This window comes from Arachis hypogaea, chromosome 17 (genome assembly GCF_003086295.3).
Source record: "Arachis hypogaea cultivar Tifrunner chromosome 17, arahy.Tifrunner.gnm2.J5K5, whole genome shotgun sequence".
NCBI lineage: Eukaryota > Viridiplantae > Streptophyta > Magnoliopsida > Fabales > Fabaceae > Arachis > Arachis hypogaea.
Genome location: NC_092052.1, coordinates 122,279,581 through 122,423,759, shown reverse-complemented (window position 1 = coordinate 122,423,759; position 144,179 = coordinate 122,279,581). Strand labels below are relative to the sequence as shown.

The window sequence follows — 144,179 nt, the reverse complement described above, 5'->3', positions numbered from 1 at the left end:
TGATTTTGAACAACTAATTTTTATTTTATGTTATTATTTAATTTATTCTTTTCTTTTTAACTATATTTTGGGTGGTGAGAAACGTTGAGTTATGATTTTTCATGTTTGGTACAAGTGGGTCATTTTTTAAGATTTATTCCGCTTCATATCATCATCAATATTAATGATAGTGATGACTGATGATCAAATTTCAGTTTAATTTACTTTGTCAAAATTTGAACGCTATCTATTTTATTTTAATCATTACTTGGGGGTGGATTGGAATAACTAGTTTGATTATCTTATTTTAAATGTGCTTAAATAATTGATGCTTTTATTTATTTTTATGTTAAATTTTTATTGATGTGGTTAATCCCTCCTATCTTTATTTAAATTTTAACGGATTAATTCAGTAACTATATATATAGCTAAACAATTAAAACAGTTTAATAGCATATCCCACTTCAACTAAAATGATTCTATAATTATTGTTTTCTTATTATTTTTTTTAAAGGACGAAGTTTAACTCAATTTGATTCGTTATGGTCCGGTGTGACTATGACAGTGTAAATTACTAAGATTTGCATCCCAAAAGGAATGTGTTGGAGTGGGTACATACCCTTACAAATCCAAATTTTTTTAGTTGCTTCAACCACTTTCAACGAATCAAACATCTGACAACAAAAAATCAAACAAAATGCAATTATTTTTAGTTCGAGCGGGAGATCTCGACATTTTTGGTAAAGGTTTCGACTTCTTTGTGGGGATGGAGATTTTTTCAAGGTCCTTATCTAAATGATGATTGGAGATACTTATAAAATATTTCGATACTTAAATTAACAAAAATTTTAATAAATTTAGAATATAATTTAGATTTAAAAAATACTTAAATATTATGGTATTTATAGAGTTATAAATAAAATTTGATCATCTTGAGAATAATAATTAAATAAAAAATTACTTTTATATTTAAGGTAATTATCACCTTAGTAGGAGGAGTATTTAGCTTGTTCCATAAGTCAAGTTGAATATAAATTGCAGAAATTTGTATTTTAGTCGGTCTAACCTGTATGAATGTTACATGACTTAACACTTCTACTAGTTAGTTAGGGTAGTGGGCTTATGTGTATAGTGTAGGTTACAAAACTCTAGTGACTTAGTTACTTAGTATAAGAGAGAAAAATCAGTTAGCAGTAGAGTAGTTAGTGACTATATATATCAACAGTACTCTTTTGTATAGTCAGTTTTTGCATTCCCATTTTCAAGTAGAATGGTGATTGAGATGTGAATAAGAAACACACCCTCCCTTCTCTGAGTTTCGTGAAGTTGCTCTTTCACCTTCCAGAACTTACCATTTTAATATGGTGCGGTGAGCGTGGATGAAGGGTTGAGAAACTTCGAAAGAAACTTGAATGCAACTTCGATTTCGTCTCCCTTCAATTAACCTACACGCAGTTTCGATTCCTTCTTCTTGCAACTTCAATTTCATTTTCTTCTCCTTTTTTCTTTCCTATTCGGTTTCATCTTCTTCTCTGTTTCTTCTTCTTCTTCCTTCTCCCTTGAACTCACACAATAGAGACTGATGAGAGCTACTTTGTTCTGCACAAAACTAGTCCAGACAAATAGTGATCTGATCAGCGAGTTCTAGGGCGAAATTTCTACAAATCTATCAGTTCTTGAAATTTTCTTTAAAAATTGAATCCAGAGCAAGAAGTTGAAGAAATGGCGTCAGATAACAATCCACCGTTCTCTTCTATAGACATCCAGACTCTTGCAAGTTTGGTTAACTATATCAATCTTATGCAATCGAATGCAACAAGAACGCAATCAAATCCTGCATTGGATCCAGTGAGCCCCTATTTTCTGCATCTCAGAGAAAATTCAGGTTCTTCTTTACTTTCGACTCCATTAGTAGGAAACAATTACCAAATTTGGGAGAAAGCTATGTGGAGGGCACTTACATCAAAGAATAAACTAGGATTTGTAGATGGATCAATTAAAAAACCTGAAAGAGGAACTGCATTGTTTGAAGCATGGGAACGATCTAACACATATGTGGTTTCTTTGATTAATCAATCTTTAAGTCCTGAGATAGCTAAGAGTGTAGTGTGGATAAATTCTGCTGATGAATTGTGGAAAGAATTAAAGCATAGGTACTGTCACGGAGACATATATAGAATTGCAGAACTAGAGGAAGATCTATTTGCTACAAGACAAGGAGAGTTAACAATTACTGCTTACTATACAAAATTGAAAGAGATTTGGGAAGAATTAGATAATTTGCGCCCGATTCCGATCTATTCAAGATGTTCTGAAAACTGCACCTGTGAATTGAATATATTGAGAGGTTATAAGGAAGATGCAAGTGTTGTAAGACTCTTGCATGGATTGAATGATCAATATTCTACTATACGATCTCAAATCATGCTGATGAAACCATTGTCCAAGGTAGACGCAGTTTTTTCTGATCTGCTTCAGCAAGAAAGGCAGTTTAACATGAATGAAATGGTTGAATGGAAGGCATTGATAATCAATGCAAGAACTGATGGTGGAATTGTTAGAGGAAGGGGTAGAGGCAAAGGAGGTAGGGGAGGCCATGGCAATTATCACAAGACTGGAAGAGATTCAAAACAGTGCAGTTATTGTGGCAAAAATGGCCATCTAGTAGACACATGCTATAAAAAGCATGGATTCCCTCCTCATTTCAAGAATGGTAGTGCCTCTATCAACAATTTGGTTGCTGAAGAAAGTGATGACAACAGCAATCAATCTCAAGAAGCATTTGCCAATTCTGAGCTTGGCTTTACTTTAGAGCAAAAGGAAGCATTATTAACTCTCTTGAGCCAGCAAGATGCACAATCGAAGCATAGCATAAATCAAATTGTTGCCACCACACTTCCGTCAAACCAATGTATTTTTTACATAATGTCAATGTCCATTTTCAGTCCAAAATCCTGTGTTATTGACTCAGGTGCTACAAATCATGTTGCTTATTCAAAGTCATTTTTTCAGTGTCTATATCAAATAAAACATGTTCTTATTAATATGCCTGATGGTACCAGTACAATAACCCAATATGCAGGAACCATAGTATTCTCATACCAGTTTAAATTGTTTCATGTGTTTTTCATTCCAACATTCAAATTTAATCTAATATCTGTGTCTAAATTGACTGTCGATTTAAAATTAAAACTTACATTTGATGAATTTGGTTGTGAAATTCAGGAAAAAATTACCATGAAGACAATTGGTGTAGCTGAACAGAGAAGAGGCTTGTATGCTTTTGAAAACCTCACACATGTTCAAGCTGCATCTTCATCTATTCTTCCATCTACATCTGCACTGGCTATTCAGCCTGCACAATCTGCATCTTCATCTGTCTTTTCATCTGCATCTGCACTGCCTGTTCAGCCTGCACAATTAGACAACTCTGAGCTCTGGCACCTCAGATTAGGACACATACCTCATGATAGGATTGTTGTAATGAAAAAAGAATACAATAACTTGAATTTTTCTACTTGTAATAATCCTTGTGACTCATGTTACTATGCAAAACAAAAAAGATTACCATATGTAACCAAAGTTTCAAAGAGTGAAAATAAATTTGACATTGTCCATATGGACATTTGGGGACCTATAAGTACAATTTTAATTTTTGATTTCAAGTATTTTTTAACTGTGGTTGATGACAAAAGTAGATTTACATGGCTATATTTTATGAAATCAAAAGGAGAACCCGCTGATTTGGTCAAAAATTATGTTAAAATGGTTGAAACTCAGATTGGCATGGTAATTAAAAAGGTTAGAACAGATAATGGAAATGAAATTAAGCTACCAAATTTCTATGCATCTAAGGATATAATACATCAAACTACCTGTGTTGAGACTCCTCAACAAAATGGCATAGTAGAGAGGAAACGTCAACACATTTTAGAAATTACCAGAGCATTGATGTTTCACTCAAACATGCCTAAAAGGTTCTGGAACTTTGCAGTAAGACATTCAGTGCACCTAATAAATAGAATTTCTAGTACTCTACTGCAAAACCAGTCACCTTACTACATTTTGAAACAAAAATTACCTGATATATCATATCTCAAGGTGTTTGAATGTCTCGGATATGTATCAACATTAACATCACATAGAACAAAACTAGATCAAAGAGCTCTCAAGTGTGTATACTTGGGGGTCAAAGATGGAGTTAAAGGGCACATTCTTTACAACGTTAAGAGTAGAAACATTTTCATTTCTAGAAATGTTCAATTCTATAAAAAAAAATTTCCATTTGCATTACAGGAATTTTCAAGCAATGATGAAAATAATAGACAAATACAAACTGTCCCAAAATTGTATCATGCATCTTTATTTGAGGATCCATTTCTAGATCTGGATGAACCTTCTTTTTTCCAAGGTTGGTTAGATACCATGCATCTATCATCTTATTTAGATTCTACCTCACATACTCAAACCAATCCCAATAACAATCTACATGCATCACCACATCATCACACTAACTCAAACATGCATCCATATCCTGACATAGCATCACAACCTAGAAGACTTTTAAGAGAAAGAAGACGTCCCACATACCTCAATGATTATCACTGCAATACCATGAATACATCAGCAAATGATTTTTCTAACATTTCACACAATTTATCGTGTTCTTCTCAAGAATTTTTTGAAAATTATACAAATATGTTACTAAACCAGGCAGATCAATTTTTTGACAAGTCTTCCATTCTTTTCTTTGAGTCTGAGTCCTCACTTCCTCTCCTTCCTTTATCACCTGAGTCAATCACACAAAAATTCAACCAGGCTAAATACAAAGAACCAAAAACCTATGTTGAGGCAGTTTGTGATCCGAACTGGCAAGAAGCTATCAATGCAGAATTAATTGCTCTAAAAGAAAATCAGACTTGGACTCTTACCAAACTTCCTCATGCTAAAAAGGTGGTAGGATGCAAATGGGTGTTCAAGTTGAAATTGAATCCTGATGGATCTGTGGAGAGATACAAGACAAGACTTGTAGCTCAAGGCTTCACCCAAATAGCAGGGGTAGATTACTTTGAAATCTACAGTCCCATGGTAAAAATGAGCACACTGAGGATAATTTTGTCAATAGCAGCTGTAAAGAATTGGTTTGTACACCAATTAGATATCAACACTGCTTTTCTACATAGAGATTTAGCTGAAGAAGTATACATGCGACCCCCTCCAGGTTTAACATTGCCTTTACCAGACTTGGTTTGTAGATTAGACAGATCCTTGTATGGTTTGAAGCAGGCCAGTAGACAATAGAATACCAAATTATCAACCACTTTGATCGATTTTGGCTACACTCAATCTCGAAATGATTATAGTCTCTTCACAAAATGTCATGGTTCACAATTCACAGCCATTTTGGTATATGTAGATGACTTAATCGTTGTTGAAAATAACATGGATGAAATTGGGTCCATCAAGAAGCACTTGCATGATTTGTTTAAGATCAAAGATTTGGTGACTTAAACTTTTTTCTAGGCCTTGAAATTGCTCGAAGCAAGAGGGGCATTGCAGTATGTCAACGAAAATATTGCATCGGCCTATTGAAGGAGTATGGATTAATGGATGCAAAGGCAGCAACTACACCAATGGATTACACAATAAAATTGACAAAAGATTCATGGAGTTTACTCAATTCAGCATCTGAATACAAAGATTAGTAGGAAGATTACTCTATTTGACCAATACTCGACCTGATATCGGATATGCAGTAGAAAAATTAAGCCAATTCTTGGACTGTGCTACTGACAAATACTTTAAAGCAGCCATCAGAGTATTAAGATACCTCAAGGCCAAACCTGCCCTGGGTCTAATGTTCTCATCCCAAACTGACTTGGAACCAACTAATTTTTCAGACAGTGATTGGGAAGCCTACTCAGACATAAGGAGATCAATTTCAGGGTATTGCTTCTTCATAGGAACATCTATTATATCCTGAAAAAGCAAGAAACAAAACACAGTGGCTAGTTCTTCATGTGAGGCATAATATAGGGCCCTTGCAATGGCCACCAGAGAAGCGCAGTGGATCACCAATATACTTGGAGACTTGAAGATTGAATTGAGTAAGCAAATTGTAATATATTGTGATAGTCAATCAGCCTTGCATGTTGCGGCCAATCCAGTTTTTCATGAGAGAACTAAGCATATAGAGATGGATTGTAACGTTGTTCGAGACAAATGGCAGGAACAAGTGACAAAATTACTTCCTGTTTCAACTGTTAATCAAACTGCAGATATATTGACTAAAGCCTTAACTCCAAAGATATTTCAAGACTGTCATGACAAGCTCAGAATGATGGATATAACTGATTCTGGCTTGAGAGGGGGTGTTACATGACTTAACACTTCTACTAGTTAGTTAGGGTAGTGGGCTTATGTGTATAGTGTAGGTTACAAAACTCTAGTGACTTAGTTACCTGGTACAAGAGAGAAAAATCAGTAGCAGTAGAGTAGTTAGTGACTATATATATTAACAGTACTCTTTTGTATAGTCAGTTTTTGCATTCCCATTTTCAAGTAGAATGGTGATTGAGATGTGAATAAGAAACACACTCTCCCTTCTCTGAGTTTCGTGAAGTTGCTCTTTCACCTTCCAAAACTTACCACTTTAACAATGAACGAAGCCAAATAAACTGAATTTGCATTTGTTGAGTCAAGTTGCTAAGATGTAATGTAAAGACTATTTACTATTCTGTGGACTTGGATTAGACTATTATCGACCCAGATATAAACATATATTATAACCAATGTTAAACCCCTACAATGTATAAATTCTATATTATAATTTCAAATTACTAACTTAGACAACGATTTTTATATTCATATTATTTATCAAATATAAAAAATAAGACATAATGCTCTGTGATTTTTTAAATTGAGCATAAAATTGTTGTTACTGTTTCACTTGATTTTTTGTAACTTTGACAAGTGTTGAATCAAATTTATATCAAGATCTCAGTTCAGAGAATAAATATGACTCTTACAAAAAAAGAATAAGCTCAACTCGAGAATTACTTAGCATAGATTTTGAAACTATATATGTCAAAATATTTGTGATAAATTACAAAACAAGAAAATAGATAAAGCGAAGTAAAAACTTAAAAATAAAATGCTTGAAAGAAAAGAACTAAAATAAACAACGTGAAGATAAAAATAATAAGAAGAAAACGAAATAAAATAAATAAGAATTGTAACTAAAATAACAAATAAATTGAATTTTAAAATAAATAAACAAAAAAAATTAAAATATATACAAAAAAGAAATGAAATGAAAAGCAATAAAACGCAATAAACTGAAAATAAAAGAAAAAAATCAAGAATAAAAGAAAATTGACATCAAACACTCACATGCACTTACACTCTATGAATCCTCTTGTCGTTAGTATGACTTTGGATTTTGTAGAGTTTTGTATGATGATGTAATGTTCAGATTGAAGTCTTCTTTTTTACTTCTACATTTCTTCTATTTATAGACCACAAGGATATATTTAAGAGTGTTCTTCTCTTCACACGATCTAGTTTCCTCCTATTTCTCAGGTCACGATACTGCCTTGACCATGAAAAATCTTGACTCCCAAATTTGACGTCCCACGTCTTCTCTTACCTTAGTCTTCAAGCCCCACGTTCCGTACAGTACTTCTGGATAAAGCCTTCGTATGATTATTTCATTTCGATTTTTAGAAGTCACCAACTCGACTCCTTCTTTTAATTATTTTATTTTCACTTTCTATGATAAATCAAATCCTTGTGCTAACACTCATATGAAACAACTCATGTGTTATGGCACTTCGACATACATTCTTAGGGAACAACCCACGTGCTATGATCTTCGACTTACATATTACTGACTTACCTTTAGGTCAAACGATTATGGCCGAGTTATCTGTAATGTCGAATTTTTGTGTTAACATATTACCCCTTGAAATTTGTCTTTTCAGAAAATGAAATGATAAGTTTCACTTGATCACATGCCTTTAATTGCCATTTTTTCAAATTTCAAAATTTTGAAAAGACAGTTATGGAGAAATGAAACGGTTTGTGCATTCCTCTAGGAATACATAACGTTCCCAATGGGTTTTAATGGGCCTCCTCTTTTTAAACCTTTTCATATTCTTAGGGTTTACTTCTTCGTTCATTCCACCATCCTCATCATTCTTCATTTTTGCCAAAATATTTTTTTTTCTTTGAAACCCCTCTTTATCTTTTTCATGGGTTCTCAATTTAATATTTATTCTAGCAGTACTTTCGCTGTTACCATCGCTTCTTCTTCTACTACCATTGCCGCCACAACCTCTACTACTGTTCCTATCACTACCTCCATCATCAGAGCTACCACATCATCTTCTCTTTCTACTTCCACTACCGCCGCTGCAGTTGTCGCTTCTACTCCTAGCGGAGATTTTGCTGCTTAGGTCCCTCCTTTGCAAGAAGAGGATGATGATGATGTTCACGTCGTAGACCCTCCTCTTCTAGTGGCCAATGTGTCATAGTTTTATAACGACGATGGTACTCTGCAAGCTCTCAATCTTAAAGTTGATACTACCGAACTCTAGAGGAGCCATATATTGCTTCCATTTCAGGTCACAAATGTCTTCTATTCATATTTGGGGCCACTTTTGACTCAAGAATAAGTCGAGTCTATCTCTTCTTTCTTTCCATCTTTTTCTAAAAATCTTCCTTTAATTTTTTACAAAAATGTTAAGGCTACCTATTTCGCTAGTCGAGTTTTTAGAATAGCACCTTTTAAGGAGTCTAGCTCTTTATTCTCAACTTGGATGTCGAGGTTATTTTCGACTTACAGGTCTGTATAGAAGTCTTTAGGAATTATTTCTACTCTTAAATTAGTCACTTTTGACTTGTTTTATACTGCACCTCTCTTAGGGGCTAATTTGTACTTTTGGTTTCTAACTACTAATAACTTTCATTTTTCTTATGGAATGATGGGTCCAACCTTGATAAAAATTCTTGCTTTGACTAGCATTGCTTTGATTGGCATTGCATACCCTGATGATGTCTTTAACATCAATTTCAACTCGAGTTCAAGTTTCATTTAAAACAACATGGGTTCCAAGGATGACCTGTAACTTATAGTGAGTACGTAGCTTTCTTACTCTTGTGGATAAATGTTTTTATTTTTTGTCCAAAATCGATTCAGATTCAAGGAAGCAATTATTTGCCGCTAACTATCATGCTTCATTGTAAAAAATATGTCAACCTCCATTCTCTAATTCTGAGTCAATTGTATAAAACACTTTCTTTAGTAGTTAGTGAGATTCGACAAGGTGAGTCTTCGATCAATTCTTTTGGTCCTCTCTGAGTATGCTCGAACCTCGATTCACTGCTTCCTCTTCCAAAGTTCCAAAAGTCCAACTTGACAGTATTCGACTTCCTTTCCTTTCTTGGTTGAAACCAAAAAGCATGGTTCAACTCATTTATTAATAATTGAGTCTAATTATAAAACTTAAATTCCACTCACAAAAAATTTATGAACTAACTCAAATAATATAAATATAATCTATAATTTTATATAAATAAATTATAACATATATAAAAAATATCATAAAATATATATATTACTTATCTATCAATTATTGTTTATATCCTCTTTTAAAATTATATATAAAAAATGACTATAAAATTTTATACCAAAAACAATAATGCACCCATATATATTTTAACAAACATGAACATTATAGTTATTATGCATGTTAGTGTAAGATTATATTGTATTATTGTTATTATGATTACTATTATTATAAATCTATTCTATCTATTCTATTATATAAAAATCGGATTTCTGCCACTTAATGATGGAGCTGACGTGGCATGCTTTGAGAGTGTTTCCTAATTTATTTCTTTTAACTCATTAAATACAAGTTATTACGATAAACTAACTATATCAACTAATTAATTTGATTAGATATTTAAATATCATATAATTTATTACAATTTATATCAATTTGATCTGATAATGTTTCCTAATTTATTTATTTTAATATTCTGTTAGTATTTTTTAATTTATTAAACTAAATTTATTGTGTTTACTAATTAATTAATTTGATTAATTTGTTAGTCATTAAAATAAAAAATCTATGAATAAAATAGACAGCTGAGATATTTTTAACTAATAATCAAATCAAATCATATATATTGAGCTAAATTCAAATAATGTGAATTAAGGACTAAATTAAAATAAGATAATTTCTTACTTATTGAAGTTGAGTGCAATAAATACAAATTAATTTTATTAGATAATTATAGTTGTGTGGTCTACTATATATAGATGGTCACACAAAATTATAAGAATCGTGATTTTTATCGCTCTTGCTGTTTCAACTCTTCTTTTCTTTTTTTTTTTTTCTTTATGTATGTATAATTCAAAGTGGCCAATGTATTTTTTTATGGTATTAGATAGAAGAATATTTGTTAAAATAAATATACTCATTGTAATAATTTTTTTTTCAATTGTTATATTTTTATGTCAGTCATGTAAATTCTTTGAAGGTACAAGATAATAAAATAGGTTGAATTTAATATCATTAGAAGCTAAATTTAATGGTTCAAATAAGTACCACTAATTATATTATAAAATAATTTTGTAATAATAATGTGATTTATATATTAATTTTTTTGAATAAATTTATTTTAAAATATAGAAATTAGACTCAATTACGCTAAAATTTTAAAGGTAATATAGAATTCGACAACAAAATTAACATTCATTAAGAAAATAAATTTATTTATGACTATTTCCTAATTATAAATAATAACAAGACTTATGAAAAAATATTAATGTCATCATTCTTATTAATTAAATCATAATATTAGGTAGTTAAAAATTTCATAGGCAGAAATTATTAAATAATTATGTAAAAATTAGCAACGAACAAGCAATAAAGATTCAGAAAAAATCTATTATATAATACCAATTTCATAATTAAAATATGTCACATATCATATTCTCATATATTCTATTTATTATCTATTCTATTATATAAAAATAAGGTTTTTGCACTTAATAATGGAGTTGATGTGACATGCTTATGAGAGTGTTTAGCGATTTGTCTCTTTTAACTCATTAAATATAATTTATTATGATAAATTAACTATATTAACTAATTGATTTTATTAAATATTTAAATATTACATAATTTATATCAATTTGATTTGGTAGTATTTTTTAATTTATTTCTTTTAATGTTCTATTAGTATTTTTTAATTTATTTTTTTAATTTATTAAACCAAATTAATTATACTAAGTATCTGTATTAATTAATTAATTAGATAATTAAATTAATAAATCTATGAATAAAATAGATTCTCGAGATATTTTTCACTAATAATTAAATCAAATCAAATCATATATATTGAGCTAAATTTAAATCATCTGAATTAAGGACTAAACTAAAATAAGATTATTTTTTATTCAAATTGAATGCAATAAATAAAATTAATTTTGTTAGATAATCATGGTCTTCTGGTCTTCTATATATAAATAGCCACACAAAATTATAAAAATAATCTTTTTTATTGCTTTTACTTTTTCAACTCTTTTTTATGTATAAATATACTCAAAATGAAAAGGTATGGACGAGTGTTTCATTAATTATTTGTTTGACAAATGTTATAGTCTGAAAATGTCTCAATTTAGGCATTCTGCCGTTGTCGATAGAAGTTGAACCTGTAGTAATTCAGAATGACCATGATATTTTTTATAGTATTACGTAAAAAAATATTTTTTTAAAATGAATATACCCATTGTAATTAATTTTCTTTGTCATTTTGTTATCTTTTACCTAACAAATAATATCCATATTGAATAGATTATTTTCATCAGAAGCCATACATAATTGATTGATAATTCTATATATACAAATACTCATGTGGTAACTAAATACCATATTGTTATCTCGCTAAAGTTAATTCTCCTATGATTATGCTAATGTATAGTACTATCAGATGAAAATTGATTGGATTACATTATTTCCAACAAGGTAGGTGATCTTTTAAGTCTAATCACGGTCAGAGTTGAGAAAAGTTTGAAAAATGCTAACAATATAAATAATTTTTATTTTTAATACTCAATAATAAATATATAAATTAAAACTAATATTGTTTCGTATAAAGTCATAAAATGTATAGCATACTCAAAACATATCCAATCCGTATTAACTGTCATTATTTATCAGTTACGTTGTGACAAATTTGGTTATTAAAAAAAATCAAAATTAACTTAAATATACACATTATTTCATACTTTTCATTTTTATTTTATTATCATAAAAAGCCATATATATTATAAGAGAACCTCATCTTTTTACCAGCGGTTCTTTCATTTAATGGTTTCTATAAAGAAAAAAGGCATAATAATATTATGTTTGGCAAGAATATATAGAATTTTGAAAGGTTGAAGCATAGGTTTAGTTTTTAATATATTTGTAGATGAAATGCAAAGTAGATAAAAGAATAGCTAATAAAAGAATAAATGGTTAAAACTTCTTCAATACTAACAGTCATAGTGTATGATAGGTATTCTGTAATTTTTTTTGGATTTGATTATTTCTTTATTATTATATGGTGTTTTGTTTAATTTATGCTGAAAAGACTTATAATAATCATCTTATCGTGGTAGTGTAAAAGTTGTAAGTATTATATTTACTTTGTATGCTCTTAAATCACATGTTCTTAATGGATATTTGTGACTGAGTAATTATTAAAAGAAATTAGTTTAATATATAATTTATATTCTATTTAAATTATAATAGTGAATAAATATTTTTTTAAATAAATAATGTGATTTTTTCATAAAAATAACATTTAAATAATTGTGAAATTAAATTATACCACAGATGATAATAAATATCTTAGCATTAGATCTGTTATAAAACAAATTTTTGGATATATTATGTGGTATTATATAATTTAGTTATATTTTTCTTATCTTCAATCTATATTATTTAGATTAGAATATTTTTAAAAAGGGTTATTCAAGATTTTTTTTAAATAATTAAATTAAATCAGTTACAAACTAATTAATTAGGTTGATTAAATATCTAGATATCTTATAATTTAATATGATTTAATTTATATAGATACATGACTTTTACAATTTTATTATTTATTATAATAAATTTTAGAGATAATTTTTATAAGTTATAATTTATTTTTTTATCTGTATATTCAACTTTTAAGAATAATTTTTTTAATTTTGTATTTATAATTAAATTATTTTCTACTTTAATATATGAATTTTTTTTATGAATTTTTTTATTGCGCAATTCACTTTAACAAAAATAAATTAATTTATGAAAATTTAAACTTGAGCATTTACTATGGTTAAACTCAAACTTTAATTTATTTTGCCATATTATTATATAAATATTAAATTCTTTGATTAAACACTTATTTCATTACGAAATAATATTATATGTTACTTTCATATTGGCAATTAAATTTCAGTTACTACACAAATGTTATATTTTAGATAATTATATATTTTTTTGTTATTTTAAAAATTATTATATAATTTTAAGATCATTTAATTATGTTTATTTTTTTAAAAGCATTATCATTATTGGAGAGTAACTAATGTTTGTGATAATGTAAAATTGAGAAATAAAAATACAAATATTAATATAATGAATTTTTAAAGTATAAATCTTGAAGTAAATATATGTAATTATAACTAATGATTATAATTAAAAGTCTTTATTTTATTTCAATTTATTCAGGACATGTTTATCTTAAATTTTATTTCTTTATTAATTAGTATTTTTTTGTATATTTGATTGTCATTAATTTATATAAATTAAAATGTATAACTTAAAAAAATAGATACGTGTCTAAAAAATGAAATAAAAATTATTTTTTATTAGTAAAAAATTTATGTTACTTTTTTTGGCATCATATCTTACATTTTTACTATAATTAAAAGTTAGAGATAAATTATTTAATATAAATTAGTAAAAAAATAAAATACTTAATAAATTATCATAATTATATTTAAAAGTATTTAAGTTATTTTCATATAATAAAAGTGATATGCTTCAAAAAATATTTGTATATAATTTACTAACGAATATATGAGATATTTATCATAATTTTTATTTTTAATAAAAATATCATTGTACTAAAGTGATGCATTTTAAAGATGTATAAATAAGATTTTTATTAAAAAAAATTACAAGATAGTAAAAACAATTTTATTTTAATTTTATCTTTATCATTTAGTTTTAATTTTACCTCTAGAGTTTCAACATGTTTCAATTATATTATCTGATTTGACCAAAATATTAAATTATTTAATAAATAATAAAATAAATAAATTTAATTTGAATTATTCTCTTATTATTTTCTATATCTAGGAATTAGAATGTGCTTATTTTGATTAATAGTTCTTAAAGGAGTTATTATTTTATTTATTAATATTTTAAATTTTTTATAATATTTTTATAAAATTTGATTAATAGGTTCTTTTTCACAATATTTTTTTTTATTTTTTAACAAAAATATATCTTAATTTTTGTCTTTCATCTTTTATATTCATGAATTATACTAATTTTTTTACCGTGTATTTTATCAACTAAATGAATTGTCAGAAAAATAGCAACTAATTTTATTTTTAATTTTTATATAATTTATTTAAAGATAAAAATTTCTCTATAACCACTAACATCGCCGATAATAAATTATAAGTCTCTATAAAATAAAAAAATATATATAAAATAAATAATATATATATATATATATATAATTTTAAAATTATTAATCATAGATTATAGACAAATTTAAAAAAAATCCTTATGGATCAAAATGTAATTTTTTGATATTTTTATTTTTTTTTATTTTTCAGACTTATCAACATTTAAGTTGTCTATACATCACTTCTCAAAATATATGATTTCACAAGTTATAAATATGGGGTAAATCACCTTTATAAATCATTTGCAAACTAACTTTACTAATATTCCCCAAAGTAAAAAAGGCTACATACATGTCTCAATTTATATATCTATGTAAATCAAATTTATGGAGTTCGAATTATGTGTTTTTGTAGTAAATTGAATTTATAAGATTCGAATTACTTGGATGCTATCTATGCTACTAAATCGAATGAAGGAGATTCGATTTACAATGAGTTGGATTGCTACTAAATGAGTATAGATTGAACCTTATTATTTCAATTTAGCATGGACCATATAAATAGAAATTTATAGATTCGATTTAGTAGGGGATGACATAATTCGAATTCTTTAAATTCAATTTACTTTCAAATCACAATGTCAAGTAATTCGAATCCTATAGATTCGATTTACTACTTATTACCCTCATTCGAATTCATTAAATTTGATTTATATAGAAATGTAAATGGAGACAACTAGGAAATATTTTTGGGTTTGGGAGATTCAGGTAATTTTGGGGTGGCTTTGGTTTATCAATGTAAATTAACCTAATATGTGATATTAGTTATTGTTATATATATGAAAAATGTGACTTATTTATGCATTGTCTAAATTAGAAGAATTTGTAGGAAAATAAAATGCTGAAAAAGAAAATAGATGAAAAAATTAATTTTTCATTATTTGGATCAACAAAGAAATTGAATAAAAAATATAAAAGTGTATGTGGAGCTCATGTAAATTTTTTCTTTTCAAAGTTGCAAAGAAAACTGATGCAGAAATATAAACATGGGTAAAAATACAGAATTAGCATTTGAATTATAATTTATATATAATATATAAAACATTAATATAACTTTATTCTATTATAATTTTTTTCTTTTTACTTTTCTTTCCATCCAAGCAAAAAAAAAATTTCTTCTATTTTTTTTTCATTCATTTTTTCTTCATCTAAACAACACACAAAAAATATACTTTTTTTCATTTTTTTCTCTCATTTTCTTTCCTCTTATTTTCCATCTTATATCCAAACAATAGCTTATTGTTTATCCGTTTATCTTCTATTAATATTGTTATAACAAGGATACATGTGATTTTATAAAAATGATATAACCTAAACTTTGATTATCTGAGAATTTATTGAGCGGTTAGAATAGTTTCACGTCACGAACCAATGAATGTTAGCAATAGGGATGATCACAAAAACAGTCAAAACGGATATTTACAGAGATTACTCGCATTTTGGGATGGATGGAAACTCGTGAAATCCTCATGACCTGCCACGCGAAAATGGATGGGGACTAAGGGTAGCAAATAGGTCGAAACTCGTCGGGTTGGCCCGCATAACCCGCCAAAAAAGATGGGTTGGGCTGGAAATTTGAGACCGCCAAACTTAAAAAGCATGTCTACTCCGCACCGCCTAATCCATGGGATTTGGCGGGCTTCAGTGGGACGGGGGCGGGGCGGGGCAGGCTTTCCTACTGGGCCAAGCTTTTATTTTGTCAGGGCCATTTTTTTACAAATTTCTATGATATTATTGATCTATAAGAGGATGAAGATGATAATTGAAGATGTTCTAAGTTATATTTTGGATTATGTTTTATGTTTGATTGACTATAAACTTGAAGATGTTTAATTATATATTTTGGATAACATTTGTTTTACTTTGGGTAATGTTGGTTTTATTATTTTGTTTCAAAATATTTGGTTTATAATTATGTTTATTACATATTTATAGTTATAAAGACTTAATGTGTATGAATTTAAAAATTATAATTTTTTTTATGTTTTTAGAAATTATAAATTTATTGAAATTTTTGTGAAATTATATATTATTTAATATTTAATAGTTTATTAAAAAAAAGAGAGTCCGCCAATCCGCCAGCCTACTATTAGGCGGGGCGGGGAGAAATTCAGGATCGCCTTAATAGACGGAGCGGGGCAGGTCAGCCCACCAGATGGCGGGCTTTTGGCGAGACAGGGCGAGCTTTCCCGTTTGCCACCCCTAATGGGACACGGACATAAGTACCGTCCAATGAAACCTATTAAATATACGTAAATATAAAATTATTAATTTATTCTAATTTATATATACATAAATCCATTTCTTGAATTTAGTAACCCTAATTTCTGCATCCAATTCGAATTCTTCCTTTTTCTTCCAGACTCATTCTCAGCCTCAATCCTCTCTCTCTAACTCACTTTCTCTGCCTCTCAAGTCCGTCACTACGTCGCTTAGTATCATCCAACAAATATTATGTTATGTTATTATGTTGGAATATATTTTTATGTTTTTTCCTTTTGAAATGTTATTTTTCATAACGAATATGTTATAAATTGTGTTGAATTATATTGAATTGATTATTTTATGATTATTATATTATGTCTTTTTGTGTTATTTTTTTAAAAAGTTTTAAAAAATATTCGTAGATATCCAAGGAGATCTGCGTTCCTAAGGGATAATTAAATAGGAACTTGCAATGACAGAGACGGAATTGGAGCATTTCTTTTTAAATAGGAGCGAGGGATGGGAAGGGGATTTCTCACGCTTTCCTGAGTACTCATTACCATATCTAACTAGCAATGGAGATCCAATCTGATCCGATTTAAGAGAGGACGTGTGGACTTCATCTGCATTGGGCCTTTAAAGTAATGAACCTAAATCAAATTTGGGACCCTAACAATGAATTTTAGTTGATCTTGCTTGCGTTAAGGTTTTACTAGGTCCAAATATATCTTGGATTAATATTTTGAATCATTGTTATAATAAATATTATACTATTTAATATTATAACACTTAGTATATGTAAAAAATAGATGTATTTACAAGACATTTTTTTAATTCAAATTAAAAAAATTAATTATCTCTTTTTTAGTTTTAAATATTATTATTTAATATAACAAAAAAGTAAAAATAATAATAATCACTCATATAATTAAAAAAAATAATCTTAATATATACATCACACTATATATATAAAGAATTATTTATTATATATGATATATAATTTTTTTCTTTTCTGTAATGACTATCTATATAATTTATTGAACAATTTTTTTATCTTAATATTTAATAAATTTAACATATAAAATATTATTTAACATACAAAATAAGTAACTTAAGTCATCTTCTAGGACAATAAATATAATAGTACAAATACTTATTTATTTATTAGTAGTGAAAAATACATAAATAGTATAAATTGATATTTTTTTTGTATAAAAATAATAATCAAGGTTATTAATTAAGTTAATTACATAATTAAAAAATTATGAAGAATTTCTTAAATAATAATAAAAAATAAGATCATTATTTTTACATATTACAAAGTTTATGAAAAAATTTTGGATAATAAATCAATTATCAATAGATTATACATTAATTCTATCAAAAAAAATAATCAATACATTGGATATTATTATATTTTATATATATTATCGATTATTAAGTTTATAATTAATTTTTAACCCAATTTTTGGTAATTAAAATTTAAATGATTAAAATTATTAAATGCTGAATATTTTATATTTAATCAATTTATTTTTTTATTAAAATTAAAAAAGGATGAGTTGTTAATCAAATTTAAATTTAAATTTAAATTTGAGTAAGAAAAAAAATTAAATTTTATCTCACTAACTAGAATTAATATCAAGATAAGAAATTATTTTGTACATTATATATATTGTAGAAAAATATGGTCATTTACTATTTTTTAATGATAAATATTGTCAAATAAAATGGTGTAAAAAATTATAAGAATGAATGATAAAAGTTATTATTGGTTTATCTTCACACTAACTAATACTCAATGATGGTGTTTTGGTACACCATGTTACCAAGAAATATTAATCGATCTAATAACTTTTATAATGACATAAGTTTATAATTTTGAAAATTTAAAAATTATTTCATAAAATGTGAAGTTTTAACAAGTAACAATGTTGATCATATTGTTTTGACTTCAATAATGAATACGATACCAATAAATAAAATTGTCCCAAGTAAATTTCAACAAAGATAAAAGTCCATATTAAGTATTGTTATTAATGAAAAATTAATCTATTTTAAAGACAAATATAATCTTTTTCTACGGATTTCTTAACTTGGCAAGTCGATGACTAATTCACCACATATTGATGTTCTATTTATTAAGGGTCTGTCGTTAACTAATGGATTGTTATACACATAAGATGAGATTTGAACTCCAAATATTTACTTAAGCAGACAAATGAAATGACCATTCAACTAATTCAAATCGATTAAAACAAATATTAATTATTTTTAATATTTTTAAGTTGTAAAGTATTTATAATAATAATTACTATACATATTTTTTATTTAAATTTTAATAAAAAATTTTTATATAATTTTATGTATTACCCCGTACAAGACACGAAAACATACACTAATTTATAATATAAAATACATCATTTATGTGTTAATATAAATAATTATAATAAATAATATACGATCAAACCAATTTACAAACTAATTAATTAAACTTATCTAAATTTAAATTTGACTCATTTAATATACGAATTTAAATTTACACTCATCAATAATTTTAACTCACAAAATTATAAGCTTGACCTATCAAACGGTTAATAAATCAAATTTGAATTAACTCATAAATTGACTTATTTACTTTTAATATCCTAATGGAGAGTAGTAGTATTTAGTCTATACATAATTAAATTTATTTCTTCTCTCTCTTTATTAAAAACTAAATCTGTATTTTCTCTCTATTCATTAACTGTGTTTATCATTTTAAATTAAATAATATTTAATATTTAGAAAATAATTTATCTCACTACCATCTCTTCATTATTCATAACTTATTATTAAGAATGGGACACTTGTTAAAAAATATTTCATAAATTAAATCACTAAATTAATAATAAATGAAAACTTAAAATAGATATATGTTCAATTTTTATTGATAAAATTAATATGAATGAGAATATGAGAGTGCTGTTTGGACACGTCTCTAGTTCGTGTAATTAACAACAGCTCCCCTTACTCATCGTATAATACATACATACATTAATATATATAATTTTCATTGAAAAGATAGATCAAAAGTCAAAACGAAATTAAGGCTAGCTAAAATGAAAAAGCCTTTGACAATGAAATAATGTTAATCTTTCAATTTGAATCCTCTAAATTTTAAATTTTATTTTAAAAAATAAAATATAATTTTTTATTATTTATTTTATAGGCGAAATTAAGAGAAAATATAAAAAAAAACTATTCAAAAATAAGATATCACACTTTATCCTTTAAAATAAAATTCAAAATTTAAAAAATCCAAATCTTTAATCTTTATCTAGATTAATTGTAATATATTTATGCTAAATTTGATTAAAATTCAACTAAAGATTAACATGATTTTTGTGCATCATATATACACTTAGGTATTAATATTTGAAAAACAGACACATTGTTTATGTTTCGGATATTTAGACTTTTTTTTTCGGAGAGTATTAGGCGTCAGCAAATTTTATAGTTTGTAGTTATTAATTAGCTATTATTAATATTTTTAATGATGTGAGATTACATCTAATGATATAAAATTATTTACTTTTTTTTATTGGTTAAGTATTGACTAAATTTTAATAAAACTACTGATCCCATAGACTTTTTCTTCTCAAAATTATATATTGGCAGATTATTTTTAATAAAAAAACTAATTTAATTAGACGCTATTTTTTTCACTTAAATAAATAATTTTTTCAAATAATCATATTATGTCATATAAAAAAATAGTTATTAATAAATCGGTTATTCATATAAAATACATGTTAAAATAAAAAATATATATTAAAATTAGTTAAACAATACATCTATTTTTATCTTAATTATATAGTGTCTAATTTTTTATGTGTAGATAGCCTTTTTTTAAATTATATTTTTTTATAATAAATTTAAATTTAGATTTTAAATTTTAAATCATAAATTCTAATTCTAAAGTAAATCTTAAACTCTCCAAAAAGTAAAAATTAAACAAATAACTTTAAAATAAAAATTAACTAATGTTGACTAGTTAAAAATTAATTTTTGATACTTATTGATTGTAATAAGCATTATAAAACTCAATAAATAAAGGAGAATTTTCACATTTGCTTCATATGGTACTAAAATGCTTCAAGTGAATAACAAAAAAGTTAAATAAAAGAATAAAAAAAGTGTTTTTTTTTTTGTATGGCAATTTTATTAGAGAATCCAAAATGGAAGCCTGCAAAGATATGTTTGGGGACTATATATACAAGGAAGTATTATTTGGTTCATAAATAGAGGCAAGAAATGTTCGCATTGGTTTATCCAATTAATTAAGAAAAATGCTAAGTATTAAAATTTATTATTTTTAATTATTATTTAGTTATTAAAAAAAATTTTAACTTTTTTAATTTAATTATTTTAATTTAATAATTTAATAAAATATTTTATTTTATATTTTTAAATATTAATGACTAACTAATAACAAAAAATAATAAATTCTGAATGAAAATATTTAGTAACAAAAAAATTAACCCAAAATAGTTAAAATTTATTTTATTTAATATTTATTAAATAATTAATAAATGTTAAATAAATTAAGTTCTGAATTTTTTGTCTTCTTAACTGAATTTTAACGACCTTCTAACATTCTTCATTAATTAATTCGAGAATATTTAATAACGAAAAATATTATTGATAAAAATTTATTGCAATTTTATTTATTACTTATGATACACGGACACGGGACACGATAACGGGACATGCAGACACGCAAATTTAAAATCTTATAAGATACGGAAACACGCATACATATAAAATATAAAGTATTTTTTAAATAAATCGTAATGATATTTTGATATTTTATTGATATTAAAATATAAGCTAATTTTTTAATTATTTTTAATATCTTATTTTAATTATATCAAGTATTTAAAATATTTTTTATTTTAATAAATAATAATATATATTATATCTAAATTTATTTCAAGAATATATATTATTTAAGTGTGTCCAAACGTGTCCAAAAATATCCGTACTTCATAATTTATTACACTCTACTAAACAAGGTAAGTTAGATATTTTTATCTTCCTAACATTATTGTAATTAATTATTATTGACGCCAAAATGGCCTAAATATGAATAAACAATAAATGAAAGAAAAAGAAAATATACACATCTCTTTTTCTCTCTCTGCATTATATATTTTTTCCTAGATTTCTCCCTAATCAATATAGTGTAGCATCTAGCATGCATGTTTGGTTAGCTTCATTCACAATAACCCAAATTCTTCTGTAACATTTCAGGTTCTAATTCTCTTCTTTCTCTACTCTTGTTTTCTATATAGTTGAAAGAGGTTGACAATGAAAAGGAATGCGGGGTATTTTAGTCCAAATGGTGTGAGGGTAGGGTTCACCCCGAAGTTGTTTGAGTACCAGAGATGGTTACTCGTTGAACGCAGAGCTGCTGAATTGCTTCTATATCTTCGACCAAACTTAGATACACAACAACGTCGATACGACATCATTTCTTACTTGCAACGCCTCATCACCACTCACTGCTCTACCTGTTGTCAGGTTTACTACTATAAAAATTTAAGTGACACCAAAAATCAGCTATAATTGATTCCATAATTGATTTTTGACTAAATTTTGAAAGTGATTTTTGAGATTCTAATTATACTATTATCACCTGAAAATTAATTTCTGTATATCTTAATTCTTTCTTGATAGTGATTCGATTAACAGAATGATAAACTGATGTTTTAATACCACATTAAAAAAATTGGTGAAATGACATCATTAGTTTTTGGCACCTAATAAAAATAAATACGAAATTATTTCGATATATATTGATAACTAAAACGGCTTTTGCATATATCAAATTTGTTTTTACTGGGCTTCAAAAGCAAATTACACAATTTTATCAATGTCCAGTGTAACATCAAAATGATAATAAAATCAGTACATGACGTAAATTTTAATTATACTTCGTCTGAGACTATTTTAGAATTTTATTTTTTTTTACACAAATAATGGAATTGTTAATTAAATGTGATATATGACTTTTGTTAGGGTTTGTTATTATAAACGACGGATTTGTGTTTTGTGTTGGGATATAGGTATTCCAAGTAGGGTCTGTACCATTGAAGACTTATCTACCTGATGGAGATATTGACCTAGCAGCATTCACTAATAACAATTGCGAAACTTTGATAAATGAGGTTCGTGATCTTTTACATGCTCAGGAGAAGATACTCGATGCTCAATTTCGTGTCCAACATGTTCAGTATATACAGGCTGAGGTATTCATATATATATATATATATATATATAATATAATGGTATAAATGTAATGCGTCAACTTTTTTTTGGTATTGTGCTACTTAGATTATTTTTTATTAGTTTAATACTAATGATAATTAATTATAATAAAAGTATATAAGGAGTACATAAGGTTTTTCAGTTTTTTGTTTTTTCATTCATTTTAAAAAAATTTAAAATTAATAAAAAAACAAAAAAACAGAAAAATTTTATATATTCTTTATGTACTCCTATTATAATTAATTACCATCAATATTAAATAAATAAAAAAATAATTTAGATAACAATTTCATTTTAAAAATTTTTAAAATTAATGAAAAAAATAAAAAAATAAAAAATTTTATATATTCTTTATGTACTTTTATTATAATTAATTATTATCCACATTAAACTAATAAACAAATAATTTAGATAACACCCTCCTATAAATTAAAATGCATAAATCTAACCATCCTAACTTAAAAATATTAGTTATAGGTCAAATGGCATAGTCTCCACATACTCAATTAATAAGTTGCGGGTTCGAGTCTCCTATCTTTGGTAAAAAAAAAAACTTAAAAATATTAGTAAAAAAAAAACTGATGGCACCGCTTTCCCACCTTCCAACATTAACTTCACCTTACCTTCATCATTATCAAATATTACTATCAACTTCATTCTTTTTCTCACAAACTAAATACCAACACCATCATGGTTATCATGAACATAATTAATATGAACCTTTCACTAATGATACTACTACTATTCTTCTTCCCGATCCTTTCTAATGGCGCCAACAATGTAATTGAAACTACTCTCAAGATTCTTTTGGACGTGAAGTCATTGTTTCTTCAATACTTGTCAACAAACAATCTCACTGGAGAGGTTCCAGGTGAGTTTGGAAACTTGAGAGCGTTACAGAACTTGAGTCTCTCTTGGAACCAATTTCATGGTAGTACTATTCCTAGTACTATGTGTTCCAATAATGCATCAAAGTTGGTGCCTTCGAGTATTTCAGACTGTGGGCTTCATGGTGTGATTCCAATTGAGTTAGCTCAGTGTGTATCATTGAAGGTTCTTGATTTAGCTAATAAATCTCTCACTGGTTCAATCTCTCCCTTCATTAGTGGGAACCTTACAAATTTGGAAGAAATTTATTTGTACAGAAACAAGTTGAATGGTTCTTTCCCTAGAAAGATCGGGAGGCTTGGCAAGTTGCAAAGTTTGTCCCTTTTTGAGAATCAATTATCTGGACAGATACCTTTGGAGATTGGTAACTGTTTAGGGTTGCAATTGATTGATTTTTTTGGAAACCAACTCAGTGGTGGGATTCCAATCACTATTGGAAGGCTTAGAGAGTTGAATTGGTTTAACTTAGGAATAATAACCTTGAGGGGAAAATTCCTTCCACACTTGGTAACTGTCAAAAGATGATGACTGATCTGGCAAATAATCAGCTATCAGGTTCAATTCCCGCAACATTAGGGTTCCTGAGAGGATTGGATCAGCTCATGCTTATAAATGTAGCAAACTTGACAAGAGTGAACCTTTCAAGGAACAAGTTTAATGGTAGTTTGGCTCGATTGTGTAGCTCAAGTTCATTTCTTTCCTTTGATGTAACTCATAATGAATTTGATGGTGTGATTCCGTTTCAATTGGGAAATTCCCCTTCTCTTGATAGGCTCAGATTAAGTATAACAATAGATTTCCTGTTGAAATTCCAAGGACATTGATGTGGAAAATGATTGAAATGACATTGTTAGACTTATCAAGAAATTCACTCTGGACCAATACCAGATGAGCTTTCCTTGTGTCACAATCTTTTCCACATTGATCTGAACAACAATTTCCTAATGGGACTGATACAGTCGCTCGGAACCTTTTGGGAGCTGGAAAAGCTTAAAATTTGAATACACACAAACCTTTTCTCCACTACTTGCTCTCTTTTACCCATTCTAATAGCTAGAATGTCAGTCCTACTTATTTTCCATCCTTTATTGACAATACTGCACTTTTCCACATAACACAGACCATACTTCCTATAGTATATGTAGTATGTAGCAACCTTTTTCAATGTTCATTCATTTCTTTGTCAATTCCCACACAATCCAAAAAAACTAAAAAATCTTATGTTATTCTTACTATAATAAATTATCATTAATATTAAATTAATAAAAAAAATTTAAATAATATATTAAATTATTAAATATAAAACATCAATGATATTTTATTTTTTTATAATTAAAATAATATTTTTTTACAACCTGTTAAATGTTTTGTTTTATAATAAAAAAAATTATTACAAAACGTGAATAATGTTTTATCTTTTTATAATTAAATTTTTTTATTACAAACTATAACAATATAAACTATTAAAATGATAAAATATTTTCGTATTTTATACTAAAATTATCCGTATACACAAAATTTAACCGTAATGTGTTACGTTTCTATCTATTATTCAATATTATGTTTATTTGCATTAATACATGCATGAATTATTGTTATTATTGCAGGTCAAGATAGTAAAGTTCATAGTAGAAAATTTTGTAGTGGACATATCTTTTAATCAGCTTAGTGGCTTATGTACACTTTGTTTTCTTGACGAGGTGAATATTCATTTTTCACCAACCTTTAATTCTCAATTTCATATTTTTTCTTTATTTATTATACATGTACTCCTCAAGATGCTATAGTAATTAGTACTATAGTTTAGTCCATGAAATATTTGTAATATCAATTCAATTAGATTTTACAAAAATGCATATGACATATATCATAATTTTAAAAAGAATAAGTACAGAAAACTACTTTTTAACTAGCTAGTCAATTTTACTCTATTTTTTATTATAAAATTATTTTCTTAACTCTAATCTTTTTTTATATATAAGATTTAGAATTTAAAATTTAAAATTTAAAAAAATTGACTAAAATTGGTTGCAAAAATTAACTCTCTGATTGTAAATTTTCTAAAAGGTTATATGTTTGGCAAAATATAATAAAATACTACAGGACATAAATTTGTTTGAAAATTAAAATATGCACCCAAAAGCAGTAATTAAAATGCAAATAAAATTTGTCTATCTAATAATAGTTATATAAAAAAAAAAGAGAGACAAAATACAAAAGTTTAACTAATCGTGTATTGTTCTAACTATACTATTACTTGTTTATTCTATGATGTTCCAGGTTGACAACGTGATTGGACATAATCACTTGTTCAAAAGGAGTGTGATATTGATAAAAGCTTGGTGTTACTATGAGAGCCAAATCTTGGGAGCATATTATAGATTAATGTCAACCTATGCACTCGAAACTTTAGTCATATACATATTTCATGTTTACAATAAGCCATTTTCTGGTCCAGTAGAGGTTACAACTTTACAACAACAAATTAAACAAAATTTTTGTTTAAGTACAAACTCGCACGCCGAAATTGATAGTTAAAGAACAGTTAGATGACCATTTAATCAAATATCTAAAATTATCTAACTATTTTTAACTATCAATTTAACATAATAGAAAAAATTTTGATATTATTTTTCCAATTGGTGCAATAATTATGTCAGGTACTTTTCCGATTTCTGGAGTTCTTTAACAAATTTGATTGGGATAACTATTGCATTAGCTTGTGGGGACCAGTGCATAAAGAGTGTGTTCCGAAGATGATGAGAGGTACATTTTAATTTAATTAATTTCTTGTGTTAAGATGGTATATATAATTTGACTAATAAGTTGGTTGTTTGAAATGAGATAGCGGAAGCTCCAAGAGGGGATAGGGAAGTGTTGCTGCTGAGTGAAACGTTTCTGAGAAGTTCTATAAGCTGTTACAGTGTGCCAAGAATCAATGAAAACAATAATAACGTTGAAGAGCGACCTTTTGTTTTCAAATGCATCAATATTGTTGATCCCTTGCGTCCCAACAACAACTTGGGCCGAAGCATTAGCAGGGGTATTTTTATTTTACATGCATTATGCATCCTTTCTTTGCGTGAAAACTCACATGCAGTTGTCTGTTTTTATGTGAAGTTGATATTTAAGAATCGTTAGATGATTTGATAAGTTTGATTAAATCATCATCTAATAATTTTCAATTATCAACTTCACATGAAAATAACTGTATGCGAATTTTTATTGATTAAATAGTAGCTTAATTAATTGCAGTGATTGTGGTTTTTTTTTTTTTTGTCTTATCAGGTAGCGGTGTTAGGATAAAGAGTGCAATTGCAAATGGAGAAGAGAGGATAATTAGATTGTTGGAATCTGCAGAAGAGAATGTGATAGCAGAATTTGATTCCTTCTTCAAGAACACATGGAACAGAAGTGGCAAAGGTTACTGGATACCATCATTTCATGAGAATAATAATTCTTCATCAAAACATGTCAATGAAATTGGAACCTCTTTTGATGCTGCACCATCATCATGGAGCTCAAAGGATCACACAAATAATAATAATAATAATAATGCAGCCATGGTTACTGATCAAGGTTCTCATCATCATCATTCTTCTTCAATGAATGAATCAGGAGATAGTGCTTCAAATGTTATCATCAACAATGAACTTTCCGGTGTTAACATGCCTTGCTCTAACCCTGATGCACTACCTCTGTATCTTCTTGAGCAACAAATCAATAATTTGAAGCTAGGTAACAACAATAATGATGATAATAATAATAATAATCTCCAAGCTCAACAAGAAAAGAGTGATAACCAAGGCTTATTACCTGGTCCAATTAATAGTAATAATAATAATGTGACACCATTTTCATTCCCTATGGCTATGAACATGGAAAGTACATTATTAGTTGATGTTTTGGAGGGTGATTTTGCAAGCCATTGGAAGAACATGCAGAATGCAAGACTAAGTTTAGATGGAAACTTGCAGGGTCCATTTTGTAGTTCTAGTTCACCTGTAATACCACCACTTCAGTCACAATTATTGTTGGGAAATTTTCCTCTTCTTACTTGTGCTGGTATTGTGCCAAATATGATGCTACCTGCTTCTGGTAACATGAGTCAGAGTCATCCTTTGCTTCCTATGATGCAAAATTCTGGACCCAATTGTGATAGTGTTCCATTTGGTTTTGGTGAGCATCCAAGACATCAGGTTGGAACTGGGACATTTATTCCAGATCCAGAGAGTTACAAGGTTAGTTATTAATAATATGATCCACAATAATATTGCTCTTTTTGTTCTTAGCTACCTTAATAATGTGCTACTATCTATTTTGTGATCTTTTGATTTGGCTTCATGAATTTAATTCTATATATTGTTTCTACATTTGATTTGAGGAGAAAATGTAGGTGGTAAGATTTTGTTGCTCATACAAGTAAAGCGATCTATTCTTTGATAAAGAAAAAAAAAGTCATAAATGGTGATTGAATTGACGATAAAATAGAATTCTGATTCTCGAATATCAACGATAAAGAAGGAGAAATTTTAGTTCAGTTCTCTTCTTTATCAAAGACTAATTCTGATTATGATGTTAATGATTGCATTAAAATTTGCATGCAGCTAAGGGTTAAATTTCAAGCAAGAAGGCGTAATTATGACCGTCCTAGGGAAGGTAGGTTCAATTACGAATATGAAAGAACAAATAGTGGTGGCGCTGATTATAATTATGGGAACCTTGTATGGAAGCCAGTGGAGACTAAGCGTTACATGAATATTGGAAACCATAAAGAAGCATCTAGTTCTTCAACTGCTGGTGAGTCTCTTAATTAATTAATAAAAATGTTATTTGTACATCAAAATCAACTACTAAAATCAGTCAAAATACATGTATAGTTTAATTTATTTTCAATGTGTATTTGTATTTTAATATATATTTTATATTGATGGCTGATTTTGGTGGTTGATTTTAGTATACAGTTAGCATGGTTGATTAATTAGTACTTTTATTTATCACATTTACATCACATAATAACTTTTATGTGATTTTAGAGTAAATTGAAAATTTGGTTTTGTTGGACAATTCTCAGGTACAAATTCTGAAGAGGATTTTGCACATTCTTCTTCTAATCAGCCCTTATCCCCCAATATTAGCGGGTAATGTTCAATTAATCTGGAATCTTTTCATTGATAATCAGCTGCTATTTGACGTGGTAATTGACTATGTTGACAATGATTGTGAACTCAAATTAAGCTAGCTAACTAAATTAATCTTAAGTTGCTTGGTTATTTTCTTTGATTTTGATTGATGAGTTTAGTTTGGTAAACTTTGTCATTGATTCTCTGCCTAATTTGTGTGCATTATATTCTTTTGAATATTTCTTACTTAACTACTATTGCTCGAGACATAGATGAATATGTTTCATAAGATAGTAAAGTGTGGAATCGATTTTAAAATAAAAAATAAAAACTAATTTAACTTTAGGAACTTCAATGCTTATTGTTATTTGTAGGTTTATGATATTTTTCATGCCACCTTGTCAAAATTATTTTATGTGATCCTAATATGACTATTTATTGCATTCAACAGGGTTAATATGAAAGACTCTACCTCTCAATGAAGATGATGCTGATTTCCTCTCCCTGTTCAGAGCCAGAGTGTTTTTTTTATTATTATTATTTTGATAAAAAAATGCTATATACAATTTATCTTTTTTTTTGGGAGGATATTATAATAATTTTATATACAACATTTATAAAATTGTTATTTTCAGACTATATATAATTTAGATGAGCAAGTTGATCTTTCATGAAACCTATTTACAACATGGGAAATATACAAGGCTTATATTGTACAAACCCAAGTACTATACTGAAAAGGGAATTAAATAATTATGATAGTTATATCCCACATTCACCAAAATCCATTTTGGGAAATAACTATATGTGGAGTGCCAAAAATCTTCTTCACTTTGTGATGATGATGATGAACCTATTTTAATTTGTGCCCTTTAATGAAAACTTAAGGGCATGGTTTTGGGATAGAAGAGCTTTTCATCCATTTTGCAAGCTTTGTCAAGAAGATTAGTACTTCTGATGGGTCACGCAAAGAGTAGAAAGCATTTGTTTCTCTTGGAATTGAAGACACTAGAATTGGATACCCTTGCCCTCTTCTCTTTATTACCTACATAACAAGCCTCTTGTTACTATATATCTTACTATAAGAAAATTGATCAGTAATTAACTAGCAAAAATACTAAATTGTCGTCAACAAATAAATTTTACGATTTATGTGTGCAAACTCTAGTAAATATGAATACAAATTGTGTTGACTCATGTACGTAAATTCTAGTAAATATAACTGTAAATTATGTGTTTTATACATACAAATCTCTGTAAATGCATAAATTATTATTGATCAGACGCTAATTTAAAATAATATTTGTTGGCCATGTTGTCATACTATTTCACTATACTAAACTACGGAAAATTCTTCGATATTCTAAAAGTAAATAGGGCTTTTAATTTAGCGAATTAATTGTTTTTCACATGAATGACACAGAGTAAAACCATTTATTTGCTCTAAGAAAACAAAAAAATTTCACAAATTATTACTTACTCATAGAGTATTTAACCGACTTGTGCTGTATTTATTATTCATTAATAAGTGTTTTGCAAACATGCAAAACAAGTATGTATAGTTTGATTTATGTCACTATTATATGTTAGTATATTTTTTAATCAATATATTTAGATCTTGTATTGAGATAAAAATATACTAGAAATTAAAGTAATAAAATGTGAGATTGATAAGTTGGTTATTACCTTAAAAGCATCTTCATCAGTTCGATCATCTCCAATATAGAGAGGAAGGATATTGGTAGAAGAATTTAAGCCTAAAGTGTCAAGAAAATACTCAACAGCATTGCCTTTGTTCCATTCTATGGATGGTCTTATTTCCAAGACCTTTTTACCCTCAGTTAACCGAAATTGTGGATTCTCTTCAAGCACACATTTCACTTTCTTCTCCAAAACACCATAATCCTGAATTATTAAACATAGCTTAATTAGTTGCTTGTTATTGTTAACCAATAATTAGGAAAAAATAATTATAGTAATTAATTAATGGTTACCTGTTCTTGAACTTGTCGAAAATGTACAGAGAGGCAGAATCCATTGTCCTCTACCCTTGCACCTTTTATATCCTTTACTTCGTTCTCTAATCTTCTAACAATCTGTTTCAATAATAACAATCATACACTACTTAATTAAGTGTTAAAAATGTTTGATTTTGACCAATACTATATATGATTTAATTATAATATTAGGAATTTTTTATTACAATAAACTATTTTATTTTAGAGGAATGCTAAAGAGACAAAAAAAACAGGCAGAATTTATCTTATTTATTATTTATTAATTATCACGACAATTAATAAATATTAAATAAGACAAGTTATAACTAATTTTAGTTGATTTTCTTTAGTTACCAAACATGTCGGTTTATTTTATTTGCTGACCTGTTGAATTGCCGGCAAAAACTTCTTGGCGGGTTGAAAGGGAACTCCATTGCCCTAAAATTAAAATAATATACATTAATATTAATATTATTATTGGTATCTTTAAAAAGCTAAATTCCAAAAAGGGCTCAAGAATCTAAAAGTGTTACTCACTTTTGTGTTAAGGTTCATGTCAGAATGTCTAGCATTAGAAGATCCAATTGCCATTAATGGTGCCATTATGTCCATTCCATGGCTCCCAGCATAATATAAATTATTTAACTTCACAAAATCTTTTACCTAAATAAAATATAATAATTATTTAACTAAATAGTAAAAAAAAGAAAAGAAATTAAAAAATGATATATACTAAAATTAAAGTTTTATTTATAACCTTTTCTCTGCTTCTTCCACTAATTATTGCTGTTGGAAAATAAGTAGCAACTTCACGAACTGCAGCACGCATCTGTCATACACAATTAATATTATAAGGTCTTTGTAATTAATTAATAAGTTAATTTTGATGTAGGGATAGTGTAAAATGTTTTATATAATCGTATAATTACATTTTGATGTATCGTTACATAATTGAATGCACGTAAAACCATTGACATTGCATTAAAATTAAATTCTTGATTAATTAGTTAAGTAATTAAGTAATTAATTACCTCATCAGACATGAAAGCTCGATCAGGATCATTGACAATTGGTGATAAGGTGCCATCATAGTCTAAGAAAACAATGATCCTCTTCCCCATTGCTGATTTCATCAATCTATCAAATGAGTGCAATGCTGAAGGGTGCTTTACCTAATCATTAATCATGCAAACTTCTATTAATGAATTTGATTCATTATATATTTGTTAATAAATATAGTTTGTTTAAAAAGTCGGCACTTACCATCCATGAATCATAGGGTAAGGAGAAGGAACAAGTGTCATTATTATTGGAATCCATGAGAATCCTTCGACGAATTAGAGTGCGTTCGTTAGAATCTGTTAATGATGCGTCTTCTTTTACTTTGAAAATAGGTTGTGTTATCCTTTTAGTGCTGTGTGATGTTGGAACTCCCATTGCCTCTTGTAACTTCGTTATCTTCGTCTTTATAATCTGTTAAATCAAAATTAATATAATTAATATTTTTTAACAAGAATGAAAAAATTAATTACAATTGAAGGATTGAAAAGAAAACTTGATATTGAGAATTTAATGTGTGACACATTTTGGTGCAAATTTTAGAATGAATTTTTTCTATAGATCTATTTCAAAAATGCTATTTGTATACTAAAATCAGCCACCAATATATTTATGTATTTATATTTCAATATGTATCTAATGACTGATTTTGATGACTAATTTTAGTGTACACGTAGCATTACTCGATCTATTTAATGGAAGAACTAATCACAATATATAATTGGATTAGAGATATAGTTAATATACAATTATTATCATTATATTATTTTACAATAAATTTATTTTACCTCCAAACATTGTGGCATCGGTATACTTGCATGTATTTTGTATTAATGATTAGATTTATTAATTTTTAATAATTAATTATATATAATGAGATATGTCAATAATTATAATATTTATGTCATATCTTTTTAATAATTATAAAATTTATTAGCAATTACTGATTAACTAACGAGAATTGTCAATAATTCAACGTTCTATATCATAACATTAAATAATTAAGTTGATTTTTTCTACTACTTAAATTAATATTTATTATTATTATTATTATTATTATTATTATTATTATTATTAATTTGACAATATTTAGTAAATATATATAAAATTCACTTTAATATTTGTTTATTGCGTGCTACACATTTTTTCTTAAATCTAAGTACTTTATAATTTTTTATTTTATAAATTGTTTGGAATCAATATAAATAACAAAAAAATATACGAGGTTGTTTTATATAAGTTAAATACATTTATGAATAATTTATTTTAAAAATATATTTTAGACATAAATATAAATAAATAAATATTTTTTGTGCCATATTTACATACAATTATTTTTATGTAAAGTAAGTAGTTAAAAATTATTAAATAATAATTTAATTAAAAATATCAAATTATTTAACAGTTATTCACTAATAATTTGAAGACAACTACAGATAAATTTTTCACTTTTATTTTATTGTATTTTTGTGTGGAATTATACAAACAATAGAAACTAGAAAATAAATTTATTACCTTGAAAGTGGCAATAAGAATAAACATATAGTTCATGTTCAATTGGAATTGAGAAGTACAATTCCTTTCCACTCCTTTAGATACTACTAATTTCCTGAATAAAATAAACAAATAGTAAATGATTTAATTCCACGATATTAACAGAAATTTTACCAATTGTTTAATCAACTGGAAGAAATAATAATAATAATAATAATAATAATAATAATAATAAGTACTCTATGTACTCTCCTTGTTTTATTAATTATATTTATTTGACTAATGACTCCATGTACTCTTATTACTCAGTTTTTTGGTTCAAATAATAATAATAATAATATGGAGGAAGTCAATTTTTGGGCCTGTAATTGATCATGGGCTTTAAATCCGATTGCAATTTGGTAAGCACAAACCCATAGACATATTAATCAAAACATTGCATGTGGGTAGAGTGAAATAAGGTAGATAAGATGTAAAAGAATTTTTAAACAAAAATGAGAAGAAAGAAAAAAAAAAATGTAAAAGACTCTTTCAAGTGAATAGGAATAAAAAGTTGACCAAAGAATTTCTCTCTTTTGCACTTATTCCCACCTGTTCTAACTTTGTAAATTTTTTCCTTTTTTCCGATGAAATATGTAAATAGGTAGTAAAATAATAAAGGAAACGAATGCCATTTTTTTTTAATTATTATTATTATTATTATTTGCATCACTAGGCGTAATCTTAATTGTACTTAATAAACCTTGTTTTTAAGGATTGAATTTAAAATATGATGTTTAAGCTACCCAAGTAACTAGTATTTGTGATATAATATAAATCTCATGATTGTTATTTATTTGTTTTATTTCTTGTCACCTCAATTAAAAAGTTTAGTGTTGACGGTTTCAAATGTAACCTTATGGATGAGGGATATTTTCATAAGCGACGTTTACACTAAAATTAACCACCAAAATCAGTCACTAATATATTTTGGAATACAAAATTTATATTAAAAATAAATTAAATGACACATGTATTTATACAATACATAAATATATCATGACCGATTTTAATAGTTAATTTTAATGTATAAATAACATTTTTGTTTACGAGACATGATTAACCACCAAGGTAAATTAAGGTTTCATAATATTGTTTACCGGGGAATAAAATAAAAATTTTAGTCAAATATTACGAATTCTTTACGTACTAAAGTAGTAGTCCACCAAGAATCCATTTAGCATAATCTTAAAAATTACCTTGAAAAGAAAGAGGACTTATATTTTGTTGGCACTGTATCCATAAAAAAATAGTTAAAATGTTTGATATAAAAATAATTTTCATTAACATCAACTCATTTATCTACTCAATTAAGTGTCAAAAATTCAAATCCTTTCCTGCTAAACTAAGAAATAACGTGAATAACAAAAATAAAAAGTTTTCACTATTTTAGAATAAAAGACTTAATATGATAATACATAATAGTATACTTATAAAGAAATAATTATCAATCAAAATCATATAGTTAATATGAAAATAAGTTGCACCCATCAATTTCGAACAACAATTATAATATAGAAAAATGCTGTGTTTTCGCTTTCAAAACCATAACCTAACAAATAATGTTATTTTCCAGTGGGCCAAGCAATTAAGGAATAAAGTATGCAAATCCAAATGAAGGTCATTTTCCACATGAAGATTTTTGCCGGTTTAAAAAGAAAAACAAGAAGAAACAAGAACAAAAACAAAAGGTAATAGTAATAAGTACATTATTGAAACATCTTAGATTTTGACAACTTTGTCTGAACACAATGGCAAAGTTTGTAAGACCACTGTCGCAAAAGAATGGAAATTAGTCGATTCTGACTCAGATGAGAGTGACACAAGCTTAAAAAACATCATTAAAGTTCTTCAACCAAAGCCTATATCTAAGGCTTACTAACCTATATGTTGGTTAGGCTTTTTTTTTTTTTTACTTTGTTTTTCTTTTTTTTTTTTTTTTTTTTGGCTCCACTTAACTACCTCTTTAATCCCAACGACTACCTTCCAACTGAATCCATTTTATTTTTTTCCTCCAACTAATTTCTAAAATATCCTTTTTTTTTGTAAACACATCAAGCTCAACACATTTAACTGGAGCAAACATACAAATATAAAAACATAAAAAAACAATAAAAACAGATAAACTAAAATATCCTTTTTATTGAAGATAAATCTCTAATCACTAATCACAATATTCTCTCTATATAATTAAATAATCTAACTAACTACCAACTATATCAAATCTTTGGATATGGCCAACCTATAATGAATTATATATAACATGACATAACACTATGAGTTGGATATGCTATATCTATTGCTAGTGGATTTCATTATGAGATCAATAGTTTCAACAATAATTATACCTTTTTTGTTTTTCTATTCAATTATTTTTCTTAACATAAGTATACTACTTCTACTACTTGTACTGAATTACTATTACTCTTACTATACAAGTACAAACTACTAAATTCTATGTATGGTAATTGAAATGGTTAATTAACATCATGATGTAACTTGATAATAATTAATACAGAGCCATAAACTGGTCATGGCTAGAAAGATGCATATACTAGTAGCTAGCTAAATAGCTTTCACTAAAATTGTGTTAAATAAATAAATAAAGAGCATTATTATGATTTATGAGGAATAATGCTAGCTGTGCCATGTGAAACTACAGCAAATATGTGCTGACCTACTTATTGGAGTGCACATACTGACATACATACATACATAATAATAGTGATATTAAAGCCACAAAAAATTGTATGTTCCTTATAGATCAACCCAGATCAAACGAGTGTAAAAGGATTTCCACTGAAAATAATATATATGTTCTACCTGCCATTCAATAAACAAATATTTAGCCTTACTCATAACTGAGACAAAAGGGTCACTACTCACTAGACATACAAAACTAATAGTAATAATACTAATAATTAAATAAAGTTTATATAGCTAGGCTATATCTAAAGTGTGTGTACTCGCTACATATTTTCATTGATATGTCGTTAGTAGAAGACATTTAATTTTTTATGTACAATAATTACTATATAAAAAAAAATGTTAGGGGACAATGACTTTGTTGAACAATATAAACAACCACTAATCAGATAAAAATATACTACACTTCTAATTTAACCTTCTATATTTTAATATTAAAATAACCATCCGTACACTAGTAAAATGAACATTTGATATATTTATTGTTTACATTGTTTAATATTTTTATTGTTTACCTATACTTTTTCATAAAAAAATATATATTATTGTGTCTAGAAAAATATTTGACTTTTTATAGTATATAATGCACAAAAGGATAAAACATTTTTTTATTACTTTTTATCATACGAAGCATGACTTGTACCCATAGATACAAGAAGAAACAAAACATGCTGGTTGACAATTGACAAAAACAGGACAAACTATGTTGAGCAAGGTAGGTGAACTCAAGTTCCTGAATAACCTTTATATAAAGAGGAAAATGAATAAATAAAAAAATAATAAAAAGAAGAGAATATCATTACAAGAGTAAAAAAAGACTAAAAATTAAAGTAAAAGAATGAAGAATAAGACAAATGCCACGCAACAAGAGTACACGTGTATCCTATGTAACGAAAAACTCACTTATACTTTTTATCACTTAAAAAGAAAAAAAAAAGAAAAAAATGAAAAAAAGAAAAAGGCGGTTGAAGTTACGCCAAGTGAAATAGGCCTTTTGACTTTTTATTCATGAAGCCGAAAGTTTTATAAACGAAAAATAGGACTAACATGTAAAGTAATGTAATGGATGCTAGTTAATTTAATTTAATCTTAGAAAGACAAAAGAGATTCTTCACGTGTCGGTTGATGCATGATAAGGTAAAAAGTTGAGAGTTGTAAGGTTCACACGTATATACGTGAATGTTGTATCAAGAAATCAAGACATACTAGTAACGACAAATTGGTCAAATCCAATGAAAACTACTTATGAGAGATTTGTTAAAGTTGAAGTTTATGTACTTCTCCTCTAATAAATTTGCTTCATAATAAGGCTTCTAGCACAGAATTAATTAGTATGACAAATATTAAGTATTATTACTTTTAGTAGAAAAAAATAAAAAATAAAACAAAAAACATTGATCGTCTAATATTTATCTTTTAATACATTGCATGAATAAATACACATGCTTTGAATAATTATTTATCTTTATGTGAATTTTAAATATTATAAATATTTTTAAACTACATGTCAAATGTATGCTAATTTTTAACAAAATATGACAAACTTTGATTGCCTAGAAATTGGAAGTCAATTAATTAGTTTAAAAAATGGACTAACGGAAAGAAAAGAGTATGGGCTTAAAATACTAGAGAAGAGATTTAATTTGATTATAATGGAAGAAAAAAATTGCAGCAGAGATTCCCTAATGGCGTGAAACAAAAGTAAAATAGGGACAGGTGAATAAACAATTGATTGGAACTTGAGAGGGCCAATGCATGTCTTTGGTCAGAGACACACTTTAGATATATACGTGAGATCTTGTCATGGAGGGTCTACACCTATATGTATATTTCTTCATAATTAAAAAAATAAATAACTATATTATATATTTTTACTATAAACTTGGGGTGAGTGAGTAGGTATAGAATAAAAGTTGCATGCATGCAGCATATAAATACATGCTAACAAGTAATCATATATTAATTTCTACGGTCAATGACTTGTCCCAGTTGCAATAAGAGATTGGCATAAAAACTTTTGCCGTTGATTCAGGTGCTTTCTAAAATATAATTTTAAGAAAACATAGATAGATATATAAATAGAGTTCTCGCACTCTGCCCTATTGGCTATTAAACAAAAGCAACAAAATCCAGCCCTCGGTTTTTATAGGGCATGAACTCATATAAAACATATTAAATTTTTTAATATATAGCATTAATATTTAATTTAACACTCTTGAAACCGACAGCAGCTAGCACATAGAGAGACAGACGCATCTATAAACAGAAAAAAAATTTGATATTATAATTTATTAAAAAAAATAGAAAAGGCTTAAAAAGAAGCAAAAGGATATTTGAGTATGTGAAGAATAGAGGAGACTATGAGAAAGAGACACGAAAGAGAAAGGTGCATGTAAAAGAGGGTATGTGTCAGCATAGAACTGGTGGCGATCCACTTAAAAGAGAAACAGAAACAGAACATGTCCTATTCATTTTGCAATCTATCTAACTATGACTTAACTTTAACCGTTATGTAGGTACATGTCCTTTCACCTAATCTCTTTGCCCCTTCCTACTTCATCCTCCTAACCTCTAACATACAACTCATATATAATTCTTTTCCAGATGGATAAAAACTCAGCTACATGCAAGTTTTCATCAAATATTTTGTTTAGTGCTTTTAATTATTGATATTAATTCATAGTATATTTTTAAAATATTTTCAATCATTTATATTTTTATATTATAATTAATGAATGAATAAATTTTATAGCATTTTTTTTACCAAAAATAGAACCAACAACTTCTTAGATAACTACAAAGAAACTATGTAATTTGAACTATAATTCAAGTATCTATTTTGTAAGTTTTGAGAATTTTTATAATGATATAAAATATTTTAAATTAAATTTTTGTCATTTTATTTTTGAAATAAAAATACACCTCAGTTCTATTATTAGATGGAAGAATTTTTTTTTGTTTGCTTCAGGGTATTTATCAGGCTAGAAATCCAATGACTAACCCCTTAAATACTACAAAAACATATAAAATGGACGACCTTCCCAAACAAGTTCTATTTCCATCCTCTAGATTAAGAATTTGTTAAATATAGATGGAATAATTTGTTAAATATATAGTTTAAGAAGCATTTTAAGTATAATAGAGCCAACCATTATCTTGTGATGTGTTAGATATATAATTCAGAAGAGCCCACCAACCTAATAAAAGCCCAAGGAGAAGCCCGCGGTGGCGTGGTCAAAATCAAAGTGAAACACGCGCTGACCACCGAGAAGCTAGCGCGTGGGGTAAAAGGTCAGAGTGGTTAGTTGTTTCGGTAAATAGGGAAAAGAAAAAAAACTAATTCCAACTGCTTTTCTCGTTTCTCGCAACTACCTTTTATATTTTTTTTTTCTTTTTTTTGTGTTTCTTTTTCCCATAAACCCAAAAAACCATGATTATTATTAATGGAATTAAAAAATAAAATAAAATGAAAACAATAATAGAGAAAGCATGTGAAGGAGTAGAATGAAATCAATAATAACAATGAGAGACGTGACTGAGAGGGAATCAAAACCAACAACAACAAATAAATAAATAAATAAATAAACACCGATGAAGAGGAAGAAACCAGATTCGAGATATGAATATGATCCCACCGACAAATTATTGGAAAAATAAAATAAAATAGAATGGAATCTTAGCTAATGACACGCAATGAAGTGAAAACAAATAGTAATTTAGCTAGAATTAGAACAATTAATGGCATTGCAAAATTCATTGATTAACATAATAATGAGAAAACAAAAGAGAAGAATAACGTGACTTACCGAGATAAATTGTGATGAAATGAAAATTAATCAGGTGTTGGAGAAAACCCTGGCTTTTGCGGTTGAAGGCAGAAAAGGAGAAAACGTTGATATAACGAAAGAGACAAGGAGAATTGAAGAGGAGAAAGGGGAGGGAATAGAGAAGAAGAAGGGGTTTATTTATAGAAGTTGAAGAAGAAAGAGGAGAAGAGGGTTTAGAAGATTTTGGGGTTTGGGTGAATGCCAAGTGCCATTGGTGGGCCCACCCACTTTTCATTTTTGCATGCTATTATTTATTTTTCTTTTTTTGGGGATATTCTACTATATTCCGTGACTATCAAAGAAAATATAATATTTGTTACTCTTAATTGATTTTTCTATGTTGCTGGCTTTTACTTTTTTTAGTCTATGCATTTCATATCTGTTATTGTTTTAGTCAAACTCCAAAAATTATATTTCATTAAAATAAGGAAAATAGAATTTTAATAAGGGTAATTATGAAATTATGTTACAATGTATTAGTGATCTAGTTTTTTAATAATGTTCCTGTTAAATATAAATATTATGGAACACAAAGAAGTAACTTTTTTAGTTAGTATTTATTTCTTTTTCAAAAGTAAATATACTGATTTTTTTTTTCTAAACATTTATTTCAGTACAGGTAGATTTTCATTTTCTCGAAGAGAGAAATTATAACATGTAGTATAAAAAGTCATTAGTATAAAGAAAGAAATGGATTCTCCAACAAAACGCGAAAAAATACATCAAATCAATTTGGAAAAAATAGAAAAGAACATAACAGAAAAATGTATTCTTGGAGGAAAATGTAACAATAAACAAAGGATTTTTTTTAAATAAAATAAAAAAAAATTAATTTTCCAAACAAGATTTGTTAACTTTAATTTCCAGGAGTACACAAGAGTACAAAAATACATAGAAATAAGTCATAATTTTTTTAAAAAAATAGTTATTTTTTTAATTTATAATTAATTTTTTTTTGTTAAATATGACATATTCATATGTATTTATATATTTCTGGAGACGATTTGAAATACAATTATAAAAATTCACCGGAGTTGGACGAACTCACTTTAATAAAAAAAAATCACATTTCTAAAATTAAAATTGAAATATTATGTTTGGAAAAATAATAATTTTTTTAATTTTATTTCAGAAAAAATTCTAATCAATAAAATAATTTCAATAAAAAATTGTTATTGTTTCAAAGATTCAATGTAAAAGCTAAATTCACGAAAGAATAAGCGTGGTAAATATAATTGCCAGAATCAAATCGGACTTGTAGATTTAATTCCAAAATATAAGCCACTAAGCAAAGTAGAAATTGTGTATATAAGCCTTAATAATTATATATATTAGATAAATCTTCAACTGAATTATCATAATATATGTTTATATAATTAAATTTAAAAAAATATTAGTTGACTACTATTGACAACTCGATGATTTTACAAAATTATTTACTGATTAAATTTTGATAATTACAATTGTAAATGTGGACATTATTCTCTTCCACCGCTAATAAGAGGACGTTATGAGACAAGTACTGAACTAATAATACCAAGAGATTTAAAATTTCAATCTCTAATAAAAAAAGAACACACTATAACTAACCTATTAAGATATGAAAGATAGAGATAATGATTGAGACGAAAATGGTTAAAATACTTTTGTATAAGGTGATAGTTAATTAAAAATTATTAAATAATTTAACATATATTGACTAAATAATTTAATATAATACATGTTCAAATTTTAATTATTATCTTCATATAATGATTATTCTAATAAATTTTATAGTAAGTAGCCACATTTTATTTTTTCTTCCAATAGAATAAAGAATTGTCAGCATATTTTTTTTGAAAAGTCTAAAACATCAATTATAATATATTATAAACTAATTAAGTTAATTTTCTTTTATTTTTGATCTAGAAATACGAAAAATTAGGATAATAGAGAATTTTTTTTAATTGGACTTATTTTTTAACTAGTTAGTTAGACTAGAGTTGGTTTGGCTTCTAATTAGTTTTCTAAGGCTACATTTTTGTGTTGAGAAGAAGATAAGACAAGATATTGAGAACAAGATATAAAAGATAAAGATACAAAAATTAGTGTTCTTATATTTTATTTAATGATAAACTATAATAAATTATAAAAACCTAATTTATTCTCTTTTTTTTTCATTCAAAAAATTTAAGGAAAAAAATATAATAATAATAAAAATATAATTATAACAAATTAATAAGAATAATAAAAAAATAAAAAATAAATTATATCTCACATTAATATCTTAGTGTTCTTTCAGTTAGGATGAATACAAAATACACTAATTTAATGTCTTTGAATACAATATCTCTATTTATATCTCATTTATCAAATATAATTTTATGTTTCTGTGTATTTTATATTTCTGTGTCCGTGTTGTAAATAAACGCAGCTTAAGAGACTTTTTTTTTTCTTTTAAATTACATGTAAGTTATTAGTTAATAAGTAGCCAAAACATATCATAAGGCTTCTTTATATATGGGTTATGCTAAGTGTGCACCAAAATTAGCCACTAAAGTCAGCCACCAGTATAAAATACATGTTAAAATATAAATACACATAAAAAATAACTTAAACCACACATATTTATACATAAATACATTATTAGCTGATTTTAGTGTACAAATAGTATTTTTCTTTATATATACATATATGATAGATTTACATTACGAGCCTGCCTTCTCTGTTTGTTTTTTTTCTTTTCTTTTTTTTTTTTTTTTTTATCTTTTCCAAAATCAACTCCCAAATAACCCCATAGAAAAACAGGTTATTTTGCTTTGGAGATGAATAGATGGTAATTTAGTATCACAATAAAATAAAATATATCTACACTATCATTCAAATGCAAACTAACAACGACTTAGAAAGGGGAAAAAAACATCCAAGCTAAGACAATCTTGAATCCACAGGGTAACCAAAGAAAATTAGAAAAGATGGTGAAATATCATTCATATCCCCAAACTCCAATCAAGTTAATTTCAGAAAAAGAAAAAAAATCAGAAAGAATCATAAAGAAATAGGGAAAGAAAAATAAAACCCCATGTGATATATATATCTCAAAGTTTCAATTAAGCACTAATGCAACATATATTAGAAGAACCACATGGTTTAACTAACCATATGAAGGACATAATGGAGTCAACAGTTTCATTAAACAGTTTACATTATTTACCCAAACACCCCTATCCCTAGATAGGTCTCTTGTTATGGAAACACAAAATTGGTTTAAAATAAGGTCATAATTAATTAGACGTTTGTTAGTGATGGGAAAACAGTGAACAACGTAGTAAACAAGAAGCATCATTAAGATTTTTGTCGTGCATTGAGATTTTATTTGGGAGCAACATAATTATTGTTAGATTTTCCCTTCCAAATTCCTTGAATATGACCCATTCTTATTATTATTGAGAAAGTTCAATGAACCTTCCCCTAACATTAATATTACGTGCATGGTCAATGTGTTCATATGATTTTTCCACATAATAAATTCTGGCATTGGACCTGCCCGTGGGATTCTGTGTCTCATGCGAATGACTTTAGCAGGATTGTGTATGGAGAAGAGACACCATCTATACAATTTCTAGGTTAATAGTCACACTATTTCAGTCTTCACAAAATACCAAGCTAGTTCATTTTCTATTTCATTTGTATATTATATTTTAAATTAAGATATTTAAAGGACGGTTGCCTCAAATATTATACAACAGAAATTCAGGACTACCAAAGTATTTTTTGTATTCAGATAGATTAGACAACTCTCAATTTTAGATATCACAAATTCACATACACATTTAAGAATTCTATTTATAACTTGGCCATTGAAGGTGCAGAATATTAAAAGGCATATATTGACACTCAACCAAAGTCCGAGATGTGGACGACCAACGGACCAAGGTTATAACTAAAACGAGAAACCTTTTTTTTGGTCGGTAGAGGAGATTGATAACTAATGGGCTTTATCCGGCCCAATATTAATGAAATATGTGAGTTTTGAACCCTTTCATTAGTAAGCATAAAAGCCCGTATCATCCAAGAGTGACAATAAACCAGAAAAAAAGGGTCATGACAAAAACAGAACAGAAAAACGGGTTCACTTTTGCGGTGAACACTCCAAACTGGGAAAGGAAATTTATCTCCTCCAACCCAAGCTAACCTCTGAACAATAAAAAAAAAAAAAAAAAACCAAGCTAACTGATTTGGGTTAGTCAAATGTTAGCTCATTTATCTGATTAAACAAATGTCTAGAGTTTAAGCAAGTGTCGAGGGTTCGAATTCCGCCTTGTCCATGCAGCAACTCATTGGCTAGCGATAAACCCTTAAATAGAGTTCAACACTGACCTTCCGGGTTAGAGGATACTGTAGGAAACCAAAAAAAAAAATGTCTAGAGTTTAAATTCCGCCTTATGCATACAACGAGCCAGCAATTTATTGATCAACGACAAATCCTTAAATAGAAATTCTATCGGTGATAGATTAATCGTTGACCTTTCATGCTTGGAAATTCGGGGAGAAAAGAGGTTAATAAAATTTACTCTTCATGAATTTGGATCCTCATTAAGATTTTGGTATCCTCTACCACACCGACATTCAAATTATCTTTGAAGTTAAAGGATATAGTTTGCAAATAATGGAATATGTTTCCTTATTTTGAGGTGCTGAATAGTGAATACTAACCTGTAAGCTTTCCTTTTTTAAGAGATTGAATTCTCCAACCAAAAGTCTTTACTACTTCAATGGATAAGTAACAACTTTTCATATCAATTGGACGTTCATATTAACTCTTAAACACACATCTTCAACCATATAAGAATAAGTGAATTTTCACAGAGAATATGTAAGTAGAACTGATAAAATGATATGAACTAAGTCTAAATCATTTTGCTTACAGAATGAGGAACTGTTGACAACTGCGTTCACCATTTGAGTATGAACATATTCACCAGTCTACCAATAACAAAGGGTCTTATAATAAAAAGAAAAATTATACAACAAAAAACCGAATACCTGAGGATCACTTTGATCCACAATTATAACACGAAAAAGCATCACTATAAAAATTATCCTGGGTCAGGCTTTCCAAAATTAACAAGAGTCGCATAAGAAAGTGTAGTATTTTCTTTTTTCATGAATCATCAATTTTAATAAAAGCCTATATTGCAGCATCAGTCACACCCACTTCCCTATTCTGTGTCATCCTTCCTCGTTTAACATTTCTGCTATACAAGGTTTTGAATTCTCCCCAAACAATGAAACGCAGTATTTCTCTTTTTCATTGAACTATGGTGTGCATCTTGCTTAGGTTCTCTAAGCATTGTTATCTAGTGATGCTCTGTTGGCATCACCAGATACTATCTGAAGGAGGTCTAATGGAGTGGCAGCTGGATCCAACTCTCGACAATCCTTTGGGGCGTTCTCAGCTTCTTGGCCGGTGAGCAAGTAGTTAGGAACCTGATGTGAAAATCGAAACAACTCCTCTTTGGGAATCCTCTTTTGCTGATCGGCGTCCGGGTGCCTCTTAAACACGGTCCTGAAACCGGAAACCTTGACAAGGGGGGTAACTATGACGCCTTGCTCCTCGGTGAAATCGTCGAGCACCTCCACCATATCATACTTGTGTATCACATCATCCGGGGTGTGTTCATTCCAATCATGAGACCAGTTTCTATAAAGAGCCCAGACTTCGCCTTTTCCAGGAAAGATTCGGACAACTCCTCTGTTCCCTTTGCTCCACTTAACCTGGTGTGAGAATGAGTTCAGTGATTCAGTTATTTCATGCTTGCCGGTTCTGAAATCCCCAAGAGTTTTGTAGAAACCAGACCCTATCCAGTCCATGGGGCCCAATTCACTGTTGCTACGAGAGTTAAGCCAACTGATCCGCATTCTGAATGGCTTTGTAGAGATCACCTTGTGAATCTTGGCATAATATCGAGGCATTCCATCATCATCGTCATACGCAGCCCAAACCTGGTCCTCGTCAAAAGAATTTTCAGCTCTATCCAAGTCAAAGTTGTGAAAATCAGGGTCCGGAACATTGATTGTAACATAGACTGCGTTCTTAATTGTATCATCAGATGGGTCTTTGAAAGAACCAACTTCAACATGCCTATTACCATTACCATTGGTTTTGCCAGTAACTGGGCTTTTCTGTCTCTTATTGGCAATCTTAGCTTCGGCTATTGATTTCCATTCTTGTAGTTTCTTACGGATTTCAGTCCGTGACTTATCCATCAACATGTTTCTTAATTCATACATCGACAATTCTCTTGTGCTGTAAGGCTTGCCGCCAGTCATACCTGAAAAACCATAATGCCTTTCGGATTCCAAGTTTACCTGACCTTGATTTGCCGTGTATCCTTGATAACCATTAACATGAAAATCATCAGTCTTCCTCTTCTTTGAATTATAATAAGAACCATCATTCCTTTTAGACTGTTGACTCCTCTCCCATTCAGCAATTGATGGTGCTCCGTCTCTTCTCACCTTCTCACTTGCCTGTTGCACAACACTAGCAGCTTGTGCAGCAACGGAAGATGATCCATCTGTGCTACCAAAACCAGCCATTCTCGATTGAGAACTCCACTGATAGTTCGAGTTATTACTTCCAGATTGATGTCGAGAACCCTGATGCTGTTGTCGAGAAGACCAATTTGGTGACTTAAAGACATTGGGAGGTGGACCCCTCTCCACAGCTACAAAAGCTTCATTGCAATTGGGACACAAAAGGGTATGATTCAAATAAATCCTCAGATATTCATAATGTGTCCTGCATCGATTGCAGATAGTCCAAAAGGTTTCAGCTCTTCTGTGTGTAGGTGGAACTGAAGATGAAGATCTCCGAGAGTTACTATTTCCAGCTTTCGTGTTATCCTTCTTGAAATTATAATAACCATTTGAACTAGGTGTATCTGATTGAGATGCAACATGGTTTGAAGTGTTATGTTGAAAACCTTTTGAACTCCTCTTTTGATTATATTCTAGTCTCTTGGTCTTGTCTGATAGCAAACTCCATGCCTCGGAAACCAGCTTGAATGCACCCTCTGCACCTAAACACTTGTTTTTGTCGGGGTGGAGAGAGAGAGCCAGCTTCCTGTATTGCTTTCTAACAGTCTCTTCGTCGGCAAAAGGGCTCACACCAAGTATACCATACCAATCCATTTCTCCACTAATTTTATTCTCAGCAGAGATAAAAATTTCAATTGTTTGCAAAAACTGGGGAAGATCCTCCAATGCCGGATACAGATTTAGAGCCTTGAGAGCCAACTTCTTTGCACCAACATATTCCCTTTCAGAAAATTTCCTCTCTGCTATTTCTTTGGCCCTAATTGCCTCATCCCTGTTGCACTCCATCATTACTTTTTGATATGTTGTTTCCTCACAAGCTAAAAGACAGAATTTAACCAGAAACACCAGATACTAAAACAAGCCCCCTTTGCTCGACAAAACCCGTCAATTTTGCACCTGATCCTAAAGAGAAAAGAAACTGAGATATGTTACTGAAGTTCCTAAAATTTTGGTGCTTGAGTGACATTTATAAGTAAAACACTATTTCAAAGGATGCATCATATAAAGATGTAAAAGTTAGCTATGAAAAAAGTTGTGGCTTATGACATTATGCAAGAACTTCAAATAAGAACTTTCATTTTGTTTGACAAATTTTTTAGGTCACTAGCATTGCAAAATATAGTAAACCCATACAGTCAGTAGCATGAAATGAAAATTAGATGCACCAAAGAGAGAGAATACACAAATTTAATGACATAATCATCTACTGAAAAAAGGTGGAAAAGTACATAGCAAGTAATGACATATTCACAAGGAGAAAAGGAGAAAAGTTGGGGAGAAATGATAAGAACACACATAGCGTCATATCATACTGTTTGCAGATATAGCCATGATATCTTATCAACCCCCGTGATCATAACAAACCAGATGTGCAGGAACAATGTTGATATATTAGAACTTGTTTTATAACAGGGAGTTCAGATCCTTAATTTGGTAGAAAACCCATAGGCAATATTAAGCCAGCATATCAATATCTGAAACGTATTCAGCGTTGACTCATAAAGTTTAAAAGGTCTAATCAAACAATCAAGTACCTTGTTTAAACAGCAGAAACTGTAATATTTCAACATGAATGAATTATGACATATTGCATTCAACTAACATATCCCAAAGTATGTCTTACTATAAAAATTGGGAGCGGGAAAAAACAGATCTACACTGAAATGAACTGCAAACTGCCAATCATCATACAAACTATAATAGCAGCACGTTCTCTTATTCTGATCACTATGATCAGTAAAATGCTTTTCAAGAATCAATTATGCAATTGTAAACTTAAGCTCAACGCAATGATCCTAAGAAGGGCACATTAGTAAATACCGTATTTCATGCCTTCTGCAACTAGCACCAAGCGATCACAAATAGAAAGACACCGACTTTGAATCATTAAACAAAATATAACAGTAAAAATAACCCAGGAAAAAAAAAACCTTTAGAATTTGAACCATATATTCCAAAAATAAAATAAAAAACACAAATACTCCAACTAACGTGCGAAATTCAGAATACCCAAAATGTCCTAACAATACTACTTCAAGCCCGAAAAAAAAGGTTCAAACTTCAAACAACGAAACTAGAATTGTTTGGAAATCAACCTCGTTCAGACAGTGAATTGAATTCAAGGAAGAAATGAATCCCGCCACGGATCTACAGGGGCGCGCATTTCAAAATCAGTAGCAGCAACGGTCGAAACCCCAGTTTTCGAATTCAGCAAATCTGAGCTAGCTACCTTGTTGAGCTGGAAACCCTAGAGGAACCCCCGAATCTGGCGAACAAGCTCAAAACACAGTAAAGTCGTGAGCTTTTCGGTGCAGTGAAGATGATAAAGTGAAACGGGAAGAGTAAAATTACCTAATTGGAGAAAAGAGGGTTTGAGTGACGTTTCAAGAATTTTGAATCTGAGAAGACGGTCACCATGTACAATGACCCATCTGTCAAAAGCCCTCAGAAAACTGTGGAGAATCTAATTTTGCCCCAAATTACTACTCAAATTGGGAGAACTAAATGTTGTGCTGGTAATAGGTTTTTCTATTTTTCCTTTCTTTTTCTTTTTTCTCTCAATTTATATATACATATATATTTTTTAATATTCTCACTTTAGTTCTTAACTCAAATACACCTTTTTATAATGATTGGGACCCATAAAAACCTTAACTAGGGTTAGTTTTTAACCATGGTCTTTAGGGATGGTTTTCCAAACATATGCTAAAGGAATTTTAATTTCAATTTTTTTTTTCTCCCTAAAATTTTTGTCCATCTACCACTTTTTTAAATTATCTTCTCTTAAACAAAATGTTGTCAAGTAAGGAAATTGTATTTTTTTTTTAAGGCAATGCAATAAACTTTATTCTTGTAAGATCAAAACCAAGCCATTACACTTATAATTTGACCTTTTAGAAGAGTATGGGACTACACCATTTTTAGGCTCCCACAATTCTTAAATAAGTACAGAGTAGTCAACCATGAAAAATGTTAGATATCTCTGAGCATATTTTAGTTCCTGAAGAATTGAATGTGAATCCAAAGTAAAGATAATTATTTGAGCAAAGAGCAATGTGACTTGAAAAATGAGTAGATTGTAGATCCAATATTTTTCCATCAATCATTGTATAAAATGAGTATTCTTTAAAAATTGCTGTAAGTAAAAAGCATCTTCCATTCAATGACAGTTGATCATAAACATTGAATATGTGTAACAGACATTCCACATTAAATACTAAAGCCTAAAGGGTTCACCCAAGGAGGTTGAGGTCCTCCGTTTTCACAGAGGTTTTCTGTGGTCCTTGTTACTATATGATACATGCAACGACAGAGGTTTTAGAAAATCCTAACTCTTTTGGTGGTGCCTTTTCTTTTGTTGCAAATTTGATATATCATCAATATGTGAACTAACTTATTAAATGATGTGTCACAAGCAAAATGGTATAAATAAAAGATCTAATTGCATTATTAGTTGTTCCTTTAAGTTTCTTTGCTGGCATAGTCCTCAAATAATTACATTACATGTGATAGTGCGACAAGTATGCTATATTGTTGTAGCAGACCTATGAGATGCCATGCAAAATACAAAGTCACATTGAAAATGAACTATAAATATAGGGTGCAAGACTGTCAAAAAAAAAGTGTCTCACATTCAATCTGATAAATTAAAAACTGAATACTAACATTGTGTTAGTGGCTAGACACATTTAAAGGACTATACTACCACATCAGGAATAATGGTGGTAGCTTCCAAGAGCCAAAAACCACAGAACTTCATTCGAAGAACGGGTTATCAATCTACATCAGGCAAGTGCCACATCTGCACTTTGTTATACGTCTTAACACATGATCCAATGCTAACATCTGGTTAATCGTCTTCAGCGCCAAAAGGGGTCGTCGATAGCAGATTACTTGTAGTTTCCCAGAGCTTAAGTGCTAAACCAGCATCTCTTGAAAGTATTGAAGGTTCAATAGTCCTACCTATTCCCCCAAAGAAGTAAGCTCCAGAAGTTCCCTGAAATCAATATTAAGCTAACTATATTCCGTAATTTATACATGATTATAATAAATGATCACATGCAATACAAGAAAAGTGTCACATGTATGCAGGTATGCATACAAGTGCAAACTGCAGTATAAATTAACACAACAAAAAGAACAAAATCTTTCAATTCTTTGTCATGAACCTTCGTATTAGTTTCCTACTTTATGAGAAAATTTCTGCTTATTTTCAGAGTTGATGTGGAACGGAAAAAGTTGAGGAAAAGACATCATACAAAGAACTCAAGGACGAGGTGGTGGCGGATGAAAGGTGAGGAACAAAGAAGCTTTCTAAGACGGGTAGGAGAAGAGGCAAAGTGGGATGAAGATGGAACCGCGGAGGAGATGTGGAAGGAGATGGCAGAAATTATTAGAAAAACAGCAAAAAAAAATTTTGGTGAATCTAGAGGGACAAGACCAAGAGACAAGGAATCCTAGTGGTGGAATGCGAGTGTACAAGAAAAGATAAAGACAAAAAGGAAGTGCTTTAAGGAGCGGTCTTTGTGCCGCAATGCAGATAATGAAGAAAAATATAAGACGGCTAAGAAAAAGACAAAAGTGGCTGTAAGTGAAGCAAGAACAAGAACATATGAGGGTCTCTACCAGTCTTTAGGTACGAAGAAAGGAGAAAAAGGTATATACAGAATCACAAAGAGTCATGAAAGAAGAACGAGAAACTTGGATAAGATTAAGTATATAAAGGACAAAAATAGAGAGGTGTTGGCTCAACAGGAAAAGATCAATAAAAGGTGGAAGAGCTACTTCTACGAGTTATTTAATGAAGGACAGAAGACTCTTCCGAGCCTTGGTCGGTTATGCACGAGGGAAAAAGATCAAAACTTCGACTACTATCGAAGAATTAGAGACTTCGAGATAAAAGAGGCTCTAAAGCGGATGAAAAATGACAGGGCAGTAGGACTCGATAATATCCCGATTAAAACTTGGAAGGGCCTTGGAGAGAAAAGCATCAGTTGGTTAACCAAGTTTTTTAATGAAATTTTAAGGTCAAAGAAAATGTCAGATGAGTGGAGAAAGAACACCTTAGTACCTATATACAAGAATAAAGGATATATACAAAGTTGCGAAAACTATAGAGAGATCAAACTCATGAGGCATACCATGAAGTTATGAAAAAGTGTGATAGAACAGAGGCCGAGACAAGAGACACAAATAACAGAGAACCAATTTTATTTTATGCCAGACAGATCCACCATTGAAACAATATACTTGTTAAGAAGGATGATGAAGATGTATCGTAGTAATAAAAATGGATCTACATATGGTGTTTATTGATTTGGAAAAAGCGTAGGATAGGGTGCCAAGGGAGGTCCTATGGAAGGTTTTGGAAAAGAAGAGAGTAAGGATCGCATATATTCGTGCAATTAAAGACATGTATGATGAGACTACAATTAGTGTAAAGACTCAATGTGGTATGACAGAGGAATTTCCTATTTGTATAAGATTACATCAGAGATTATCCTTAAATCCATACCTTTTCACATTAATCTTGGAAGTACTCACAGAGCATATTCAAGAGCCTGTGTCATGGTGCATGCTTTTTGCCGAGGATATCGTTCTTGTGGAAAAGTCAAGGAAAGACCTAAATAAGAAGTTGGATTTATGGAGAGAAGCTCTAGAAGTGTATAGTTTGCGCATAAACCGTAGTAAAACGGAATATATGGAATGTAAGCTTGGCCGTCAAAGGGAAAACCCTAATACGAGGTGAAGATTAGAGAAAACATCCTACGAAAAGTTAAAAGTTTTAAATATCTTGGGTGCATTATACAGGATAATGGAGAGATTGAACAGGATGTAAATCATAGAATCCTAGCAGATTGGTCAAAATGACGGAGTGCGTCTGGTTTATATGTGACAAAAAAGTGCCTTTAAAATTTAAAGATAAATTATATCGCACTGCTATCAGACCGGCTATGCTTTATAGTACAGAGTGTTGGGCGGCTAAAGGGGAGCACGAACATAAGCTAAATGTGGCAGAGATGAAGATGTTGAGATGGATGAGTGGTCATACGCGATTGGATAGAATAAAGAACGATGATATAAGAGAGAGAGAGTTGGAGTAGCACCTATTGTGGAAAAGATGGTAGAATCACGTCTCACGTGGTTTGGACATGTGAGAAGAAGACCGACAAAGCACCCAGTCAGGAGGTGGATGAGATGGAAGATGGACAAATGGTGAAAAACAGAGGAAGAACTAAGAAGACCATCCATGAGGTGGTCAAACGAGATCTAAATGTAAACGGTCTTTTTTTAGACATGATACATGCTAGAGCTCAATAGCGCCATTTGATTCATGTAGCCGACTCCACCTAGTGGGACAAAGGCTTTGTTGTTGTTGTTGTTGTTGTTGTATGTAGAATGAAAAAAAAAAAAAAAGAAAAAAAAAAAAGAAAATGAAAGAAACCTACTTAGTACCATGAAAAGAGTACTTACTGGAGGTGCAAGGGCAGCATCAATTATGGAACTGACCCCATATTCAGGGGATTGCAAGAGGCCCAAATGCTTCAGTACAAAGTGGGCCAACAAGGAAAGGAGAGATGGAACTTCTCTCAAAATATTCGTTTGTACAACTCCAGGATCTGCAGCACTAATGTCAACATTACAGAAACTGAATGTTAAAGTGAAGTAGAACCCAAGGTTAACAATAATGAAGCTTAAACACAAGACTTTTAACACAAATAATTAATTTTTCTAATTTAATCATGAAAGCTGGAGAAGTAAATGGCAAAACAGAAGAAAAGTACAACATAGCACTTGGGAACAACATTTTCATATAGCACTAGAAAATATGACTAAAAAGGGTAACGTAAGTAAGAAGATTTGTAACTACATACGCAACAAAGATCTGGTGAGATTTTTCCCTCAAGCGAAGCTGTCGATGAAGCTCAAAGGTGAAGAGGAGAAGGCATACTTCAACAAATTATATGCTAGTTAGGAATTAGGTCTAAAGACATACTGTATAAATTCATCAAATATAGCTTACATTTAGAATACTCATAGATGTTTGCATATGGATATTGCATATAACTCAAAAATCTTTTCCCAGATACAGTTCGATCATCAACCTGCATATCAGTAACTGAAAAACAGTGCCTAAGCAGGGTTTGTAGGAGAAGCACTGTGATCTAATTGAGAAGATTCGAACTCATGCAACATAGTCACCAAACAAAAATATAGACCAAAAAAGTAATGATTATAATAATTACACATACCATTTCGATGAGTAAAGGATGTGACATTCACAATTCTGGAAGATACATTACTGCTTTCGAGAAGTGGTAACAAAAGGTTTGTCAAAACAAATGCACCAATGTAATTTGTACCGATCATCCTGAGAGGAAGGGTGTGAATCATTCATCGATTTTAAAAATCACTATTAATTATGAAACTAAGATGCCAGACAAATGTGTAATGTGTTGGTACAAAACAGCTATTTATTCTCAATCAAGGACACCCAGAAAATAAATTCATTTTTGCAACACTTTCATGCGTCTTTCCCTTGTTTCGGTAGCACAAAGTTCATGTTGATCATACATTACAAACATTGCCTCAAGAGGCTTTTACATTCGATAACTAATCTAAAATCTAATTAATACTATGAGCGAATGTTAGGGGAGATAAAAAAAGAGAGAGGAGTGTTTATTACTGATCATATCCATCAGCTGTGATTCTAGGTGAAGTTGCAAGTATTCCAGCAGAGTTTATCAATAGTTGTATTGAGCTGTGCAAATCAGAATCCGACAGCCATTGCTGCAAGGACTTTCTGAACATTATTATTGACTCAACTGATGACAGGTCTACCTGAAAAGCTTTGAGGTGCGCATTTCTATTCCAATCTTTGATCTTTCTTTCCGCCTATCAAACAAGAACACCCATCAGAAATTTACGAAGAGGGAGATTGGAAATCATCACCATGATCTCAAAATGTGTACAAAAAAAGGTACCTCAAGCAACAACTGCTGCGATCGCCCAACTGCATTCACAACTAGAATCTTAAGCATGCATTGCATAGACTAGGATTACAAGCTATTTGTTTAGCCGCAACGCAATCTATTTCTGGCATGATTAACAAAAACCCAAAATAATAACAATAAGAGGGGATTGAGAAAGACATAAGCATAAACAATTACCAAGCACAACAACATATCCTTCTTTGGAAAGTTCATAAGCAGTATAAAATCCCAGGCCAGATGTTGCCTACAACGACAAAAGAAACCCAAATCATATAATATAACAAAATTTCCATAACCAAAGACTATGGCATGTACTTTAAATGCAATGGGACATATCATCAAACACATAAGATGCATGATTCTTCATGAACCAAAACTTTAGAAAAGATAAATCCAATAAAAATATAAATTAACTTTTATGCATTGTAACATACATCCAATCATGTATGATCAGATATAAAAAAAATTAACTCCAAAATCAGCATAACATACTCAAGTTTTGATTTTGAAGCCAAATAGAAGAAAACTTACACCTGTGACAACAGCAACGGGCCTAACAGGGACTACACAAGGAGAACATCTGTAATATGATTTAGGTCTTTGGGAACAGAGGAAATCTTTGATTAATTGGTAATGAGAAAAGACAATGGAAAATGTCCAAAGCAACCCCATTCTCCAGAATTGGATTGAGAAAACGAAGAGGAGGGTTCTCCATAGCTCCTTCACCAACGAAATCATGGCCAAGTTCTGTGATTCCTTTCAGACAACAAAAAAGCGTGTTACTATTATACATGGCTGTGTAAGATTGGAAGAGAACACAACGAACATGACATAATTATAGTTGTGGATTTAATAAGTGATCCAAAGGGTGGATAGTTATGAAAAATATAAAAATTGATAATTTTACCCTTGTTTATTCTCCATTTTTATGACTTGGATGAAAAGATGATGTTTATATCGAACCCACGCTCATAATTTTTCTGCTGTCACTATTTTCTTTCTATAAACTAAACAAAAGGAATCACATATTGTTTTACTCAATTTTCTTTTTTCTCCCTTCTTTTTCTTTTCATCGATTTTCTAGCCAACCAAACAAACTATTAAGACTATGTTCGAATGGAATATTTTAAGGAGAATTTTTTTTTTCCAGAATATTTAAAATTTTTAAAGATATAATATTGTATTTCAATAAATTTTAAAATGATTAAAAAGAATTTTAAGTACTAAAAATACGAAATTTTTATTATTTTGTCCCTATGAAACTTTTGTAATTTGACTAATTTCATTTAAGTATTAATGAAATTTAACTATCTTAGATAAAAAAATATGAATTTAATTATAATATATCTTAAAGTACATATTAAAATTATTATTAATAAGAATTTTTATGTTATTAAATACATTAAAATACATTAAAATTTTAAACTTGAGTAAATTATTATTTCTATTCATAAAAATTTAAAAGAATAAACAAAACTAATTGTTTACTCATAAAAAATAAAAAATATCATTTCTATATATAAAAGTCTGAAATATTAACAAATTTTGCATATAAATAAAATTAACAATTTAAGTATTTTTGTTACATAGAAACTATCATAAATATAGAACTAGTTTCATTTATCCGTGATTAAATTTGTCAATGTTTTAAAGTTTAATTTACTCATCAAACTTTACATCATTTCTTATAAAATCTATCTCAAAATATGCAATTATCCAGAAGGATAGATTTGGAGATACCTGGACAGTGGAAGAGTGTAAGCTGGGAGTGGCGGTGTTAGGATGGGATATCTAACTGTAAGTCTGTAACTGTAACTGTAACGGTAACGGTAACGGTAACGGTAAGCCAATAAAAGAAGGCAGGCACTTGAAAAACGTTGAATGGAAAAAAGTGGAAACCAGTTGCAGGAGTGGGGCCCGCGACAGAGAAGACTTTGTCATCCCTTCTTCACATTCACAACTACACCACCACCCTTTCCGAGAACCTTCTCATGAATCATCATCAATCAACTCATAACCCTATCTCTTCTTCTTCTTCTTCTTCTTCTTCTTCTTCTTCAGGTTCTCACTTTGACTTCCTTTCCTTCCATAGTTACATTCTCTAGTATTTCCCTTTGCCTTGAGTACTTTATCTGTTTTATTTATTTATTTATTTTGCCTTTGATTCTGAAACACATTCTATTTAATGATTATGTATGCGCTGACAAATTTATTTGGGAAACAACTGTACATACACACATGACAGCTGTTTTCGTTGTGTGATCACCAAACAACTCCAAAAATTTGATTTTGATTCATTTTCTCAAACTTGTTATTCTGTGCACTGATTTTGTTTTCCGCTTTTTCCCCCTATTGATATTACTGTGGACCACTCTCTATCCAATCCTACTGTTTCAGGAGTAGTCGCTGAAGTTTTGATCTTCATGAACAACATATACTAACTCTCTAGGCAGCAGCTATGAATTTTCAGCAAGACAAGTTTGTTAGGTCAGTATCAACTGTCTCTAATGGTGCATGCGTTTATTTACAATGAATTTATGATGGTATTGACATTTTAGCTGTAATTGAAAGCAAGGTTTTGTTCTGTTCTATTTTTTACTGCTCTCTTAATGTACCAATTAATACAAAAATGCTTTAATAACTTCACATATAAGGTTCAACTGTACTCTTTCATAGTCCATGAAATTGTTTTGTTCAGTGGAAGATTAATGATCAACTGAGGTGTATTGTTCATGTGATGTTTAGATTTCAGGATTGGAGCTCGGAGAAGAGTTCCGAGAGCAACTATCCCACACTTAATGGAACACGATCGGGGAGAATCAGAGCCACATTTGGTTCGGTTTCAAAGAAGTTTCAAAGGGGCTTTGAGTCTAGTTCGGAAAGGATAAAGAGAATTAGGAAATCCTTCAAATCTTTGCCCTATAACAATGTTCTTGCTAAGAGTTTCAGTTCTAGAAAGAAAATCCTTGATCCGCAAGGCCCTTTCCTTCAAAGATGGAACAAGATATTTGTATTGTCTTGCCTTATTGCTGTATCACTGGATCCTTTGTTCTTCTATGTCCCCGTGATCGATGATGACAGGAAATGTCTTTCACTGGACAAAAAAATGGAAATTACAGCAACAGTTTTGAGATCTTTCTCTGATATTTTTTATATAATCCACATAATTTTCCAATTTCGTACCGGATTCATTGCTCCCTCTTCCCGAGTCTTTGGAAGAGGGGTTTTAGTTGAAGATTCTTGGGCAATAGCTATGAGGTATCTGTCATCATACTTCCTAGTTGACATTCTTGCCGTTCTTCCCCTCCCACAGGTAAAGAAAATGAAAGTCTTTTATTGTTTGACTATTTTGACTTTCATCTTCTGTATATCCTTTTAGGCGAAATTTATTTTGATTTGCCACTTGCTTAAATATTCCTAGGTGGTGATCCTAATTATCATTCCAAAGATGAAAGGGTTTGAATCATTGAATACAAAAAACTTGCTGAAGTTTGTGGTCTTCTTCCAATATGTGCCACGGTTCTTGAGAATAATTCCATTATATAAAGAGGTTACAAGGAGCTCTGGCATTCTAACTGAAACAGCTTGGGCTGGAGCTGCATTTAATCTGTTTCTTTACATGCTCGCAAGTCATGTAAGTTCATGCTGCATTTTCTTTTTCTTTTTCCTGTTTTATTATTTTTTTAAAAAATTTTGTTTACTTATTGTTCTCTACTATATGGATCTGTGGTGTAGAGTTTGTGCAAATATTAGAAGGATTTAAATGTTCTGTTAATTATCCGAAGCTCTAGACCGATAGGGGAAAACATTTGTTGCCTTGTTATATTTGGGTGCAGATCCAATACATCTGTCTGCCTAATATATTGCAAGAGTGTGCATATGAATTAGGGATGATGGCATTTTATGCCCTAAACTTTCCCAACTGCACAAAATTGGTCGCATCAGCTAGTTTTCCATCAATTTTTAACAAAGTTTAGGATGGCAAATAATTTGCGCAACCTAAAGTTCAAAGGATGTATAGTGCAATTAACTTATAAATTATATGCCTTAAGTTTAGACATGTTGATTCGCGAAGTTCCTTGTCAATCATTCAAGGTCATGTTTCCTAATCATGTATAGATGAGTGTAAAAAATTCTCTTGCACCTGTCTCTATATGTCAATTTGGATAATTTTTTGTAACGAAAAGCTTGTGAAAATCATAACAGAGCACACTTAGTCAGAGCCATGCCTTAGTGGACAGAGTAGACACATGGTTGGACACACATGTACATCTTGGACGTTGTGTTAGATGTTATGTGACACCTAACTGACCTAAGAAATTCTTTTGTATTGTTCATGCCATGCCTCTCATCCATCCTTGTTAAAGTCTTTGTGGATTCTGTTTTTTTTTTTTTTTTCCCGAATCCTCAGCCTAAAATCAATATATTTTGGTTAATATGTAGCATATCTAGAGTAGATGTGACTGATGTTTGGTATCTTTACGGAAAATGATCTTATTTATAAAAGTTGAAAATAATATCATTGGCATATCTTCTGATTTCTGAGTTTACTTGTTGCTCTAGGTTCTTGGTGCCTTTTGGTACTTGTTTTCTATAGAAAGAGAAACCACATGCTGGCAAAATGCCTGTCGAAGAACCAAGTGTAACAAGGCAGAAATATACTGTGATGATTATCGGGGCTCAATCTCGACATTATTAAATAATTCTTGCCCGATACAGCAGCCAAATACAACACTCTTCGATTTTGGAATATTCCTTGATGCCCTTCAATCTGGCGTTGTGGCGTCAGAAGATTTCCCACAGAAATTCTTTTATTGTTTTTGGTGGGGCCTTCAGAATTTGAGGTATGTTGTAGTGTTTCTATTGTCAGTATGTGCTATACTGCTATTAACTATTTTAGTTATGAAGTAACTGTACTGTGTTCAATTGTCTGTATGATTTGATTTGGATATGACCAGATTAACTTGATATCAACTATGAGTGTTATGAAAGCAACTTGTAGCTGCACCAGCTCTCTGTATGCTTTTCTTATAATTTACAAATTGTTTATTAATATTGTTGCTTCGTTCACTGACTCCTTCGCTCAAAAGCATCCTCCGTTAAAATTAGTGTATGCATACCCAGGTGCATGTTTGTGTCAAATTCAGGTTTTTGTGGGCGGTTAGGCATGTAACGATTGTAGATATAATGGATTGGTTTGCCATGTCTGATTCTGTCTCAAACTGGAGATAATTTTCAATGACAAATATTGGATAATCTGAAGCATGGGGATGATGTTAGTCTGATTTGGTGCTGCAGAGTGGAAATTGGTTTTGGCTTTGTTTTGGACATGTTTAATGCCTTGATATAGATGTAAATATTGAGCATAGTTTTACTAAGTTAAGCTGGATTTCTTTTTTGCAGTTCTCTTGGGCAGAACTTGAAAACGAGTACCTATGTATGGGAGATCTGCTTTGCAATCTTCATTTCTATTGCTGGTTTGGTACTGTTTTCATTTCTCATCGGAAATATGCAGGTTAGTACCAAATATATTTTGTATTTTAATGATTTAACAATACTGACAATGATGATTTATTGATTTTGGAATAACTCTTGATTTCAAGAACCATATTTCCCTCGAGTTCTATCCCTTTTTTGTGTAATGGAGTCTTCTACTGCTAGTTGAACTTCGATTTTCCCTATCGGATACTTCTCTCAGAAAATAGGTGCTATTAGGTCACTAAAAATATTGGTCATCATATTGCACATTTCTACATGTTAAATAGTTTTAATTCACCAAGGATACTTTTCCTTAAACAGACATATCTGCAATCAACAACAACCAGGTTGGAGGAGATGAGAGTGAAAAGGAGAGATGCAGAACAGTGGATGTCTCATCGCTTACTCCCGACAGCCTGAGAGAGAGAATCAGACGACACGAACAGTACAAATGGCAAGAAACCAGAGGTGTTGATGAAGACAATTTGATCCGCGATCTTCCCAAGGATTTAAGAAGGGACATTAAACGTCATCTTTGCTTGGCTTTGCTGATGAGAGTAAGCTTGGAAAATGAAAATGTAGTCAGTCATGCACTTCCCATATAATATTCTAATTTAGCATGAACTTTTTGAAGGTGCCAATGTTTGAGAAAATGGATGAGCAACTTTTAGATGCAATGTGTGACCGTCTCAAGCCAGTGCTGTACACAGAAGAAAGCTGCATTGTCCGCGAAGGAGATCCGGTTGACGAGATGCTCTTCATAATGCGAGGAAAGCTATTGACTGTGACAACAAATGGTGGGAGAACAGGTTTCTTTAACTCGGAATATCTAAAGGCCGGAGACTTCTGTGGAGAAGAGCTCCTCACATGGGCACTAGATCCTAATCCCTCATCCAATCTTCCCACCTCAACTAGGACCGTCCAAACTCTTTCAGAGGTGGAAGCATTCGCTCTAAAGGCCGACGACTTGAAGTTCGTTGCATCTCAATTCCGGCGACTTCACAGCAAGCAGCTTCGCCACACTTTCAGGTTCTACTCGCAGCAATGGCGCACTTGGGCTGCTTGTTTCATACAAGCGGCGTGGAGGCGTTACAGCAAACGGAAGCTGGAAGAGAGTCTTAGGGAAGACGAGAATAGGCTGCAAGATGCATTGGCCAAGGCTGGTGGTAGCTCACCGAGTCTTGGCGCCACAATATATGCATCTAGATTCGCAGCGAATGCTCTTAGAGCTATTCGTAGAAATGGTACTAGGAAGAGCCGGGTGCCAGAGAGATTACCGCCCATGCTGCTTCAGAAGCCTGCTGAACCAGATTTTACTGCTGAAGAGAGAAATTGAGCATGTTACACATTTGCAAGAGGAACTTATTTTCATTTTTCATTTTTTTCTTTAGTCAAGTGTAAGATATAACATGTCTGTAAAATATGTTGTACATATATATACATATATAATATAAAATAAATTATATATATAAAGTTTCCGATTGTAGTGAATGTTAGATTGGGACTTGGGAGGAGTATTAGAAAAAAAGCAAATGTCGAAGTGGTGTTCGGAGTTGTTTTTTCTTCTCATTTTATCTTATTTTATTTCTTCGTATAGATGAATATGTAACAATATCCTTCAGTCAAAAAAAGAAAACATAAGACAAGGTCTTAAGTTGGAGTCTCGTAGAGAAAATATTAGTATTTGACTGACCTGTGATTTTTTTCTTCGCCATTAAGTCCCTATCATTATTATCTATAGAGATTATCTATATTTTTGTCATGATTCAATTACCAAATAAACCCAGAGTTGAGATCTTAAAAGGCACGAAGAAAAGAAAAGAAAAGATAAAGAAACACTATTAAGGTATTAATATTTGATAGTTTATCATGGCTTTTCCTAAATCAGAGATAACAGAAAGATCAAGTAAATAATATTACCACTCGTAATCTTTTTCTGTTTAATTTTTTAAAATTATTCTCTAAATTAATAAGGAATCAATTTATAGTTACAATAACAGGTTTCTAGAAATTCACATTTGCATCGGCAAATTATTATTACCACATCATAATTTTATATATATATATGTAACGCATGTAAACACGCTTACAAGCATAAAACCAAAAAGAGTAAGTAAACAACAAAGACAAAGCAACCTAAAATTGCCAGATTTTAACATAAGAGTCAATCTCCATATACAGAATTTGGTCTTAACAACACAAATAATCTCAACAATTTTTAACCAAGATTTTTGGAGAGGCTACAACACACAAACATGCCTTGTTTACTGATCAAGCTTATCTCGCAGCAAGCTCACCTCCCTCTTCAGAAATGTGGGCAATGCAAAAGCAGCTGAATGCATCTGCACAACAACAGAAAGAGGTGTATAATGTTGCAAATATGTTGGACTCCCATCTCACAAAACAGCACTATCTCACATGAAAAGCATAACAAGATTTTTAAATTGTAGAATCGTCCGAGCTAGTAGAAATTATGTAAAATCAGTTGACACGTTTAAAATCGTAATATCGAAAGATTTTAATAATTTAATCGAGATTCTAGCTACTATGCTCACCTGTGAGTTATAGAACCGAAGTTCTCTTCCATGCTTATCAGCACCTTTTATCTTTTCGATGGGGTTGATGGGCTTCACAAAATCAACAGGAGGCCCCTTTGTCGAGCACAGAAGAAAGCCTATAACGCCACTACATGCCAACAACAAAGGTATTAGAAGAAGCTCAAATTAGAGAAGAATGCAAATTTATGGCTAATTAAAGTGTGGAAAGTAGAATACCTTGGATATGTTGGAACACTTGCCCATGCATAGTGTACAGAACCTTTGAATGTTTCTTGACAAATGGAAATCATGTCTTGAATAAGGTGTGTATGAAGCCACATGCTTTCAGCCATATTACAAAGAACTCCACCAGGCCTTAAAGCTTTAGCTATTGTATCAAAAAATGGTTTCTCTACAAGTTCCTGAGCAGGACCTACATAACCATGGTTGATCATCAAAACCTTAATATGTAATTACCATACCACTAATTACTTTAAAATTAGTGGATCGATTTCAACTAACAGCTGATCAACAATTAAAAAAGCGTGTAGCACGAAATTTGTGAAAACAGCGTTTAAAATAGAACACCTCAAAAACACTAAGTTTCATCCCTTAATGACGAATCTTGTATTCATTGTTGACTAGAATGTTTAATGAAATATATTGTTCAAAGAATGACATACCGACAGGGTCCGAGGAATCAACAATGATGGCATCATACTTTCCTTCAGGAGCACGTTTAAGAAAATCAACAGCTGCCAAAAGGTGAAAGATGTCAAATAAAGGTTTTTATGCAACTGTATAGTCTTCGATCAATGAATATACATCCATAGAATTGGAAACTCCAAAAAGAGTGATAACAAAAGAATATTTGAAAATAGAACTATGCATACCATCACCAACATGCAGGTGTACTCGAGGATCTTCAAACCCAATGGCTAACTCCGGAAAATACTTCCTAGATACCTGCAAGATAACAATTGCAAGAAGTTGTTCTTATCAACAAAATATAGTGTACATAAAAATGATTTCAGTTATGCTATTACTTACATCAATAACCATCTTATCTATCTCACAAATATCAATGTGTTCAACAGAGCTGTGGCGGGATACTTCTCTTAGAACCCCACCATCTCCTCCACCAACAACTAAAACCTGAAACAACATCACAAAAACCATTTTTAGCAAATTATAAAAACAAAACAAAACAAAAGGGGAAAAGTTACTAAAATAGCGACAAAAAAAAAAGGCGCACGCACACACTAAAGGAAATCAAATATTTTAACTGGTGACTATACATGAAGCCAGCATTTGCAAAATTACATAGGAGCTGAAAACACAAATACATTATGTTGGGAAAATCAGAAACCGTATAAGTTGGGAGATCGGGATCAACCACAAAAAACATTGCATCAAATTGACTCACATTTTTGGGGGACTCAATTGAACAAAGGGGAAGATGAGCAATCATCTCCTGATAAGCGCATTCATCCTTCTCAGTCAACTGAACAATCCCGTCAAGCACCAGCACTTTCCCATATGCCGCCGACTGCAAAAAACAGATTAGGTAATTGCTTATGAAAATAAATTAGAGAACAATGTGGAAGATGCTGAACCTGAAAAACCAAGACTTCTTGGTACTCTGACTTTTCCTTGAAGAGGATCTCCTCAACTTTGATGGAATGAGCTTCTCCTAAAAGTAGGCACCAAACCCGTCAGCGGTATTCATATGCATAAAAGATGAAGCAGCACACTTGACAAAGTGATTTTGATGTGTCCATAGAAAAGGATATTTGGTAAGAATTGAAATTTCAAAAAAGCAAGAGGTAATGATGCATGTTAACAATTGAATATATGAAAGGACTCCAAAATATTTAGTGCCAAAAAATTCTAGAAAATAAATTTTCAAAGGTAAGGGTCGACCATGACCAGCATCAAAAGAAGAATTACTATCACCATTACAAATTCAAAAGTTTGTAATTATTGTGATCAAACATCATAGTCATGCAAGTGTATGTATCACACACCTGGCCACATTGGATTGTTAAAATATTGAACTTTCCTTGACTTGCCTGAAAAAAGAGATGAAGTGGAAGTAAGTAATAAAGTAAAATTTTAGTCCAATGTACTCTCACAATGAATTCAAAACGAAATAGCAGATAATGACCAGAATGAGTCTGAGATGCCGAGAACCAGCCAGAAACAACAGTGGAATGACACTTTGCCTCAGACTCAGGGGATGAAGCCAAAGCCTTCAAACAACAGGAAGGAATTTCCTTTCCTACACCATTCCCGTTACTCGCCTTCCCATCCATAGTCTTCTGGCATCCCAAACCTCTTCCTGCGCCGTCCTCCATAGATGATTTTTTTCTTATCTGGCTCCAGTCTCTGTAATAATAACAAATCTAGATATTACAAGCAGAAAAAAAATGATAATGGATTAACCCCATGCCCAAAGAAAGATCCCCCCCCCCCCCCCCCCCTTTTTTTCTTTTACTTAAAATCAGAAAAGAACAATCTCAGTTACTTACAAAACCAAGCAGTTACCAAAAAAGGCTCACGTTTAAATTCCAAAGGAAAATAATCTCCATAAGCATTAATGTACTATACCAAATCCGAAAAGAATTTCCTGTATTTTTATCTTCTGTTTCTATAAATAAAATTTTGACATTTATTAACTTTTGTAATCTTGTTTCTAAAGAAATTCTGGGTGTGCAATATCTTTTCAAAGCAAAATGGACACAAAATCACAACTTGATTTGAGTAATTTAAAGTAGCAGAATCTGCAGGTCGATATCAGTCTCCAAAAGTAACAACAAATCTTGGTTATTGCTGAATCAATCATTCACTCATGACTCATTCTAGCTTCCAGGTACCAAAGCAGTACATGTACAGAGCAAGGAAATCATGATAAATCAAATATATTTTATTTCTCAGATAAGTTAAAGGACCTGGTTCGAGTGGATCCCATTTCCCATGTAATCATAAAAAGCAACATAGCACACCACTTGACACTTAGTGACACTATAAATATTATTATTAGTAGTATAAAATACCTTCACCAGAAAGCATGGTGAAACAAGACGAAGAATTTAAAAAAAGAAAGAAAGAAAAAAGAAATACTTGTTGCAGAATATGACAGAACAGTGTAAGAAGCATGATGTTCTTAGAGTGGACCCTTGAAAAACCTCAAAGTTTTATTATTTCTTTTTAGCAGAACCACAATAATCAAACAAATAAATAAAGACACTAGGGTTTTAGTGGTTTAGTGCAGCTCAAAACAGAAAAATAAAATAAGAGAAGCAAACTCAGAAATTGAAGAGAGTTTCGATGAGCAAAAGGGAAGGGAACAAGAAAAAGCAAAGAACTTTGGAAGAAACTTAGTAAAGCAAAAACCCCTCAAAAATGGGGAAAATACAATAAAAAGTAAATGTAACAGAGAGGGTGAAAAACACGATGAGATGATGATGATGATGATAATGATAACGATGATGATGAGAGTGAGAGAGGATTAAGAGTTACCAGGCGTGAGTGTCGGTGAGAGAGAAAGAAGAAGTTGTTGGCACTACCACTCTATCCAACTTCTAAAGCTTTGCTTTTTGCAGGGAAATGGAGTCCTTAATTTATAAGCCACGGCATTGTATTCAATTTTATTTTATTTTATTTTTGTGTTATGCTTTTTTTCTTTTTCTTTTTCTTTTTGAAGGAAAAATTAAAAAAAAAGTAAAGAATTTTTTTAGTTTTTTTACAATATCTTCAAGTTCAGTGAGATGAGAACTAATTTGTCACATATTAAAATTCTATATAAAAGTTTATCAGATTGTTGTATATATAAAATGCGATTTTAATCCTTTGACACTTACTTAAATATATTAATAAATTAATCACTATATTAATTTTTTTTAATTTTTTAAAGAATAAATAATTATTTTTTATTATGAAATATTGGACACTAATAAAACTGACCATGAAAATTAAGACTAAAGTTATATCCATCTAATAATTTCATTTGACAAAAATTACTAATTATTAAATTTTTATTCATAATTTCGTAAATACTTTTTCATTTTCTCTTTTTTCGTTATCCTCTTTTCATAATCACCGTCACCTCTCGTGTAAAATCTACCATGAATAAATTACTATTTGTACCCATGAAAGATATAAATGCTGACAAATGTATCTATATAAAAATAAAACGACAATTATAACCATAGAAAATGGCTTATGTGTGCCAAAAATATCCTAATAGACCAATTGCGTAACCAATGTCCGAGTACTTTTGGCACACAAATGCCATTTCCATAGTTACAATTATTGTTTTATTTTATATGTGTACATTTGTCGGCGTCTGTATCTTTCATATATATAAATGGTAATTTATTCAATCTACAATCTAACCAAATTTACTCATCGATTCTCATCTCTTCCAATTGCATCTTAGCACAATCACCACAAAATTCAAATCATAACAATAATTTTGGATATGTAATTGGAGTTTCAGGAACTTTTGCAATGAAACTCGCTTACATTCACTCTCTTTTTGTTACCTGGAGTGAAAGATTATAGAAGTTCAACACTCAACACTATTGGTATTTCTTTCTACATTGTTCGGTTTTTCAAATGGCTCACCTTCTCCACACTCCTTTCCTTCCTTCTTCTTCCTCCTCTGTTGCCCTTCGTCGCAACTTGACCTCCTCGAGCACTTGTAGCCCTCTAGCGACTCCCGACGTGGTTCGCGTCAAGATATGGGAGATCTTCATACCGTTACTAAACTCAACCATGATGAAAAAAAAGATTGTGTCCTGGATGAAATTTGAGGGCAACAAGCTCTCCAAGAGGTGAAACCTTCTACGATGGTTACCTCGTCGCCATCATGATTAATGAGAGCGGTGTCGTGGACGGAATTGAACAAGCAAAGTCCTAAACACAGTTACCTTCATCGGCTTCTTCTTCTGCTTCGTCTTCTCGAGCACCTCTTCAACCACCATCTCCACTTCTCCAGGCCCGCCGCGAAGGTTTCATCATTTGCATCATCAAACTCCACCTCTTTCACTATTTTGCTGGCAAATGTTTGGATTGTTAATAGAAATTCTCAACTATGGAGTGATCCAACACAATTTAAGCCATATAAAGATTTAAAAAAGAAGAGGAAATTGATAAGTTGATTCCGTTTGAATGGAAAAAAATAATTTGCTTTAGAATCGATTTAGAAAAACGTACCGTTACTTTGACTTTAGAATTATTGATTTAATGTTTGAATGAAAATGAACGATTGAAGAACAAGTTGATATAATTGAAGAAGAAGGTGGAGAGATGACGAGATGGCAAGAGTTTTGATAGAGAGGTGGCGGCGGTTGATTCAGAGACAGCTGCGAATGTAGTGACGGCTACAGTAGATGAAAAATTACAAAGTCTACGAGTGAGTGACAAAAAGAAAAAATAGATGAATCAATTCGGTAAAGAAGGAATATTTACTGAAATATAAACAAAAATTTAACAATTGATTACTTTTATCGAATAAAACTTATCTTATATTAATATAACTTTAATTTTAATTTTTTATGATTAATTTTATTAATGTCTAAATCTTTCATAAATTAAAATAATTATTTACTTTTTTTTAATATAGAATTTGGAACAAATGCATTATATGAGAGAGGCAAAAAAAAAGTACAATAAACATGTGCACCTGATACCTCATGCTTCCTCTTTTTCTCTTTCTTTTTTCTCTCTCTTTTTTTTTTTTTTGTTAATTATAATAATGCTACCCTATTTGACATGTGTTTTTTTTCTTTTTAATCGCGATCATAAATGTGTTTTTAAGAGTTAATTTTCTTGTTCAATCTTAAACCGATTTTAAGATAGGTGTAATTTTTCGGGTTAAAATCGGTTTGAAAATAATACATTTATTTTTTAATAAGAAATGTGTATTTATTTGATCTAATTTTGTTTAAACTATTAGTAAAAAAAAAGTCTAATTTAAACCAAAAAATGTGTGATGGTCATTATTTAATCATTTACTAGTATAATTGTATAAATGCTCTCTCCTTCCCCCCTTCTTCCACCGGTATATATTAAGATAATATTTATTTCATTTTAATGTAAAAAAAAAAAAAGTATGAAGAGTCTATTATCAAATTATTTTGTTTGTTAACACACTCTGTTTTATAACTTTTTTTATATATTTGTTCCAAAGTTTCTTATAATAAATATGAATTAAAAAAAATTATGAATAAAAATTTAAAATGAAATAAATTCATTATCAATGTCAAAAAAAATGTTTATATATCATTAACTATTTGAATAGTAAGTTAGTGTAAAAAATTTATTCCAATTATTTATATAACTAGTGTATCTCCTGGTGTGGTTCACGGGATAATACACAAATAGATAAAATATTTTTAAATTTTTTTTAAATAAAAATAAGCATAGTTTTTTGTTAAAAAAATTTATAAAATTAATTAATAATAATTTTATTTATTTTCAAAATATAACAAAACTCATTAAGAATAATATATAATTTGTGATTAAATTAAAATATTTATGTTAGAATCTTATTTTAAAATTGATTTGAACAAATTTAACCTAATATGAGATAAAATTTGTCCTTGAATTATCTTTTTTATTATTATAGTAAAACATTATTATGGAAAATTGTTTTTGTTAAAATCTATCTAAAATTATTTTATATTTTAGTATTATATTCATTTTTTGAATCAAAGTAATATGACTAGTGTTGTTATCTTTTAAAATTTACTAATATATTTTGTCTATTCTTGAGTTGATTCAGTTGTATTATTTAAAAATTGTTTCATATTTTTTTAGTTTAAACATTTACGAAAACCGATAAAGATAAGATAAATGCATAATATCTTGTTACCACAATGACAGACTTATTAAAATAATTTATAATGTTTTATACGATAGATAATAAAAACTTTACTAAATGAAGGTAGAATACAATTGATAATGTTGAGTTTTTTCTCTCTTTTATGAGGTTCAACTTAACATTTTGAGGGTGCCTCTTTGTACTCATTGTGCGACAACCCTAATCAGATTTTGGGGGTCATTGAGAGGTAGAGAGTGTAGCCACAAAGTGAGAGAGAAAAAGAAAAAATAGAATTTTTGTTTTTATGCAAAGCAGTAAATTTCAAATGGCAGTTTCTCATTTGTTCACCGTTGGATCGGCTTAAAATTTAAACTCCGTGTTTCTCTTATCTTATGTTCTTTCGCTTGATTCTTTCTAAAATTTCTCCGGTGGTCGAGAACTCCCCACAATTAGCCCAACAGACGCTTTATATATAATTGCTATTGTATAAAAATTTACCCATTATATTACCGATGATTCTTATAAAAATAGAAGTAATCCAAAAAGATAAAGAAAAAGAAGTACAACCATTTTTATCGATATTATTTTTTCACTTAATTTTTTAAGTTAAAAATAAAATTAAATACGTAAAAAATATAATTTAAATATTAAAAATATTCAACGTATAAAGATTTATGATAGATTAACCTATATAAAATAAAAATAATTAATTATGGAAGAAAAATAGTTAGTTGTTATTTAATAATAATAATAATAATAATAATAATAATAATAATAATAATAATAATAGGGACTGAAAAAATAAGGAATAATGTTTAAGTATATGTGGTGGTGGAGTGTCACATCATAAGAACTAAATAGATAGCACGTGTCGTATTAGGAAACCCCATTAACCCAACTCCTTTATTTCTTTTCGCCTGGTTGGTTCATGTCACCAAATTCAACATGGGATCACAATGTTACACAATTATTTAACTCACAAAAGAGGGTGGAAAAGCATCTAATAAAGCTGTCATATATAAGTCCTTAGTTTACTATATCTTCTCTCATTTGTAATTTACTTTAGTTTTTTCTGGTTAATAATGTAAAAATCAAAAGGACGAAAAAGGGGTTACAAAATCCAATTAATCATATATATATATATATATATATATATATAGCTTAAAACGAATGAAGAACCTATTTTCATGTCAATATTTGATTATTTTTTTTTCAAAAAATGTGTTACAACTAGATCCAAATAAAGAGATGTCATTACTATTAGTCAATATTTTAGGGCATCTTTGTCCTTGAGTCTGACAATATTATCAAGAAAAAAATAAAATAAAACACCAACTAATTTTATTGTTTAAAAGAGCAATGTATAAATAAATGGTTTGCATATTCTAATTTTTTTAATTAATTCATTTATCTGTTTAAATAAGTATTATTTTGTATATATAACAATTTATTGATTCATAATAAATTTTGAGTTTTAATTCACTAATTTAATGTTTTCAGATATAATATCTATCTATATTTTATCTACTAAATATAATTTTGTAATTCTATATTTTTATCTTAATATCTAATATCTATAAACAAACGCAACTATATAACTTTAAAGATATGTGTTTAAATTTATCTCTCCCACCTATATGTTAATATCTAATATCTATAAACAAACGCAACTATATAACTTTAAAGATATGTGTTTAAATTTATCTCTCCCACCTATACATTTTATTTCGAAGATTCCAATCTAAACATTTTAATTAAAACATTAGATATTTATCAATTTAACTAACACCATATTTGTTAGTATTATATATTTAATTTATAAAAAGTTGGTTTGATATATATATAAATTGAATAATGATTTTGTATAACTATTTTGAAAAAGCATTTTTCATATATTACACTCTTTATTTATTCTTGTTCGGTAGGTCGGGTTACCGGACAGTTCGTGGAGGTCTCTGGGATGGAGAAGTGGGTTCCCGTCTGTCTTCGAATGCGGGTATAAATGATAGAGCAGCCAAGCTTCTGAGTACTTCGTGTGAAGGGGGGAGACACCTGCAAAGACACTCCGACGCTCAAGTCAGTGAAGTGCGCAGGCGAAATGGGGGTAATGTGGTATTGGTGATGTACCTTGGGGGAGGGGTAGGTCCCTCCCCTTTTATATCCTGTTAGTGTGGGTCCCGCGAGGGCAGGCCCACCTTCGTGAAGCTTCCCTAATCTCCCGCTGTCAATAGCTGGCTCTCAGGAGGTGTCCGGGTAAAGGGTCGGACACGTGGTACCTCCTTGCCCGTTTTCCCGGGTCGGGTCGGGTCGGCCATGAGGCCAGCTGTGCCAGGCCGCAACAGTGCCCCCAACGCGCCAGCCATGGTCGTGAGCACCGTGGTTGGTGCGTTCTTCACCGTGTGCGTGTTGTCGCTTTACCGGTATCTTGTGCTCGGGACGCGCTTCCCACACGCGTGAGCTTCTTTGGAGCAGAGGTGTGCCGTTTGACGCCTCATTTTTCGCGCTGACCATTAATGCTCATAATGGGTTATTTCAAAACCCCGTGAGCAAAGACCATTTTACCCTTGCCTTTCGCGCTTCTTGAGTCAGTTTCCTAGTTCCCTATTCAGTTGCATTTCTCATTTCTTTACCATCATCCCATTCTTTCTGCATTTGCCTTCTGCATTCTCCCATTTCCTGCTGCAATTCCTTGGGTCGATTGTGTTTGTTCTTCCTGCTTCTCCAGATCAGCATAATCATTTTGGTAAGCTTTACTTCTTGTCTTTTGATCCCTGCGGTTTTACCTTGCTGTTTATGCCATTCGTTTCCTTCCTTTGCTTTTGTGTGCATGCTGCTTCCGTATATCGAGCGTTATCAGCATTTAGATAGGCGGGTTAGGGGGTTACCATTCCATCATTTTCTCTTTTAGGATTTACTTTGGCAATAGATTTCGCTCCTTGTTTGATTGTAGTCACAGAGTAAGTAAGATGTAGTTTCTGGGCTAGCTCCGACCTCCCGATCACTTAGGCTAACTGTGAGTGGTGCCCCACTGTAGGTATGTCCCAGCGTCCTATTGCTCGGGTTCCCGTTGCGAGAGCCGCGTACGACCGGTATGCCTGGGTGACTTCTGACGTAAAAGAGACCCCTAACCAGATGGGCCTAGAGGAGCTTACCGAGTTCTGCCAAGTCGGGTACTTGTGCGGAGGGACTGACGAGGAGTCTAATTACGAGGTTTCTATCCCTGTCGCTCACGAACGGATATATGAACTCAACCTGCACTCCTCCCGGATTGCCGACTGGATTTGGTTCTATAAGGCAATATTTACCCAGTTGGGGGTTCGAATCCCCTTTTCCCCTTTTCAAATGACGCTACTCAATCGGTGTGACGTGGTGCCGTCTCAGTTGCATCCGAACAGCTGGGCTTCCATCTGCTGCTTCGAGATGGTATGTGAATACCAGGAGCTGCCGGTCTCCATTGACGTATTTCTTTTCCTCTTCACCTTGACGAACCCCTTGAAACAAGGAAAAGCGAAGAAGGGTTTTATGTCCTTCCAATCTGCCCAAGGCCGGAGGATATTTGGTTTGTTCGAGGACTCTTATCATGGGTTCAAGGACAAATACTTCAAGGTTCGCCCCGTCAGAGGTCGGCATCCCTTCTGGCTGACATTGGAGGGGGAATGCCGTATCCCGACGTATTGGAGCTTCGGGGCGGGAGCTAATACTTTTACTAAAGTGACTTACAAGGGGATGACCCCAGAGAACAGAAAAATTGCCGACGTGTTGTTGGCCGTCTTTGGGAAGAATCACGTCAATCCCATCTCCTCATGGGTGATCGGAACATGGCGAGGAACTATATTCGTGAGTGGTTGCTAAATGGTGTCTGCTTTATTATTATTATTACCTGTCCTCCCGATATGATGATTGAGTTTGTTGTTTTTGTTTTTATTTAACACGTTTCTGGCTGGCGATAGCGATGAGGAGGTGGCCAATGAGAACCAGGAGGTGCCCCCTGAAAATAACAAGAACCAGGTGGTGCCTCCCCTCATGCTGCCGAGGTGCTGCCTCATAATGCTGCCGAGGTGCATGTCTCACCTACCCAAGGTGAAGTGGTCGACACTGGCGAGGGTTCGACCTCTCAGCCAGAATTTGAAGAGGAGGATGTGGTTGTTGTGAGCAGTCCGAAGAGGAAGAGGTCGTCCTCCAGCCCCAAAGGAGTCCTCAATGTGATGGAGAGGAACTTCGATGCCGGGAACTTTATTGATTCCCAGTTGCTTTCCGGCACGGAGGATTTTTTTCATGTTGGGGATCTTCCTTCACAAGCGAGGTGGGTGTACCGAACTCTTCTTCATGGGGCTGCCATAGCAAGGAAGGCAGAATTCGCAATGGCGGGGACGCAGTCCGTTCAGAGGAAACTTGAGTCTTCTGTTCAAGCCAATAACAAATTCAAAGTTGAAGTTGAATCACTTCGGGAGCAGCTGTCTAGCGCGGATAAGAAGCTCAAAGCTGCCTAGGAGAAAGCCAAAGTGGTTGAGGAGAAATTGAAGACTTCTGATGCCACCATTTCCCGGCTAATCGAGCGAGAGCTGACTTTGGAGGATCAACTCAATGCTGCTCAGGGTCGGGTGGATGCATTGGAGAAGGAACGCGATGAGGCCGCCTCGTCGGCTAAGGCTGCTCAAACTGAGGCTGCTGAATTTAAAAAGAAGTACAAGGAGACCGTGAAATAGGGGAAAAGCGCCATATTGATGACTGAAGAGGCTCTTAAAGCCCAAGTAAAACTCGTGGCTCCTGACTTCGACATATCGATAATTGGGGTTTTTAACACCATTAAGGATGGTAAAATTATCGATATGCCAAATAAATTATCTCTGTACTCTTGTATAAATTTTGTAATTTTTGTTTTTGTGGACTTTGTCGCGTAGTTTGTGAACTTTGTCGTTTTGCATGCTGGACCTTGCAACTTTTAATTACCTAGGTGGTCTTGTAGCCGGTTAGTCGGCTTATGGTTACTGTTTGTTCCTCGCTTAGTTGGCAACACGTTTTCGTTCTATTTTGTTACCGTTTTGTTGGTATTGGCTTGTCGCTTGTGTTTATTTACCGCTGCGTTGGTAATTTGACGAAGCCAAGTCGTGGCTTTATTGTTGCTATAGCCATTTGTTGTGGTGTTAATTCGGGTGGTTCCCGGGGTGATCAGTCCCGGGTTACCGTATCGCCACCACATTTAACATGTATCATGAGAAATTCGTTAACACGAGATATAAAAGGGGAAAAAGTGAATTTAATCACAAGCGAACATTAATCGGCAGTTAGTTAAATCTGTGGCAATAATAAGTATTTGACAAAAGCAAATTATTTAATCATAAAGCAACTTGGGTCTTACTAAGCTTGGCGGGTCATCTATTCGGCGCACTTGGCCTAAGAATAAAATCTTCTTAAGTTGCCCGCATTCCACGTTCTCGGGACTTCCTTGCCGTCAAGTCTTTCCAACTTGTAGGCGCCCCTACCGATTACTTCCTTTACCCTGTACGGGCCTTCCCAGTTTGTCGCCAGCTTTCCTTCCCCCTGAGTCGGTAGCCCAACGTCGTTGCGCCGCAGGACCAGGTCATTTTGTTCAAATTCTCTCCTGAGCACTTTGGCGTTGTAGCGCAAGGCCATCCTTTGCTTCAGTGCCACTTCCGACAAATGGGCCATCTCTCTAGCCTTGTCTATCATATCTTTTTCCACAGCTTCCTTTACTCCTCCCAAGAGTAGTCGCGGGCTCGGTTCGCCGACTTCTACAGGTATCATTGCGTCCACTCCGTATGTTAAGTGAAATGGTGTCTCCCCCGTAGATCATTGCTGAGTTGTGCGGTACGACCAGAGGACTAAAGCAAGCTCGTCAGCCCATGTCCCATTCTTCTTATCAAGTCACTTTTTGAGGCCTAGCAGGATGATCTTATTTGCGGCCTCGACTTGACCGTTGGTTTGAGGGTGTTCCACGGATGAGAACTTTTGATTTATACCCAAATCGGCGAGGAACTCTCCGAACTTCTTATCGGTGAATTGTGTCCCGTTATCGGAGACAACGACCTCAGGGATACCGAACCGAGTTACTACTTGCCTTCACATAAACTTCCGACAATTAGACGAGGATATGCTGGCCAGTGGCTCGACCTCTATCCACTTGGTATAATAGTCAATAGCAACTATTAAGTACTTGACTTGCCCTTGGCCGACCTGGAAGGGTCCTAGGAGGTCGACTCTCCAGTGTGAAAAAGGTCAGGAAGACGTCAATAAACTTAGCTCGGTTGCTGGCGCCTTGTGAAAATTGGCGTTCTCCTGGCACTTGATGCATTTTCTCACGAACTCTTTAGAATCCTTCATCATCGACGGCCAGTAGTAGCCGGCTCTGATGAGCTTCCTCGCTAAGGCTTTGCCCCCGATGTGGTGACCGCAGCATCCTTCATGGACCTCCTTAAGCACATAGTCCATTTGGTCGGGATGCAGGCATTTCAGCAAGGGTTTGCTGAGTCCCTTCTTAAATAGCTGGCCTTGTATGATTGCATACTTGGCTGCCTCCCTTCTCAACGCTCTTGCCGACTTCTCGTCTTCAGGGAGCTTACCGCTTTCCAAGAAGTCGGTGATCGGGTTCATCCAAGAGGGATCTACCTTCGTTAAATGGAGGGCAACTGTTGGTTCTTTTATCAAGCCTTGAATGAGTGATCGGTTTTCTGCTCCCGGCTTTGAACTTGCCAGCTTTGACAAAAGGTCTGCTCGCGTGTTCCTCTCTCTCGGGACGTGCTGCACCGAGACCTCCTCGAATTGCCTGGTTAATTCTCTAACCTTCTCTAGATATTTTTGCAGTAACGAGTCTCTAGCCTAATATGTTCCGTTGATCTATGAAGTCACGACCTGCGAATCACTACATATTTCCAATCTTGTGGCTCCGACCTTCCTAGCCAGGACTAAGCCACCCAGAAGGGCCTCGTACTCTACTTGATTGTTTGATACCGGGAATTCGAACTTGATTGACTGTTCATATACAACTCCCATCGGGCTTTCCAAGATTATCCCGGCTCCCCTGAATGTCTGGTTGGAAGCTCCGTCTACGTGGAGCTTCCACCATGTACTCGGTGTCTCAGTTGGGTCTCCTGTGACTTCCACCAGAAAGTCAGCCATGATCTGAGCTTTAATCGCATGCCTGGGTTCATACCGAAGGTCGTATTGGGACAGCTCAATAGCCAAAGTCATCATTCTTTCTGCTAGGTTGGGTTTCTGGAGTACCTGGCAAATTTCCTGGTCCGTCCTCACGATCACTTGATGACCTTGGAAGTACTATTGCAATCTGCGGGAAGAGGTCAGGAGCGCAAGTGCTAGCTTCTCTAATTTGCTGTATCTCAACTCTGCTCCCTGCAGTGCTTTGCTCACAAAATAGATTGGTTGTTGGATCTTTCCTTCCTCTCACACTAAGACCGCCGCCATCGCTTCATCAGTTATGGCCAAGTACAGGTATAGCGGTTCCCCGTTCTTGGGCTTCCTGAGAACAGGTGGTGTTGCGAGTATCTCCTTGAAATGCTTGAACGCTTCTTCACACGCCGGAGTCCATTCAAACGCTATCCCCTTCCTCATCAAGTTGAAGAATGGTAGAGCTTTAGCAGTTGACGCCCCGAGGAAGCGGGATAGTGCGGTGAGCCTTCCTGCCAACCTCTGAACGTCCTTGATGCACCCTGGAATCTTCATCTGGAGTATTGCTTCACATTTTTCTGGGTTGGCCTCCACCCCTTTTTGGGTTATCATAAACCCTAAGAATTTTTCTGCTTCCATGGCAAAGGCACACTTAAGCGGATTGAGCCTCATGCCGTGTTGCCGGAGGGAGGCGAATACATTTTCTAGGTCGCTTATGAGGTCCTCAAGTCGGGTGGTCCTTACTAGGATGCCGTCTACGTATACTTCCACCGTTTTGCCTATGAGGTTGTTGAATATCTTGTGCATCAACCTTTGGTATGTGGCCCCTGCGTTCTTCAGCCCGAATGGCATTACCTTGTAGCAATATGTTCCCCCTGGTATTATGAACGCCGTTTTCTCTTTGTCTGGCCGGTGCATCGGTATCTGATTATAGCCAGAATAAGCATCCATGAAGCTCAGATACCGATATCCTGCCGCTGTGTCGACGAGCGCATCTATGTTGGGAAGGGGATAGGAGTCCTTGGGACATGCTTTATTGAGATCAGAATAATCCACGCACATCCTTCATTTTCCATTGTGCTTTCTAACTAGAACTACGTTCGACAGCCAAGTCGAGTAGTCGAGTTCGCGAATAAATCCTGCTTCAAGAAGGCTGGCCGTCTGCCTGGCTACCTCCTCTGCCCTTTCTTGTGACATTTTCCTTCTCCTCTGAGCCACCGGCTTGGCTTCCGCCTTGACGGCCAGGTGGTGTGACATGAGCTGGGGGTCTATACCCGGCATGTCAGCTGGCGTCCAGGCAAATAGGTTGCCGTTAGCCCTGATCATTTCCATTAGAGGTTCTTTCAAGTCGTGGGGGAGGTTTCTGTTCACGAAGGTGAATTTCCCTCGGAGTCGCCAACCCTGAACTTTTCTAAATTTCCTTCCGGCTCGGGTCTAGGCTTGTCGTCGACCCTGGCGTCCAGGTCGGCGAGGAATACTCTCGATGCCTCTTTGGATTTCTTCCTTAAGGAGAGACTGGCATTGTCGCATGCGACTGCCGTTTCCAAGTCTCCCTTGATAGATCCCACAGATCCGTCGTCAGCGATGAACTTCATTATCAACATTTTTGTACTGATCACTATCCCGAGATCATTGATAGTCTTTCTTCCTAGGATGACGTTGTAAGCCGTGGAGTCTTGCAAAACCATGAACTCTGCCATTACCGACCTTTTCCCCTGTCCCAGTCCTATGGATACCGGTAGGAAGATTATCCCATCGAGTTTGATAAAGTGGTCGCCCAACCCTACTACACCATGCTGGTGAGTCCTTAAATCGGCATCCCGGAGATCCAAAGCATCGAACACGTTGCGGAACATGGTATTCGAGTCGGCACCGGTGTCTACGAGGATCCGCTTAATCAGGCCAGTTCCCACTCTGACCGTGATGACCATCGGAGGGTTTTCAGTGACCTCGTCAAACCATTGGTCCTCTGGACCAAACGATATGGGTGGAGTCCTCTTGGAGTTTGGCGCAGGGATGGATGACGAGACCGCCAGGACTTTGGCGTCCTTCTTGTGCGCCGACTTCGACCTTGTAGTCGCGTCTCTTCTGATTACCACGTTTACTATAGTAAGACCGTGCTCATGGTCCTCGGGCTCGTGACGTCGCTTCACCGCGCAGCTCTTGTCGTCTCCTTCTCGGTTGCGATCCCGTCTTCTCGGCTCCCTGATGAGGTGGGAGAATTCGGAGAGCTTCCCATCCCGGATCGCTTGCTCCAATGCGTCCTTCAGGTCAAAACAATCCTGTATTTTATGTCCATAGCCCTTGTGATAGTCACAATAAAGGTTCTTGTTTCCTCCGGTTCTGTCCTTTAGAGGTTGGGGCTTCGACAAAATTTCCTTCTCAGCTATCTGCTGATAAACTTCTACAATGGAGACTGTGAGGGGGGTATAGTTGGTAAACTTTACGACTCGGGGAAACGGCTTGAATATCTTGGCCGGCACTCTGTCTTTGGCATGCTCCTTCATCCTTTCCCCGCTTCCGTGCTGGCGAGTTTGGTGGTAGGCAGGCTACTACTTGTTGGCTGCCACCACTTGACTGACTTCTTCATCGTTGATATATTCCCTAGCCACGCACTGGATTTCCTGCATCGTCCACACCGGCTTGGTGGTAAGATGCTTCCTGAAATCCTCATTCAGAAGTCCATTCGTCAAACATAAACTGGCCACCGAGTCGGTTAGGCCGTCGATTTCCAAGCACTCATCGTTAAACCTATCCAAGTATTTCCTGGTCGGCTCGCCGGATCTTTGTGTCACCCCGAGCAGGTTGATCGGGTGCTTTGCCTTTGCGATGAGGGTAGTGAACTAGGCCAAGAAGCCGCAACTGATGTCTGAAAATTTGACTACAGAACCTTGCGGGAGGCTGTTGAACCACCGAATTGCAGGTCCGGCCAGGGTGACCGGGAAGGCGCGGCATCTCACCTCGTCGCCTACCCCTTCCAAGTTCATCCTGGCCTCGAAGGCCGTTAGATGCTCTTGTGGGTCTTGGGTCCCATCGTACTTCATGTCCATTGGCTTATCAAAGTGCTTTGGTAGCCGGATCTCGATGATTAAATGGTGGAAAGGGGTTGCACCCATGATCACAGGGCGTCGCGTTCTCTTCGGCCTTTCTTCATCGTCCTCCCGATTTTGCTCGGTGGTTGGTCTCCTTACAGGTCGGGTGTATATCATGGGGTTGCGTCGTCTTCTTGGTGCTTCCCGGTTCTCCCCTTGGAGACTATCTGACTCAGATCGCGGGCTTGGTGTACGCCTGTAACGACTTCTCTGAGGAGTTCTCCCCCGTCTCTCGGGAGATCGCGAGTAGTTTGGTTCGGGAGTTTGTTGACGACCTCCGTGATCTGCCAGCTGGCGTTCCAGGTTCTGCACCCTATGCCGCAGTTCCTGCATTATCCTGGCGCTATCGCTGCCTGTTCCCCCAAAAGGTCGTTGCTCCTGGGAACGTGAGGATGGCTCGGGTCGCCGCAGAGGAGACCTCGTGCGCTCGCGGGAGGAAGCCACAGAGGCTGCCCCCCTGGGTTTAGCTCCCTCGCCAGGCTCTCCAGGGCCTATTAGAAAATTCATTTCGGCGGTCCCCACAGACGGCGTCAATGTTCGGTAGGTCGGGTTACCAGATAGTTCGCGGAGGTCTCTGGGACGGGGAAGTGGGTTCCCGCCTGTCTTCGAGTGGGGGTATGAACGATAGAGCAGCCGAGCTTCCGAGTACTTCGTGTGGAGGGGGGTGTCACCTGCAAAGATACACCGACGCTCAAGTCAGTGAGGTGCGCAGGCGAAATGGGGGTAAGGTGGTATTGGTGACGTACCTTGGGGGAGGGGTAGGTCCCTCCCCTTTTATACCTTGTCAGTGTGGTGGGTCTCGCGAGGGCAAACCCACCTTCGTGAAGCTTCCCTAATCTCCAGCTGTCAATAACTGGCTTTCAGGAGGTGTCCGAGTAAGGGGTCGGACACGTGGTATCTCCTTGCTCGTTTTTTCGGGTCGGGTTGGGTCGGCCATGAGGCCAGCTGGGCCGGGCCGCAACAATTCTTCAATTATAGTACTATTATTTTTGTATTTATTATGTTATATATGTAATTTTGTTATTTTGATAATAAATTATATTAATACCTAAAAATATATAAAAAAAAATTGATCTAATAGATCGATGCTGAGTAATTATAAAAATTTTGTCCATACAAATCAGGTTATTTACAGCGATAAAACTATGTATTCAATTATTTTTTAAATTAAATCTCTAATTTAGTTGTTACGTGTTTATCTTTCTCTTTTTTATTATTTTCTTTTCTTTGACGTCATTGTCATTGTTAACGATTGTCATTATCATTATTGTTGCCACTACAGCCTCCTTTTCTTCCTTTTCATTTTCATTCTTCTTCTCCTTTTTCAATATCATTTTTTTTTGAACAAGAAAGCTCAACACAATACAGTGGAGCAAAAGACAAGCAAACTGGGGACATGATGATAAAGGAAAAAAAGCAAAGTAAATCAACTACCCCTGTCGTCATCTCCGGCATTGCCATCAACAACAACAAGGTTCCTACTACTCCACTCTCCATAACTGGTCAAGGACTGCTGATACACCTCTTCTGAACCACCTTCTTTGGAATTAAAAATACGTCTGTTCCTCTCAAGCCATATATTCTAAATGAGAAGCACCTCAGCCACCGATTTCGCTCCTCATTTCTGTTTACGACGCCTGTCCAACTCTCAAAATGTTCCTTTAGTGAGCCCGGAATAGACCACGCTCTCCGAGATCAGAAAGTCATCGACACCATACCTGCCAAGTAAACTCACTGACAAACCCCAATTTGACGGTTTGTTTTGCATTGAATTTAGAGTATTTTGATAACCTTTTGTCACATTTAACCTAGTAATTAGCATGATTTTGTTATCTCTCCCATATTTGTGCTTAAGTGTAAAAACATGCTTTTTAAGCCCTATTTTGATGAATTCTAGTTCTTCTTTGATTCCATAAGATACCTTGATGTGTTTACTAGTAATTCCAGGATTGAAATAGGCTAGGCATGGATCAAAGGAAGCAAGGAAGGAAGCATACAAGTGGAGAGAAGCATAAAAAGGCAAAGAAGCAAAGTCAGCCATGCACGCGCACGCGCACAAGGCGCTCGCGCGCACATCGCAGAATTAGCCAGGGACGCGCACGCGTACCGTGCGCGCACGCGTCGATGAGGGCACATGACCTCACTAATGCAACACGTGCCTGGCGATTTGAGAGGGTTTCTGAACCCATTTTTGGCGCCAAATTGCTAAGGGAAAGGAATAAAAGGATGAAGGATTAAGGGGAAGGCATCATTATCATCACCTTTTGACCAATAATCACTTTTAGTTTAGAGTTTTAGAGAGAGAAGCTCTCTCTTCTCTCTAGAATTAGGATTAGGAATTAGGGTTAGATTAGGATCTCATAGTTCTAGGTTTAATTCAAGTCTCCTTCTACTTCTACCTTCAATTGATGATTGATACACTTTGGTTTTTTTCTCTCTCTCCCTATTCTCTTGTTGTAATTTCTCTTATTTTGTTTCTAGGTTTTGTAATCATGATACTCTTGTTCTCTTTATTTTCTTTCAATTCAATAAGAGGTAATTCATACCAATTGTTCTTCTTTGCTTTTCTATTGTTGATCTCTTGTTTTTGTAGTTGTAGATTCCTTTAATTCTTGCATTTAATAATGTTTACTTCTCTTGCACTTTATGTGTTTGTTGAAATGTCTCTTTTAGTTTTAGTGTAGATTTTGTTCTTCTTGGCCTAGGTAGAGTAATTGGTGACACTTGAGTTATCTAATTCCTTTGTTGATTGATAATTGGAGAGATTGCTAATTGGTTTGGAGTGCACTAAAGCTAGCCATTCCTTTAGGAGTTGATTAGGACTTGAGGCTCAAGTCAATTCATCCACTTGACCTTCCTTTAATTAGTAAGGGTTAACTAAGTGGTAGCGATGAACAATTCTCATCACAATTGAGAAGGATAACTAGGATAGGACTTCTAGTTCTCACACCTTACCAAGAGCCTTTTTTTTATAGTTGTTAGTTTATTTTCATTGCCATTTACTTTCCATGCTTCTTATCCAAAACCCCAAAATAACTCATAACCAATAATAAGACACTTTGTTGTAATTCCTAGGGAGAACGACCCGAGGTCCAATACTTCGGTTTATAGATTTTAGGGGTTTGTACTTGTGACAAACAACTTTTTGTATGAAAGGATTAGTGATTGGTTTAGAAACTATACTTGCAACGAGAATTCAATTGTGAAATTCTATACCATCAAAAATCCAATCGTCAAAATGGCGCCGTTGCCGGGGATTTGCAATGGTGTTATGTTATTGGTTATTGTATATATGTGAATAGTGTGAATATGTTGCTTTTGTTAGCTCTTGCTAGTTTTAGGATTTAATTTTCTTGCTTCTTATTTGATTTTGTTTTCATTTTCTTCTTGCTATCATGAATTCTCACCTTGGCTATGAGTTTGGTTATCAACATGTTGTAGGAAATGAGGACTATAATGAAGATGTGTATCAAGAATGGGACAATCAAAGGTGGGAGGAGCCATATGCATATGATCAATCCTCATGGCAACAACCTCCACCAATGCACTACGAAGAAGAGCCATTCTATGGTGCATACCAATCCAATGGCTATGGTGGCTCACCTTGTGACTTCCAAGCACCGCCACCATATGCCTATGACTCTCACCCTCAATATGAACCTCAACCATTCTCACAAGCCTTCCCATACCAAGCACCTTCCTATGATCCCTACCCCTCATATAACCAACCACCCCTATCATATTCTTATGACCATTATGAGCAAGAGCCCTTAGAACCACCACCCTATCAAGATCACTACCAAGAACAACCTCAATACACGCAATCTCCACAACCTTACAAAAAAGAACCACCTTCCTATTATGAACTCTCTCTCCAATACAACGAACCTTCCTACCCACCACAAGCCCCAATGGACGATTCTCTCACTTTGTTACTTCAAGGACAAGAGGCCATGAAACGGGATACACTTGAGTTCGTGACCAACTTGACTAAGGTAGTGCACACTTTAGCCCATCAATGCTTGAATACTCAAGGTACTTCCGTGACCACATGTGAAAAGTCAAAAGAAGAGCAAAGTATGAAGGTGAAATTGGAAAATTCGGTGGAGAAAGAGGAGTGAAATTTTGTATGGGAGCAACTAGAGGAACCTATAATCATTGAAGAAAAGGAAGAAGTGGTTGAAGATTTAGGAGATGTTGAAAGTCCAAGGGAATGTAGTCTCATGGAGCACTCTTCCAAGGAGCTTGATATTGAAGTTGAAGAAGGTGCGCAACCTCCAAGGCATATCATCGTTGGAGACTTGGAAGAGGCTTATCAAGAGATGGATTCAATCATGGATGAATTTCTCTCTACAATGGAATCCTCTCCCATTGGACATGGAGTTGAAAGTATAAAAGAGTGTGCACGACCTCCCATACCCTTGGTGAGCAATGAGAAAGAGAGCTACCAAGAGAAAAACGTTGACATGGTGTATATCGAAATTGAAGAATATGAAGAGGTTGACCAAGAAACGGATCTATTCATCAATGAATTTCTATCCAAAATTGAACCACCTCCCATTAGGCAAGAAATCAAAGTTCTTGCAGACAACACCAAGCTATGTGATAAAAGGGGAAAGGTTGAAATCAAGGAAGCTCGCAAAAAGGTGGAAATACACAAAGAAGAGCACAAGGAAGTAGACCTTGCATTATCTAAGTGTGGGGAGGTCTCCCTTCCCGAGTCACCATCCAACACAACATTCAAGTGGGTAAAATTCTTATCCATAAGCTTCACTTTCTCACTTGAATATGGTTTGATTGAAACGGATGGACAACTTAGAGCTCTTTGTGGAATTAAAAGCAAGAATAAGTTGTGTAGTAGTTGCAAGTTAGGAATTAGGCTCATTAAGGTCAAAGCTTCAAGGTATAGGAACGATGATTGGAAGAATACCACTTTGCATGGGTCTCGACGGAAGGCTAGGTGTGCTAAAGAGAATTCTATATGTCTTCCACCCGGAAGGAAAAAGTATGAAGATCAAATTGAAGAGGGGTGCGAAGATAAGATATGGGATCCCGGTTCGCTAAATGAAGACCAACTATGGGGACTCATATCTTGGGTTGAACTTTGCCCAAGCTTGGTGAAGACGGTTGGATATTCTGTCAACCAATTGAGAAGCAAGGATCCTTGGAGATTCAAGGATGAGTACAAACATAAGCCACCATGACAATAAGCTTCTCAAAATGTCCAACTTAAGGACTTAAACTAAAAGTGCTAGGTGGGAGACACCCCACCATGGTAACTTCTTTCCATTCTCTTTTGGTTTTGTATAATAAGTGATTTGAGTTACCATTGTAGGTAGATGTTTCATACAAATTTGTTTGTACAACTTAATTGTTAGCTTACTCACATGCATGTTGTGTTTAGTAGTAGATGAATAATACCAAAAATTGCATTTTTGTGAATTGTATGATGGTTGAGTGAATAAGAGTTGTGAACACTAAGGGGAGCAACCAGCAAGTTTTTTCTGAAAAAAAAAAAAAAAAAAAGAAGAGAAAGAGAAAGAAGAGGGCATGGACGCGCGCGCACAACGTACGCGTACGCGTCCCGGTGCGCATGCACCATGAGCCACACTCCCGAGAGTTGGGCCTCTCTTGGGCAAACATTGTGCCTTGGGCCCAACCCGATCTGTGCGAGCGCATGCATCGCGCCGGCGCGCCATTTCACAATTCGTCAATGTACGCGGACGCGCAATTCCCGCGCGCGCGTCCTTGCGTGTTGCCACCAATCTAGGCCACGAACCCGAGAGTCGGGCGTGCCTCAAGCCCATTCTAAGCCTCAGGCGCAATCTCATGTACACGTGCGCGCACCGTACGCGCACGCGCCCCTGCTTCATATGCCACCCCACGTTAGCGCGCACTGCACGCTCACGCATGAATCTCCCTTTCCCCCAATGCGCGTGGACGCGTACATGCCGCGTGCGCGCAGGTCTGGTGCGCGACTCCCAGGCCAGTCTCCAGAGAGTTAGGCCTGAGTTGGGCCAACTCTAAGCCCCTAGCCCAACTCCATGCACGCGTGCGCGCACGGTACGCACACGCGTCCTTTCCTATTTTGCTCATCCCCGCTTAAGCGCGTTGTACGCGCACGCGTAGGGTCCACGTTCTCTCAATGGACGCGGACGCGCACCTGCGCCGATTCAAAAAAATAGGGATAACCCTAGCTCGCGAAGCACACTGCGCAGTTGCGCAACCCTTTCCCCAACCTCCACCCTCTCCTTCTTCTTCTCTCCCCCAACTGCCGTCGCAACAGCAGCGCCGGTCGCCGCCGCACGACCTACCTCCGTCACCGTCCTTGGCCATCAACTCCCTTTCCCTCTCACCACCACCCGTTCTCTCTCTCTCCCTCTCACTCCTCTCACCCATCTCACCCTTCCCTCCGCCGCCACCCCATCATCACTGCCGGCGGCTTCCCCCTCTCTGTTCTTCCTGCACCTCCTCCTATCCTTCTCCTCTCTCACCATCACCCTCCCTCCTCCCCTCAGTTTTTCATCCCTCCGGCCAAACCACCGCGCCAGCCGTCCTCACCGTCACCGTTCACGGCGGTGCCAGGTTCTGTCTCTGCTGCCCCTGCCTTATCATCGTTCCCCTTTCCATTCTCAGTTTTTCCCGGCTCCCAGGTTCCTGCTCCATTTCTGTTGTTTCTTTTTCTATTTTTCCTTTTTATTTGTTCATTTATGTTAGTTCCTGGAATTGCATGTTAGTTAGCTAAATTCATATTTTGTATGTTAGGTTAGATAGATATAATTGCTGTTAGGTAGCTAGGGCTGGATAGAGGATTCTAGGCCTGATAATTGCTCCGTATGTGCATCTCTGCTGCTTGCTTCCTTGGGTACGGTATGTTGGTTTTGGGTTGATATTCCATGCAATATGTGTTGCCAAATAATATCTGTTTGCTGCTGTGCGTGATTGATGTTATTTTTTTTGTGCTAATTGTGCTATTTTGCTATCCGGGAACGTCCAATTTTAAGCCGGAATGCTGCCCGATTTTCAAGGAAATTAGTTTCATTTTGATCTTTATTTCAGTTTTGGGCAAATTTCTGTTTCCCTTTTTGACTTCCCGGATTTGCACAATCATTGTGAACATTAACCGCAACTTCTCGTTCAATTGAGCCTATATATCATCATATCGCTAATCCACTTTTCTAACTTACTAATTTCTTTAACCGTTTTACTTCCACTCACTTTTAACCCTCTTTAACAATTCTTTCAAAAATATGATGATATTATTGCCTTTTGAATATGAGATGTTGCCTTTAATGAAGATTACAGTCTTGGTTCATTCACTTATGCTTACTTGTTCACTTTTACGTATTCAGTGCAACATCATGATTGCTGTTGGATATTTGTCTCCTGAACATGCCTTCTTTGTTACATGCTAAATGTTTTATATCTTCTATCATATTTTTCAGGATGTCGGATAGAGGAAAAGCTATAGCCTCTGCTTCCAAAAAGAGGAAGCGCTCCAAGACCTCTACACCCCCACCATCTGCTAACTATGCGAGGAATCCGCTGAATGAGGAGGAGAAAGAAAATCAGTTACTCCCGTCCACTGATCCAACCAAATTTCCAAATCTCTACTGCGAGCTACGCCTTTCCCGTTATACAAAGAAGAATCTGAATATTGAGAAGAAGCTGAATCTTCCCAATGATGTGAGGCGTGCCATAAACGCCCGTATTTCTGAGCTGGGCTTGGATTTCGTCGATAGGGACTTGGGACGGATTAACATCTCGTGGGTCAAGGAATTTTACTGCAATTTCTTTCGACCAGGCTTGGATTCAGTATTTTTGAGGGGTAGAGAGATCATGATTACTGAGGATGCCTTGCGGGATGCACTGCTCTGCAGAGTTGGTACTCCTGAGACTTGTGCCTACCAGCAGGCAGAGGTAGCTCTCCTCTCCTTGACTTTCGACTATGAGGCACTTAGGCGCGTGATTGCTACACCAGATGCTTCTTGGGTAATGGATTCGAGCAACACAAAGCCCAAGGGCATGCTATTTGCGCATCTGACTAGGGAGGCTAGGACTTGGCAACAAATATTTGCCCGCTATGTCTTCCCTACCACTCACTTTTCAGAGATTCCGATGGATATGCTAGTCCTGATTGGGTGTGTCATGGAGGGGAAGGAAGTATATTTTCCCCGACTGATTAGGCATAGCATGTGGAGAGCTCATATTCGCGGCTTGTTACCGTTTCCGACCTTGGTTACTAGCTTAGCTGAGCTAGCTGATGTCCCGTGGGAGGACGATGACGTGACACCACCACCTCCAGATGACGACGACAAGGAAGTTACTATTCCCTGGGGTGTGTGGGTGCACGAGAGGCCCCCGACCAGCCGCCGTTCTCGAGCTAGAGCGGCAGTCGAGGCAGCTACACCATCTTCTTTGCCAGCAGCCCCACCTCCTTCAGCACCCGAGCCCACTTACCTACTGGTTCAGCGTCTGTTTCGGTTCTTGGAGCGCGAGAGGCTTCATGTCAAACGCCGACTGGATCGGATGGATCAGGCACTCATCTCCCTTGGCGCTGAGTTACCTCCGCTCCCAGACTCTCCGACCTCCGATGAGCCGGATCATCAGGAGAAGGACGCGGAGGCACCGGCTCAGCAGGATGCCCCTGACACTACAGAGCCGCCACAGACTCAGGAGGAGCCGGTCCCACAGCCACAGCCACAGTCAGAGCCAGAGCCTATCGTTGTACCTCCCACTGATCCTCCGGTTTAGCATCGAAGACGATGCTTGGTTTTAAGTGTGGGGAGGGCACCGGTAGCACTATTTGGGAACCGGTGAACTTTTCGGCCTAGTTATCTCATTTTGCACATCTTTGTATATATTTTGATGCATTTCTAGTTTGCTTTGGATACTTTTATTGCTTATTGTGGATTTTAGATATTTTGATGCTTTTGGATATTTTTAGATGTTTTGGATGATAGATTCCGTACTTTTAGTTGGATTCTTCTTTATACATTTTGTTTATCTTTGTTTTTAGTTTGTAGTTGTGATTAGAAATCATACTTTGGATTGCAAATATTTAGTCACCCTTTTTGCATAATATATTGGCTCTAAGTGAAAAAGGAAAGGGTGAACTAAGAAATTTTTTGAACTTTTCAATCACAACAATGCTTAGTCAAACATTGAGATTTTTCAAGAAGTTTAAATATAGGGTATTGACCCAATTGATTGAAAGAGAATTTTTTTGAAACTTGCTTGAATTTCATACCTTGTGAAGCATGTATTGAATTGAGAACACAAGCTTGTGAGACTTGAGCCTATTGATGTGGTTACAATTTATAACCACTTATTTTCCATTCTTGTGTGAAATTGTTCTCTTTCCATGATTGTGATCCTTGATTTGCTTGATTCTATATATCCGTTTATTTCTTGTGTTTGTGCATTTATATGATTGAGGCCATTCTTTCATTAGCCACTTACCCAAATAGCCAACCTTTTACTCTCCATTGTTAGCCAATTTTGAGCCTATGCTTAACCAACTTATTCTTATTTTAGCACATTACAAGCCTAAGGCGGAAAACCAATGAAAAGTCCTTGTTTGGATCTTTGATTGACCTAGGCTAGTGAGAGTGTTTTACTATTCAAAGTTGGTGAGGCTTGGGAACATTGGATGGGATAAAAAGGGGCAGTACACTTTTATGTTTAGGAATTGGGCACATATTCATGTATTGATTAAATGTAGAGACCTTATGCATCAATGTTCTTGTATCTAGTTTGAAAGAAGAAAAAGAAAAAAAATGTATATGAAGAAAAGAAAAAAAAAAAAACAAACATGATGAAAAGAAAAGAAAAATGAAAGAAAAAAAATGATGATGATGAAAAAAAAAAAATAATACAATAAAGAAGGGACAGAATGCCCCAAAGTGAAGTCAATAAAAAGGGGATCAATGCATAAGTATTATGAATCAAATAAGAATGCATGAGTATGTAAGAAAAAGTGAAGAATGGGTAGTTAGAATAGCTTGCATTTGTATAGGTCATTAAATAGGTTAGGTGGGAAAGTCTATGCTAATCAAAGATTCAAATCCTAGTCCACTTGACCATAAATGATCCTACCTTGACCCTAACCCCATTACAACCTAAATGAAAGACCTCATGATGAATGTATGCATGCATTGAATAAGTGTTGATTGTTAGAAGAAAATCAAATTTTGGAAAACATGATTAGAAGAGAATGGAGTGAATTAACCCTTAAACACTTAAGTGAATAGAGCGGATACACATCCGGTGAGGGTTCAAAAGTTCAATCACATGTGTTCACCCATATTATCTATATTCTTGCAAGTTTGAACTCTTTTTGACAATTCAATACAATTGTGGTTTGGACTTAGTCCTTATTGCCTAGCTCTTGTGCTTACACATGCTCTCTTGAGAATTGATTTGTTTGAACTAAGCATTTCCAATTGCTTTAGATAATTGCATTTAGATAGGACTCATATAGTTTAGTTGCATTCAATAAATATCATAACCCTTAGTTCCTTCTTATTTTAGCCTGAGGACATGCTAAGGCTTAAGTGTGGGGAGGTTGACAAACCCCAATTTGACGGTTTGTTTTGCATTGAATTTAGAGTATTTTGATAACTTTTTGTCACATTTAACCTAGTAATTAGCATGATTTTGTTATCTCTCCCATATTTGTGCTTAAGTGTAAAAACATGCTTTTTAAGCCCTATTTTGATGAATTCTAGTTCTTCTTTGATTCCATAAGATGCCTTGATGTGTTTACTAGTAATTCCAGGATTGAAATAGGCTAGGCATGGATCAAAGGAAGCAAGGAAGGAAGCATACAAGTGGAGAGAAGCATAAAAAGGCAAAGAAGCAAAGTCAGCCATGCACGCGCACGCGCACAAGGCGCTCGCGCGCACATCGCAGAATTAGCCAGGGACGCGCACGCGTACCGTGCGCGCACGCGTCGATGAGGGCACATGACCTCACTAATGCAACACGTGCCTGGCGATTTGAGAGGGTTTCTGAACCCATTTTTGGCGCCAAATTGCTAAGGGAAAGGAATAAAAGGATGAAGGATTAAGGGGAAGGCATCATTATCATCACCTTTTGACCAATAATCACTTTTAGTTTAGAGTTTTAGAGAGAGAAGCTCTCTCTTCTCTCTAGAATTAGGATTAGGAATTAGGGTTAGATTAGGATCTCATAGTTCTAGGTTTAATTCAAGTCTCCTTCTACTTCTACCTTCAATTGATGATTGATACACTTTGGTTTTTTTCTCTCTCTCCCTATTCTCTTGTTGTAATTTCTCTTATTTTGTTTCTAGGTTTTGTAATCATGATACTCTTGTTCTCTTTATTTTCTTTCAATTCAATAAGAGGTAATTCATACCAATTGTTCTTCTTTGCTTTTCTATTGTTGATCTCTTGTTTTTGTAGTTGTAGATTCCTTTAATTCTTGCATTTAATAATGTTTACTTCTCTTGCATTTTATGTGTTTGTTGAAATGTCTCTTTTAGTTTTAGTGTAGATTTTGTTCTTCTTGGCCTAGGTAGAGTAATTGGTGACACTTGAGTTATCTAATTCCTTTGTTGATTGATAATTGGAGAGATTGCTAATTGGTTTGGAGTGCACTAAAGCTAGCCATTCCTTTAGGAGTTGATTAGGACTTGAAGCTCAAGTCAATTCATCCACTTGACCTTCCTTTAATTAGTAAGGGTTAACTAAGTGGTAGCGATGAACAATTCTCATCACAATTGAGAAGGATAACTAGGATAGGACTTCTAGTTCTCACACCTTACCAAGAGCCTTTTTTTTATAGTTGTTAGTTTATTTTCATTGCCATTTACTTTCCATGCTTCTTATCCAAAACCCCAAAATAACTCATAACCAATAATAAGACACTTTGTTGTAATTCCTAGGGAGAACGACCCGAGGTCCAATACTTCGGTTTATAGATTTTAGGGGTTTGTACTTGTGACAAACAACTTTTTGTATGAAAGGATTAGTGATTGGTTTAGAAACTATACTTGCAACGAGAATTCAATTGTGAAATTCTATACCATCAAAAATCCAATTGTCACTCACACCCCAGGAACAAGTGGTAAATATGTTCCACATATCTTTTACAAAACACACATATATTGTCCCCATGCCTAAGTATTCCAAATCGGTGTAGTCTTTCCTTAGTATTTACTCTACCTATCAGAACAAACCAAATAAATAACTCCACTCGTGGTGGCGCCAAACCTTTCCAAATGGTTCTGGTGAAGCTGAAGCTTGTGATATCCTCTGGGATAGTCTCTGATTGCACCACCTACACAAAAGAGTTAGTTGAAAAAATTCCTTCCTTGCCATACTTCCACACAAGTCTGTACTTCTTATCACTTGCTAGATTTATAGGCCTTAAAGCCTCATGTAACCTATTCAATAATTCCAACTCCCATTGATATAGGCCTCACCTCCACTGGAAGTTTCATACCCACTCTAACCCATCCCAAAACCCGCACTCCCCTATGATAGATCCTTGCTGATTTGAAATAGAGAAAAGTCTCGGAAACCTCAACTTGAGGGAACCGCCTTGTAACCAGACATCTTCCCAGAAAAGAGTCCTCCTGCCATCACCCACCTCCATAGACAACCCAGTAATCATCTTGTCCGTTACATTACTATCCTTGAGCTGCAACTGGCATATGTCCTTCCATGGTCCCCCCTAGTAGGCATTGGCTGAGTAGATAACATCATATTGGGCTTCAAGGCGTAACAGGAGCAAACAACCTTCTTCCATAAAGGACACTCCTCCTTCGAAAATCGCCACCACCACTTAAATAGTAGGGCAGAATTTCTAATCACTGCATCTCCTACCCCCAAGCCACCCTCCTTTTTAGGGGCCTGAACCACTTCCCACTTGACTAGTGCTATCCCGTTCCTACCTTCCTCCTTACTCCATAAGAATATTCTCTGTAATGATATCAACTTTTCTGCCACGGCCTTCGGCATCTTGTACAGGCTCAGATAGTACACTGGCAAGCTATTCAACACAGACTTAATAAGGACTAGCTTACCTGCTTTATTCAGCACCTTAGCCTTCCACAAACTAAGCTTTTCCTCAACCTTGTCAATTATCAGCTTCCATGTCTTTACCAGTCTTGGGTTTGCTCCTAGAGGAATACCAAGATATCGGACTGGGAGGTTCGCTTCTTTACACCCCAAAAATATTGAATACATAAATTTGTCTTCTCATCGTTCTTTTGTATATATTTAGCAAAAATATTGAATACATAAATTTTGGCGTATAATATAAAAAAATTAGTACACAATACAAACTTTTTTTATATTATATTAAAAAATATGTGTAATACGTGCAAACATTTTTATATTATATCTATAAATTTATGTGTTATATGTAAAATTTTTTGTGATGAAAGTTGCAATGCAAAAACCAAAAAACACATAATAAATGTATAAAATTTTTGTTATTTGATCAATTTAATTAAATTTAATTAGCAAAATTACTTATATATCTAACATTACGGTACTTGAAAATCTAAAATTAGCTTTTAATTAAAGCTTAGACCCCACTATTGAAAAAAGAATTAAAAAACTTAAAGCCATAAATTGAGCGAAACATTTAGCACCACTAACTGCAGAATCTGCCAAGAGACTACATACCACTTTTGGAGACACAAGTTTATGATTGACGAAAGCACACGTGTCACTTGCTCATCTTTTTCTTTTATTTTACTTATGTTGGAGAATTTTAACACGAGTTCTTAAGCATCTTGTGCAGAGCAGATGTACTAAAATATAGTTTGATTCTAACTTCTAAGAATTCTTATTTTCATTTTTCATGCATTTTGAGAGGATATTTTATTTTATAACTTGCTATAAACAACAGTTTTTAAATTCCCACGAGAAACTCTATGCTCTTTAAAAAATTATTAGAACTTAAGTTTGAAACGTTGTTAATTTATCGAAAGAAAAAATATCATTATTCAAATGTATGGGGAATTAATTAATTAATTTATATGATTTGTTTTTAACGTTTCTGATGGCACCTGATACCATAGCTTCGTGGGTAGCCGATGGCCACATTGCTCATTCCAAGATGCTAACTTACTTTGGATGACAAGTATTTTTTTTTATTATTCTCTGGAATAAAAACTTCTTACTTACTTTGAAAAACATTGTTTTAACTTTTTTAGTATTTGGCATTGTTCCAGGATTACTTCAAACGGTAATTTGAACTTGAACATGAGGCCTAGATTTTTTGTCCGATTTGTGTTGGTGTCAAAATGCTGTTGTCTGAGTTTCTCTTTTTTAGTAGGAGATATTTAAAAAGATAATTACTTATTCAGATAAGTAAGACTAGATTTTTTTGTTGTGCCGACCTCTTAAGATGTCAGGTAGGTGGAAGAGACCATCTATTTTTTTGTGGGCCTTTATCCTTATTGGACCTGATTTTATTTTGAGTTAGGGTATGAAGAGTGCTCCTGTTTGAGTTTGAGTTTTTATGAGGTCGGGCTCAAGCATTTGTGGTTTTAGTTTTCTTTATCAGGTACGCTGCCCTTAAGAGGTTGGGTACTCGACGTGTTTCAAAAATTTTTGAAATGTTGCTCCCTTTAATAATGTAACGTACGTTACGCGGTAGTTTCTTTAGGATCCGTGCATGACATTTAAAGAAGGATGCAAATTGTCTTTTTTACCCTTTTGTGCCTTATAAATGCTTCATTTCTTCCATTTTCTTCCTTTTTTCGCTTTCATCTGCCGTTCACTTCTTCGTCTTCTTTCTCCATTCTTCGTTTGTGTAACTGTTCCTTCTTTTCAAGATTTTTTTATCTTGAAATTCTTGAAAGTCTTAATTGCGCTCTGGGAGAGGATCGTTCGTGTTTTAGTAGTTTAAAGTGCCCTCTGTTTTCGCGTTTCTTCAAGGTTGGTGCTCTTTTCTACCTTTTTTTCGTTTTCTGTTTCCTTTCCATACTTTGGGTAGTATCTATGTTGGGTTTCGAGTGGTAGTTTAAAATATTATTGGTGATAAAGAATTTTACGTTTTCTTTAAAATTGTCGCTGTGAACTTTGAGGTAGTTATGTTTGCCCACAAATGGTGTCACTTTTACGTTTTTGGAAGTGATACCATTTCTGTATTTGGAAGTATGTTGTGGTATTTTGTGTGCGAGAAATTTTTGAATTTGTACTTTTCAAATTGTTGATGATAACCCGATTTTCTTGGATTGGCGTCCGAGTTCTCTTGTGACAATTTTTCGTCTTTTGCATTGTAGGCATCACTTTTTTGTCTCAATCTATTATTCACAACATGTCAACCAAAGTTCCGTCCAACCTGACTTGGGTAGATATAACTGTCCTTACTCCTGTTCCTGTGATTGATAGAGAGTATGTTGAATAATTTCATAAGCATCATAAGCTGTGTGTAAACCGGGAGGATGAGAGAAATTATGAAATAGTTGTTGCTAATCTCGAAGAGAGAGTATGCTTTCTCCGACTTGATAGGTCGGAACGCCCTTTCTTCTATGCCTATGATTGCTTTTTTACTAAGCTAGATGTCCGCCTCTCTTTTTCCAATTTTGAAATTGACGTTATCTGGACTTCCAATGTCAATCATGCCCAACTACATCTTAATTTTTGGGATTTTCTGAAAATATACCAGCTTTTATGTCGGGAGCTTGATGTCCGACCTTTTCTGAAGGTTTTCTTTTATCTCTTTATTTTTACCAAGCTTTTTAGTTCTAAAAAATAAGGCTAGGTCTCTTTTCGGGTTGTCCAGAGGAAAAAATTTTTTGCTATCTTTGATGAGTCTTTCCACGATTTTAAGAATTATTTTTTCAAAATTCGAGTTGATTGAGAATGTCTGACCTTTCTTTTTTTATGAGAACGATGAACTCTGTTTTCTTTTATACAAAAAAGAGAAACCAGTGATAGTTAAGTATAATTTAGATGAGCTCGAAGAGAGCATAGTTGGCCTGTTCTAGGAGTGTTGGGGCCGTGCTCCTTATTTGGATACCAAAAAATTTTTAAGGAACCCTAGCCAACTTCAATCCGAGCTAGGTAGCCTTCTTTCTATTTTCGTTTGAGGTGTCGTTACTCCTACATTTCATGCCTGACTTTGTTTTTAATTTCTTGATATTGTGCAGAAAAGATGGCTCCCAAGTCGGCCACAATGAAAAATCTACGGATCGCAAGGAAGAGTTACACCAGGGTCATCGGGAAAAGGATAGACTCGGTGGACGAGCTTTCTAAGGCAAGGGATAACTACAAGGATTTGGAGAATAGCGTTGTTGAGGGGATGGACAAGCTGGTGGAGAATCTGAAGGCTCAATTTTGAGTTCTTGCTCCTGAGGTCGACTTTTCCCTCATATCGGCCGATAATATTGTGGTGGATGGGAAGATAGTTCTTGCCCCCGAAGAGGACGAAGATACTTCTATGCTCGACCTTAAGGCGTCGGAACTTCGGTCTGAGGAGACTCCTCAGGGACTTACTCAAGTGGATGATGAAGCTACCCCATCCCTGCCTAAGGAACAGCCTCCTCCCTTCGATTTGATCACATCCTCTTCTGCTCGGCCCGAGGACATTACTACTAGCGAGGAGCTCCACCCTTTGTAATTCTCTTATGTGTATGATCCGACTTGTGGGTCTTGGTAGTTAGTTTGAACAATTTTTATTTTGCCTTAGTTGTAGTTTTTAAACAACTTTAGAATCTTTGCTAAAAAACCTTTCTTCATTTTGATAATGATTTTAGGTTTTAAGTGATTGCTTCTTTTTTGAAATATATCTTAGCCTATACAGCTATTTAGTTGGAAAATTTGCTTCGACAACTTTTAACGTTGTTTTTTCGCTAAGTTTAAAGTGATGTCAGCAAAGTAGATAGGTACGAAATATTATGTTTCCCTTTGTGAGTTTTGACTTCGTGTAATTGGACTTTGCCAAATTACTTTTACATTTCATTTTTGGTTCTGACTTTCTTTTGAGGTCGGCTTCACGAAGTGCTTTCATAACTTCTTATATTAATTTCTACCTCGTCGCTTCATCTTGCCGACCATGTAGGTCGACCAACGATTTTTGCGGTTCTTCGAGTTTAAATTAATGCGTTTGAAGATGAAAATTTTGATAGAAGAGGTTTATTATTGATAAAAAAGGGGATTTACATAAGTTTGCTGCTAAAGACTTTCTCATAATCTCTAGCCCTTGCTGTGATACCTTGTTAAAACCCCCTTCAAAAAATCGTTTTTGAAAAAAAAAACCATGAAGTCAGAAAAAAGAATACATCAGGGAGCAAGGTTTGCTTCCCTAACTATAATACCTTTCTAAGTTACATGCGTGCCAAGATCTCGGGAGCTCGTTCCCTTGTAAGTCGGACACCTTATACTAACCCTTTCCTAAGACCTCGATAACCTTATAAGGCCCCTTCCATTTTGCTGTTAGCTTTCCCTTGCTCGACTTCTGAAACCTGATGTCATTTTGGATCAGTACAAGGTTGTTGAGGGCAAAGCTTCTCTTGATTACCTTCTGGTTGTGCCTTAAAGCCATCCTTTACTTTAATGCTTCTTTTTTGACCCGAGCTTGTTCTCGGAATTTTGGGAGGAGGTCAAGTGCTTTCTTTTATGCTTGGACGTTGATCACTTTATTATAGAATGTAACTCTTGGAGATTCTTTAGTGATTTCTACAAGAATCATGGCTTCTATGCCATAAGCAAGTCAGAAATATGACTCTCCTGTTGTGGAATGAGGAGTTGTCCGGTATGCCCATAAGACCTGAGGAAGCTCATCTGCCCATGCTCCCTTTGCATGTTGTAGTCGACGCTTCAACCCAGTCAGTATATCTTTATTTACAACTTCAGCTTGTCCACCGGCTTGAGAGTGTTCTACCGATGTGAATCGGTGCTTTATCTTGAGACTGGCCACCAAATTCCTAAAGGTCAAGTCGGTAAATTTAGTTCTATTGTCTATAGTGATGGAGTAAGGAACCCCAAACCTTGTGACAATATTCTTGTAGAGAGACTTTCGACTTCGTTGGGCTGTGATAGTTGCTAATGGTTCTGCCTCAATCCATTTAGTAAAATAGTCAATTCCTACTATGAGGTATTTTGTTTGACCTGGAGCTTGAGGGAATGGTCCGAGAAGATCGAGACCCTATTTTGCAAATGGTGATGGTGAGGTGACGCTGATGAGCTCTTCGGGAGGTGCGACATGGAAGTTGGCATACTTCTGGCAAAGCGGACATTTCTTGACATACTCGGCCACTTTTCTTTGCAAGGTCGACCAAAGAAGCTGGCTCGAATCACCTTCTTTGCTAGTGATCGGGCTCCTAAATAGTTCGCACATATGCCATTGTGTACTTCTTCTAGGACCTCTTTGGTATTAGTGGTCGGGATGCATTTTAATAGAGGTGTTGATATCCTTCTTTTGTATAGAATGTTATGGACCAAGGTGTAATTTTGTGACTCCCTTATGAGTCTTCGTGCTTTTTTTTCATCTTCAGGAATGATATCAAATTTAAGATAGTTGACTATGGGCCTAAGTTTTGGTTGAATATGGCCATTATGTCCGAGTTGTTATCTCCTTTTGACACTGATGGTGCATGGAGAGTTTCTTGGATGATACTTCTATTGTTGCCCCCTAGCTTGGTGTGGCTAACTTGGAGAAGACATCTGCTCGAACATTGGATTTCCAAGCTATGTGTCGGACATTTTTTTTCGAGAACTGTGTTAGTTGTTCCCGTGCTTCATCTAAGTACTTTTTCATGTTAGGATCTTTGGTTTGATAAGTGTCATTAATTTGTGAAATTACTACTTGAGAATCACTAAACACTGTCAACCTTTCCGCCCTAACTTCTTAAACCAGCTTCAAGCCTGCAAGTAAGGTTTCATATTCTGCTTGGTTATTAGAAGTAGGAAACTCAAACCTCAGTGATAGCTCTATCCGAGTTCCTTGCTTATTTTCCAAGATGACACCTGTTCCGCTTCCGACTTTGTTGGATGATTCATCTGCATATAGGCTCCACATTGTCGGACTTCCCTGACTTTTAGTTATCCGGCCACAAAGTTGACGAGATACTAGGACTTGATTGCTATCCAGCTTCATATTTCAAATCAAACTCGGACAGCTCCACTTCCCATTGTAGCATCATTCCTGCTATGTCTGTCTTTTGTAGAATATGCTTCATGAGTTGATTAGTTCGAATTTTTATAGTGTGATTCTAGAAGTAAGGTCAAAGCCTTCGGGAGGTGAGGATAAGAGCGTATGTGAACTCTTCTATCTTTTGATAGTTTAGCTCTACTTTTTGTAAAGCTTTGCTAACAAAGTAGATAGGTTGCTGTCTGTTCTCATCTTCTCGAATCAGGGCTGAAGCTATAGCACGGCTCGCCATTGTCAAGTAGAGGACGGGTTCTTCTCTTGCGATGGGTCGGGTAAGTATCAGGAGTTGGCCCAAAAATGCTTTAAAATTTTGAAAGGATATCTCGCATTCTTAGGTCCATTCAAATTGATTACCTTCTTGAGTATTGAGTACAAAGGTAGAGACTTCAACACTGATCCTACTAAAAATTTAGACAATGCTGTCAACTTTTTATTTAGTTGTTGAACTTCTTTGAGACAAGTCGGGCTTTTCATCTCTAGTATGGCTGTGCATTTAATTTGTCTGGGTTGGCCTCTATGCCTCTTTGAGTGAGTATGAAACCTAAGAACTTCTCAACTTCTACTGCGAAGGTGTATTATGAAGGATTTGATCTCATTCCATACTTCCTTATTATGGATAATACCTCGGAGAGGTCGGACAAAAGAGCGAAGTCTTCTTTAGTCTTAACGAGCATGTCGTCGACATATACTTCCATAAATTTTCCTAGGTGTGAGGAAAACAACTTGTTCATCAGTCGTTGATATGTGGCTCCGGCATTCTTTTATCAGAAAGGCATTATTACATAATAATAGTTCGCTTTGGGAGTGATGAAGGAGGTCTTCTCCTGGTCCAACTTATGCATCGGAATTTGATTGTATCCCGAGTATGCGTCCATGAAGGACAAATACTGATATCCTGAGATTGAATCAACCAGGGCATCAATGCTTGGGAGAGGGTATGGATACTTGGGGCAAGCCTCGTTGAGGTCGGTGTAATTGACACACATTCTTCATTTTCCATTCTGGTTTTTTTACCAAAACTATGTTAGCCAGCCACAATGGATACTTTACCTCATTTATGAATCTAGCTTCTAACAATGCCTGCACCTATTTCTCCACGACCTGTGTCCTTTCGGGTTCGAGTTTACGATGCCTTTGTTGAATAGATCGGGATTCCGGGTAGACAGCGAGTTTGTGAGATATAAAGTTGGAATTTATACAGGGGATGTCGGAAGCCTTCCAGGCAAAGAGGTCAGAGTTTCTTCATAGGAGGTCAACGAGTTGTGCCTTTAGACCTTCATCTAGGCTGGCCCCTATGCTCTCTGTCTTTTTGGCATGATTCCCGATTTGCACCTTTTATATCTGTTCCTCCTATTCGGGATGTAGTTCTTCCCGAATCCAGACACTGCCGAGCTCGATAGTGTTGACTTCTTTTCTGCCTGAGCTGCCTTTTAAATTAAGGCTTTCATTGTAACACTTTCATGCTAACTTTTTATCTCCTTTTTATGGTGACAATTTCTTCTATAGTGAAAAATTTCATACACAAGTGAGGTGTAGAGACAACTGCTGCTAGTCGATTTAAAGTGACCCGACCTATTAGGGCATTGTACGCTGACATGACATTGACCACAATATAGTCAATGCTTAACATTCTTGACTTCGTGCCCTTTCCAAAGGTGGTGTATAGAGAGATAAATCCAAGAGGTCAGATCGGTGTGTCCCTCAGCGCGAAGAGGTTATCTGGGTGCGCCTTCAAATCCTTTTCTTCTATCCCGAGTTTGTCAAAAGCAGGCTTAAACAGTATATACGCCGAACTCCTTTGATCCACCAAAATTCTATGGAGATTTGCATTGGCGAGGATCATTGTTGTTACCACCAGGTCGCCGTGGCCAGGTGTTACCCCTTGAGCATCTTCTTTAGTGAACGAGATGGTTGGTAAATCGAAATTTTGTTGTCTTTCCCGACTTGGTATACTTTTTTGAGATGCCTTTTACGTGAGGATTTTGAGGTTCCTCCTCCGGCAAACCCTCAATTTATCATATGTATGTAGCGTTCAGGGGGTTTCTGGAGGACGTTCTTGCTCATCTCTTTTCCTCTTTCTTTGATCATCCGATCTTTCAGCCAAGTACCTTTCTAGCCGACCTTCTCTAGCTAAATTTTCTATGACATTCTTTAAATAATAACAATCATTGGTAGAATGCTCATACAGCTTGTGGTACTTGCAATATTCTGTTCAACTTCTGGCCTTTTTATGCTTAATAGGCCGAGGAGGTAGAAGCTTTTCGGTGTGACATATTTCCTTGTAGATATCTACAAGAGAAACTTGGAGTGGGGTGTAGTTATGATACTTTCAAGATTTTTCCGAGTTGTACTCTTCCTTTTTCTTAGCTTCCTTCTCCTTATCCCGAGTTGGGTAGGATAGGTTGGGTCTCGGAGGAGGCTCTCTAAGTCGGAAATATTTTTCCATGTTGATGTATTTTTTTGTCCGCTCTTGTACTTCGTACAAGGAGTTTGGGTGTCGCTTGGATATGGATTGGGAGAACAACCCTTCTTTAAGGCCATTAATCAACTCTATTATCACTACTTCAGCAGGTAAGTTTTTTATTTCCAAGCAGACTTTGTTGCATCTCTCTATATAATCTCGGAGTGTCTCTACAATTTCTTGCTTTACTCCTACTAGGCTTAGAGTATGCTTCACCTTGTCTTTTTGAATTGAAAATCTGGTAAGGAACTTCCTTGCCAAGTCATCAAAGCAAGTTACCGACCTAGGTGATAAATTGTCAAACCATTTTATTGTGGCTTTAGTTAGAGTTGTCAGTAAGGCTTAACAACGAGTTACATCAGAAGCATCAGCTAGGTAAATTCGACTTTTGAAATTGTTGAGATGATGCCTCGGATCGGTTGTTCCATCATAGAGATTCATGTCGGGAGTTTTGAAGTTTCTAGGAACCTTGCCTCGCATGATCTCTTCAACAAACGGATCTTCACCTCTGAGAGGGCTTTCCTCCCGATCTGCCCCGATTGCTTCATCTTCGAAGGTCGGCTTATAGCCTTAAGAGCTTTTCCTCCAGCTCTTTTTGTTATCGTAGTTCTTTTCATAATTCCTGTTCTGCTTCTCGTTGTCACTCAGCCTTCAGCTCGAGTTGCTCTAATCGTCCACGGTGGCCGTGGACTAATCCCAGTATTTCCATCGGATGGGGAGGTTCTTCATCTTCAGGTGGGTGGATCTCTGAATAAATTCTCCGCGGATGAGAGTTTTCCGGTATTCCTTCTCCATGGGTGGCATTTTTTCTTTCTCACGGCGGAGGTAATGCTAGCATTAGGTCGTCATGTTGGAGCTCTAGTTTTGACTTAGACGCCGTGTGACCATCTTCATACTGGTTGTCAACCATATGCAAATGTAGACTTTCAGGTCTCCGGCAACGGTACCAATGTTTCGGGGGTTATCTAAAACAGTGATTTGGGCTTGAACACGAGGTCCAGACTCCTTTTGAGGCAGTGTCTGACTTGTGCTAGTGCCGAGGTGCTGCCATCTGAGTTCCTCGTGAGGAGGTGGGAGTGGTACCTGTAAGAGACTCCGATGCTTAAGTTAGCAAGGAATTTAAGCAGGGTTTTGGTAGATTGGGACTTGAATATACCCAAGGGGTTTAGTGTATTTATAGTAGAATTGTTAACCACCTTTTGGAATAGTTTCACCTTTGTTGGTGGATAGTCATTTCCTTTACCTTGGGAGTTTGTTAAAATCTTCCTTCTAGATGAAGTAGAGATAGTAGAAGATATTTAGAGAGGTAGTTACTTATTCAAATAAGTAAGGCTGAAGCTCCTTATTGTGTCCGACCTCTTAAGAGGACGAATAGGTGGAAGAAGCCACCTTTTTTTGGTGGGTCTTTATTCTTATTGGATCTGACTTTATTTTAAATCAGGATATATATATATATATATACACTAGCGTATATATATATATATATATATATATATATATATATATATATATATATATATATATATATATATATATATATATATACTAGCGTGATAACCCGTGCAATGCACGTGATTCACGAAATTTAAACCCTTTTAAAAGAAAAATACTAAGAATATAACTAAAATGTATTCTATAAAAATAGACATGTTGTATTAGTTTTGAATAATTACAAAATTATCATTATACTAAAATAAAAAAATAGAATACAACAATTATTCAATATGTCAATAAATGGCATAACATATTTTCTAAGATAATAAAAGATAATAAAATATTCAAACAATTGTTAGACACTAAAAAAACAGAAAAAAAAAGTCCAACAGAGATGTAGTTTACTATTATGTATTATCTTAAAAACACATAATGTCAAGATACCTACTAATAGCAAAACAAAATATATACAACATATATAAATTTGTTCATTAAACAAAAAATAAAATATGTCCAAGACAACTTAACATATAATTCAAAATATCCATCAAATAGAGTTATACATAAGAGGCTTAACAACGCTGAATCAACAACTCTATCTGGCGGTAAGCTATCGAGCTGAGTTTCAAAGTGATGGTATCACCCTCCTTTAAATTGTATATTCTACAACATTCACTCCACCCAACTCCAAATTTTCATTCTCCACCTCTTCCTCCACTTTTCAGTAAGTGAAAAAAGAAGACATTCTTCTCTACATTGGAATCTGGACCGGTGATCGTCCAAATCGAGCCATCTCCACATAGTTTAAGATGCGCAGCAAATTTTGAAGCCAAATACTGCAAGGAATAATTCATAGTTAACACAAACATAAAAGATTTAGGAAGAACATCCAATCAACTTGCAAGAAAAAAAAATAAAAAAAATACTCTTTTGAAAAATCAAGTTACCAATCTAGATTGTGCAACATCCGAAGCTGTGATTTTCTTTTCATAAGAAACCTCTGGAGAGTATCTAATTCAGGATAATACGAATATGTTAGTTGCCACACTGAAAAATAGCAAGTTATCCCATGATATTAAAATCAGAAACACAAAGAAAAAAGTTACATCTAATATTACCTAGGATCAACCAACTCGTTTGCCGCGTGACTTTGTTCATTAACCACCAATGATAAACTACTTCCACTAAACAAATCTATCGGATCATCTGGATTATCTCCTACCAGTGCCCCACCTTGATCATTGTCTTCATCACCATCTGATGAAAACTGATCATCCGATGGTTCAGACCCAGAGAGAACAATCACATCAGCTGATGAGTCCTCATCCATCCTAGTGTACTTTATGTGGAACACTCTTGATACATTATCAAGTGTCTCTGGGTCCATTAGCTCAGGAACATAGAAGTCAGGATCAAGGTGAACTTGGATCGGTTGGTTATCCTTATCCCACAATGAAATAAAAAAAATTCCAAAACCGACATACCTAAATTGAACAGATGCCCCTCTATCGATAAAATAGAAAGTTCTAATCTGTTCAAATGAGGAGTCAGTTATGAGCAACTGATCATTCTTTCTTATCACCTCCAGCACTAAACAATTATCTAACTCGTCAATAACATAGAACATTGGCCCCAATCGTTCCCCATGAGTTGAAACAAAATTTGGGGGAAGAGCTCTGTCACCCTATATTCAAATTTCTTCCCAAAGTTAATTCATGTGTAATAAAACATGCTAAAAAAGCTTCAGATAATTTTAACTAATTATTTAGCAAAGAGAGGTATTTTAAATCTACCATTATTACCAACTGAGCAACACAAGAGAAAAATAATCACGTAACTGAACTAACATTATAATGAGAAGAAAGCTTTAGCATAAATAATTGAGAAGATTGTAGTTCAGTAAACAGCTCCATGAATTTAAACAAAATATCCATAGAAAAGGGACAAAAGGGCAAAGCAATCACTCTCAGACGTGCAGAAAATAGTAGAAAATAATAAATTCAAGAACATATAGTCAAATCAGAAATCTAATTAATTGAGATTGATACTACTGCCCAAAACTGCACATTGGCCATTATGTTTCGTTACCTGTTTACTGAAAACGCGAAATCTAAAAACTAGTTCTTTTCCGTTGGGCCAGTATTGCTGGGTTGCTAAAAACCTCCTATTAAGACATAATGGTACGATTAGAATTTAAGAGTCAGAATTTTAACCAAGAAACCAACTAACTAAGTATACTAGAAAAAAGAAAAAAAAAGTAACAAATTAAAAGAACATTAGAGAAAAATACCCAAGAGACCACGCTTGAAAACTACTACACAACATATTTTACACATTATAACAACTCCTGAAATCTGGCCTACATATAGATGAGAAGCCAATAAAATTAAATAACTACATGAAAAGCATCAAAGAAAGAATTTAAAAAAAACTATACATGGCATAACATCGATATTTAATTGACGTTAACATTTTATAAAGTTAATGTGAAATATATTGAGTTGAAAAGTAAATGAGACTTCAATCAAATTGAGAATGCAGCAAACAAAACATCTTCTCTAATCCTCAGCACCATACCTGTTTGGATCTTCTCTATTAGTATCCATCAGAATTCAGCCTTATCAGATAGAGACACTTCGTATAAAGATCCAAGAACAGAGAAAATAACTTGTCTATTTCTGCCAAAAAGAGTATTATAATAAAGTAAAGGCTAATATAAGATTTGAACAAATTGAATAAAAATAAGTGATAAAATTGAATCCAGAAACATAAAGAACAAACAGCAACCATTGATAAACAAAACAAGGAACAAATCAACAAAAATATGGTTATTTATTCTAGTAAACTAAATTTCTACTAATCCTAATTATAATGTTGAGAAGTGTCAAAAAGCTAACCACGACTATTAATAATAATTTAAGCAAACAATCATGGATTATGAGTTTGTTAATTAGAATATGGATTACAAATGATACGAAAAAAGAAAAAATAAAAAAATTATATCAATATTCAACTATAAAAGACCAGAATTAATATTCAAAGATCATAGATATGACAAAACTGAATTCAAAAAATCTTTTTTATATTTGAAAATAATGGATAAAATAATCTATACAATGATTATATTTTTTTAACTGAGAAAGAATTTACAAAACCTAAAAGAATAAACCCATACCTGAGAATACGAAATTGGGATAAATAGTTGGGGTAGTTTCTAAAATAACTGATCCTTGTACAGAACCAAAAAAAAAAAATATTCAATCTAAAATTAAAATGATGCCAACAGAAAGATTGAACCAAAACAATTTGATAAGAATCAGATGTTGCACTCAACGAAGTATCAGACAAGTCATGTGTTGAAAATCAACTGTTTCTTTCTTTTCCTTTAAATTTGCAGATAAACATTCACTGAATAATACATGCATGTCCCCAAAAAAAAAAATCAAGTTTAGAGGCAAAGAAAGCTAGCAAAACTGAAAAGAAAACGAAAAGAAAAAAATACAAAACTGAAAACTTAGTTACCAGTACAACCATTAGGGCAAAAGCTGAAATTGATGCTTGGTTTTCAGTTTATAAAGGATTTACCTTAACAGCACCCCATTGTTACTTGGCTGAAGTTTAGTGCCTCGATCTGTCAAAACATGAAGATAATGAATTATCCGCCGATTCACCGAGCAACACTGGTGTGTCGCACCGATTGGAAGCACTGTGAGCCACCGCAGATGAGGACAGGTTGGTAACTTGTAGGAGGATATGAGGTTTTGAATATGCAAAAGTCCGGTGGTAGAGTTTGCGGGTTGAGCAAGGTGAAAGCAAACAGAGAAAGATGAAGGAGGTGCAGTAAGTATGTTGTTGTCGCGTTTGTTTCCCTTTTTTTTTTCGCTGGGGGAAAGGTGGAAAGACTGGGTTGTGCCCTTTGGATTTTTACTCTTTGCTGCTGATAACACTGTTGTTCTTCTTATACCTGATGTAACACCCTAATATTCAAATCCTTATGCTCGAGTCATAAGTCAATGATATTACAGTGGTACGACTCCCAGGTGGATTTTTAATATATAAATATAGGTAATTTCGAAAAGAGTATTAATCGAGAAGCCTGAAAAGAGTAGAAATAAAATCGCGAAGACGTATCACTCACGTTTCGACAACAAAAGATAAACTGTGAAGCCGAAAACGATTTACGGACAAGGCGTAGAGGAGATTAAGAGATAGATAATAGATAGATATATATAACATAAGTAAATAGCCACTAGTTGCGACCCGCGAAGTTTAGGCCGGCTAGGGTACAGTATGAAAATAGATGACAATAGTATATCCTAATCTCTCCCAAAGGAAACATAAGAGCCTCTATAGGCAAGTTCTAAAAGAGTTCAATACATAATATAATCTTTTCAAAACATAGGTGGAGAGATTCTAATCAAACACAAAGTAGAGGAAATAAAGATCTTCGCCGTCTCTCAGACGACCCACAACTCACTTCTGAGCACCTGGACCTGTATCTGAAAAACAAGAGATATATACGGAATGAGAACCCCGGGCCCATGGATTCCCAGTACGGTAAAAGTGCCAAATAAATACAATGCACTGCAATAAAAACTCACCAAGCATCCTAAACTCCTTTTCACCAAGTATCCAGCCTAGATTCTCACTAATCTATAAATAGGCATCTGTCGTAAGGGAATACTAAATCTAGATCACATCTCATATGACTCCAAACTCGCTGACTCTCCCACGAATCAGATTTCAGAATCATAAACAAAGCCATCATCAGTCGTGCTGTCTCAGCAATTCTATATCAATATATCATGCCCTCCCTGGAACTAGTGAAACCACATCACTGCGTCTACCCAGCGAGCTCAAATCATCTCAACTAATGATCACCATCATCATGCAATCGCATCATCAATTCATCTCATCAAGAACAGCCCTCAACCTCCACCGACACCAACATGAGGGGCCTCTCAGTTGTACAAACACAAGCAATACAGGCAAGTAATACACAATTAGGGTACAAGTAGAACAAGTAGCACATAATCAGGTAACTTAGCATATATAATGTAGAAATCCAAAACAAATAGGCAAACCCAAACAATTCAAACATATGCAAATGATGAATGCCTGCCCTATGGCTGATGATATCATCTGTCGGTTATCAAGCCAACCCGACATGTCCGGTAGCTAACCCGGGCACAGTCTCTCTGTTGCGTATTAATATCATTAGAGGGAATATGTGCCCTGTCACCATTAGAGGGTATCTGCGCCCTGTCGCCATTATAGGGTATCTGCGCCCTGTCACCCTTACAACCAGAGAGAAAACACAAGCATGCTTACATTCAACATTTTTCATCATTATTCATTTATCATATTCGTTAATTTATCATATATGCCTTTATACTCAGCCATAATCCATAATGGCTTTGCCGTAACTCGTCAATAACTCAGCCACCCGGCTCACAGTTCAATCCAGAACTAGCCAATTTATCAACATGGCTCCGCCGTATCCGGCAAGAACTCAGCCATCCGGCTCATGGTCCAATCAAGAACCAACCATTTATCAATAAATATAGCCCTTCGGCTCATGGCATACACGGTACTTCCACCGCCATCCTCCATATCTCATATAATCATATCTGATCATCATTGATCATAACCTTTTCCCTTGCTTCACTCGCAAGTTACCACATCCCCTAGCTCCTTCCTCATTGCTAGGCATACCATAATGATTTGATACATAAGGGGTGAGATCGGAGGCTTAAAAGTATGAGGTTTGGCTTTAAAAACTCAAAAATCAACTTTGGCATGAAAACAGGGCCACGCGTACGCGCACTCCACGCGCACGCGTGGATGGCCAAAAACTCATCGACGCGCAAGCGTCATACGCGCGAACGCGCGGGTTGAAAAATATCCAAACGGCGCGCAAGCGTCAGCCACGCGTACGCGTGGGTGCTCTTGCGCCCAGGCACAAAACTGGCACGACCCTGGCACAACTCTCTGGAAAATAGCTGGGCATTTGGTACAGCGCATCGACGCGCCCGCGCATACCACGCGCACGCGTGGATGGTGCTTTCTGGAAGAACGGCGCGCACGCGCCAGGTGCGCCTACTCGCGTAGGGTCGTTCTGCTAAAAATTTTCTAAGTTAAAAGCTGCAGAATTTACAGATTCAACCCCCAATCTTCCGACGGACATAACTCTCTCATTTTAAATCGTTTTTCACCCGTCCTTCGAACGACATGGACATCCCGGATCCAATTTCATTTCTAACAGATTTGGCAGAAAACAGAGATCCGTAGTCCAGGTTATGCCCGTCAAAGTATGCCCCAAAACCATGTTTCCATACAAAACCACAAAGTGCCATTTTCAAAACAAGCCATTTTCAACGCTTTTCAAAATCAATCAAAACATGCCAATTTCAGCCTTTTCTTTGAAATCAATCAAAATATACCAAAATCAACATCAAGCCTCCTCAACTCGCACGTTGACACTTTCTCAAACTCAAACACATTTACATATCATATACTCTTTCTCATGCCAAATTTCAACAACACTATTTCCAATCAACCATCATTATACATAATCAATATCGTACTCACTATCACGTGGCTTTACCCACAAATCAACCTTAATCATTCCTCAAGCATATATCACGACAAACATATCTCTAATGCATCATCATACCATCAAGGCATCAATAATTATAATCACATATATGACCATATAATATATCTCAACCAAATCCAAACATACCTCATCTATATAATTGCACCCAAATTTACCAAATCCCACACCTCAACTCCTCAAACCTTATTATTCAATAACCAACCCAATCATTCATATATTCATTATCTGAAATTCATCCAATCACTTGTGTCATCATACAATGCACACATCAACTTACCTTTCTCACCTTTTTTCGGCCTCCGGCCCAATATCATAATTTAAATGCATAAACCACAAATCAATACTCATTACCCAGTACATCAAATTCTCAATACATCAAGCATACAAGGCCACACAATTCTCAACCCAAATCATTAATTCACATTACATACCAACTATGCATATTAGCACCAACCATTTACACAATCCAAACTTAATCCTAGGGGCATCTAGCCTAGGAATTCTCATCACAACACACGGTACTTAAATGAAACTTAAACCGTACCTCTTGTAGCCAAACCAATTGAGCCTCTTCTTTGGAAGTCTTCACCAACCTTAGCTCCAAGCCTCACCAAAGCTCCTCAAGCAATACCAATCTCCCAATTGTGCACCAACATCACCAAATACACTAACATAACCAATATCACATACATACATCAACCTAGGGCTCATAAAAATGACAAGTCACAAGGGTTTGAGCACTTCTTACCTCAGCCCATATGAAGTAGGGATAGAACCCACTTAGAATCCATGTTGGAGTATCCCTAAACACCCAAAATCACAAGATTTCAACACTAATTACCCAAAAATGTGTAACAGTAGGGAATTTCGAAAACTGGGCAGAGATGAATGGAATACTCACCACAAAACTTAGATAGAATTGTAGAGGATGAGAAGAGCGACGCGTGGTCGCAAACGGCTCGTCAATCGGAGCTCCGTAGCTCAAGTTATGGTGGTTTGAAGATCAAAGAGAGTTAGGTTTTCTCTCTTCTCTTCTCTCTTCCCAATTTCAGCGCCCAACACCCCTTCTTTAGGGCAAAATGAGCTGAAATGCTCATAACTAATGTTTATATATGTTGGGTCTTGGGCCCACTTAGGCCCGGTTCACTTATTTTTGCCCATTGACCCAATTTTGGGCCAAAACCTTTAAGATTAGCGCTCTAAATTGCACTTTAAATATTTCTACCTTCCCTAATTATAGTTCCTCATTTATTAATCTTATTTACCCATAATCAATTTCCTCAGCTGTAGTACCAGACAGATCTCAGCCGGTACTGCCGGTCAAAATTCCACTGCGCCCTTTTACGCAGAAAACTATGTTTTCCGACTCGAAAAAATTCACTGAATCCAAATATCATATTTGAATTATCAAATTCCAATTGCCAAATCTTCCAACCATATTCACTCTTATTTAACTTATTATTTAATTAATTTCGGTTAGACCGGGTATTACATTCTACCCCCCTAACAGAAATTTTCGCCCTCGAAAATTCCATCCATCACTGCGAGTACGCGAGCGTAGTCTGCCTCTATATCCAACGCATAACAGTCCCAAGGTCCTTTTATTCTGCGCGCTTCCGTTGCCGCGCTCTGATTTCTCTATATTCGAGGTTCTCGGTCATTTGTCCAACGCCGACCAATAGTCTCATTCCTTACTTTTATCGTCTCATCAACTCACCCTATTAAATCTCAAATCATGTCATCAATAATATTACCATCGTCGTTAATCACAGCCATCGTCCCTCATCACTATAATCAATCAAAGATCATCACCACACCTTAATGATACTCCATCACTATCCTCTCTCTCTGCCAAGCCAATTACCACTAATCACAGCTCAACTCCAAGCATAAACTCCAAACTTACTTTCTTATTCTCAAACCCTCGAATTTCCACATGACTTGCTGTTATAAAGCCTCTGACTCATCAATCAAAAACCCCTTTCATTTCTGGAAAGCAAATGAGTTTGAAATAACAATTTAACAAAATTATAAGAATATGCTTTCCTTTAATAATCTATAAAAGCATTCGAGACACATCTCTTTTGTTAACGTTACTCATATCAAAAATCATCCTCAAAACCATAACCAACGCTCTTTCAATTTCTTGGGAAAAATTTTCAACAGTACCTCCCCAAAAATTGGAGTTTACCACCCGTCACGGGTTCCCTTAAACCAATCTCAGTACCGCATCAGCATTCCAATTTAGTGGTTTTCACATTCGTCTTTCAAAACCAATCATTATAAATCTCAATCTAATTCCAAGGTCACTATGACCAAACATCATGGTACTCATCTCTCAAACACGACAACTTGCACTCTCTCATCATCTAAATCCAATTATGCATCAATGATAATTTCCTCATCTGCTTTAGAACCATCAAAGCTCGCAGCCGCAATCAATTCCAACTATTGGGGATCATTACTTGTAGTAACCCGCTTAACCCTTCTAGTATTCAAACATAAGATACTATAGTAAACTTTTACAGCTCTTATTCGTAGCTATCCTGTGTTACTGCTTCCACAAGTTTCCGCTGCTTTATTCTGATCTCTCGTCTAGTACGAGTTCTATCACTTACTTCCTCACAACCACAACTTAGCATGACTGGCATTCACTAGATTTCTATCTATGATAGCCAAAACCACATACCAACTTAATCGTACTTTTAACACGTTGTTACCGATCTTTCGCTTACCAATTCCCAAACCGTCGGATCTAACGGTATCACCCGTTGTTGTAGTGAACACACGACCTTGTTGTTGGCCCTTGGTAGTATTCCGATTGACCTTCTTAGGACATTTCCAGGACATGTGTCCAACTCCTCTACAACCATAGCAAAGTCCCAATCCACCTCGACACGGAGTTCCCGGATGATGGCTTTGACATCGCCCACCAGTCATTCAACTCTGAGGTTGCTTTCCGTTAAAGGCCTACCTAATCACTTATGCTCACCAAACCTTCTATTAAGATAACTTAGGGTTATCTAGAACAGATCATAATTTTTCATTCGACCATGTATTATGAGTGAATACCAGCCTTCAGCATTATCTAAAGTGGTAAAGAATTAAGTTATCAGTTTTCTTATTACCTCAGGTACGAAAATCAGACCTGGTAGTCTCCCGGTCCTTCCGATGTGGGCAATCTCTGACCAAATGTCCTAGCTTTCCGCAATTGTAACACAAACTCGAACCATAACGACACGGTCTATTTGGGTGATGACCTCCACATCTCTGACAGCTCAAAACATCTGAAACAACCACTATTTGCTTTTCCCTACCTTTTCCTTGGGAATTCTTATTTGTCGCAAGGTCATTTCGCCTTTGGGGAAGACGTTGTGGGTATCCTCTTCTCTTAAACTCTTGACCCCTTGTTGGGTATTCCTGATTGTGCTATCTACGGTGGGACTCCTGACGGTCATTCTTCGTCTCAACAGCCTTCCTCACACATTCTTCAGCAATATGGCTCTTGTTCACAAGTTCGGGGAAGACCCTAATCTCCATCGGTCCAACGGAGCTCAGGATTTCACTTCGAAGTCCTCCCTCATACTTAATACACTTCCATTCCTCGAAGTCTCCCGGGGTTCCTTGACACATACGAGAAAACCTGAATAACTCCTCAAATTTATCCGTATACTCAGATACGGACATTGTACCCTGCTTCAGCTGCAGTAATTCAAGTTCCTTGACCGTTCTAGCAGAATTCGGGAAGTACTTCTTATAAAATTCCACTTGGAAGGTACCCCAAGTGATAGGATCATTCCCCTGCTGCAGGAGACGTCGGGCCCCTTGCCACCAATGCGATGCTTCCCCCGTGAGCAGATAGGTAGCAAATTCAACACACTGTTCTTCAGGCACCAACTGCGCTTGCAGTGCTCGCTCCATGGCCTGAAACCAGGTGTCAGCTTCAGTCGGATTAGTGGTTCCCTTGAACTTAGGTGGATTAACCTTTAAGAAAGTTGCCAGTGTCATCGGGCCCTGAGCTCCACTTCCACCATTGCCATTATTGTTTATCTGTTGCCCAAGAGCCTCCGCAGTGGCCTGCATAGTAGCAGCCATATTCTCCAACACCGCCATAAAGTTTACCGGGTTATTCGGGTTGATTTTCGGATCCTGAGTACTAGTACGATCTCTCTCACGTCCCCGACCAGGTCCATGAGGCGCCATCTGGTTCCTATACACACCAAACAATCGATATCAAGTTGATCAGTCTCAATATCGGAAGTATAGTGCTTCAAAGTACCAAAAGTACACTCATGGACTTCATGCTAGATGTATCGGTTAGATACCCTAACTAGCACAGGCACAGACTCAGAGTATGCATTGAAGCATAAGCAGTTCCATCCCTCAGGCTCACGAGGACGAACTGCTCTGATACCATAATGTAACACCCTAATATTCAAATCCTTATGCTCGAGTCATAAGTCAATGATATTACGGTGGTACGACTCTCAGGTGGATTTTTAATATATAAATATAGGTAATTTCGAAAAGAGTATTAATCAAGAAGCCTAAAAAGAGTAGAAATAAAATCGCGAAGACGTATCACTCACGTTTCGACAACAAAAGATAAACCGTGAAGCCGAAAACGATTTACGGACAAGGCGTAGAGGAGATTAAGAGATAGATAACAGATAGATATATATAACATAAGTAAATAGCCACTAGTCGCGACCCGCGAAGTTTAGGCCGGCTAGGGTACAGTATGAAAGTAGATGACAATAGTATATCCTAATCTCTCCCAAAGGAAACATAAGAGCCTCTATAGGCAAGTTCTAAAAGAGTTCAATACATAATATAATCTTTTCAAAACATAGGTGGAGAGATTCTAATCAAACACAAAGTAGAGGAAATAAAGATCTTCGCCGTCTCTCAGACGACCCACAACTCACTTCTGAGCACCTGGACCTGTATCTGAAAAACAAGAGATATATACGGAATGAGAACCCCGGGCCCATGGATTCCCAGTACGGTAAAAGTGCCAAATAAATACAATGCACTGCAATAAAAACTCACCAAGCATCCTAAACTCCTTTTCACCAAGTATCCAGCCTAGATTCTCACTAATCTATAAATAGGCATCTGTCGTAAGGGAATACTAAATCTAGATCACATCTCATATGACTCCAAACTCGCTGACTCTCCCACGAATCAGATTTCAGAATCATAAACAAAGCCATCATCAGTCGTGCTGTCTCAGCAATTCTATATCAATATATCATGCCCTCCCTGGAACTAGTGAAACCACATCACTGCGTCTACCCAGCGAGCTCAAATCATCTCAACTAATGATCACCATCATCATGCAATCGCATCATCAATTCATCTCATCAAGAACAGCCCTCAACCTCCACCGACACCAACATGAGGGGCCTCTCAGTTGTACAAACACAAGCAATACAGGCAAGTAATACACAATTAGGGTACAAGTAGAACAAGTAGCACATAATCAGGTAACTTAGCATATATAATGTAGAAATCCAAAACAAATAGGCAAACCCAAACAATTCAAACATATGCAAATGATGAATGCCTGCCCTATGGCTGATGATATCATCTGTCGGTTATCAAGCCAACCCGACATGTCCGGTAGCTAACCCGGGCACAGTCTCTCTGTTGCGTATTAATATCATTAGAGGGAATATGTGCCCTGTCACCATTAGAGGGTATCTGCGCCCTGTCGCCATTAGAGGGTATCTGCGCCCTGTCGCCATTAGAGGGTATCGGTGCCCTGACACCCTTACAACCAGAGAGAAAACACAAGCATGCTTACATTCAACATTTTTCATCATTATTCATTTATCATATTCGTTAATTTATCATATATGCCTTTATACTCAGCCATAATCCATAATGGCTTTGCCGTAACTCGGCAATAACTCAGCCACCCGGCTCACAGTTCAATCCAGAACTAGCCAATTTATCAACATGGCTCCGTCGTATCCGGCAAGAACTCAGCCATCCGGCTCATGGTCCAATCAAGAACCAACCATTTATCAATAAATATAGCCCTTCGGCTCATGGCATACACGGTACTTCCACCGCCATCCTCCATATCTCATATAATCATATCTGATCATCATTGATCATAACCTTTTCCCTTGCTTCACTCGCAAGTTACCACATCCCTTAGCTCCTTCCTCATTGCTAGGCATACCATAATGATTTGATACATAAGGGGTGAGATCGGAGGCTTAAAAGTATGAGGTTTGGCTTTAAAAACTCAAAAATCAACTTTGGCATGAAAACAGGGCCACGCGTACGCGCACTCCACGCGCACGCGTGGATGGCCAAAAACTCATCGACGCGCAAGCGTCATACGCGCGAACGCGCGGGTTGAAAAATATCCAAACGGCGCGCAAGCGTCAGCCACGCGTACGCGTGGGTGCTCTTGCGCCCAGGCACAAAACTGGCACGACCCTGGCACAACTCTCTGGAAAATAGCTGGGCATTTGGTACAGCGCATCGACGCGCCCGCGCATACCACGCGCACGCGTGGATGGTGCTTTCTGGAAGAACGGCGCGCACGCGCCAGGTGCGCCTACTTGCGTAGGGTCGTTCTGCTAAAAATTTTCTAAGTTAAAAGCTGCAGAATTTACAGATTCAACCCCCAATCTTCCGACGGACATAACTCTCTCATTTTAAATCGTTTTTCACCCGTCCTTCGAACGACATGGACATCCCGGATCCAATTTCATTTCTAACAGATTTGGCAGAAAACAGAGATCCGTAGTCCAGGTTATGCCCGTCAAAGTATGCCCCAAAACCATGTTTCCATACAAAACCACAAAGTGCCATTTTCAAAACAAGCCATTTTCAACGCTTTTCAAAATCAATCAAAACATGCCAATTTCAGCCTTTTCTTTGAAATCAATCAAAATATACCAAAATCAACATCAAGCCTCCTCAACTCGCACGTTGACACTTTCTCAAACTCAAACACATTTACATATCATATACTCTTTCTCATGCCAAATTTCAACAACACTATTTCCAATCAACCATCATTATACATAATCAATATCGTACTCACTATCACGTGGCTTTACCCACAAATCAACCTTAATCATTCCTCAAGCATATATCACGACAAACATATCTCTAATGCATCATCATACCATCAAGGCATCAATAATTATAATCACATATATGACCATATAATATATCTCAACCAAATCCAAACATACCTCATCTATATAATTGCACCCAAATTTACCAAATCCCACACCTCAACTCCTCAAACCTTATTATTCAATAACCAACCCAATCATTCATATATTCATTATCTGAAATTCATCCAATCACTTGTGTCATCATACAATGCACACATCAACTTACCTTTCTCACCTTTTTTCGGCCTCCGGCCCAAAATCCACGGCCTCCGGCCCAATATCATAATTTAAATGCATAAACCACAAATCAATACTCATTACCCAGTACATCAAATTCTCAATACATCAAGCATACAAGGCCACACAATTCTCAACCCAAATCATTAATTCACATTACATACCAACTATGCATATTAGCACCAACCATTTACACAATCCAAACTTAATCCTAGGGGCATCTAGCCTAGGAATTCTCATCACAACACACGGTACTTAAATGAAACTTAAACCGTACCTCTTGTAGCCAAACCAATTGAGCCTCTTCTTTGGAAGTCTTCACCAACCTTAGCTCCAAGCCTCACCAAAGCTCCTCAAGCAATACCAATCTCCCAATTGTGCACCAACATCACCAAATACACTAACATAACCAATATCACATACATACATCAACCTAGGGCTCATAAAAATGACAAGTCACAAGGGTTTGAGCACTTCTTACCTCAGCCCATATGAAGTAGGGATAGAACCCACTTAGAATCCATGTTGGAGTATCCCTAAACACCCAAAATCACAAGATTTCAACACTAATTACCCAAAAACGTGTAACAGTGGGGAATTTCGAAAACTGGGCAGAGATTAGGGGTGTCAAAAATCCCCAGGCAGCGGGGATCCCCGCGGGGACCTCCCCGAACGGGGCCCCGATGGCGGGGAATTTTCCCTGCGGGGACGGGGATGGGGGACAAAATTCCCCCGAAGCAGATGCGGGGACCCGAGCGAGGATCCCCGTCCCCGTCCCCATATTCCCCACAATCCCCGAATATATTAAATTACTTAAATATCCTTAAGAATTTAGTTTTTATTTTGGTTTTTTAGTCATTTCACTTTGCATATATATATATATTGAAAAGTGAAAACCCTAACTTCTTCTCTTCCCAAAATCCCAATTTGCACAGAGGCAAAGAGCGTCGCGCGTTGCAACCCTGGAACCCCCTCACCCTGCTGACCTGCTCCAGTGCTGCTTGCAAACCCTACTTCCCACAGAGGCATCCACCCTGCTCCAGTGCTCCTCGGTCCTCGCGAAACCCTTCTTCCCGCGCCGCGTATTGCAACTCCCTCACCCTGCTCCAGTGCTCCTCGCGAAACCCTTCCTCTCTGCGCCCTTCCTCTGCGTTCTCTCCCTCGTCCCAGCCAGCCACCTCCGACCACCATCGTCACGGCCTCCGACCACCATCGTCACCGCACCGCCCCGTGCGCCATCTTTCATTCGCCCTCTTCTGCATCGGTCGCTGCTCTTCTCTTCACCGGCGTCTCTACCTCTTCGGCCATTTCTGTGATTGTGTCTTATCCCTGGTAAGAGTCACTACTCCCCTTTTCTTATTGTATTTTGGCATTTCACTTTAGGTTTTTGTTTTTTTTCATGAATTTGATGGTGATTTTGATTTTTTGAAGTTGGTGGCTGTTGTTTTTGTTAATGAATGTTTTCTTCTATGAATGTTTTTTGAAGTTGGTGGCTGTTGTTTTTTCCCCTTTTCTTCTATGAATGTTTTTTGTTTTTTTTCATGAATTTCTGTTGTTTTTGAAGTAATCTCATTTTTGTCTGATTGAATTTCAACTATGAATTTCAAACAATATCTGGATATGCCTGATGAAGATATAGAATTCTTGGACCACACTGACAGTTTCCTGAACCCTCCTGATGATGATGATGAGAAGGATGATAGATGTGACTAAGATGTTTCTAACTATATATATTATGATAGGAAATTTTGGTTTGCCTTATTGATTTTTTGGTACTTTTGTAAATGCAGCCACCATTTAAGTAGTTAGAAACGGGTCCATGTTGGCTTTTATTAGTTATCATATTGCTGTATGCTTTAGTGAGGTAAAAGGGGGTGGATAGAGGAATAGTTACTACTTGCCAGAGTTCTAGTTAAACTACAACATTAATATATTTAATAGTTAATGATATTGTTCATGTTCGTGATTGGTCCCTTGAGAATTTTTTGACATGCCAATAACTAGCAATTACTGCAACTTGAGCTTCATATCATTAAACAAAAAGGTTAAACTTTCTGCTATGGTTGCTGTGACATGATGACAGTTATGCAGGAAACTAAGAACAAAATAATTTAATTTTAATCCTCTTCACATTTCATTTTAGAAGTACTTTTCAACTGGTTTTTGTTAATGAATGTTTTCTTCTGAAAATAATAATTGGTGGCTGTTTTATTCTGAGTTGATTATGTGTTGTAGTGTTTATGTATTGAATTTTAATTTAGTGTTTCTGTATTAAATCTTACTATATAGGATGGATAGTTTAAGCTCGACTCCTATCGAAAATAATAATGAGACAGAACCAACTCAAGATGATGAGTGTCAAGCAATTGAAGCACATGTTCAAGGAACACAAGAAGAAACACAAGAGGGAGGGCAAGAAGTTAGCCAAAGTGTGCAAAACAGTCCTAACAAAAAAGGATTAACATCTGAGGCTTGGAAACATTTTAGGAGGGAGCAAATAGATGGAAAGTGGAAGGCAATATGTAAATATTGCGAAAGAAAGATTGGAGGTGACACGAAGCAAGGAACTAAGCACTTGCATGATCACATTAGAATTTGTCCGATTCGTACTGTTAGGGGACCAAAGCAATCAATATTGAAGACAGTGCAGCAATCATCAGGTTCGACAGGAACGGGAAGGCCAACAGATTCACTTTTGGTTGGAAACTTCACATTTAGTCAAGAGGGAGCACGACGAGCACTCACAAGATGGGTTATTAGGGACGAACACCCTATGTCGTTTGTTGAGCAACAGGGTTTTCATGAGTTTATGGCTGAGACTCAACCTTTGTTCAAATTTTATACAAGAAATACACTGAGAAGTGATGCTATGAAGATGTATGAAGCTGAAAAGGCAATGCTTCTAAAATTGTTGGGAAAAAATTCAAGCCGCATTGCTATAACTACTGATATGTGGAGTTCTAATTGTCAAAACAAAGGCTATATGGCGATTACAGCTCACTTTATTGATGATGATTGGAACTTGCAAAATCGGCTTGTAAGGTATTATTTATGCTTTTAGCATCTTTTAAATATTTGAATTTTTAATGTCATGATTGTTTATTATATTTATATTACTCTAGGTTTGCATATGTGCCTGCACCCCATACTGCTGAAGTTCTTAGTGATGTTTTGGTGAATTCCTTGTATGATTGGAATATAGATAGAAAATTGTCAACTTTAACGGTTGATAATTGTAGTACAAATGATGCCATGATTCATCTTGTTCTTGATAAGATTTCACCGTCTAACTTTGTTAAGAGAGGGGAATTTTTTCACATGCGTTGTTGTGCTCACATCGTGAATTTGATTGTGAAAGATGGCATGAATGCAATATATGGTTCTATTGAAAAAATCAGAGATAGTGTTTCTTTTTGGGTTGCAACACCGAAGAGGGAAGAAAAATTTGAAGAGACTTGTAGGCAATTGAATATTAATTATAGGAGAAAGCTTGCACTTGATTGTAGAACTAGATGGAATTCAACTTATCTAATGCTTGCTTCTGCTTTGCCATATAGAGAAGTTTTTGAGCGTTTAAGACACCGTGAATCTCTGTATAAAGTTGTACCATCTGATGATGAGTGGAAAATGGCAAATGAACTTGTTGATAAATTAGAAGTCTTTTATAGTGTGACTGAATTATTCTCTGGCACTTTATATCCAACGACAAATTTATACTTTCCCAAGGTGTGTGAAATGAGATTGAACTTGAATGAGTGGTTGCTTAGTCCCAATGAGATGATTCATAGAATGGCAACAAATATGATTAGTAAGTTTGAAAAGTATTGGGATCAAATTAATGAAGTCATGGCTGTGGGAGCTATCTTAGACCCTAGGTATAAGATGAAGTTATTGAAAATTTTTTTCCTAAAATATATGGATCTCAAAGTGAGAATCATCTGAGCAAGGTAAAGAAAATGATGGAAGAATTAGTATGTGAATATCAACTTAAGGCTAGGGTTAAAAGAAGAGCAACAAATGATGATAGTTCAGCTTTTACTTTGAATGTTGGACATGATGAAGGATCTTCAAAGAGAAAATTTAACTCTATCTACTTGCAATTTGTGGAAGATACATCTGAAGACTGTGTTGCAAAAACTGAGTTGGATTTCTATTTGGAAGAGAATGTTATGGTAGATAAAGCAAATTTGGAAAAATTTGACATTTTGGGCTACTGGAAAAATATTGGAGTGAAATATCCAACTTTACAAAAGATTGCAAGAGATTTTTTAGCCATTCCCATTTCTACTGTTGCCTCATAGTCTGCTTTTAGCACTGGTGGTCGAGTTATACATCCACATCGCAATAAATTGGATTGTGAACTTGTTGAGGCGTTAATTTGCACTCAGCATTGGATACACTCTTCAGGTAAAAGTACTAATAACTCAAATTTTATCTCCTCTTAAAGTTCAATTTCATGTTAAATTTAACTCTCGTGAATTGTTGGTTGATATAATATAGGTAAATCAGGGTCGAAAATTCCAATTCCTTGGGACTATGTGATGGATATGGAGATTTAGGAGTTTAGGTAATTATTTTTTTATTATGTCAAATTCTTATTAAATATATGGTATTGTTTATAATGTATGTTAACATATTCATGTTTGTGTCATATTTTACCAGAGAACATGGAGTTGTTTGTTGGAAGCTGAAGACTTTATTTTATGGCTTTTTTTTAACAATAGAAGTTGTATTTTAAAATTTCATTTTATGGACTATGATAACTTGATTTTATATTTCTTTACTTGTAAGTTGTAATCTTGGATTTTGTGTTGTAATTTTTATTTTGTGGACTATGTTAAACTTGATTTTGTGTTGTAATTTTCATTTTGTGGTTTTTTCTATATTTTTTTTTATTTTTTATGGTAATTTTCATATAAATGTTCAATATAAGCAGATGGGGAACGGGGACCCGCGGGGAACACGGGGAACGTGGGGAATGGGGATGGGGGCAATTATCCCCCCATGGCGGGGAATGGGGCGGGGACGGGGACAAAATTTGAGGGCGGGGACGGGGAGCAGGGAGGCATCCCCCGCCCCCGCCCCGCCCCATTGACATCTCTAGCAGAGATGAATGGAATACTCACCACAAAACTTAGATAGAATTGTAGAGGATGAGAAGAGCGACGCGTGGCCGCAAACGGCTCGTCAATCGGAGCTCCATAGCTCAAGTTATGGTGGTTTGAAGATCAAAGAGAGTTAGGTTTTCTCTCTTCTCTTCTCTCTTCCCAATTTCAGCGCCCAACACCCCTTCTTTAGGGCAAAATGAGCTGAAATGCTCATAACTAATGTTTATATATGTTGGGTCTTGGGCCCACTTAGGCCCGATTCACTTATTTTTGCACATTGACCTAATTTTGGGCCAAAACCTTTAAGATTAGCGCTCTAAATTGCACTTTAAATATTTCTACCTTCCCTAATTATAGTTCCTCATTTATTAATCTTATTTACCCATAATCAATTTCCTCAGCTGTAGTACCAGACAGATCTCAGCCGGTACTGCCGGTCAAAATTCCACTGCGCCCTTTTACGCAGAAAACTATGTTTTCCGACTCGAAAAAATTCACTGAATCCAAATATCATATTTGAATTATCAAATTCCAATTGCCAAATCTTCCAACCATATTCGCTCTTATTTAACTTATTATTTAATTAATTTCGGTTAGACCGGGTATTACACTTGAGGAAAAATTAAAAGAACACAAAAATAAGAGATATTTAATTTTTTCCTAAAAAAAAAAGAGATTATACTGGATCATTATGAAGAATTAATTACTAATGATCATAAAAACTTTTAGTATTCGAATTCTTAAGAGGCACTTTTTTTTTTAGTATTTATCACAAGTAAAAAGAATGGTTAAATGTTGGGAAAAAAAATCAGGAATTATTTTCTTTATTTATTTCTGAGTTTTTTATATTAATAAATTTGATGTATCCTAAACTTTAAGTAATGTTCACATTTTTTTCAATTGTTTTTTCTAATGTTAATTCGCATAAAAAACGACGAAAAATCACAAAACAAAAAAAAGGGGAAAAAACAAAATTATTAATAAAGATTTGACATGATACAAAAATGATTAAGATACAAATTATGAAAAGTAGATAAAGAAATAATTACGGATATATATATTTTTTTAAAAATGATTTGCTCCTTGTTAAATATGATAGATGTTAAAACAAAAAGCTGAATATTCTTAACAAATTTGGCACTAAAAGTGTTTTTAATAGGACTTAATTAATGATAATGATCTTGAGTTCAAATAATAAAAAACTGACCTTTTTTATTCTCAACTTCTAATCTCTTTTTAATTAGAGATTTTTTTTTATATAATGTTGTAGTAGAATAACAATAAGACAATTTTATAAAATTTCAATTAACTCAAAGAAAATTACAACCAACCAATATTTACCATAATTATAGTATGAAAAATTAATATGTAGTTTTTAATGATTCAAATGAAATTTATAGATCAGAATGAAAAATATTTTACTTAAAAATTATGACTAAAATCACCAACAATCAGTTTTTTCCTTACTTTTGAACATATATTCTTCTATTGATGTAAAAATTTCCTAAAAAAGTTAATCATGCCTCAACCTTGAACCAATAGCAAACTGCTCTGTAAGAATATACGATACATGTGTAAAAAAATTTTGATTATTGTTACTAATTTTGGTATTAAAATTCTTTTTAATAAGACTTAATTAATAATCTTGATTTCAAGTAATAGAAAACTGACATTTTCTATTCTCAACTTCTCTCTTTTTTAATTAGATATTGCTTTGATATAATCTTGAATGGAATAAGATTAACAGTTTTTTATAAAATTTTAATGACCTCAAAGATAATTAGAACTAACTAATATTCACCATAATTTTAGGTTGAAAAAAATCAACACTTACTTCTTAATGATTGAAATAAAATCTGTAGACCACAATGAAAAGTATTTTAGTTAAAAATTATTACCCAAATCACCAACAATCAGATGTTTCTTTACTTATGAACAGACCTTATCAAAGCAAACATAACATCTTAGGAATCTTTCACAAGAGATGTCTATGTCAGTACCATGTTACTAACTTGTAACCAGAGTATCAAAGCAAAGGTAAAATGTTAGGAATCTTTCCCCACCACATAAGTAAAACCATGATGAAACTTTAATACCCATGAAAAAATGAATTTTATATGATGCAATCTGCAAATAATGGAAAATGAAAACAATAAGGATCACACTTCAAAATATATGATGCTACAAAATGAACGAAGTCCCACAAATGTTAAAGTCACACTAATAGGTAATCGATCCAGCAAGAGCATAATTTTCGAGAAGCCAATTCACAAATAAATCAGAAAGTTTTGTTTAGAAAATTCATCTAAACCCATATTATTGAAAAACAAAACCAACTAAATATAACATTGGATTAAACTAAATGCAACATTCATATTTTTGAAAGGACTAAAAGAGCATAAATTGAAATTGGATTAAAAAGAAAAAACAAAATTTAATTCATAACCACACGAATAAATAATAAGTTAAAAAAATAAGCATATAGGGCATGATAATGGAAGAAAATAAAATTTAAAGAGATGAAAATAACTACTCATTACACATCACGTTATAATCTACTAAAAAATTTAGCCCAAAAAAAAAAGAAATTAGAATCAAAATGGAAATAAAATTAGAAATTGCTAGATTTAGCCCAAAAAATCCAAATAGATTACTGAATCAAAATGCAAATTGGTATGCAAAAGTTGAATAGGAGAGAATGAAATTGGGAATGAATTCATCTACAATCAAATCAAACTATATAAAGGAACAACCAGCAAGATACACATCAGTCAATCACAAAACAACAAATAGAACAGATTAGGTAGAAGACCCATTCCCTCATCATGATTCACATAGCCCTTATGTAACCACCAAACCACTTGATCTAAACTTGATAGATTTGTTGAATATACAGAAAACAAAAAAATATAAATAGATTAATGAAATTTGAATATTGTATTCAATGGGTCTACTCTCAATATAATTATGAGAGTGCTTCAGAAAATTTGAAATGAAACATAAAACGAAAGAACATGATCCTGAATACAGAAAACAATATAAAAACTAAATGAATTTCTTGAATATATAGAAAGTAAAAGATTAAAAATAGATTCATCAGTTGATATATAGGATTTAAGGGTTCTACTTTGGTTATAATTAAATGAAGCACACAAATGCATCACAATTAGTTCTACTTGTATGAAAGAGGCTGACCTTTTTGAATTGAAATTGGCTATGGAAATGCAGGCAAAACAAAATATGAGTTCATATCCATCTCCATTCAACGCCATAGACACAAATAATGAGAGGGGCTAAACCTTAACAAACACAAAAACAGCAAGAACAACTGAAACTTTCAAGAAATCAACAGATAAGAACCAAATGAAACCATACCTGCTACAGTGCACCTCCATGTCATTTTCCCATAGGGAAGGCAGTCATCAAGTACCCCAAAAAATCTTTGTACTCATGCCATTCAGAATTGGTAAATCCCTTAGGTAGGCATACATTAGAAACAGCAAATGGATTGAAAAAAAAAGTATATATATAAACTGGGGAAAAAAATTACACAAACATTAATAAAAATCTGTCAATCACATAACCACCAATAGAATTGATAATCAGATAAAATTCTAAATAAGGAAATAAAGAAGATGAAACAGATTCATAGACCATACTCAACATTAACAACAACTGGGAAAGAATGAAACCAACAACATGAACCCACACACAAACCAAGTCACATACACAATTTCCAAATTAAAATTTTCAGAAACCCTGCACAAAAAGATCTGGAATAAAAGTGGATCGGAAGAGATACCAAAAAGGATCCGAATTTGCAAAATTAGGAATTTCACAAACCCTACAGGATAAAATCTCGCCTAACCATCGAAGAGATACCAAACATGATGACAATTTGCACAATTATAAATTTCAGACACCCTACACAATACAATCTCAGTTAAACATGGAACAGATACAAAAAAGATCATCTTTTGCACAATTTTAAATTTCTCAAACCCTAGAAAATTGAATCTGCGCAAAACCCTGAAACAGTAACGAAGATTGATGAGAAGAAAGTACACAATGAAGGTAAAGACATAGGATGAAGAGCAAAATAGGATTGAACACACCTGATTGATTGATCGGAAATCTTCCATTTGAGGCTCGACTGGAAAATGGCTAAGAGGGATGAACGGCGACGATAACCTAAAATCATTCGTAAATCTCAATTTTACTCCCAAAACGCAGAAGATCGAACGCGCGGTTCAATTGCATCTAAAAATCAGTAACTAAATTCACGACAGCATACCCAAACGATTGGACAAGCAAGAAAATCAACCATAGATTTGCAAAGAAAATAAAAAACCATACATGAAAGAAGGGGAATAATAAAAGATTCATAGAGAGAGAAAGGCTAGGCTTTTGATCCAGAGAGAGAAAGAGCATGAAGTCACAGTGAGATTGAGGTAGCTCCATTGAAGCTCGAGACTGATGCCCCGGCCGAAGAGTGTGGAGCAGGCAAAGCGTCAGCGTGTCAAAAAACGAAAATACGTTAAACAAAAAAAAAGGGAATATGCATCTAATATAAATCTATCCATTTATAAATAACAAAAAGAAAAATATAACAAAGTGCATACAAATTAAAAAAATAATGAGTCAAATATATGTTAAAGAAAATAGTCATAGAAAAAAAAAATAAAAAAAAAGAAGAAGAAGAAAAAAAAAAGAACAAAGATTTATTTAAAAAAAAATAAAAAAAAAGTATGTGAAACAATAAAGTGTAAATTTAGTAATATACATCCCATGAATTTTTTTAATAAATTCAAAAATCATTTAACCTTTTTAACTTGATGAAATTTAAGAAGGGTGAAAAGATTATATATGAACATGTAATCCATTAATATGAGTATGAAAATATTATATGTGAGTAAACAAATTTGCACAGTGGAATAGAAACAAATTGTTCACATAGAAACTTTTCACATTTTTTTAAATTTCACGAAATTAAAAAATTTAAATGATTTTTTAAGATATCAAAAAAATTGATCGGATGTATATTACTAAATTTACATTTTACTGTTCCAAATACTATATAAATATATATATATATAGACATATTTCTTTTTTAAAACTCACCAAAATAATTTATATAAGAGTAATAGTTATTAAGAATGTTTCAATTTTCATTCTATTAACATAAAAAAAAAAAGAAAGGATTTCTTTGTATCCAAAAGGGAAGTAGGAGTAAGCACAAATTATAACACAATTGAAAAGAAATACATTTTTTCATTAATTTTGGGTTCATTATTTTTATTCTTGCATACATTTAAATAACTTGTAAGGAGAAAAAAAATATACCATATATATATATACCAAACAAAGCACATGTCTATACATAATAACCATGGTTTATTCAACAACACAGAGAAACATAACAACACATAGAAATTTAAATATATCAAATAGAACAATAAGTTTCATAAACATCACAACTCCGGAAATGTCTTGATATTACATACCAAAATAGATATATTGACAACAGATTTTACCAATTTTCCAACTACTTAACACAACTAAACAAAGTTCTGACAATTCTTCAAAGAGTTGGAATTATATTATATATATATATTCTAATGTAACAAATGATTAGCCACTACACTCATCCATCCTTTCAACAGCTTCGACAGTATTTTCACATTGTCCAAAAGCACTCCGAAACTCTTCCTTAATAGTGAGAGGCTGATGACTCCCAAATAAATTCGAACCTTGTGAGGATGAGATTCTTGCATGAAAATCATGGTTAACATTCTACAAATAACACAACAAAATATAAGAACATCGAATGAAGAAACCACAAAAAAAAATTAAATAAATAAACTAATAAAATAAAACAAAATGAGAAACAAACCAGGTAGCATTAAACTTTGAAGAGTAATAAAACAAAAATTAAACAAATAAAGTAAAAGAATTTAAGCAATACATATATAGGAATGTATCTATCACTGTTCACATAGTTTAAAAAGAGATAAAAAATCAAAGTGAATTAGGTCAACAAATACCCAACAACTCCTGTTGAGAATAGAAATGGGTGAAGCCTGACCCACTGTAGCACTTGAGCTCGATGAACACTGAATGCTTGCATTGGAGTGAAACTGAACTGGATTTTCAAATTCGAAAGGAAAATGAGGAACAAAGGGATCCAGATGAAATTTCTAAATTGAACAACAAAGGAATAACATCAGAAACCATTAACACATGACACATGGAAAACACAGAACAATATACCAAAATCAGGTTGACCTGATTAGAAAAAAATCTCACTAACTCAACATCAAATTCATTTAACAATCTTATCACCTGCTGTTCATTATCATCGCTGGAGTCCTCCAAAAACTTCACAATTTCAACATCATCACATACTGCACGAACAACGTGAAGAGATGTGTTCAATTCATATCCAACAGGTCTAGGATCTACTATGAACAGAATTTTCTTGTTCATCAACTGAGAAATTATCCCACTCGAAAGAGTGTAATCATCGGTTGACTAAGAAAAAAAAAGAGAGAAGGGACATTAGCAAAATTCACATACCTGAACCATAAATACTAAACCGAAAAGAAGGACAACTAAATTAAATTAAAACCAAAATGATTACTTGGGAGATTTTTTTTCATCTATCAAAAAGTCTGAACAACTCTTTTTGACTATTTGCATCACCTCCTCATCCTCAAGTATGAAAATATTGCTGCCATTTGAATGGAAACACTAATTTTGATCCGATACCTAAATAATGTAAATATATATATATATATATATATATATATATATATATATATATATATATATATATATATATATATATATAGAGGGAAACATGTGCACAAGATTCAATAAAGCAAAAAGAAAACTGGTACCAACAACTCCCAGAGAAAGAATAGATACCTTCTTATGGCATCAACACACTCAACTCTACACAGATAACAATAAAATACATTCCCAACATGAGAAACAGGTGCATTACACAGACAACAGTAGTACCACCACTTCTGATGTTTCAGAACATCAATAATCTCACCGATCAAAATACAAATATGATCCTGTAGAAAAACAATAATTGGTATATTATGATACATTTCTTATCATACCACACATTTTGAAACACAGTTCAGATGGTTGAAAAAAAAAAACATAAATACTAACATTTCTTGATGCAGAAGAATATATCTTAGCACAAAGAATGTCAGCAAGAATCTCTTTAATGCTATGCAGCTGTATTGGAACACCACATATGACTTGGTTCTCATAACATCTAAGCTGTCCATACCGAGAAAAGTCTTCAAATATTGGGCTAAAGGCCGAATCAGAACTAACATCCTTAAAATTTGGAAAGAAAATATTAATTATTAAACGCAACCAATTTTATAAAGTATGAGGCAAAATCATGTTGGCATGTAAAGGAAACCAATTTAAACAACAGCCAAATATTTAGAAAATGGGGATCGACAAACTATATATAAAAAAGATTCCTCCAATTCATCCATATCCATATCTAACATAAAGAAATAGCAGTAACCTTGATGCACTAACCTTGATGCACTGATCAGCCTGAAGTTTGTGGAAAAATCGTGCATCACTAATGACATTGATGACTTTAAAGGTACCACAATAACCCTGAGCACTAATCCTCTTTGCTTGAACTTTGAAAATAATTTCTTTGCCAAGCAGTTTATGAAAAAACTGTGGACAGTATCGGTGCTCAATTCTCTGTCATAGATATTGAAAAGTGATCACTAATTATTGGACAAAAATAAAGTATAAGAAATACTTATCCATAGAGTATACAGCAATAAAATATAAGTGGATAAACCATACATCGATTTCATCTTCTAACAACAAAAAAATATCAGAACACGTTCTCCCTAATAGCTTAGTGGCTGGGCTGTCTAACAAGACAAACATTCCACAAGAAGTACCGTTTTCAACAAGTATCTTAATCCTGTAACTATAATAAAGAAAGTAAATATGAGATTCACCTATTTTTGAGTCCTAGAAGAGGCTAATACATGAAGGCAACTTATATTATTGAATCATAACACATGAAAGTAAATTTGTAAATCATAACCTAGATTTACCTTATCATAAAATGCTAAATCTCTCTGCTGCACAGCTGACAATAGAACACATTATCATCACCTACAATAGGATGACCGCAAACACAAGAAAAAAACCACCACTCCGGATCTTCAACAATCTCCTTAATTTTTCCAACCACAAAGAATTGTCCATCCTATTAGAAAAAAAAATTATGAATTGAATCAGCAAGGGATGTCTACAATTTTCAAAAATCAATTAACATGAGTACGTCTTACATACCACTAAAACATGTTAAAAAACTAATAGTGCGCACCTCATTGTTGGCCTTAAGATTATCAATAGTGCGTATTAGCTTCCAATCAAAAGATTCATCATCAATTACACATACCAAATCCCCAACCTCATTACTACAGAGTCTACTGAAATGATGGCTCCCAATACCATATCTATTTAAAACGGAAAAAAAATAATATTAGGATTAAAGAATTTCAAGAACAGAGTTATAGAGGGACACAAAGAGAAAGAGAAAAACAGAAAGAGATAGAGAAAGAGTGAGCGATAGAGAGGGAGGCATAAATTTCGAGTTTAGAGAGGCAAAACTTAAAGAGAACTGAATAAAACTAACTGATTCAGAAAATTCACAGTTTCCTGCATATCAGGGTTGATCAAAACTCGGGAAATATTGATGACATTTTGGAGACTGACTTTATCTACAAATCACAAAAGACAATAAGAAGAAATTAATTCTTAAAGAAAGTATTCATTGGTATAAAAAAAATATTTAAACAAATCAAAACTGAAACATGTGCAACATGGACAACTCTTCACCTCCATTGACTTTGATCTTGAAAGATTGCAGAATTACAGCAGGTGGTCTCTGGTACCATTTCAAAGTATTCATGTCTATAAGAGCAGGACAATTACCAACAAAATTGCAGGAGATTTTCTTTCTGGGTAATGATAATAAGAAAGGATGGACAAGAATAGACTAATTCAAGAGCAGTAAAAAAAAGAAAAAAAAACAAACACAAGGTTATTTATAAAAAGGATGAGAAATAGAAACACAATGCATACCCATCAGCAAAAACTTCAAGGGTCAGAACTTTCAATATCTTTCCATTACACTCAACATCCCTTCTCTTTTTCAATCCACAAAGGACCCCAATAAAATCCGTTTACTCAAATTATAGAAGACAAGATTAAACCCTCAGATAGAATACCATGAGACATTTGCTTGAATTTCTATTAATTTCAATTTAACACACCTTTATAATGGTTTATATTTCAAAAATTGAAATTTACCTATTAAGTACTCATAATCAATGCACTTCTGAAGAATCTGGTCCATAGAAGTTACACTTAAACCAGGGTTGGGTATGACTATACTTGCAGCAGCAAGAACAGAGGTACTACACTTGAAAAGGATGCGAAAACGATGTCTTGTAACCCTGACCAATCCAAGATTGGGTATCACTTTGAAGTCGGAAATAATGAATACTTCTCCTTCTTTTAACCGATCAATAAAAGTTGAAATGAAATCATCCTCAATAGTTGCTTGGATTTTGTGGTGCTAAAAAAAAACAAAAAAAAAAACACCTCAGCCTTTATAATATTATACCATGAGACATTACATGCTAAAAATTATCACATATAGAATTTTAAAAAACAGAATTTAGTTAACTAAAAAATGAGTTTTGATAGAACATAGGCGGGCATATACAAACAGAGACACACACACACACACATATTCACCTGCTTATCCATCAAGACCATGTGTAAGAGTTTTTGCATATTTCATTAACAATCGTAGCATCTTCCCAAATGGTCAAGATCTTAGCCTCAATAGTCCAACCTTCCTTCCATGGAGAGATTTTTCTAATAGCATCAATAGCAAGACTCATCTTATAAAAATAGCAGAGATGAAAGAATGTAAATGATAAAAACAGAAAGCAAAAGCTTGGCAAGAAAAAACTGTGTTGGATCTGAGTCTTATCTCAATGAAAGGGAATGCAAAAGAAGAGAACCAAGTAAGGAACAAATGATAGCTTCTGAGAGATCAGCACAATACTCCATTACCTCATCACTACTTATAGTAGAGAAACGGGCAACCCTGTAATGCAAAGCTTGTAGAACACGTTTATATTGAAGTCCTTGCATAGATTGATTGATTGATTGACATATGACTTTCAATGTGTCCATACCTAATTAAATAACATATACTCATACCTCTATATATAGCTATGTAATATCAACCTATCTATGAATCTAGATACATCTATCTATCTATCTATTATCTATAAACCAACCATACCTATTGATTCATGATATCTTTGACTATGTAGATATACTGTTCCCCACCAATATGAGTAGTGAGATAGAACACATGACGAAGATTCACCCAAATAAAAATAAAATAAAAGCTAGAAACTTTTATCAATGATGCCCAAGAGTTCAGCTGAAACTCCAAGAGAGCTGAAAAAGAAAGTACAAATTACACCAAAAAAAAAAAAAAAGATAAATGTCAAACCAACCCAGACTAATTGAAAATCAACAAATCACTTGTTTTGTGGTCAATAATTTCATTTTAAACCTGAAACAGAAATGAACATAAAAAACAATATCCCTTTCTCAAATTGTTATATTTTAAATATAGTAGAGCTCCCAACAACAACAGCGCTTGGAGATATTTCAATTGAAGAAATGTTGACATCCTAGTTTGATTCTTATGAGCATAGATTTTAAGCACATCATTTTCCTGGGACCAAACACGGAAAAAACCCTACAAATGAAAACAAGTATGCTGTCCCAACACCCCCTGTATAAACGGTATACTCCCTTGCATGCCTCCCACTTGAATCCCTTCTCTCATTCACTACCTCAAAACACTCACAAAGAAAACAATTGACCCAAAACAACTGGTAAGAAGAATAAAAAAAACTCATCACAATTGAACATAGTTTCTACACAAATAGCTCATAAGAAAAATTATGTAACTTAACTTTCTTGCAAATTTTCAAACCCAATCTCAATTTTCAGTGGAACCCAGTTACAATTTCAGATCCAGAACCAGCTCCATTCTGGATTCATTTCTCATACATCTTCGTCTACCAAGAGATTAGAGTATAAAAATTAGTAAATTAGAATGATATTTTTAACAAAAGGAAACAAATCAAAGAAAACACGATGATGATAGGAATACTGTTCCGACGGGACCTTTGAGACCGAAAATGTTGACGGAAGTGGGTAACATTGATGCACAGTTTTCCGACAGAGAGAGAACTCGGATAATCCAAGAAACGATCCATAAACACGAACCGCATGGGGATAAAGAAAACGGGTTGAGGATGGTGAGAGACGAATCGGGGTCACAGCAACCACAGAGAAGAAAGATGCAGGAACGGGAGAGTGGCAACAGCCAGCAGAAGCAGGAAAGAGAAACGTAGGGCCGAGGACTCCGTAAGGAAGGAAAAAGTTATGAGGAAGATGACTATTGATGTTCCAACCCATTAGAGGGACCATTTTTTTATGTTTTAAATTCTTTTATAAATTTCAGATATTAGCTTCAAGTGTAAAACAAAAATAAAATATTATAAAAATATTAAAATTAACATATATGTAGGACAAAAAAAATTATTGCTTTTTAAAAATAAAATAAATAATATATGAAAGAAAAGTTGAAAATTTATGTACTAAATTATGAAAAAGAGAGATATTAGAATCTTAATAAAAAATCAATTTTAAGTATATATAAGGTGTATAATATGAAAATTTAAATAAATTTTCTGTTGTCTAAAACAAAATTATAGTATTAATTAAATGTAAATACATTGATAAAAGTTTTTATGTTATATAAAAGAATATTTAAAATATATATTATTTTGTGTTATAGCTTTAGTGATTGATGAGATGGCTGATGCAAAAACACCCTACCATCACGACCATGCCACTGACACCGCTACCATATGATAATAATATAACGTTCACCTCACTAAGCAAACTAACTAAAATTGTATATATATGTATATTAATTAGATTTATATATTATTATAAAAAGAATTTAAATTTTATTATTCTGTTTTCAAGATATATTATGAATCTTCTATTAAAATAAGATTATATTTTTTTCCATTTAAATACCATTGAAAAATAAATTTACACACCAATTCAATAAATATTATATAAGATATTTTAGATGAGCATGAAAAGAGTACACCAATAAATTTAAAATTTAATTATTTTTTTAATAAATTCCCAGAAAAAATACAAATAATTCTTTAAATATAAATGTATTTTAATTTTAAATTCTTTTATAAATTTTAGATATTCGCTTGAAGTCTAAAACAAAAATAAAATACTATAAAAATATTAAAATTAACATATATGTATAACAAAAGAAATTACTGGTCTTAACAAATAAAATAAACAATATACAAAACAAAACTTAAAAATCTATGTACTAAATTATGAAAAAAAGAGATATCAGAAACTTAATAAAAAATCAATATTAAATATATATTAGGTGTATAATATGAAAATTTAAAAAAAAATTTGTTTTGTCTAAAACAAAATTATAGTATTAATTAAATGTAAATACAATGATAGAAGTTTTTATGTTATACAAAAGAATATTTAAAATATATATTATTTTGTGTTATAGCTTTAATGATTGATGAGACGGCTGATTGAAAAATACCCTACTATCACAACCATGCCACTGACACTGCTACCCTATTATAATGATATGATGTTCAATTTAAAATTTATCATTTTGTTTTAAAGATATATTATAAATTTTCTATTAAAATAAGAATTTTTTTTTCAATTCAAATACCATGGAAAAATAAATTTACACCACAATTCAATAAACATTATATAAGATATTTTAGATGAGCATGAAAAGAGTACACCAATAAATTTAAAGTTTAATTATTTTTTTAATAAATTCACAAAAAAAAAATACAAATAATTCTTTAAATATGAATGTATTTTAATTTTAAATTCTTTTATAAATTTTAGACATTAGCTTGAAGTCTAAAACAAAAATAAAATACTATAAAAATATTAAAATTAACATATATGTACAACAAAAGAAATTACTGATCTTTAAAAATAAAATAAATAATATACGAAAGAAAAGTTGAAAATCTATGTACTAAATTATGAAAAAAAGAGATATATTTTTTTTACCAAAGATAGGAGACTCGAATCCGCGACCTCTTAATTGAGTATGGGGAGTCTATGCCATTTGAGCTATAACTCATTGGCCAGGGCCAAAATTTGGAAAGATAGGAGACTCGAACCCGCAACCTCTTAATTGAGTATGGGGAGTCTATGCCATTTGAGCTATTACTCATTGGCAAAAATTTGGCAAAAAATTGGAAAGATAGGAGACTCGAACCCGCAACCTCTTAATTGAGTATGGGGAGTCTATGCCATTTGAGCTATTACTCGTTGGCAAAATTTGGAAAGATTAGAGACTCGAACCCGTAACCTCTTAATTGAGTATGGGGAGCCTATGCCATTTAAAAAGAGATATTAGAATCTTAATAAAGAATGATCAATATTAAATATATATTAGGTGTATAATATGAAAATATAAATAAATTTTGTTTTTCCTAAAACAAAATTATAGTATTAATTAAATGTAACTATAATGATAGAAGTTTTTATGTTATATAAAAGAATATTTAAAATATATATTATTTTGTGTTATAGCTTTAGTGATTGATAAAACGGTTGATGTAAAAATATCCTACCATCACGACACGTTGAGAATAATTTAAAATAAAAAATAATAGACTTGTTGTAACTACAATATATTTTGTCTTTTGACTACATTGTCAAGAAAAAAATCCTTTCATAAACACCAGAGTTCTTGTACAAAATCAATTCGGTATTTGGAGTTAACCAGCTTTCATATTTATATTTCAATTTGAAATGTTATAAATTTTTAAATGAAGACAAAATATATATTTTTTAATAACAATTAAGTTTAACTTTAGCTTAAATACATTTAAAAATGTAAATGTAAAGCAATTTATTAACCAGCATCTATATCTTTTTGGGCGATTATAATTTATTCTTATATTTATAAACAGAGTAATAATTAATTAATTATTGAGCCAATTCATTTGAAATTGATCAAATAAACGAAGATTTTCTTTTCTTGTAATTAAAAAGTACTTTCATTAAATACATAACTATCACAATTATATCCATATTAGAATTCAACAGACACTAAGTATCACAAATCAAACAACAATTTAAAGTAGTATGTGAACATATTAAACTAAAAAGCATGCAGATCCTCCACAGCCTCATGATCACTTTCACATTGGCTGAAAGCATCCTCAACTTCAGGCATAGAATCAACCAGAACATGAATCTGAACAAAATTTAAATGCACTTAGCTATTGATATTTTTAAACACTAATAATTGAACAAATTATAAAAAATATACAACAAACCTTATAGTCATTCATCTCAGCAGCAGCCTCAAAAACATTAATAAAAGAGGCATCATCCCAGATTTGTTGAACAATATACACAGAACGATTCATCTCATAACCCACAGGCCTAGCATCAACCATGAACACAACTTTTTTGTGCAAAAGACTTGAAATGAGTTTCAATGGAATAACTTTGCAATAAGATCCCTAAAAATAAAAAAAAAAGACAAAAAAAACACAAAATACTTAACAAATACGTCAATAATAATTTATGTTTTCTCTAGGAATTTCAAAAGAAACAAAGTTACTATATCTATATCCATATACTAATTAAAACCACAATTGGATGACAACCTGACTCAACTCTGGGTGATTATCCAAAAAGCTCGAGCATCTTGTCTTTATTATTTGGACGACTTCACGATCTTTAAGAACAAAAATATTGTTCCCATTTGAATGAGACACTACAACCTTCAAGCAGAACCTTCCAAAGCATGAGAAAACAACGAAAATTTCAGTTAACATTGAAATAATAAATAGTTACAAAAACAGAATAAAATGAAAGAACAAAACACCTTCGGACAGCATCAATGCATTGAAGCTGACATAGATCACATGATAAAATATTTTTATTAGTTGACACAAGAGAACCACATAAACAAGTTGAGAACTACCACTTATGATTCTTCAAGACAGATGATATAGTTCCCAGAATAAAAACAAAACCACCCTGCAACAAAGAAAAAAGGATTACAGCATTTAAAATTTCAAATAATTTACAAAACTATTATTTCCTAATTTTTCGAGTTATGATATAACAAGACTAACAAAAAAATGATTTAAGAGATTTTATTGCAAATGAGGGAAAAAAAATACGTTCTCAGCATCAGAATAACAGCGGTTCGGTGAAATAAGATCAGTGATAATATCTTCAATAGTTTCTGATTGAATAGCATTATCACACACTACTTGAGTCTTGTAATCTTCGCCAGTTGCATACTGCAAGTAGCTATCATAGATTGGTGGAAAATGGGACCATGAAGCATTGCCTGGGATAAGTTGGTTAAAATAAGCATCAAATCCATTGGTTCAAAAAAAAAAAAACAATTGCATCAACATGTTGTAAGATAAGGTGAGGAATCATACATTGATATAATCATCGACTGCAACTGATTCTTGATTATGACTAAGGACATTCACAATTTTAAAGCAACTGGAGTAATCTGGATCAACTGCAGAATCAATTTCAACCTTGAAAACTTTCTCCTCTCCAACAACATGATCAAACATTTGTGGAGAATATGACCGAAAAACCTTAAGAGTTTAATATAAAAGAATCAATAAACTTGAACACAAAATATAAATAATAAAGATTAAATGAGGTTCGGTATGAAAGAGTTCATACTGCAAGCACACTAGGATCAACTGGAAATTCGTCTTCTATGCTAAGAAATGCTTCAGAACAGGTTCTTCCAAATAGTTTTGTTGCTGCATTATCAAGCAAAACAAACAAAATAGTACACCTAGCATCCTGAATCTTTACCCGAATCCTATATCTAACACAATTAACAACCAAGAATCATAACTAAAACCAACAAATCTGCTTAACAACACATAGAGTGGCGCATAACAAAGAAGTAACAAAAAATCCATAAGATTATTAATTAATCTATTCCAAAATAAGGTTACATATGAACTCACTTGACCATAACATGCTCAACACATGAACCACAAGCATCACAAAGGTAGAGATCCTCATGCTCAACAACAGCTTGACCACACACACATGTGTAGTACCACCAATCTGGTTCATCCATAACTTCCTTAATTGTCCCAATAACAAAGTAATGAGAATCCTGTAAAATTTTAAAAACAATGATATACTATACAATAATCATTAACAAAACAGCTTACAAAACCCAAGACAGATGTTTAAGAAATTCAAGATTAAGTATTAAATAAAGAGTTTGCCAATCTAAAGTAGTACCCCATTATCTGAATGAAGATCTTGAATATTACTGATCTCTTTGGAATTGAAATAATCACCATCAACTTTAGAAACTAAGTATCCAAGGTCATTGGTCACAAGGCTTGAGAATCCATAACTGGCTACACTAAATCTACACACAAGATACAATAACTAATCTTCATAACACAAAAGAAATACATGAACACCAACAAAATAACCATGGCAGCTTCTAGGTTTTCAATATTTTGATCACAACTAACCTGCTTAGGAACTCAACAGCCTCAGGAATGTCAGGATTAATGAATAACCTAGAGACATCTATCACATTCTGTAGGATTACCCCACCTGCATGCAAGAATCCTATTCTATTAGCCTCAAACCATATCCATATTAGAAGGTAAAAAAACAGACAGCTAAATATTAGAGTAAAAATTCGCTGAATATGGGTGAAACTAACCTTCAATGGCTTTGATTTTAAAAGACTCGAGGACAACCAGGGGAGATCATCCATATTTTTGTAACTTATCATATTCTAACAAATCACAAGCATTTCCAAACACATTGCATTGTACCCTTTTGTTGAACATATAAGTTTTAAAAGATCAAAAGGATCTAACTATATATTTATTCTTATAAACATAAAAACTGGAAGAAAAAAATAGAATTAATAGAAGATAATTACTGATATAGGAGATAGTGAGAGAGATATTACCCATCAGCAAAGACTTCTAGCACCACTGCTTTCACCAGCTTCCCATATGATGCCACATCTCTTTATTTTCGAACACCAGTAATAATCCCAACAAAGTCTAATAATAAGATTGAAACATATACAAAGAAACCACACATTTTAAAACATAATACTATGATAGTAAAAGGGAAGAGCAAGAAACTTGTACGAACCAATCAGGAAATTGTGGTCCTTTGTCATTTGATCAATTTCATCTATTGATGCAAAACACAGACCCGAATGAGGTATCCTTGGAGATACCACAGAAACAACAGACATGTTGTATTGGAACAAAAGTCTGAACCGATGTTTTGTCACCCTGTTCAAACCAGTGTTGGGTACAACTATAAAATGGGTCATCAAGTACACAATCCCTTCATTTAGAGACAAGGCAAATTTTGATATAAGCTGATCTCTAATGGTGGCCTGGATCTTGTGTAACTGCAGTTGAAAAAAAAATGCTTCATATTTGAATTTATTAACTTATTTAGGTATCCAAACAGCATAACAACACTTGATTAAAAAAATAAAACAACAAAAACATATCAGTTTCCAACCTTCCCTTCTGGATATTATTAAAAAAAACCTGCAACAACCTAAAGAAATGCTAACATAAAATAAAACTCACCTTCTCATCCATTAAGACCATATGCAACAGATTTTGAGAAGAATCCAAAGCAGGATTCTTGTGGTACCACAACTTCACAACTTTAACATGCACTTTCCATGATTCTCTCCACGGAGTGATTTTGTCCACCAGATCAACACGATTATTCATTCCTAAAATATGAAAGATAAGAACACCAAAAGTAGAAAATATAAACAAAAGAACTCAGAACTAAGATGAGGAGATAAACAAAGGAGTTGGAGTTATAAACTCCCAAATTTAACAAACACTCAAGATTACAATGTAAGCTTCACATATAGGACAGAGATAGACTAATAGGAATATATAGATTGATATGGCCACACACATCATTTAGGAAGATATCACAAGTTACCAAATACTCATGGGAAAAGAGCAAAAACAATATGGGAAGAGGTCTGTTGCAAATTACCAAATACCTACCACATATAGTTGATTTGACAATTCACAGTAAAGCAAAAAGAGAATTTCATCAGTCAACTATACCAAACACTACAGTTAGCTTCAGTCCAACAGTAGAAAGGAAATTATATAATTTATAATGAGCAAACCCCCCCCCCCAAGAAGTAAATTATTTCACAGAAACACCAACAGAACAAACATAGGAGAGAACCATTGATTTACAAAAACAATTAACAATCAGCATGATTAAATCAGAAACCAAACAACTCAAAATTAAATCATAGATCCAGAAAACAGCAACAATTAACACAAAAAAGAAATTGAAACTCGAGAAGGAATCGAGAAAGAGATTGAACAGGGGGAGAATGGAACCATAGCCCACATATACCTCTTGAACCGCGGTGACAACATCTGCTATCCAAAACCGAGAAGTCGACATGGAGAATGAGGCATCCTCGACAGAGAGAGACAGAGCAACCCTGGGGAGAAAGGAACAGAAACAACGAAGAGAACAACACCCTCATCGTGGGATCGAATCGAATGGCAGAGATAGCCATAGCTTCTCTGCATGTGGCCAGAACCGAGGAGGGAAGCCGAAATCTCAGTCGAGGATGGGGGTACGGCGATCATGCGACGGATGGAGATTGGGTTAGGGATAGAGGAGATGGGTGAGGTAGAAACGTCTTTTAGGATCCCTAATCCCCCGAAAGTGATGACTTTGGTGAAAAGAAATTACAATAACCTCACTTCAATTAACTTTATCGTTTAATTGAGATGATTACACTAATCAAAACAAGTAACTGCAACCAAGTGTTTTTTAGTACTGGTAATAAAAAAAAGAAAATCAATAATTTTATATATTTAAGTTTTTTATTTTATCCAAATTCAATGTATTAAAAAAATACTTTAAACTGGATTTAAAAAAAAAATATTTAGTTCATCTATTAAAACAGATACATGTTAACTAAAAATAAGATAAAACAAAATCAATTGAGATTTGGATAAATTCACAAAAATAAAATATAAAATATTTACAATATATTTTTTTTGGAAAAAACAATAACAAATTTAAAAAACTAAATTATTAAGTTTTTTAATAAAATTTCATATTTTCATAAAGATATAAAGCCCGTTTGCAAAACTTTAGAAGTAACTTTTTTTAACTTTTAACTTATAAAAAGTAGTAATATTAATGTCTGATACAATTTTCAAAACTAAATTGCAACTTTATAAGAAGCTATTTAGAAGCTTACAAAGAAATTAAAAAAAGTGACTTCTCTCATAATACATTTAATTTTCATTAGATTTTTATAAAATAAACAGATTTAGAATTAAAAATCAAAACACAAAATAAACTATTTATAATAGAGTCATTTATTATTTAAGTTATTTTATCAAAAAGAGAACTTGGTTACCCAAACTGGGCCATAGTCAATTAACTTTTTGATAATCACCAAAATAATTATATTTTAAAACTGACTTTTTTAAACCAAAAAAAAAATTAAAATAAAATATGAACCATCAATTCTATTCAATAAACAAGAGACTATATCTTAAATGAGAACAACAATTATGTACTTATAGAATATGCCATACTTGTATAGACCATTAGATTATATTACATAGATATCAAAGGTTAATATAAAAGAAAAATATTAATAAACTGTAATAGACACATAATATCTTAGTGCATACTTAAGTACTTTAAATAACAATACTATAAGAATATCTATATTCGTACAAAATTATTTTGAACCAAAACAAAATATTTAAAATATTAGACATCAAATTAGATTTTTTACTAAATATTAAAACCAAAATAATAAAAAAAAATATAGGACAGAAAGCACCAAGAATAATTGATACATACATTATAAAAAAGTTACTACTAATAATATATATTACCTAAATATATTTGTTAGAAATAACAAAATAAAATAAAATTGTATGGATCGAGTCTAATTACGATTAAAATAATTTTTTTGTTTATAACATTAAAATGAAACTTGCATTGGTATGATATAACCTTTCTTCCTATAAGAAGATAAATAATTTTTTTTTATTAATAAGATGGAAATATTATATTTTTATTAATAAATTAACAATATAATTTCTTTCTTTTTTTTTCGAAAAAATAATATCAGAATTAAAAAAGTAAAGAATCAAATATTTGAATAAAATTTAATATTTAAAAAAATGTGGATTAACAGTGTAGTAGATACGAAATTCGATCAGAAGGATATACACAACGAACAAAAAACAAAACAATAAAGATGAAAACAGGTTTGGGAGTAAAAGGAGCAGAAGAGTGTACCTAATTGATTGGTTGCAGATCATCTATTTGAGACTTTATGGGAAAATCCTTAACCTGCAACGAATGACAAGGAACCAAAGACCGAAGAAACAAAGGCTGTACACAACATTTGGTAGGGTAGAGGGTAGTAGATCAAGAGATGAAACAAAGGGGCTTGGGTTCAATTTGATGATTAACTGATCAACTAAATCCGTGAAAAAAGGGGCTTGCGTGAAGGAATCATGAGAAAAGATAGTTGACGGCGAAAGCAAAGAGGAGCACATGTACCCTTCCTGAGGAGAAGCCACGGTGGAGAAGAACGTCCAGCTTGGATGCCTGCGGGCCTGAAACACGGATAGCGCTCCACATCAGAGATGAAACCATATGTATGCTAATATATAGTAATATATTCTATATTTATAAATCATATGAATACTTTTCTTTCATAAGATCCTTTAATTTTCATTTAACCGAATCTAATGGTTCATAAAAATTGGTGCATCTAATGCACACAAAATGCTTGAGACAATTTTACACATACCCCAAAGAAACTGTCCCTCTCTAACAAAACATAGACCAAAACAAAAGTATAAATTACACAGAAAAGATTGGAATGTATAAGGAGAAACTACATTATATCTTATCAAAAACTTCTGTAAATACAACGTTTTCAGTCCTGATAGGATCAACTAATCCATCACCACAAAGTAAAATCTTAAGACCATTTCTATTCCTAACTCGGGAAACAGCTACATAAAGTTGACCGTGACAAAAGACAGGACGACGCAAGAACAACCCGACTGTTGATAATATCTGACCCTGGCTTTTGTTTATTGTCATCGCAAACGACAGAGAAATCGGGAACTGACGACGTTGGAATTTAAACGGTATAACTGTATCACTGGGAATCATATTCATTCTACTGATAAAAACCTTATCCCCAACATTGCTACTAGAAACAATATCCGCACCGATCACATTTCTCCCTAAATCTCGAACAACAAGTCGGGTCCCATTACACAAACCCCCAGCTGGATCAATATTCCTCAACAAAATAATAGGCACGCCTATTTTCAACTTCAACGAACGATTAGGTAGACCAGAATACCTAATCTGATTCAAGAATTCAACATTTATCCAATCAACATCAACATCAGAATAGACATCACTACCACATATCAAATCAGCGCTGAGATAATTTTTCTCCTCCCCGGGCAACAAGTCAACTATATAATTGTTTATCTCTTCAACATTGTCGACAGTCAGAGCCAAAATTGCCCTATCCTGGAAAAAACTTGGATCACGAAAATTCTGAACCAAATTCGGATAGATTGTATTTACAATATCCTCCACTGGATTTTCCGAGACAGGAATGATTAGATCAGAAGGAATATCAACAAAAAGTTTATCATTCACCACTGTTCCACATCGACCTTCA

General features: G+C 33.8%; 5 protein-coding genes, 1 long non-coding RNA gene and 1 pseudogene across 19 annotated transcripts; 1 reads left to right on the top strand and 6 right to left on the bottom strand.

The window, feature by feature from the left end:
- Positions 1-29,809: 29,809 nt before the first annotated feature.
- On the bottom strand, positions 29,810-40,636 carry LOC112766657 (probable trehalose-phosphate phosphatase C). 2 transcript variants are annotated; one of them, XM_025812554.3, is made up of 11 exons: positions 40,354-40,636; positions 35,041-35,074; positions 33,824-33,917; positions 32,513-32,722; positions 32,281-32,421; positions 32,007-32,078; positions 31,787-31,912; positions 31,634-31,687; positions 31,247-31,348; positions 30,939-31,157; positions 29,810-30,297 (listed from the first exon to the last, which is right to left on the bottom strand). In XM_025812554.3, exons 1-11 carry the CDS (start codon positions 40,607-40,609, stop codon positions 30,136-30,138), a joined length of 1,470 nt encoding a protein of 489 aa, XP_025668339.2. In that variant the 5' UTR covers positions 40,610-40,636; the 3' UTR covers positions 29,810-30,135. The 2 variants fall into 2 exon arrangements, with proteins under 2 accessions (XP_025668339.2, XP_025668338.1); XM_025812553.3 differs by lacking the exon at positions 35,041-35,074 and having other exon boundaries at positions 40,354-40,519.
- Positions 40,637-45,213: 4,577 nt separating this feature from the next.
- On the bottom strand, positions 45,214-49,556 carry LOC112766197 (uncharacterized). 4 transcript variants are annotated; one of them, XM_025812078.3, is made up of 3 exons: positions 49,309-49,556; positions 49,053-49,222; positions 45,214-47,859 (listed from the first exon to the last, which is right to left on the bottom strand). In XM_025812078.3, exon 3 carries the CDS (start codon positions 47,743-47,745, stop codon positions 45,700-45,702), a length of 2,046 nt encoding a protein of 681 aa, XP_025667863.1. In that variant the 5' UTR covers positions 47,746-47,859; positions 49,053-49,222; positions 49,309-49,556; the 3' UTR covers positions 45,214-45,699. The 4 variants fall into 4 exon arrangements, with proteins under 4 accessions (XP_025667863.1, XP_025667866.1, XP_025667864.1 ...); XM_025812081.3 differs by having other exon boundaries at positions 45,214-47,853; XM_025812079.3 differs by having other exon boundaries at positions 49,053-49,234; positions 49,309-49,503.
- Positions 49,557-50,382: 826 nt separating this feature from the next.
- Positions 50,383-57,006, bottom strand: LOC112766199 (uncharacterized). 10 transcript variants are annotated; one of them, XM_072223494.1, is made up of 10 exons: positions 56,691-57,006; positions 55,482-55,697; positions 55,128-55,194; positions 54,942-54,970; positions 54,644-54,852; positions 54,210-54,328; positions 53,981-54,076; positions 53,832-53,907; positions 53,431-53,584; positions 50,383-50,953 (listed from the first exon to the last, which is right to left on the bottom strand). In XM_072223494.1, exons 2-10 carry the CDS (start codon positions 55,686-55,688, stop codon positions 50,807-50,809), a joined length of 1,104 nt encoding a protein of 367 aa, XP_072079595.1. In that variant the 5' UTR covers positions 55,689-55,697; positions 56,691-57,006; the 3' UTR covers positions 50,383-50,806. The 10 variants fall into 10 exon arrangements, with proteins under 10 accessions (XP_072079595.1, XP_025667869.1, XP_072079597.1 ...); XM_025812084.2 differs by having other exon boundaries at positions 55,482-55,706; positions 56,691-56,833; XM_072223496.1 differs by lacking the exon at positions 56,691-57,006 and adding an exon at positions 55,858-56,047 and having other exon boundaries at positions 53,431-53,576.
- Positions 57,007-57,199: 193 nt separating this feature from the next.
- LOC112766196 (cyclic nucleotide-gated ion channel 1-like) lies at positions 57,200-61,919 on the top strand (annotated as a pseudogene).
- A 510-nt stretch (positions 61,920-62,429) lies between these two features.
- On the bottom strand, positions 62,430-66,640 carry LOC112766201 (spermine synthase). The gene is made up of 11 exons (XM_025812091.3): positions 66,488-66,640; positions 65,133-65,353; positions 64,993-65,037; positions 64,582-64,658; positions 64,392-64,514; positions 64,016-64,120; positions 63,859-63,931; positions 63,649-63,720; positions 63,203-63,398; positions 62,984-63,113; positions 62,430-62,770 (listed from the first exon to the last, which is right to left on the bottom strand). The coding sequence occupies exons 2-11, from the start codon at positions 65,320-65,322 to the stop codon at positions 62,693-62,695; spliced, it is 1,089 nt and encodes a 362-aa protein (XP_025667876.1). The 5' UTR covers positions 65,323-65,353; positions 66,488-66,640; the 3' UTR covers positions 62,430-62,692.
- Positions 66,641-67,329: 689 nt separating this feature from the next.
- Positions 67,330-68,415, bottom strand: LOC140181054 (uncharacterized). The gene is made up of 2 exons (XR_011875645.1): positions 68,186-68,415; positions 67,330-68,025 (listed from the first exon to the last, which is right to left on the bottom strand). It is a non-coding gene; the product is annotated as an uncharacterized lncRNA (long non-coding RNA).
- Positions 68,416-78,304: 9,889 nt separating this feature from the next.
- Positions 78,305-79,444, bottom strand: LOC112763797 (uncharacterized). The gene has a single exon (XM_025809377.1). It carries the CDS (start codon positions 79,442-79,444, stop codon positions 78,305-78,307), a length of 1,140 nt encoding a protein of 379 aa, XP_025665162.1.
- Between the last annotated feature and the right edge of the window lie 64,735 nt (positions 79,445-144,179).

Excerpts from the sequence above, each read along its gene's own strand:
- LOC112766657 (XM_025812554.3), bottom strand. The coding sequence starts at position 40,609 with ATGAAAAGTGGGTGGGCCCACCAATGGCACTTGGCATTCACCCAAACC. Across the intron at positions 31,349-31,633 it reads TTTTGCCGGCAATTCAACAG|ATTGTTAGAAGATTAGAGAA; the intron begins GTCAGCAAATAA and ends TTATTGAAACAG. Across the intron at positions 30,298-30,938 it reads CTGATGAAGATGCTTTTAAG|GTAATAAAGAGAAGAGGGCA; the intron begins GTAATAACCAAC and ends CTTGTTATGTAG.
- LOC112766197 (XM_025812078.3), bottom strand. The coding sequence starts at position 47,745 with ATGATGGAGTGCAACAGGGATGAGGCAATTAGGGCCAAAGAAATAGCA.
- LOC112766199 (XM_072223494.1), bottom strand. The coding sequence starts at position 55,688 with ATGATTTCGTTGGTGAAGGAGCTATGGAGAACCCTCCTCTTCGTTTTC. Across the intron at positions 54,971-55,127 it reads AGGATATGTTGTTGTGCTTG|TTGGGCGATCGCAGCAGTTG; the intron begins GTAATTGTTTAT and ends TTGTGAATGCAG. Across the intron at positions 54,853-54,941 it reads CGCAGCAGTTGTTGCTTGAG|GCGGAAAGAAAGATCAAAGA; the intron begins GTACCTTTTTTT and ends CTTGTTTGATAG.
- LOC112766201 (XM_025812091.3), bottom strand. The coding sequence starts at position 65,322 with ATGGAGGACGGCGCAGGAAGAGGTTTGGGATGCCAGAAGACTATGGAT. Across the intron at positions 64,659-64,992 it reads TAACAATCCAATGTGGCCAG|GAGAAGCTCATTCCATCAAA; the intron begins GTGTGTGATACA and ends GCCTACTTTTAG. Across the intron at positions 63,932-64,015 it reads TAGATAAGATGGTTATTGAT|GTATCTAGGAAGTATTTTCC; the intron begins GTAAGTAATAGC and ends GTTATCTTGCAG.
- LOC112763797 (XM_025809377.1), bottom strand. The coding sequence starts at position 79,444 with ATGAAGGAGCATGCCAAAGACAGAGTGCCGGCCAAGATATTCAAGCCG.